Here is a 142651-nt window from a genome sequence, read left to right as displayed (position 1 = left end):
TTGAGAACAAAGAGTGTTGAGATGGGCTCGAGTGTGTTTAAATACAACACACGCACGCACATAGCAAAAAGTAAGCAAAAATAGAGCTGTTATTCAATATTCAGAGTCACTTGATGCTTTCCACCTCAAAGGACGCATCTGTTTATTATTTCATATGCAGCGAGGACAGGAAATTGAACCCACAAATGCCTGTGTCCAAGCTCAGAACAATATAACCACTACATTTTCTTGTCCAGCTGCTTTCTGTGAGGTATAAATGCACACGAATTCAAATGAAACAGCACAAATCAAACCTGTTTAAAGAAAGAAAAAAGAAGAAGAAAACAAATCCCTCACCCCCCACGGGGAAAAAGGAGACACCTAAATCCTTAATTTATAGATTTGTGCCATGTTACAAACTTAATGTCTTTCTTGGTAATTGTAAGTTAGATGTTGCCAAAGAAAAGCAGTGATCCACTTAAGCCCCGGAGATTTTCTGCCGTCTGTTGATGTGCTGTGTTGTCAGTCAGACGAGACCGTCATAAATAAAGTAATAAAAATGACAATGATCATGAACTAAAACACAAAAAAACTGCACTTCCTCCCTCATTGTCACAAATATTAATCACCAAGTACAGATCGATGGCTTCATATAAAAGTGACTTCCCCAGGTTCTCTTCCTAAATGTCACCTGGATTGTCTTGTTCGTGGATTTTTTGTACATCTGCTGGAAGCAAAAGCCTCCCAAATCCTTATCTGATCAAGGCTTCATAAGCTTCACAGGCCAATATAAAAGAAATTTTGCTCCTGACATAGCAAGCAGCCCTTTTACAGTCCACTGTCTTCCTTCAGACTTCACTGACAGTGCGTTTTGGGAGGCTTGTGGCATTTGCAGTTAACACCTGAAGGAATCTAATTAACAAGGGACCAGAGTATTTAATCACGTCTTACGAGTTCCCAGTGCACCCTGTACTTCATATATTAAAAGTATTATGATTTTAAATAAAGCCATCATTCACTGTCATGGCTCGGGCATTTTGTGCACACTGAAGGTCTAATCTTCCAGTGTAAAGAGTTTTCACAGTGAGCATGTGGAAGTGTTTTAAGTTTGAGCTATTGGACTATTCAAAGCCTGAGGCCAGATTACTTATCATGTCCACAACTCCGCAGGATAAAACTAAAGAACTATTTTTAATACTGGTGGAAGTGTATTTACTGAAGTACTTTAATATTTCATATTTTTAAGATTTTACGTTTAAAAACATATGATAAGAAAGAAAGTACAACAAATTATTAAAGATTAAGTCATAGCTTCCAAACCTTTTTGATTTGTGACCCTTTACAAAACAAGCAGTGTCTGGGTGGAGCCTTGCTGTTTTTCAGATGTCTATAGTCAAGTTTCCAAAAAGATGTAGCACATTTTCTGACCCAATTTTAAGACAAAAGAAAACGTCACTGGGGGACAAGGTGATAAACAGCTCATGGTGCTAATTCTCCAGTCAGGTGCCATTAAACCACGAAACAAAGTAAAATACTGACTTGTTAGGAAGATTGTATCTAGCATCAAATACCACAAGCATATTTTTTTTTCACCTAACAAAACAAATCATCATAGCATACTATAGCATACTAACTTCTCACAGACTTACTTCTTTACCTTTACTTAAATAGGATTTTGATTGCAGGACATTTGCTTGATGTTTACTTAAGTAAAGGATCTGAGAACTTATGTGTCTTGGCAACAAGATTTTTTGGTGCATGGTTTCTACATATCTGTACGGACCATGTTGCTGCATATAATTACAATATTTATGGGCTACAGTTCGTAGCAGATTGAAGTAGATATATATTATATGCTGTGTCCATTAATTATATCCAGTAGGCTGGTTGCATCATTATATTTGATTAGTCAGAGTAGCTCCTGATTTATTTTCTCACGCACTTGTACCAGATGTCTAATAATCGCAGTTACATCGGTTCCAAAGTTGCAGTGATACAACCAACACCCATGCACACATCTCCTGCGACTAGATCTGCAGCACAGATGCATGATTCACTCCAGAATTAGTCTAATCAGTGACGCATCTGAATTAAATGTGGCACATAGCTACTGAAACTATAGTGGATTTCTACTCATATATAAATGCCTGCTTCTGTAGCCTTCCATCTGTAAACATATAGATTTAAATTAGGGAGTACTATAACTAAACACATCAAAATAGCATTTTATGGGTATAAAATATGGCTGGTGTAGATGTAGATGCAGTCTGCATTATTCTGGGTAATGAATTTGAAAGGGGATTTTTAAAAAAAAAGGAACTTAATGTGGAATTTTGCTCATTTTATCCTTTCTTTCTTGCCAAATGTGCACAAATTGTAATGGGATGTTCTCAACATGTTGCATTCAGGATGCCATTTGGTGGATTATATGATCCAAATGTAAAATTTTAATAGGTGCTTGTACAAGAGGAAGAAGACAAACGGAGAAAAACAGAAACGCATCGTTATCTAGCGACTTGGTCCCTTGATTATTTGTGATTGGCAGCAGATTTTTGTCGCCCATGTACAATAGATACACACCACCGAGGAATGAATGAAAGAACACTCTGAAAGTAATGTTTATCTTAATTTGCTGCACTCAAACTGTGCATATCTGTGGAAGAGCAAGCATCTGAATTAAACTGAACTACAGCTGGATGTTTTGCAGTAGTTTTCTAGGGGAAAAAAAAAAAAAAAGACAAAAACAAATCAAAACAAATGCCATGCATTAGTTACAAGTGCCCAGGCCTTGGCGGGCACGCAGGATGTTACAGCCCAATGACTTCCTCATTTAAATTACGACCAGGCAAAACAACAACAAACCAAGACAGGACAACAACCAAGACGTATCAGGCCACAGTCCAAGGCAAAACAGTTCACAGAATTTCAAACTATACTGCTTTAACTCCTCCCAACTACGCTAGTGTTATTTTATTGTCAGTGTGACTTATATCACTGTGGATTTGATAGTTTAAATTACTAGTGATCATGGTGAGTTATACAGTTCTGTCCATAAGATGGTCTTTTTACCCAAAGCCAATATGAATGTTGCATGAAAAGAATGTGGAAGTGGGCTGAATAAATCTCTGGAAGAAATAGCCGTGGTTAAGAAACAGACTTGAAGTAAATCACTACAATTTCACACAATTCTAAGGGTAAGCGATTTAGTGACTTTCAGCCCTTCTTACTTTAATCACTTTAAAAATGAAGCTGATTAACAGTGGTGGTAGGAGGCACATAGTGCAGCGTATCTCTCTCCCTGCACAGCCTATTCTTTGATGTTGTTGTTTTTGTATGTTGCACCGCCCCATCATTTGAATATCACACAGAGAGGGGGCTCCTACTCGGCCACTTGCTGTGCCTTTGTTGCCGTGATTAAAGCAGGTGTCGCGCAGGGTTGTGTTTGTTAATGACAGTTTGCATTTAAATAGCTGTCACTCGTCTGTCAAGGGGAGGGGACGAGGGGAAAATGTTTGTTTCCGGGCCTCCAACGTACTCAGAATGCATCTCTTTTACATAAGCTTAACCTAGCTTTGCAAATGAGCAGGCAAAGTTTTGCAGGAGTGTACCTGTAAAGACTCTCCACTGATGTTGGCAAGTGATGAAAGTCCAAACTTTAAAGGGAGGGAAAGTGCAAGCTAACCCAGTTGAAAGTGTTGACTTGTAAGTATTTGTTTACAGCACGAAGATCTGAATATATTTTATTAATGCACATTTCTCTTGAAAAATCTGACATAAGGGGCAAAGAGAAGAGCTAGACGATTTGAAAGACCACCAGGTTCGGTTCGAAGTCTTCCATTAGTCTTCGGACCAGTTTACAGCTACAGGAAAAAAAATAATGTATTTTCATGGCCTTCCAAACTGACAGTTTTCTGATCTATGAGCAGAATAAAATCATCACTGCCTTCTATAGCATTTACATATGACCGTGTTAAAATTACTGATCTAACTGTCCTTTAGGAAGACACTAAACTTTCTTTATTTCTTTATTTTAAATAAAGAAAAATCCTTTCATCAAACATTTAAACTTGCATTAATTGATTTTTGACCACTTTTGGGCCAGTGCAACAAGCTAAAAACACAACACTGACATATTATTACCTTGCCAAAGTTGTGTATGTAAAAACTCAGGAGACATGGAGCAACATTAGCATCTTTCTCTCTCTCCTTTTACTTCTCTTTTAGTCTCGACAAACTGAGGGAAATATCTGGCTCTTTCACTGCTAAACGCTACATTATGTTCACCAGCTGGCAGCTGAGAGGTTGACGGCCTGCAAAGCTGAAGGCCATAGAATCAAAACAATGAGCTTAAAGAAGCTTCATAGAGCTGAAAGGAATATTGGAGTCGGGTGAATTTGTCACTACAAGCGACATCTTTCACACACCGTCGTTTGATCCACACTCGATGAGTGCAGCATTAAGAAATCTATATTTCAATGTAGCTTAATATCATAACAGTTTCTGTCATGTATTGTGGACTCTGCATCTTATCTTAATTTGTTCTGCTGAATAACAAAAACTCAAACTAGATTTTAATTTAAACATTTTACGCTGACACCCTAAAGCCACATGGCCTTTATTTGTCATTAAGACATTCTGCAGGCAACTTTTATATTTGCAACTGCCACACAATTCTGTGTATTACAATAAATTCCGAAGCCCAAGAGTCTGAGATGTAATGTGCTGGGATATATGCCATGTTTCCTGAAGTTTCCCTGACTTTTAATTCAGTGTCTGAAAACAGAATGTGGCCCACAGAGACTGCATCATGGCACAGTGTAGCATCCTTTCAGAGGAAAGTGACAACTAGGAGGCAAACATGACATTTTCTCTGCACTGAAACAGGTGATGTTCCTGGGTTGGATGTAAAGTGTTTTTTACAGGACAGTGGAAGAGGGTGGTATGAAGACATGAAGACAAGATAGTAACTAAAAATCAAAAGACACGCCTCACTGTGGTATTAACTCTAATCAAGGCAAGAACAGTGTTGGACCAATATGTCAAGAACAATTGTATCGTCCTTGAAAAGCAAATTCCTCTTTACAATAATGGCCCCTACAATTGCTCTGTTTGATTGTTTAGCTGCCCTTGATGGGTCAGCAACAAACACTCAGTCATTCCTGAGCCACTTTCATCATAACAAAGTTGGTAAAACAGAGTGGAGGGGGGAAAATTGCCTTCTGGAAGTAATTACCCATAATCATGCTGTTCTGCAGCTATTGGTGGCATTAGCTTACCTTCGCTCTTAATCACTGTTTGTTTATAAGCACCCAAGGGTCTTAAAAATGTAAATATGAGCACAGGACTGAAACTTCAGAGGTGGCTTTATGGATATGTATGGAACATTTTTAAGCAACAGCCCAGAGGGCTGTGAAATGGCTTTTGGCAAAAATGAGTGCACTTTTACTTACATTAGCATCGCAATTACAGTAGCAAAAAAAAAACAGATTTTTTTTTTTTTTTTTTGTGTGTCATTCCCAAAAATAAATAAATAAATAACAATTTGCCTTGCCTTCATGTGTACTTCCCTAGCATGTCAGTTCTATTAAAATAAAGAAAATACTGCACCCCTAAGCCCCTAACCATTGTTTCACAAATATGTACCAAGTCTAAATCTAATTCTATTTATTAGAACTGAGAAACCAGGTTGCTCATTACACTCACCTATTGATCGCCTCATCCTGAGAGAGGGGAGATTAGCGGTCAACTTTCAACACCCCAATCAATAATCATCTCCCTAATTGGGTATTAGCAACAAGAAAGTGGACTCACTTGTCACACAAACAAGGAAAGAAAGGCTCAAATTCAGCATTTCAAGGCAGCTGGATTTTGGCAGTTATTCATCCGAAGCTTGCTCTCGTGTCTTTAATTTGAAATGAGAATGCTATTCCTGTTAAGTTCTTTCTGTTTGTAAAATATAATAATCCACAACTTACTGAATAATGCTGCAGATTTCACAGGACAGAGGCGCATGTTCTCATTAATTTGCGGACTTCCTTCCATGGAGTTCTCACATATATGCAGGCCAGTTCTGGAAGAAAAAATAAAGAAATAAACAAATAAATCGATTGAAGCAGAGAAAAATGCTATGTAGTGTGACCCTAAAATGATTTTAAGGTGTCTACATGAAATTTAAAAACAAAAGTTGTTTGGTATTTTTCATATTTCCCCTTCACAGGGTCAGTGACACTCAAACTGTGCCTCTTATACTGACTCCAGCATGACTGAAAGGCTTTCGCATTCTTTTGGTGCACATGGCATTTATCTGTAATTGATTTGTCTCAGCCACTGTGAATGCCATACACCATGTGCACATTCGTCAGCTCCCCACCCCACCCTCTTTCTGCTTGCCGTGCTTCCCATCTGGTTTCCCATCCAATCAGAAAAGATTCAAGAAAAGCACAGAGTAGCACAGCTTCTCTCACTGTCTGGATAATTGAAACAAATGCCCGTTTGAAACCAAGAGTGTCTGCTTAATTTACAGATAATGCGATTCTGAAGCATTTTTGGAGGCAACAACTCTCCCACAGTATGTCCCATTCATAACCGCTAACAATGTAGCTGCACTCAAAACCAGTTTGAACTGAGAAAAGAGCATAATGTGACAGATGAAGATTTCTCCCATCTTGAGGAGTTGACAAATAAACAGAAAACAGTGATCAGAATACATTAGTTTTAATTGGAGTCTGGTCTACTGAAATTTTGTGAAACGAACACACTGTCTCAAAATTAAAATACATGCTCTGTGCTGGAAAAGTGGAGGGAAATAAAAATCCATTCTCCTGCGAAAGCTTGTGATACAAACAAGCTGTAGTTTGACACTGATGGTATATAGTATTGGTGTGATTGTGGGTCACTGTTTAACGTGAACCGAGTCTTTATCGGTCACGTGTTTATCATCTGTGACATCACTGAGGCGGCATTTTGGAGTTACTGTTACAGTGAGCGGTACCTTGAAAGTGGCAGCAAAGAACTGATATTATTTTTATTCTCTGTAGTAGCAGTGAAAGTGGTAGAGCTGCAGGAGCAGAGACAAAGTGAGAGGATACTGGCATCAGCAAAGATGCCAGGGACTGTTATTTGGATAAATTGTCATCTATTAACAACATTGATCTATTCGATCTGACCGCCAAAAGCTGAAGTGTCGACCCCACCCAGCATCGCTGCCTCCACCCTTACTGTACTTCATTACATGCATTTTGTTACTGTACACCACTGATTTGCACACATAATTCACACTATTGTAAGTAGCTGTTAACGTCTGACTCACAGCACTACTATTAAACCTTTACCTGTGCAAACGACATTTGGAAGGATAAAAAATTTCTTAAACTGAAGGTGAACGCAATGGTGTAAGAACTACTCAGATCTTTTGCTTGAGTAAGAAAGTACGAAAGTTTTGGATTCATCGTTACAGCTGCATCAGTGTGAATGTTGCATTTTACTGCTGTAGCTGTTTAACGGTGAGCTAAATTTAACTAGTGGAGCAAAAGCACAAAACATAAAGTAGTCAAGTTTTGCCATGTGGTAAATTGCTCTACTTTTTCCATTGTCTTCCATCAGACCTCAGACTACCGCCAAAATGACGGTCCATGTCTTTTCATTCCCAGCATAGTTTTTTTGCCTTGCTGTTCCCTTCTCAATTGCCAATAGCTGCATGTTGCTCTCTCTCTCTCTCTCCACATACTAACGGTACGTTATGAAACTAATATCACACAGAAAGAAATACAGTTTTCACATGATTCATGTCTGCAGTCTCCAGTCAGCGGTTCAGAGTTTTTGCTTGTTTTCCTTCGTTTCCCTGGCACTGTGTTGTTCAAGTAACCTAACATGAACTCAGAAGAATTTCTAGTTTATCTTAAGGCTAAAGCCTGGGTCCTGACCAGACTCTGCGGGGGGACAGTTATAAGGACTAGCGGTCCATGCCGTGAGCCGGCGCTGATGGTAGGGGAGCCACAGCACCCCTTCTCCTCTACCGGTTCATCCAGCTCCCAGAAGACTGCTGGTAAACACTGCACGTCAACCCAGAGGCCAATTAGCCTGCAAGATCAGCCTTGTGAGAGGCCTGCTGGAAAAGGGAGGGGGACTTAATTCAAAGAGCAGAATCTCTGAGAGAGTTCAGCTATCCTAATCGCTAAAAGAGCTCAGGTCCCAGGGGTACCATTCAGGCTTTCGGGGAATATAAAGGAGTTTTATTGTTTGCAAAAAGTGGTGAAATAATGCACCATGGTGATTTTATATAATCATGTTGTGCCGTAATATGAAAAATAACAAGCAAGGGATAGGTATCTACGGAGATGTTGTTAGTCCATGACCCTTAAACGCAGATCCACCCACAAACTGTGAGCTTCTATCCACAAGACAACACACGTTAGGTGTTCGGAGCAAGTGAGGCAGTGATTTGAGAAATTGAATTTTATCTGTAGTTTAGTGTCCATCACAACCCAGAATGTGGCTCATAAACTGAAATAGCGTAGCAAGTGTGGGAAACCGAGGTTAACAGGAGAGCATATGAATCACAAAACTGTTAATTAGAATCACACAGTATCCAAGCAACAGTAACAGGGCAGTGAGTGAAATTAGCTATTTAGTGGGGCACCATCCTGCTCCTGTTGGCTCTCCAGCTGACCTCTGCCTTGGATATTTACTCTGTTCCCATCATATTTTCCCGCTAGATTTTTTTTTCTTAAGATACTGAAACCATGATGCTACAGCAAGATGCGTGGGCGAACAGCTTTACAAGATATGACAAAAGTGACTTGATTTTTTTCTCTCTCTTAGCAGTTTTTCACACTATAATTAAATAATTTATTTCTCTATATGAAAAAAACATAAGAACCAAAATAAACAATGTTCAAAAACATTCAGAACCAGGGAATTGCAAATTTACAAATTTTAAATTGATTTGCAATAATTGCCTTGTCTATGGGAGTCCTCCATTCAACACAGTAACTGACACTATAAACACTATATGGTGAAAGGCGTAAAAAAAAAAAAAAAAAGTTCCCCAGGTACATTGTTAATCCATTTCCGCTGCACTTGAATATCTACAAAATCTTATAGTACAGTTTCACAACCACATTTTTACATGATGCTACTACTGTACAACCAACCTATGATCAACTACCTCTCGAGTACCTCTGACCTCTGTGGCTGACCTCACAAATGCTCATGTGTGAATGGGAGCCAATCCCTGCAGCCAGGTTCTAAAATCATGTGAAAAGCCTGAAAACAGAAATGCGGAGCCTGATACAAAACCCTGTTATCAGATAAGAATGATTCTGCATAACCCTGATTTAAGTTTGTTGCCAACAGCTACAATATCAGCATGGCAGTTCAAGATTGGTGAGAGACTGTGGTTCTGGCAAAGCATGGTTACGGTATGGCAGCTGAAATACTTAAAAGCGCAAATGTCAACTGCGGGTGTTTGACAGGAAGTAAAGTGCAGCCTTCTGTATGAAAGTCAGACTACAGGCTACACAACCATCCGCCACCCTATTCACCTCTCTAAGGACACCGGGCGGTAATCTAGCTGCATATCACTAAATGATTACCAATCACATGCTGATGCAATATCTGAAGGTCTTTATACTTATGACCACGTAGTTTTTGTATTTCTTGACTGAAACCATTAAACAGCTGTTACACTGAACACCTACTGCATGTCTGTCTGTACTGGAAGACAGAGTTTTTCCTTTTCTGAGGGTTTTCTGTGCTACATGGACTGCAAAGCCCTCTGGGACAAACTTTTGATTCTGGGCTGTATAAATAAACTTGACTTAGCTGGAATTGATTTGACTACCCACAGTGATAAGTGAAAATGCGGAGGCCCAGCTCCCATTCTCACCTCCAGCACTGTCCTGATGCTTTGCTCGATGTCATTATACAAAAGTTTTGGGCAGCTCTTCAAACACACTCGAACACTGCTGAGAGGATCCATCCAGTGAAACAGTTTTTTTTTTGTTATCCACTGTGTCTTGATAGTTGATTGTGGACTTTCTGCTCGACACTATAAACCTTCACAGACACAAGCAGCCTAACAAGACTTAACCATGTCTGCTCCAAGACACCGAACCAGTGGCTTTTCTCTCCTTCTGTCTCTCTCTCTCTGCCTCAGAAAATGAGAGGAGCTTCTCAAAAATGTGACTCTATAACAGTAGCCTGTGTGTCCCCAAGGATACTGAGCTAGCATGGTCTGCCAGTCTATCACACAGGAGCACACTGCTTTTGTGACAAACTGGCAGACTAACATCTTTCATTCCTGTAGCTCCTCTGTGCTCTTCTTCTTCTTCCTAGACAATCCTCACAATAACCTCACTGGTGAGTGCATGACTACACAGTGTTCCCCCTTGCTTTCAGTTGATTCAGTGCAGCGCTCTGGTGGATATCAGCGCTCGAACACTCCACAGTCATTAAAAAAATGTGTTGAATACACAGCAGAGAGCTGTCAAAACATCACAAAAAGTCAGAATACAGATTTAATTACTTTTCATTGTGTGCCTTGCATGTGTACAACACTGAATAACAACAAATATCCCCACTAACCCCCGAGATCATTTGCTTGCAGCAGAAAAGTCATGCTTTGTCAAAGTTTTCCAGAGGACAGACTTACATACAAGCTCTATTTTAACAGGTGGGTAGCCTGGCTATCCTTAAATCCTTCAGAGGCTGTATCCATTACAGGATCCATGAGAGGTGGGTAAGAGGCAGAGAGCATGGAAGGGCTGCTTCACTGCACACCACACAACCTCTCTTTACACTCTAACTGGCAATTGTTAAATTCACACTCGTGTCAGTCTTCTTCACAATTTAGAGCCCTGTCAGGTATCTCTGTGTGGACAAAACTTCCCTGCAGTCACTGATGTTTCAGAATCAAACAGCAGAGCAATTCTGCAGTCTGATGGCGTCGCTTTCTGTTTTTTTCTTTAATACACAGTGGCCTTAAAGATTCATGAGGGAACTTGCATTCAAACAAGCTTAATATCCATCCTGTTTCATACTAGTAACAACACAGTCTGGCAGAGGGAAGTGAATCATAGTGCCCTAGTGACTTGGAAGTGCCCAGATATGCAAATGTGTGAGTTGTTGCAATAGATTATTCAAATGCTTGGATGCTTTGCCTTTGGGGTCGCCCTGCTGCCGAGCCGTGGTCACTCCCCATGCGTAATAACCCCCTCGTGCTGTGTTTCCTCTCCAGAGTTGAGGGGTGGGGGGACAGGGGGGATAAGTGGTGACTGTTTTCAGACACACGGGTGACACAAGGTGACACGGTCTAGCCGGTGGCCTCGTAGACCACCCACACAAGAGGTGAATGGATGAATGGCTGCTTGACATCCTGTTTTGGGGATTTCACAAGACGTGCAGCTTATTGGAGATAAAAATGTGCAAAGTCATTTTGGCATAAAAGAAGCTGGTTTATGTTTGCGGTCAAAGGCAGTGTGGTTTGTCAGGACGGACGCACAGGAGGCAAAATCGAGGACTTGGTTTAAATAACAAAGCTAAAACTGAAACCGGACCCTTTAATTCTTCCATTTAGAGTTCAAAACTTTCATGAGGTCCACCATTCCTGTCAATTAAAAGTGCCAAAGTGCAAGGTGGGTCTGGTACATTTTGCATGGTTATTTGTCAAATTAGCAACTAATAGGAAACCTTCCCCCGCTGCAGTTTGATCCATCTGCCACTGGTCTACTGCTGTAACTGCTAATTGCTAACGCCTACACAGGCACCAGGCAGGGATATTGATTCCTCATCCTCACATCTCAAACATCTTGAATGACACTGAGAAACTAGCGGCAATAGACCGGTGCTATACGGGGCACCATACTGCTGAAGGAGGGTAATTTACAGAGACGATGTACATACATGCACATACTGCTGCGCTCGCACTTAAAAACTCCTTAGACTCTAACACGTGTGGACAGGTGACAAGTGGCTGGTGAGGAAGGAGAGTGCGATAAATGTGCTCGCTTAGACGAAAAGTACAGCATCTGCAGATGTAATTAAATCTGGGGTTTTAAAAAGCAAAGATTAAGTGTGTGTTTAATAGATCAATAATGATGGACAGAGAAGACAAAGAAGATTAATCAAAGTGCTCAGAAAAAAAAAGAGCACTTTGGCAAGCAATTAATATGTCAAGGAAACCTCACAGGGACAAAAAATCCGTTAAAATAAATGTACGAAAGGCTTAAAGAGCTATTACTTCGGATTATCACCATTGATTTTGTCTATATCTGCGTGTGAGTTTGACGTTAATATCCCCATTGATTCACCACTTTTGAGCGGCTTCTGATAGACACCCGCTCACATGTTGCATCTCATAAAGCTTTCAGTTTTAGATTTCATTATAATGTCCGGACCGTTTCCTCATTTCCTCAAGGAAGGTTATGAACATTGATCCGTTCCAGATAGAAAGCATAAGTTCAGCACATGCTTTTGATGAAATGTGTCTCCACTTTTATAATAGCGTAATAGTGCATCAAAAACAACTGGGACTGGGAGCCCACAAGTCAATATGGCTGCCAGCCAGGACAAGCTAATTTCTTTGGCTTTGCTTCAGATGTTTTGCATAACATGACTTAAACTGACTGACAAAGAGTCAGAGGAAAAAGCACAGAAAGAAGCACTAATGGAAGTAGAGCATACAGTAAAACGTGTACTATAATAATCCCTGCAAATCACCAAAAGGGAGATGAACTGTACTGTATATTACTGGATGTGCAGTGCTTTTGTCATGCATTTACAGCAACCACAGGCCTCTGTAACCTAATGATGACAGCTAATGGCAACAAGCACAAATTAAAGGGTTCCTGCTTTTTCCATTTTGATTTCGGCTATTGTTGTTTACTGTGGTTTTATGCTGGACCCACAGGACCTGCAGACTCAATCTCCTGCAGCCTGCTTTGTTTCTGGCTCTATTGAACCAGAAAAGGTGGACTCTTAGTGGATATCTGGGGGGCTTTTCTGGTTGTGATGGCCCCTCTCTCTCTCTCCCTTTGTGTTTAGGTTAGGAAATCATGAGGCAATGCTATCTTAGACCACTGCTTTGCTCTCTTAACCTCCCAGCTCTATTGATTGCAGAGTATAACATACAGTCTATACTCTGCGTTATTGATTGCAGAACATATATATTATAATCTAACAGTAACATCATGTATAATTTGTACAGATTGGATGATTGCTTCCTCCTTTCCACAAAAAAGAAAGGAAAGCTCTTTGAATAATTTTACTTCAAGTTTTAAATTATCCAGCAAGAAATTTAGAAACTAGAATCAATGCTGCACTTAACACTGATTTGATTTTGACACTTCCTGTGCTTTCAATGTGAATAACAGATCTTTTTTTTTCCTGTCTTTTTATAGCCTGCGTGTTGTTATTCCCAGTTAACAGTAACAGTTTCTTTGACCAGTGACACGTTCCTCCATCAGCCACTACCTCTTCCACTTTACCTCTTCTATTTTTTGCCAATTTCCCGTCTTTAAAAACTCCCTGCACAAACCTCCTCCCTTATTGGAACACTACCACCATAATGAAAAATGCGTTGGCGGGGCTATAAACTGGGCTGCTCTTCATTTTGCAATGATGGTCCATGCAGAGGAAATTGCAGCACTAGTGCATGGAGAGTAGAGCTGAAATGCTTAGTCGATGAATCAATTAGTCAATTGACAGATGCCATACTTTTAATCATTCCTGCTTCTCAAATGTTGGACTCTGCTGCTTAGTAAATTGCATATATTAGGGCTTTGGACTGCTCCAGGTCTGGGGTATGTCCAAGATTGTGACTGAATCCAATGGGATCTGAAAGGAGCTGAAAATCACCTGATAGTGTAAGCCACACAAACTGCATCTTCAGTCAGGCGATCAAAACACCAACAAATTATTCACTTGGCTTAATCTTGGTGGAGACTGTGCCTGTTACAACATTTGGGTTGGGAGGCAGCCATACTTCCTATTGATTTATTTTTTTTCTGAGCAAACCTCGGTAAATTTTACTGTACAGACTCCTAAAGACATTTATACTATAGAGAAAAGATCCTATCCTAGCATGAAAATCTTTTAATAAAAGTGAACTGAGCAGTGGGAGTTTTGAATGAGACACTTAAGAATCAATTTGTTGTTAATAAAAGATTTTCTTAAGTGATACTGAACTGGAAAGGAAATGGACACAGTCCCTCTGCATCTGCAGTGGATCAGCAGATGGTGACGGCTGGTAACCACTTTGTCTGAAACAGCGAGTTTTTTGGTCTTTTTTTTTTTGGTCTATTTGTGTGTGTATCAAGCTTCTGCAATAACATGGGATCACATTTTTGTGTGTGCATTTTTAAGCATCTCAAATTAGTGTTAGATGGGTCCTATGGGTCAGACACTCATTTTCAGCACTCTTTAGTTGCCTTACACCTGTTTTAATTCTATGCTAATGCTGATCCAATTAGCCGCTGAAAGCTTGATGCTCTATACACACAAATACTTAGATGTAAATACTATTAAAGCAATTGGGATTATAGAACTGTAAGGGTTGATTATTATCAAAATACTATTTACCACAATGCATCTTTTACTGCCACATCATTATCAGCCTTGTAGTGACCCTGACTTCTTATTGTGAGGCAAGAGTTTGTTGTTCTCTGTTTTCTGTTTGAAAGGTGAAAGGACAAGTCTGTTGTTTATGACCATCCTCCCATTATTCAGCATTTCTAAGCAGTATATACACACCTAACAAACAGTTTATAACCCTATAATGTAGTTTTAAGCAGATACAAGTACATTTTTTTCAACATTCAATAATTTGTTAAAAACTGTAGCTATAAACATATTCCATATATGGATTGTGATGTTGACAAATACATTATTAATAATATAGCTGCCTAAAATGACATTATGTCTTATATTGCCATTTTAATTCTCAACACACTGCTTAATAATGCTTAATATGGAGGTTTAAAAAAAAGTGTCGCCATCTGATACCCAAATGAAAAAATAATATTTGGGTGTTGCCAAAAAAATAGTATTTTTGTATAAGATATAAAACCATGTGTTTTACTTTAAGAAGCCATTCAATATTAGAACAATAAAAATCTCTAGTAGTTCTCTTAACACATTAATTTCATAGTTGGATTATTGAACAGGCCATACAGACTCTCTGTATGAAGTGAGTGTTAATATTTCTCGTCGCACAGTCAATCTAATGACTACAAAGGGAGGCAAAACGACCACAAGAAGACATGAAACAAGTAAAAATAGACGCAAGACGACCACAAAGAGACATAAAAAGACCGAAAACGAGAATGACTACTTAATGTCTCTTTCCGTGGGGCCTTTTGTCTGTGCCCAGGGGCCCATTGTCTCATAATATGTCCATGATTAATTCACAGTCAGAAAAACTGTCACTTGAATCAGATTTGACTTCAGCTAAGCAGGCTTGTTTCCATACTGTCGTGTTCTTTCAGAACTCCTGTGGCTTTCTGATTGAGAGCTAATAAAACACTCAATTTACTCTTAACGGCTGTAAGTTTCTAAATTAAACAAAAGGACTTAAAATAAGCTGATGATTTACTATGTAGACTCTGATTTAAAAGATCACAACACATCACAAAACTGCAAATATTATATTAATTCAGCTTAGAGGTAGAACTGTTTAATTACCAATTGTTCAAATGTCCTTGAATTATAAAATGGGAGGAAAAAATGGATAGTTTCAAGTAAATATGCTAAATTGACTTTTATGAACTTGTGTGCGGTTCTCTGACCTCTCTGGCATTTACTATATTGTCCAACTAGGCAAATTCCAGTCATCTGGCACTTCGGGCAAGTTCAAGCAAATGTTACGATGTACTGCATTTGCAACTATTATCTGCCCTGCTCCAATGCAACACATAATTTCACTCCATTCTCCCCTACATAATAAAAAAAGAGCTTCATATCACACATCTGACACCGAAAAATGCTAGGGAATTAGATTTTGCCATTTGACAGACAGATGAACAGCATCTCTACTAGAGCATGATGCACCTACAGTGTGTATACACTACAGCTGCGGCAGATGTATAGATGTCGTATAATTATATGCAGAAATTACAGTTATTTACGTTTCAAAGGCACCAGTTCAAACACATTCATAGACTCCTCAAACCCCACCACCCAGCCTCCTGCTGTTGTTGTTGTTGCTGCTGTCATTGTTGTTCCTGCTGTTTGTATCGCTGATGTTAGTTTTCCCTTTCAGCGTGCCCCACCCCGCCCCACTCTGTATTTTTCATTTACGACTGATCTTGAAGCCAGTAGTTAATTTACAGATCAGAAGTGTATGAAAGAAGAACAGAAATTAAAAATGACCCCGTCTCTTGGGTGGGTTCAGATTTTCTCACATGGAGGCAAGAAAAGGTGTTTATAAAGCTCAAAGATACTTCAGAGGATGCTGCCAATCTCTACTAGAGTATTCAACAATGTATATTTAAATAATTATAAGAAATACTGTAAGTTTAACGGCTAAAGTAAAATAAGAGCATCTTGGAAATCCCACCTATTTGCTGATGCATTACTGACCTCTAGTGGTCAATGTTGATATGAGTGTAATAAATTGTGTAAACAGCAATAATGTTGAAATAGAGGCTCTCAGGCAATATGGTGATGTTAACCGTAAGTAGATTATATGACACTTGACAGGGCCAGTGTTTATTAAGTGACTTCAGCATTGACTTAACTCAGTGCTAAGGACTATTGCCTGTAATGAGGGTAATCACCCCAGCAGAATTTCACTCATTTCCATCAGATAATTACACATTAGAGTCACATGAGACTGGAGGAGAAATAAATTCACTGATTGGAAGTCCAGTCAAAATAACCATCAGTCTCAGACTGGGCTTCTCCTGAGATCTGTTGTGGAAGCGGGGGTGTGGCAGAGTCGAAACTGTGTCAAAGTAAACCAAAACAAACGTCTATCTACGTGGATGTGGATTTCCACAGGGATATAGAGAAGCCAGGCAGTGAGAAAGAAGCCAGGTAGGGGTGTGTGGGGGTCTGTACTCAGGTCAACAATTAACAATTAGATTAATGGATTTGGTAATTCATTTAAAGTCTCTCTTCCTGACGCTGCCATGCCATTGTGTTCTGTAATGCATTTCATTGAGTTAATTATAGGTCATGGATATTTTCATATTTATAGCTGACTAATGACTCACATTTGTACATGATGAACAACTACAAAATACTTTGTGTGTGTGTGAATGTAAGAGAGAGAAGGATCAGGTATGGAAGTGAGGAAGAGAAAAGGGAGACAGTGTGTATGTGTGTGTGTGTACAGATTGTATGTATGCAACTTTGGGAAGAACTTAAATGACTGTCCCAGATTACCCAAAGCATGTCGTCCCACTTTCTCAATCACATTTGATAAAGTGGAACAACTAAAAAATACATTTTCAACACTGTGATGCATATTTTGCTGTTTGAATACGTCACAAACATAATCCTTAGCATTAATCTTCTCAGAATCATATATCACTGACTTTGTCAAGCAATTCCCACTGCCCATCCATGTTAAACCTACGGTAAAAGGTTGCTGACTAGATTTTGTTAGAACAGCAAGTAAACACTCTGGAGATTAGGTGTCCCACATTAACCCATGTTCCAAGATTACCCAAATACCCCCCATTCATATAGAACATGTGGGGACGGGACTGATACAGAGAGACAGGCCCGGTTCTCTGTCATCATGCTCGCGTTGTTTTGAAGCGGAGGCTACTCGCCGGAAAAAATTTACAGGCAGAGTGAATCGCAACTCGTTAAGCAAAACTATTTTATTAGAATCAAAACTAAATACAATAACATAGCCAAGCAGAAATGAGTAGTTGGCTGTTACGCCAGCAGCTGGCGCTTTTGGAAAGCTCTGTTACAAGCTGAGTATTTCATGTATATCATAAGGTCAAATATATACATGGTCAGCCACAGACCAAAGACAAGTGTGCAAATTATGCTGATATACAAAAATGCCAAGTGCAAAATTACAGCTTTTTCCCCACTTCAATCAATATTTTTGACAGACGAATCACAGAAGAGTAATCAAATGTAACCTCAAGGTCACTTCTGTTAAGCGGAAATTATTTCCTTTGAATGAAAAATGTGCAGGCAATGAAACACGTCCAGCATGCCAATTAAGATCATCAGCGGTGATCAAAGCATGGGAACTTTATTTGGACACACGTACAGCAACAGGCCGCATTTTTGTACGTATTTTGCAATGCATTTGTTCAGTGTAAACAAGGGTTTCAAAATATTTTCATTTCTTCTGCAGCGGAGCATCATCCCTCTCCGCTGGGAATATTTCAATTTCTTTGATGATCCGCTTAGCAATAATCTCGTTGTTTGCTGAAACCATCCTTCGGGACATCAAATCGAATGGTCCCCCTAAATTGTCAAACAAAGCTTTTGTTAAGAGGGGTTTCACCTGCCGTCTGTTTTCAAAGAGCCAATCCTGCTTTTAGCAGTGTCCACTAATTCTCATTCATTTATTTTTGGTTTGTAAAACTTTGTACTCAGTTTGACGCTACATAATCAGGTTATGATAAGATTTGAAAGCATACACACCATCGACATCCAGTAACACTCCTCCAGCTTCTTTGACTATGACCGCACCAGCGGCAATGTCCCAGCAGTGGATCCCAATCTCAAAGAAGGCCTCCACCGCCCCTGACGCCACTAGACACATGTTAGTGGCAGCTGTCCCTGATCCTCGGAGCCTGTCAGGACAGATCAGTTGGAGATGAATGAATTTAAATCAGCTACACTGCCCTACAAAAACAGCGAACTGCAACCACGGAAGAAGTGAAACAGAGAAAAACAGGTTTAAAGTTTGTCAGACTGGGCATGAATATCTTGAGAAGTATTATCCCTAGCCTCACAAAACTTTGTAGGATGGAAGACAAACATGTTCTCAGTATGATTTAAGTTTGTACTGCATGCCAACTGATTTTCTTTAAGGACCCAGATTTGGAAAGAAACAAAAGTGCCAAATTCCTAAACAAGAGCAATGTTGAGGGTATAAGATTTTTTTGCACCCAAATGATATCAGTCATTATTTTTGTTTTAGCTTTAGCTGACACTAGCCATGGCTTTCTCACAGGATAGCCCACACTAGATATAGCCCTGAACTTTAGCTGTCTAGTTGTTTGTTTTTTCTGTTTCAGAGAGTGCCCAGTAGATAAGTGCAACAAAGGTTTATAAAGACCAAAGATTTCCCAACCAGACTACTGCAGTCTGGGCAGTATTACAAATCCACAATGTAGAAACTACACAGCCAAAGTGCAGCAGTTGCAATTTTGTCTTTGAAGGGGAGTACACAACATAAAAATGTATGCAAAATCAGTGTATGCAATTCAGGACCACTCACCCATGCACAGGGATGCAGAGGATCTTCTGCATGGTAGAGAAGATCTTAGTTACTTTTTCCGGGGACCTGTCGGTTCCATGCTCAGAAATAATGATGGACTTCTTGATTTCTGTAAAGGGAGCATGCCAAGAGAGTCACCATTATATATCATTACAGGTGTGACAGTAACTGTAAAGGTGCACACACACATATATATAGTACACGTCAAACACTAAGACACATCAGACAGAATGTCTTTAATCTTTTTGATCTTAAGGATTCTGTTTAAGTGCTTCACTAATTTGTTCTTAAAGAAATAAGTAACCTTGAGGTCTGTGATATAATATGGATCTCTTTACAGATATACTGTAAAGCTCCATGTGTTTAATTTTCAAATATGCAAACTAAAGTCTCAAAGTGTGTAGTACGACTGTTACCTGCTACATCGGACACCTGAATTGGGTCGTCATCACAGAAAGCTCCTTTCCCCTTCCTTGCTTTATACATCTTGTCTTCCAAGCAGCTGTACACCACACCAAACTCCAGCTGAAAACAGATCATTTTTCAGCTTTCATGTACCAGGTATGGATAAAATACTTTTTTCACTGTAAAATTCTCGTTTGATTTGACATACCTCCTTGTTGACTGCAAAGGCAATTGACACAGCCACAAATGGGAATCTGTGAAGTATCAGGGTATATTATTATGTAGTTCTATTTACAGGTATTTAAGAAATATAAAATAATAAAGGGTTATGAAGAATTTGCAAATCAAATCAAATGTACTTAATTTGGACTCTACAAAATGAGATATGTTAATCAATGGGTTAATTAATGGTTAGGTAAGGAAAAATAAAATAATATTCTCCATGAACTACCCATGCAGATTCCATATATATTTGGAGACATCTTACCCATGAACAAAGTTTGTGGTGCCATCCACCGGGTCTATGATCCATGTAGGTTTGTCAGTTAAGACACACGGTTCCCCCTTTGCAACTGACTCCTCCCCAATGAAACTGCAGAACAGAAGGACCAGTAAACCAGTGAGATATAACAAGATAAGCCTGAGCAATGTTCTGTTTCTGTTACAGATTCATACTGTGCATAGGTGTGTGCGTGTCTGTGTGTTCATATGTCTCACCAGTGTGTGCCTTCTCCGAATTCCTGTTTAAGAGACCCAATGATGATTTTCTCCACTCTCTCATCAGTCTTAGTGACAAGGTCTACAGTGGAGCTTTTTGTCATGACCCTTATTTCACTCTCACCAGCTTTCCTAATTTCCTAAAAAGAAATTGAATATTGTTAGCATTATTAAGATATTAAGTTTTGATAATTACAAAATTGCCCAATAGTCTCAGGTTTTACCCTAAAGCCAGGTGTCATCCAAATTTAGCACACATTGTAAATGTGAATAAATACAGGTGGATGGAAAGGAACTTTATGTTGCAGACATGAGAAGAGGTACATTTAGAAATTCAGACATACCGCCCCAGCTTTTCTTGCCACTTCAACGGCAAAGTCATATGCCTTCTGCCATGGGTCTTCCATGTTTTCTACTTCTTACTCAGGAGACCTGTAAAAAACATAAAGTTTCTAAAAATGCCTCAATCATAAATGTATAAAAGTAGGCAATTCATGTCATTCCTATGATGTGCAGTAAAGTGTAACTTAAACGTAAAACAAGTACAAGCTAAAATTAGTAGCATGTCTGTCATAAAAGGTGTTGACGCTGAAGCCCTCTCTCTGAGGCCAGCAAAACAATACTACAAACTTGCATGATTAATGCACTTCTCTTACAACACAATGAGTTACATAACACTTCCCCTGCAGCTGGCATCCATCTGTCTTGCATTGCTCTGAAGCACAACCACAAGCCACAGGTTTTCAACTTAAAAGCCACTGTGATTAAGAAAAACTGATGTTGCTAAAGGCATAGGTTTGGCTTTGGAAGTGGGTGGGTACAACTGTACATTGTCATATCCTGCAAGTTGCCGTATTTCTCTATATATAAGTACACTAAGCTTGGTTAAAATAACTGGGTGTTAATTAAAGGCCACCTTGAATAGTGTCTCAACATTGTGAAAATGAAGGGGATAAAATAATGATTTTAATAAATGCATGGGGCACATCCCCCTCAGCTCCCGGCATATAGATCACAATGTATCTCTTACTATCAATCTTCATATGCATTATCTCTGTTTTTAGTAATCTATATCATGTCTAAGAGAATCCAGAATCTGAATCCAGCCTATATAAGGATTTCTGGAGATAAATGAAACAATAACAACAAAAAAAATAACAAAAAAAAAGACGTATCACACAAATATCCAACTGCTGTGATAAGAACACACCTGTACACCTTTTATGAAAACACATGTCATCCATGAACTGCAGAAATGAAACAAAAAAAACTTACCTTGTGAAGTCAGGTGGTGCTGTCAGAGGTAGCTCCAAGATGATAGTGCAGCTTCTTCTGAAAAACTTCACTTTAAGTTGTCTCAATGTAGAGATGAGGAAACCGAAAAAAGCTGGCATGACAGAGTGGGAAAAGTACTAGCACCGCCCTCACATGTTTCCCCATAGCAACCCAGGCAAAAAACATTCTGTTCTCATGAAGGTAGACATGCAATAACATGATGCTGCATTTACCATACAGTGGTCACACAAGTGAGTGGAAAATTTTCAGATATCTTTGCAATTCCTCTGTGACGACATATGACAACAATAATGTGGAGGTGTCACAGGAAGACACACCCACCTTTGTGCATTTGTGCCACATATGTACATTTAACAACTGAAATAACCAGTAATTAAATGCTTAACAGTGCAGCACAGAAAATTTCCTCCTCGTAGTGTTGTCAGCTCATATTGACTTCATAAGTCAGATTTTCTGAGGTGAATCTCTTACATTTTTTTGGTTAAACTGAAGTGCGCATTCAAGCTCTTGACTTAGTTTTAACATGGGATTTGGCACGATAAACAAAACCCCTGCCAGTTTTATATTTCCTGACAGTTTCACTTCGATTGAGCTTTCCCTTTATGTTCTTTTATTGTATTCCACTGGTGGAAAATACTTTGAAAGGTCCCCCGGTGAGTCAGTGTAGATTATGTGTGCATGCATGCCCATTTTCTCACAGTGCCTCCTGAAAGTTGGATAAAGTCTTGACAATATCAGCGAAAATATATACTGCAGACACACAGATCTGGATGTATCTGTATCTAGATTCCTAGGTCCAAATGCATTTCTATCTAAACTGTTTTCCTGAAACATTTATTGTTTTGACAGATAAAAGCACTCAGTAATCACACTGTAAGGTGGGGTAACTTCAGCGCAAATTAATTCTCTTCTGCAGAGTAGAAATATCAGATGAGAATATTGTATTGGTAACAAAGCTGCCAAAATCACAGCAGCTACCCCACCCTTGCAAATATATATTAAAGTGTACTTAAGTCTTGTGTATAACTCCCAGAGATACAGTATACAGTAATGTAAAAGACTATTTCCTGAATTTTCAAACTACTTATAATGAAACGCTGGCAATTATCTTGCAGGAAGTCATACCTTGTTGCAAGATGGATTGCTTAATTAGTGCTCAGTGCTGCATGTTTCAAGAAGATTACAACGTGTGCCTTATCTGTCTATGGCCTGAAATGCAATGATAATGGTGACAAAAGGACTCATTTAAATATTCAAAAACAGGTTACACATATACATAAAAGGAATCAACATTTGACCCAGGTGAACGAAAAGTGACTCTCTTTCCAGTTTCTGTGCAATGAAGAGATCATCATTTTAAGACAAAACTACAGATAGACACCAAATAATGCACTAGCTTGTGCATTGTCTGATAATTCTGTCTGTTAAGAGAGGGAAAAAAAAAAGAGACTCGTTCAGACATGATGTTTGTTCAGTGCCACACCTTGCATAACTCAGATTTCTGTGTGTTGAAATACCCTTACCCTTTCTGTTCTGTTTGCAATAGTGCTTGTAATGACAGGATGAGCACTTAGTCTCCTGCTATCAGTCTTCATATGATAGAGGTTTTATTTAACTTTATTTAGTGATAAAGCTGGCAGATAACACTGTCATCCTACTACATTATGTCCTGGATTTGCTAGGAATCTGATCCACAAGCCGCGCAGCTAAAATAGACAGACCTCGGTTGAATTTAACAGATCAGTGTGGGGTATCATGGAGGGGGGATTTGTTGAAAGTTTGGTTTGACCTGGAGCAGCAGGAGAGCAGTTGTCACACGGTTGTCCCAGTTGTGCACTAAATATAAGATGCTCTCTAAAATGTTGGAAGACAGGCAGACAGAAGTGATAGGACAAGCAAAACAAATACATCAGTCCTGCTGTCTCCCTGGCAGGTCCGTTATGAATAATTTATCCGGGATGACGGATGTTTTGGATGTTTGGCTCCCTGAAATCACAGCTGTAACTGAGGCCTGCCATGATGCTGAAGTTGCTGAGGGTCAGTGGTGCACTGATAAGCAGGGGCTTCAGACAGGTTTTGCCTAGTCACCAAGCCCCCGTTTGAGATATATATTTTTTAACAAGAGTCTACAGACACACAACCGGCTGTGTGAGGCTGTAATTAGCCACATAGGTGCTCAGAATGATAATGGGAACATGCTTTTCCTCCACTGTCAACCTAATGTTGGTAGTGGAGGAAAAGTCAGGGGATCACCAAAGTCATTTGGATTCATCCTCTGGGGATTTTCTGTCTGTAATTTCATGGCAAATCATCCAATAGTTGTCAAGATATTTCAGTCTGGACTAGAGAAGTTCACTGACAAATCTGCCATTTCTAGAGCCATGCCAACAACGCAGCTAAAAATTGGAGGGGCTGTGAAGACTCTATATTCAGAATATCAGAAGATTCTTTAGGTTCTTTACACTTAGTTATACTATTTTGGGTTGAGTCTGGTCTTCCGTATTTTCAGAATTTGGGTTACTATGTATAAGCAGTTTCACACTATACGTCTGTCTTTAAATTGAGATGAGAAAGTAGTGTTCTCACGGATGCAACTGCTGGCAAGAGCAGGATGAAAATCTTTTCTTACTGTATAATGTAACTTTAATGTAGTATACAGGCTGGGTATTGAATAATCATAAGGGCTTCATGACGGATGATTAAAAGTTCAAGACTTCTTCTAAAACTGTTAACTCCACCCTTTCTGGGAATCGTTAATGACTGGTGGACTGACCATATGAAAATCCAATAAGATGTAGAATTAATGTAGAATTACTTGGAAATTTGGATGGAAGTCATGGAAGTCTTAGAAGCCTAGATCCACATTCATCTTCATGAACTAATTAGAGTTTAATTCAAATGAGAATTTTACATTCTCATAGAGGATCTATGTATTTTTGTCCAGTCCACAGCTGTGGAAAGGAGGCGGCCTCCAACTGCCCCTCTTCAGAATCAGATCAGCATCATTGGACAAGTATGTTTATACATACAAAGAATTTGACTTTTTTTTTTTAACAGTTTTTGTTGTTTCAAGAACAATTTTTAGAAGATAGACAACTAAAAAAACTAAACTGAGCAAAAATACAAAACTACTGAATGGAAATCCATTACATTATAGAACAGAAACCAAACCATTAGGTACAGAAACGGAACTGAAAATGTAATGGAAACAAAGCAAAAACAGAAATCATTAACACAGGCTTAACTGAAGCTGTTCAGACATTTCTACAGAGCCTGACTTTGTAATCTCAAGAGGCACATTTTCGGGAAAAAGCAGGAAAAGACGTGCTTGCCAGTGTTTAAAAGAACAATGCCTGGTACTTCCTTACTGGCAACCAGGGTATAGAGTAAAAGTATAGGGATTCAAAGCCATTAATGAATCTGTAAACACGTAAAAGAACATCAAAAATCATAGGACAATCTAAACGATGACTAGATTTGTTGAGCAGCTGTTGGTGGAAAGGTGGTGTTGACAGAAGAGGACATAGCTTTCAGTTGGCTGACTCCGGAAATCAATCCCAACGCTGGTGATTACGTCTGAACCCCCTGCTGCAAACTAGCATGGACCATTGATTTCTGTGGAGGGGGCCGCAACATAGAAGCACTGGGTTTGCTCAAGTAAAGTGTTTTAAAGCCATTTGTTAGTCATCAGCAAACACAAGCTGAAAAAAAAAAAAAAAAAGGGAGAGACGACCGTCCGTGGGGTGCAAAACCTGGGGCTATTTCATAGAGCACATCAGCCCAGGGGGGAAGCCCACCACTCACCATCTGCAGCATCTATAACACTAACTGAAAGGGCAGCGGAAATGCAGCGGAGAATTTACATGGTGTAATGGCTGTGAATGCTTTTATCTTTCTACTAAATCACAACAGTAGCAGTCAGTGTTTTTTTTTGTGTGTGTCTGAGGCCCGTTTTCTGTTTGTTTCTGTTTGTTGCAAGAGACATCTTTACTTTATGGACTTTATAAGGAGAAAAGACAGTTTATCATTTTTCTAGGTCATAGCGAATATGGACATTTATTTATGCTCTGAACAGTATGACACAGGCTGATGCTAGGATGTCACTGAGATGTTTAAGAGCCTTGCTAGAGATTGAATTCATGTGGATTTTCCGTTCTCTAAAAGAGCTGTAGATTGTTTTAGGCTTGAGAACATATATGCTGGGAGGGCAGCCTTGTTTTTTGAGTAGCAGAATTTTACAGGAATGTCTCAATGAAACAGTATCTTGACATATTCAATTGCATATTGCTTCCTTTTTTCCCACTGGTTCATGTATTTATTTCACAGGAAAGAAATCATGACACCAAACTCCCATAATTAGTCAAAGAAACTCAAATTGTTATGTCAGCGATTTTTTTCTGCACCAATGTTCATACTCAGGCTTTAGTCCTGTTGCCAGTTATTATCTTCAGTTTATGGGTACAGCTAACATGTGCATGCATGCCAACAACTGTCTCCACACGACCAACGACATGAAATGATCCACCTGTGGTGTGTTAAAGAGAGGCTGGGCACAAGCAACAGATGTTTATGGTGCTTTTTTTTATTTGTTGCTTGCATTACATTCTTATATAAAGCACTTTTAAACATAATACACACACTTTTACCATCAGTGTATTTCAGCCTGGACTTCACAGAGAAGTAGTTATACAGTACAGTAGTTATATGTACACTAGTTTGGTGTACATAGTCTTGCATTACCTATAGTGCAAACTAAAGATGGCAATGAAGTTCACGAGTACACTTACTATATAAATTAATATATCATATATTAAGACACTGAAAAATACAATAACCTAAAGAATGGAAAAGCAATATTACTGATCAAAACCTGAACACATTTATTCTAAAATTACTCCAATGGTGCAGTAGTGAGGTATTTTATCAGTTGATTCCTTGCTCATGTTCTGTCTCTGTCATTTAGATAAATAAATAGAAATAATAAAAGGGCTTTGGGATTAGAAACCATAAAAACATGAGTGTATGACACACCCATTCCTTCATCACATCTTCATTATTAATAACGTCATTACTATCCAAGTAAATCACAACAGAATATAGAGTTTAAATCTGTGAATGACTAAGTGAGGAAATACAATGACTGATACAACGATGAAGCAGAAAGAAGGGGGAAAGTCTAAAAGTATTTAAACAAACCTGCTCAACTGGTCTTCAGGAGGCAAGTTTATCGTTTTGGTTCTTAAGGCAAAGACAGAATCCTGAACTGTTAAATACAAAACAGTTGAGTGTATTTACATGACTTCCCGCTGACCAGAGAATGGAAGCTTACTAGTTGTCTGCATCGTCTCTGCCAACGTGAAACTCTGTTATTTCCTTCGCAATGCGTTCTGCTATCGCTCTGCTGCTGGCCACAATCAGCCTCCGAGACATCAGATCAAATGGTCCACCTGGTTAAAAGAGAAAATAATCATCAATAATCATAATCATAAGGTCTATGAATAACTGTAAGATATGCATGCTTAAAAAAAATAAGCCTGCTGACTGCCCAACATACCACTCCTGGGATATCTATATGTGTTTGCTACAGCTGCTGCAGCTGTCACAACAATCCTCCTTTAGGTTAACAGGTGTGTTAAGTCAAAGAGTATCTACACCAAAAAAACATCGTATTTTTGAATAGCATAATAACTAATGCTATTCATCACAAAAAGAATTAGACAATACTAGTCATTATGTCAACAACTGAGCATATACTGTGCTGAATTAAATTTCCAGCTCAAAAACATCTGGCTAACTGCACTACCAAATCAATGAAACCAGCAGAAAGCATTCATTTTGCATTGTCTGTGTGTAGAAAGGCAGATTGGTGGAGGCGTGGGCAATGAATTTATGAGCTCATGGGCCCCGTCTCATTTTCAAATTTCATACTAAATGGGATCAGATTTTGAGACGAGCTATAACCTTCAGTTATCATCCGAGGAGAGGGGACTGGCATCACCCCTCTGAGATAAAAGTGCCTTGAAAGTCGTGGCTACAAGTTTGTCCTCTGTCTGACTGTACATTACCCAGAAAGGGATGTCTTTATTAGACATCAAGGGTGTGATTACTCTTTTAATAGCACTGCTATTGTCAACAGTACAGCTTCGGCTTGGCAAACACTCTTTCGTAAAGTTTCCACAGCTTCCTTAGCATCCTAAATCTCAGGCCAACTGTTATGTCAGTGTGCAGTGTTGCCTAAACTTAAAATCAAATTTCTCAAATCCTGCTGCTTCCTATTTTAAGTACAAAGCTAGCTGCCTTCTCCTCATCTTTGTGTTTCACAGGTATCTGTGAGCAGAAAGCAAGATAAAAAACAACAACAAGAATTAGTAACAATAAATAATTCACAAACATTAATAACTTCTGTTGTGTTTGTACTCAAAGAACAGCAGCCCATTCTCATTGTTCTATAAAGCAATCTCCCACAGCAATACTGCAGTTTTCCCACCAGTCAATCATCCTGCTGCCCATCATCATTTCATCAAGTGATTCAGCAGCCTTTGAGAAGTTTAGCCAAAGTGGTGTTTGAAGAGCTCACATTTTCTCAGTGACTCACCTGAAATATCCATGATAACTCCTCCAGCTTCGGTAACAACCGCCGCCCCTCCAGCCATGTCCCAGCAGTGGATGCCCATATGGTAGTAAGCATCAGCTGAGCCGCACGCTACCAGACACATGTTGACAGCTGCACTGCCCGGGGAACGGATTCTGTAAATGGAAATTGGATGTTTTCTCTGCATCTGACTGCACGTGAATTCCAGATGGTTTAGTAAAAGTTTAGTGTGAGTTTGTGGTTGTTTAAAGTTACAATCCTTCTGGGTTTCATGAAATAAAAGTTTGTGATATTAATTGTGGTCGTCCATTTTTACGGCGTTTGGTATTTACATGCTGTAATTACCTCTGTAGTTTATGCAGTTTTTTTTTTTAGATTATTTGGGGGCATTTTTGCCCAAAAAAATGTTTTTTTGGCAGTTTTGCCTTTATTTGTTAGTGGCAGTAGAGATGTAGACAGTACACGTGGGTGGAGACAGATGAGCATGACATGCAACAAGGTTCTTCTGGCCAGGAACTGAACCATAGACACTACGGTCATTATGCTACCAGGGTGCCCCAAGCATATAGTACTTTCAGTAGTTGGTGCTGCAGAGTGCCATTCCTGTGCTGGATTCATGATGTATTCTCAGGAGGTTAACCAGCATTACCCTTTGTTTTTTAACTATCTCACTGATATCCTGTTTCGTTTACTTTCCCTCCTCCAGTCATATATGAGCTGTACTCAAGGCAAACAGAAATTTCATTGTTCTGCTGCTTCACAATAAAAGCATTCAACTGACAAAAGACAGAGTGACTTTTATTGTGAAGCAGTCATAGGAAACACAATGTGTTTATCACAGAGGAAAAGTGAAGATCACAACAGACCTGAAAACTGCTGAATCAATGCATCGATAACTCGGTGGAAAGCAAGTGAACTGTCAACCATTCTGATAACTGACAGTTTAGGTCATTTTTAAAAGCCAAAAAAACCAAACAAACCAAACAACATATTTTTGGTACCAGTTTCTCCAGTGAGAGGATTTCATGTTTTTCTGTTTTATTTCTTTGTACACTGAATATCTCTGCTGTGCAGACCGTGGGTTGGACAAGCCAGCCTATTAGAAAATGAGACACTGGCCTCTGTGAAAGGCATTTTCCACGATTTTCTGACGTTTTATAAACTAAATGGTCGAGATCATTGTTGATTAATTGTTCATCTACCACAGCCACGGTGAACTGTTAGATGAAGATGACATACCTCCAACTCCTCAGCAAGATAACCAACTTTACTGTGTCTTGCTGTAGTACTTGCATCATACGCAGCATAAAAATCACATTGTAGTTGTTCATACCATGATGGAACAAAGTCCATTACTGACCCACTCATTTTTTTTTTTTAAAAACACCATGAGTTTCTTTGGTTGTGCTGTGAACAGACATACCCGTTGCTCTTCTGTTGTATTTCTGACAAAGTAGCTGCTCAAGGACTTTTTGCTGTAGTATTAAACCGCAACTGATGTTACCATCAGTAACTACAGCTGTCACCATACAAACCAGAACTGAAATGTTAAGGATTACAACATGTCCATAAGTGTATATTTACCCATGCACAGGGATGGTGAGGATGCTCTTGATGTTGGCCATCATTATTTTGAACTGCTCTGGATCCTTCTTGAAGCCCATTTCTGTCAGCACCAGAGACTGGCTAATGTCTTGGAAGGAAAACAGAGTAAGATATTATCAATCCACAACTGACAATGTGTTTACTGAAAAACACAGAGACCATAGAATGAAATGTAAAGTTGCTGCCTCTAAGATTTCACTGGGTAGAGCCATTGGTACAAGCAGAGAATCTTGCTGTGATTTTGCCTCCACCCGGTGGATTTCTTAAAAACTGCAACACCAAATCCTGATGTGCCTATCAATATTCACCTTCTTGTCCAGACACTTTGATCGGGACCCCATTGCAGAACGCCCCTCTCCCTTTCTGTGCTGTGTACATTTTGTCCTCGATGCAGCTGTAGACAATCCCAAACTCTATCTGAGACAAAGAAACAGCACAGAAAACAGCAGTGATTAACATGAAGTGGGAGGAGGGCTAAGAATAGAACAAGAGCCGCATAAATACAGAAAACTACTATAGTGACACTACAGTGTCATTCACTTGTGATTCGCAAACAAAAAAGCCTACCTCTTTATTCACAGCGAAGCCAATTGATACAGACACAAATGGGAACCTGCACAAAGGAAATTTACAACATAAAACATTCGTTTAATGAACTCCCTTTAGGTTAAAGCTCAGCGGAATCAGTTTCTATTATCAGTTCAGTTTCATCTGCGTTGTCTAATTATCCCAGACAAGAGAGGACAATCCAAGAGAGAACCTAATTAAAAGATAAAAATAGTTACAGAGCGACAAAGATAAAAACCAATCCAGCGTGGTATCAGTATTGGGTTTCTCAGAGGTTCATACAGTATTTAAGTGGAGGCAGTAGTACCTGTGAACAAAGTTGGTGGTACCATCGATGGGGTCGATGATCCAAGTGGGGTTGTCAGTCAGAACACTTGGTGCACCTGCTGCTACTGACTCCTCACCTATAAAGCTTTAAAAGCACCAAGACAAAAAAAAAAAAAAAAAAAAAAACACATATGGGCATTTTTAGCCATGATAAAACAAAACTAATAAAAACCATTGCACCTGATATTCTGTAATATGTGATATTAATTGAACTACAGTTTCCACTAGTCTGGATGAAAGGCTGTAACTACCAGGGAGCACACTAAGGTCATAATCTCTGTACTTATATGAAATTTTGAGAATTTCATCATCCTGGGGACAGTTTACATCCTGTATTTACACTAGAGGAACATCTGACAGGCTACTCTTATGATAACATCAACAACAAACATCAACAATTAAATAAAAGGACTCAGAATCTTGCCACCAGATTTTTATTCCTTGTAGTATACAGAAGGTCTTCATATCTTCATATTTATATAGTCTGCTTTATAAAATTAGTATTTGTAATGACCCTGGCTGAACTAATGATAAGAACAAGCATGAAATTGCTTGATAAAACAAATCATAGAAAACTGTCATCCAAATTGCCAAAAAAAGCATCAATATAAGCGTTAAATACCATGAAAAAGTGCACATTTAACAAGTAAATACATTTTTAAAAATAGCACCAATCAATAATACCAAATAGCACAAAAAATAAAACTAAGACCAAACTTTGAGCAACTAACTAAAAATGTACAGATGGTCCTTGAGAAACTCTATGCTCTTGCATTATCGAGCAGTGCATATGCCACCATTTATGTCCCCGTTGCCTTGTCAAGTACCTGTGTGTGGGGTACTTCTCCTTGATGGAGGATATAATAAGCTGCTCCACTTTCTGGTCCGTCTCAGTCACCAGGTCAACCGGTGAGCTCTTCTCCATGACGGTGATGTCCTTTTGGAGCGCCTCACGGATCATCTGGCAGAAGCATGACAACAAACTCAGTGAGGGGCTTTTTATTTTTCAGATGACTAGCTACGGTTACATATTATTGGCAATAATGATTATTGACAAAGGTCAGAGATGATTAGGTGAGGCCCAAGCGCATTTATATGTTGTCACGTTCATCACACTTCTCAAAAAATTAACTGAACTAAACAAAAATTTATATCACATAAGATAAGATAAACCTTTAATAGTCCCACAATGGGGAAATTACAATGTTACAGCAGCAAAGAGCAGATCACATGTATCTTAAACCCACAGGTGGACCTGAACTAAAGATGTATCTTCATATAAAATATCTTGGAACACTATATGGCCTGATAACAAATTAACTTTCACTTCCATTCATACATACATACATACATTCATACTCTTTGCAGCAAGAAAAGGTCTATCTTGGATAAGGGATTTACACCATACTTCACCAAGGCTAATATTGTACAACGTTTCCGTTCAAAATTAATGAATTTCCAGGCCATATAAGGTAAAATGTAGCTTCCGCAGTGCTTCCCTTACCTTCCCAGCCTTTCTGGTTACCTCCAAGCAGTGGTCCATACACTCCTGCCAAGATTTATCCATGTTGGTAGCTCTTTAGCTAAACTAGCTCTCTATGCTGGTTAGCTTTCAGAGGAGGAGGAAACAGGAATAAACTAGCCCTGCGCTTAAAGACAACCACGGCTACAAACGTAAAATTTACGGTTTGGCCAGGCTGTTTTGTAATAACTCTTATTTAACGTTGTACGGAGCTACAAAACTGAAACCGTTTCAATGAGCTAATGCTAATTCAGCCACCTCCAGAAGAGCTAACTTGTCAATGTTGACTTTTAACGACTAGAGGGTGGGACTAAAGGCAAGTCTCACGCTCATTGGTCAACTGCTGCCGGTAGTTGTGATGTAGACGCTTCTCATTGGCTAGACCGCTGTCATTCATCCAAATTTAAATTCACCAATTAACAACGGTGAAGGCGGTAGATAAAAATAACTAAAATCTTAACACACACACTCACTCACACACACACACACACACACACAATGAGCCATACTCAAAGTCTAAATAAATACAGTAGTTTTGTCTGATAATGTGCAGTACATGAATGCATGCATGTACAAGTATACATTGGTTTATAATCTGCAGGTAGAAAAAAGACAAAAACACAGGCGTCTAGGCAACTATCTGCAGCAACATACCCCAAAACTGATGATTTCTGTCTTTCTTTCTTTCTTTCTTTTCTTGTCTTTTTCTGAGGCATGGACTATGTCTCTATATATTTTTACATACATATGACACACATGACAAAACCCCTTTCAGTCCAGAAGATGGCAGCAGTAACAGTATATGTGACAATGCACATACTGAATGCTGGCTGCCTCTAATGGAGAGGGAGAAATGTCAAGCATGATGTTGCGCAAAGAGGCTTTTAGTGCTCCAGGCGACTTCGGGTGTTGTTTAGTGATTTTTAGTTGACATTTAAGGATTAAATCCATGTCAAAACCTGTTCCAGCTGACCTAATAAAGCTTAATTTGCAAATCCCTGCATGTACAATTACTCACATTAAGACTTTGAATATTATTTCAAAACTGGCAAGATATTTTCAAGTCAAGTACAATCCAAAACATTTGCTAAAGTTTCATAGATGTAAGGAATTGGTTGCCTTTCTGCATTTTATAAATTATGTTTGGCTTTTTGGTTTACTCAGGTTGCATATCCCAGTTACTTTTATCTCACTTAGAGAGACCTTTTATATCTAACTGACCATGAGACACAAAGACACTGGCTGTTTGTTATGGCTATTTACTCCTTCAATCACTCACCCTGTCTATAACCTTGGTTTCTATGGCCACTGCTTTGTCAGTTTTACTTCTTTCCCATCAAGTTTTAACTGATGACCTAGCTGAACCAAGTGCTTGACATTGTCTCTTTATTAAAAGATGAAGTGAAACAATCAGTGGGCTCAGTATCAGGTGCCATGATACCTTGAAAAACTGGAATAATTCCTTCTGCCTCATAACGTGAAACTCGCTTTATCTGGCATAAAACCGCTGAATATGGCAGGAACGGAAGTAGCAATTAATGTAAAACTTCCTTTAACTTAAGTGAATCGTTCATAAACTTCCTCTAACAGGAGGACACTGATTCTTCTTTCAAGAAAAAAACCTACATGTAATGTACATTACAAGGAAGGAAATCACTGTCATAGGAAATTTCAAGACAGCTCAGAGAAGCATGATTCACTTTGTCTATAAAGCATTTCAGGAACACTGTATGTGACATGAGTGCTTTTAAATGTGTCATCTCTTACTTCAGTACTTCTGACTTTGTTCAGTAGCCTTTTCTTTGAGATTATATTCAGCTACTTACCCTCAGAGCATTTTCTGTGATTAACCCCAAGCCGGCCTATGGAGACACTCTGTTCTCCTGTGCAGAGCGCTAACTACACAATTAGAGTTAAGAACACGAGGGCACTATCTCATCCATACTGTCGTACAGATTTCACCTCAGACGCCCTTTATCTCACAAAGAGGTGGCAGAAATTCAAAATCATTTAAGCAGTTAATGAGATGCCTGGCAACAGTTGGGCAAACACTAAATCTAACTCCTCCAACCTATAGCAATGCTATTTTTTTAATGTTTTAAGACAAGGCAGTATAATGAGAATCACACTCAGCCTGTCACAAGAAAGTAATGTGAGAGCGGTTTTCTGTGTATTTGGTCGCAAACAGCACAAGCTGTGACTATCTAAGGTTTCTCTCTCTTGGACTCCCTGCAATTATTTTGTCAATACCACATATATTAACACAAAAGAAAAAAAATAGCTGGGGGAGTGAGCAAAGGTCACTCAGACCTCTTCTCTTGATAGGAATCAGATGAAAAATGTCCTTCACACTTTCACAATAACAATCTGTAATAAGCTGTGATCATTCTTCTTTGGAGAAGACAACAGTATCCCTCCCCTAACAGTCATCACTTCCAAATACTACAAGTCACCTTCTTTTGACAGTTAACCGCAACATTGGCAAATTGGTGATATTTTGAAAATATAACAGGCTGGTGATGAAATGTACCATTTCCTCTTTTGTTTTACCACATCCCAAAAAGTATTCGCATAGCTGAATGGGAACAAGGCAAAGTGTGCTGCTGTTTTTATAGGCACAAGGGTGCTTTTAACTATGACAATGTTTGTCATTGCATGGATAAAAATGGATAATGGATTTTCATTTTACACAACCTACATGCGAAGATTCTCCCAAGATACCCCAATATGTAATTATGTGAGTCTGAGATCGTCCACACAGACCTGACCAATGTGCAAAATAACATAACAGCATTAGTACCACAGTGCAACAATAAAGTCCTTGTTACCAATAAAACTTTATGTAGCCTAGGTACTTTCCATTCTTAACCATTTTATAAAATGACATCTGCTATCAAACTAAAACTGGAGGGTCAATGTCCGACATACGTGTTGCCCTCTGATCTGATTTCATATCATAGTTCAGTGTGTCCAGTAACACAAACAACAACGTATACTTTCTCCTCCAGGCAATGGCACCATGTCACAGGGAACAGCACACACTCTGTGTGGTTAGATTCTTAATGACACCATAATGGGAGTCATGTGGATTTAGGAGGCTGGAAAACATCTCATCTGTCCTTGAAGGACGTCTCCGTGGGTTGGTGAAGAGCTGTGTTTGTCAACCTATGAAGAGCAGCCTCACAGGCATGTCGAACATTCGCCCTGAGAGGAGGATACACATCCCATTACACCACAACACTTCTCAAGTTTGGGCAGAAATCATTTCACATCACAGCCATGGAGCCATTTGTTGCAATCTAACCTCCTGCAAGGAACATGGTGAGCACTTACTTCTAAGTTTATTCAGACGATTACAAAACTGTGCATGTTTACCTATTTAGTCCCTCGATATTTAAGGATTGAATGTGTCTTTCACTCTAATGTGAAAAATGTGTATGTGTATCTTTTGTGTATCTCACTGTTGAACTGGCTGTTCAAAACAAGAAAAAAAAGAAAAACCAGGGAGGAAGTTTTTTTCTTTTTTTTTTTTAACACACCACATGATAATTAGATTTCAGTCACTATCACGCAGAGGAAAACATACAGCTCATGATTTCCCAGGAAACTACCTCCTGGCCAAAACTGACAGATTTTTTTTTTTCTACTGTTGATCTACAGTAACGCAGATTAAAGCATGCACAAACACGTATCTTTACTGAGGAGTGATGAGGCGGTCTGGCGTCTCACCATCATGTACTCCTCTAAAACATCTGTGACCCTTGTAATGATCAACGTGACGATATGTAAGTAATTTCACCTGACATGCCCATTATTTTTTTCTTTTTCTCTATCTTTTTCTTTCTTTATATACCCCTTTCAAGTGTCAAAGATAATTCCTTCTTTCATCTGTCTTTGTGTCCTTGTCAAAGGGTTGATTATACTCCTGCTCTGCCCTGGTAAACTGAGAGCCCAGCTCGGGACAACTCCCAACATTAAACACATTGTGATTGGAAGGTGTTACAATTACATCACTCTAGTTAACCCCAGCTTAAGGTAATGTACTGTGCAGCGATTACACTTCCAAGTGATAACATTTCTAATCTTGAGTGGAGATCAGTTTGCATCTTTAATGACTTCAGATGTGGATTCACAGCTCGACTTGGACTTGAGCCTTTAAGGCTTGAAAGACTTGAATTCCTCCTCATGTCCAAAGAAAAAGAATTTTGGCTGGAACAAGCAGCACATTATCAGGACAGTGTGGAAGCCCACATGAACGGCAGTAACACTTTCTTTGATGTGATATTGAATGAGATTTTTCTTTAATGTGGTTCTGTCTGGAAGACAGAAACGAAGGCAGAGGCAGTAGTTGGCAGTAGTTTGTTTTACTTCATGGCAAATTCTAGCTAATTTTTACACATCTTTATTTGTAGTTGTTGCATTCAGAGGTATTTGCTCAGTTTCCTTAAGACGTTACATCCCATTTCATATCTGGTCATAGTGCAGTTCATCACTTTTTTATTATCTCAAAGCTGATAAACTGTGCCTGCTTTTTTAAAAGGCATTGAGTTTAGTGAAGGAAATCTTATCACTATTTTAGGCCTTGTTCTTTGGATCTGATTTAAAAATTGAATATCTACATAGAGTTTGATCATAACTGATGAAACACTTCCATCCAAGTTTCCTTGAGTTCAGTGTGACATCTGTAATATCATGTTTTATCCAACCAACAGACCAAAACCCAAAGACATTCAGTTTACAGTTGTAGTGAAGTAAACCAGCAAAAAAAAAAAACAAAATTAAACTAATACCTCAAAATGACTGACTATCAAAATAGTTTAGAAAAATAAGAAATTATCTAAAAAACATAATCTTTATTTGTAGGTATGACTGTGAGGAGATCTGGAGACAGTTTGAGGAGGCGGTTGTCCATCAGTCTTCTTGTAATGTGACGGTGAAAGATTACCATCCGATGTTTAGTGCAATGTCACAAACCTGGCCATGTGATAGGGTGAGCAAGACCGAGATTCATCATTTTCAGTTGATACCTCACTGGGTGGAACATTTTTGAGTTACATTTTTCGTCCTTCTGCTTAGTTTCTCTTCTGGAGTAAAACCAGGGCATTGATGCACAGCTACGCAGCTGTTGGTCGTCACTTCTGGACTCTGGAGGACACACTGGTCGGCTTCATGTTCAATGACCTCATCTGGTGTGGACAAGAGCAGGACCCCGGTAGATCCTTTTTCATGTATTCAAGAAAGAGAAAATTAGAAGAAGTCAAAACACTAAAAGTATAAATAAAAGTAAACAAAAGTATTCAAGTCAAGTCAACGTATTTACATAAATTACAATAATTAAATAAATAAATAAAATATTCAAAACCAACTGCTGGCTGTAGCTTCACATTTACTGAACAGATGTGAGAGTGGAGTCAGTCAAACACTCAGCATGAAAGCAAATACTAAAGCTGTATTTCCCACAATGAGGAACTATTTCTTATATCATTTAAGTCTATTCAGTGATGAACGCATCTTGTTTTTATTCACATATTTTAACCATGAAGCCACAGCTGCATGTTGCTGCATGTCAGCATCAATGTAATCACCTAAACTTGTTCCATGTCTCATTTTGAATATTATCAAGGTCATGACACTCTGCTTCTTTTTACTGATAGCTGTGAATGTGACACACAGGTTTTGATTTCAGCTCTTGTCCGGCGTGGTCAGTGTGTCGAAATCACCCGGTGTATTCCTTGTGGAGGCAAGCCTCTCAGAATGTGAGCTTATTGTCCAAACTGCTGAATACTTTTGTCACCACTCTGCACACACAGATGTGTCGTTTATCATCTATGTGCAACATACTGTTCCAAAACCAGCAGTGGGATATTGCTCTCATGTGACTTTCCCCATTCATTTGTTAGTTTGCAGAAATGGCATGTGGCAACATCACTGTATTACTGAATGGATCTATTGTCAACGCTTTCAACAGGAAAAGGTAAAAAAAAAAAAAAAAAAAAAAAAGAATGAATGAAGCAACAGTAATGCCTCCATTACTGTTTGTGGACTATGTAATATATATATATATATTTTTTAAATCTCACAGCATGTTTGGAAGTGTTGAGCTGGACAGTCTGAATCCACAAAGGGTGGATTATGTCAACATTAAGGTGGCAACCAATCTAGAGGGACCATACATGTGAGAACAAAAACAACTAACACAATTTGAAAAATAAATAAGTTATAAGCCATTAATAAGAGCACCTTTGGGGTTGCCAGGTTGTGAAAAATCCCTCTGCATGTGTTTACACTTGTCTTTAACTTCATCATGAGGACCCTCACATGGTCCGATTCTGGAAAAATCTGTTGAGATTCAGGACCAAAATCCATTTATTACCTTATTAACATTAATAACTGCAAACTTTATGACTTGCTATGAAGTATGATTATTTATTAATACATTACCAATATTTATGACTGCACTATCTTGTAATGATAAGGCCATATCTCATTGTACACAAATATAATGACAATAAAAGTGAAGTGAATTGAATTATTACCAAATATAAAGGATGTTTTTATGACAGCCAGGCAGCCCAAATGTTGTTCTTATTTGACCATAACAGAAGTGACATTCACAGCTCATGGCTCTTGTTCTGCTCTATAGAGAATCATGTAGTCAAGGATCCATTGTAGACCTGATCCAAATCCTTCAGTCCAGAGGTTTCCGCTGGACTTGCACAGACAACGACGAGTAAGTGACGTCCAACAAGACCAAATGAAATGATAAAATATGCCCCTTATTATGACGATGGTTTTGTTTTTTCCAAAACAAATCACTGTTGAAAAATAAAACAGATGCTGCTTTTGGCTTTATAATAAACTTCCTGATGAAAGCACCCTGGAGTAACAGAAACTGTGTTCGTCCACAGGACCCTGATGATCCTTCAGTGCCTCCAGGACCTCAAACAGTCCTCCTGCCAGACATGTGCAAACAGCCTGTTACGCAGAAAGATCTTCGCATCCAACTGAATCACCCACAAGTTTAACCTGTAGTCTGATATTGTTTGTTTTTAATATTATGCTGAGTGAAAGCAGATTTAAATAAACACGAGTTTAATGTAAATCCACATTACAAATAAAAAAAATAACCTGACAGTGAACAGACAGTGATGACTGTCATCTTCAGCAGCTCATGCTTGGGGCCTCATCGCAGGTCAACTTGACCATATCTGAAACACGCGTCTGACTTGCTGTTTGTGTTTATGGGACCAAAGGTCACTAAGGAAACACTACAAGCTCTCACTTCCATGTGCAATCTGGTCTTGAATTTTTTTATATTCAGACATATTGTGAATTTGTTTTTCTTTGGTTTCATTTCACTGGTGGATTGTTGAACTTTTTGGTTTGTTTGTTTGTGCGCTCAGTTTTCAGGCTGTAACACACCCATTCAGACCTGCATTGTGCTATTTGCTTTTTGTTTCATTGTATATCCTGCTCTTATCAGAGTTTGATTTGAACTTAGAACCATAACATACTTGTGATAACACGTGTAATTCAGTTAGGAGAGATGAAGAACCTGCTTGGTGGGATTGTTAACTTTTCAGTTGTGGCCCTCCTGTTTGCTTTCAATGGTCCCTTGCAATTCTCACAATATTCACTACTGATAGCCGTTTCATGACCTTTGAGTTACAGCCCACAAGCATCTTTTAAAAGCAGATTAGCATTTAATTGCATGAACTCTAACATCTCCTTGGTTTACATATGTATTATTAACTAACTTACATAGGTGATATAAAAGAAATGTGAAAGAGCAGCCGACTTTCAGGAGAAAGGCAAATATGTATGAACATCTTAAAGAAAGAAAGGTCTACAAACATGTCTGCACCACATGTATATTTCCATTGTTTCTGAACGTCTTTCACACTGAAATGCACTGCAGTCAGGTGTTACAGTGATCAACGCTGTAACTGCCACTGCAGAAATTCAGGTCCTCAGCATTTTTAAAATAAGGAATTAAAAATAAACACATGCTGGATATATTGTAGACTGGTTCCTTCACTTTTAGACTTAACATATTTAAATGTGACTAGTTTAGGCCAATAAAAAAATCAACAATTCTATGTTTTTGTACCTACATCTATTTCTGTTGTGTGTACGACAAAACAAAACAAAACAAAAGGTGTATTAGTCCTTCATCTCCTCTACGGAACTAAACTAAACAACTAACCAGCATCATTCATGTGCATATTTATGGTAGTGATAATAATTATAACCCAGCAACATCTATTAACATAATCAGAGCACAATATTAAGAAATGGGTCATTCTGCATTAGGAACAGTTCACGTACATAAAGTATGTTTTATTGCTGACACTGTTGTAGTTCCTCGGTCTTGATGTGACCCTCAACCCGTGCGCCAACACAACAGAAAAGACATCTGATTGGAGCGGAGCCCAAACGGCCACGAGCCAGCACGCGCGCGCACAACAAGTGTGCCTCCACCGTAAATAGACGTCGGAACGCGAGCTGCGTTCAGTGTCAACAAACAACCATTAAACAGCTGAACTTTCCCAGGAGCTTGTTTCACTTTAAGGAGTGCTTTCTTTTCCAAATGGAGAACGGAGGCTATCAACCTCAGCAGAAGAGACGGAAGAGACGCTGTGTCATTGTAACTGTCGCCTGTGTCCTACTTCTGATCATTATTATAGTCGCCGTTGTGTTTGTGCTGAAGCGCCGTCAGAACGAAGATAGTGTGACATCAACTTTTATTGCGAGGTGTGAGGGATACGAAGGGTAAGTGTTTTATTTTTGCTCAAGTCCATGTGCAGAGTATCTTGTGTAAAAGTAAGTGCAGGGCCCCGGTCCAGTGATAAAGTGCGCCTCCTCACACAACCTGAGGCCTGAGAATAATTAAATTTGGAGTGCAATTTAAGACATAATAAAATAAAATAGTTAATAGTTAAAAATCAATGCTAGATCCCTGCAGTAAATCCTCCCTTTGTGAAAGTCAAAATGTGCAGTTTTGTTGAAATTGTTTTAGAGAGGTTCTGATTCAGCCCTATAGCCATTTTGAAAGATGCAGTTTGCGATGTTGTTGAATTGTGCTGCCTTCTAGGCTGCTGATGGATGTTTGCATTATTTTCTCAGCTCCATTTTAATCTTATCTCCCAAACAACATCATAAGAGACCACACCAGAAACCACATCCACATTGTACAATTTCTGTCAGCAGCAGTTACAGGAACACCTGAACATCCTGCTACAGCCTTCATGAAGGTTGGATTTATTGCAGGGCTTTTGTGTTGGACTGCACTACTTTTAGCTGTGCACGTTAACAGACAATATCTATGCAAAAAAAAAAAAAAAAAAAAAAAATGCAGACATTGTAATTAAATGAATGGAAGCGAAGGAAGACATTTGTAATAATAAAGTAGGACTGGTGTAGTGAGAAGAGCTGCCATTGAAAGAGAAAGAGATTAATGTTATGGCAGGGCTGTTGTATTGGATTGTATTAGACTGAACATGTGGCTACTGAGGTTGTGTTTTTACCTGTAATCTCGACAGCCTGCACCAGTTTGGTGATACACTCGATCCACATTCCTACGACTGTCAAAAGATATGGAAGGTCTTTGAACAAGCCTATGTAGGGAAAGACCCATGCAAAGTTCCCACGGAAGCATATGACCCTCTCATTGCCTCAGCTCCCTTCCAACCTGCCTGCAACAGAGTAAATATCAATCATCACATCATCTATCTCACCTAGTCTGAGCAGACGCCTTTCATAATGAAGAATAATCTGTGTTTTTTTGGGGTGGGGGGATTAGATGATGTTCTGGAGCAAAACAAAGGATGTGGTCCATGATTTCACTGAGAAGACAAAATGTTTTCTCACCCTGGAGGACTCTCTGCTGGGATCTGTCCTGGACGGCTTGACCTGGTGTGGAAAGGAGAGCAGCAGTGGTAAGACTCTCCAGGCACTGGACAGCTTTTATAACTCCTTTTAAAAGACAAAAAAAAAAACTATTGAAACAAGGACAGACAGGTTCTGTAGCAGCACTTTCACAGAGGCTGTTCCTAGCGCACCAAGGCAAACTCCTTTGAGCCACATTGAAATTCCTTCAAAGATTTGAATCTGTGTGTGTGTGTGTGTGTGTGTGTGTGTTGTTATAGAAACATTCACAACCGGCTGCCCAGGTTGGACAGACTGTGAGAACAACCCTGTTCGCTCATTTTGGGTCAGAGCCTCAGCTGCTGTAAGTTATAGAGAAGAATTCACTAGTTTTTGCCACAAAAAAACAAAACAAAACAAAAAATGTAACAGTCTGGATCAAGCAGTGGTTAAAACAACACGTGTACAACATGAGGTGCAGCAGATTTCTCCTGTGTAAAAGTGATTATGATTGAGAGGAGAAAAAGAAAAGGTCACCCTGCCTGGTTCTTCATCAATGAGGCTTTGTGTTGGTCTCCATGGAGCCACACTGCGTAGCTCTGTCCTGAGCGAGCAGCAGTAACCCACACATTCAGAGGAGCCCTCGCAGAGGCATCATTAGCGAAGTACAGCAGCTAAACAGTTGATGTCAGGCAAATATGAGCCTACATCACTTTTTAAATACGCACAGATGTTTACTCAAAAGTGCAGCAAGACAAATTGTCAAAATCTTGGTTAGTGTGTTTTTTTTTCTCCTGAGGAATCTTACAGATCCTTAATCCAAGAACAAAAAACAGCTTTATCCTCTCTCTGCAGGACAGTGAGCAAAAAGAGGGAACTTCTTACTTTCAAAAATGCAGCATGAGAGCTGAGTAACTCAAACTGCTAAAACCTCATACTGTTTTAGCTTCTGGTAAAGAGTTTTGCAAGACACGACTGGGGACTGTGGAGTTTGTCTCCCATCACTTACACTGGAAGTGATCTTTTAATGACCAGTATGAACAGGATAATCAGGATATGGCAATTACAGTAAGAATAACCTGTTTCTGTTTTATAGGGGTGTCTGCCTGTTGTTGTAAGTCATATCTGATAAATGATTTATCAGATATGATGGTGAGCGATATGATGGTGTTAAAACAACAGATTTTATCATAAATCTGTTGTTTTAACACCATATTAGCACAATGCCAAAGCATAAAGCTCACTCTTATTGAGATTTTGCATTCAACCTCACACTGCCTGATAAAAAAAAAAAAAAAAACACTACAGTATTATTTTCATTAAATAGGCCTCTGAAGTATGAAAATAATTTTTAAAATAAGAAGGAATAAAGAAAGCAAAGGGAAGATCTCTGTGTGTGATGAAGTGGTCTAAATCTAACGAGCATTTTCCTTTAACACCCTCTTCATGTGTGTAGTTTGCAGATGTTGCCTGTGGTGATGTTACAGCAATGCTTAACGGATCCATCACCACGCCGTTCAGTCCCACAAGGTGAGCCGCCCTGCACTTGTTCTGTTGACGACTTTATGACTTCAGAGGGAACAGTAAGAGAAGACGTATCTTTTTCCTAATGTTCATGCAACATTAGGAAAGAGACTCACTTAAGATGTCAGAAAATCCTGATTCTCTTCATATGCCTCTCAGTCCTGTGTCATACAGTGAAGAAAGACAACACTAGCACTGCACTGAAAACCAAGCACCAGGATAATCTGTAATAATCTAAATGCTGATGTGATGTTGTCTTTGTCCAAAACAACCTCCAAACATGAAGGGGACTCTTTTCTAACATTCTCGGCTTGTTTGCCTCCTTCTGCAGCTATTTGCATGACAAAACTGGTGAATCTGAAAAGAGTGAAAGCGCTGGCTGGTGCTTTATTTCTAATCTTTCCTGTGCAGTCTCCTTTTCAGCGGAGCTCATGCAGTCCCTCTTACTTGTGCTCTTTTATTTTTGCCATCAGTATTTTTGGGAGCATCGAAGTTAAAAGATTCAACTCCACCAGGGTGAAAAGCCTGAATGTTGTCCTCGTCACACAGATGAACAATGTGTAAGATTAAGTCTTTTGAAACACAATTTCAAAAAAATTTTTTTTTTTTGTTAATTTTGAACTATGCAGACAGACTTACATCAACAGTGGGACAGTTGATCCTAAAATCATGTTTTCTCCATCATTTGTTCTTCTCTTCAGGGCAAACTGCACAAATCCATCTTTCAAGGACCTACAGGAGACACTGGATAAAGGGATTAAGTATAACTGCAAGGAAGTGGCTGAGTAAGTACAGAGGACATGTGTGTGTGAGACAAGGTGATCACATGCGTGTTTCTTTTCTCACACTGTGTGTTGACTCTGTGTTATTCTGCCTCTTCTTGTAGATCTCAGATCCAGGAGTGCAGCTCCAAACCGGATATAGCATGTGGCTCCTGTTGGTGAAAATATCAGACTGGAATGAAAAGACACAAAAATAACCACCTGTGGAGAATATTTGTCCAGAGTTTGTTTTGTGAATCATATAATGTGCTTTAAATGTGTGTTTTGTAGATTTATTTTCTTTCATACCTGTGGGCCAGTTTGAATTAATGTGAAATGTGCATTTTTACATGAAATGTCACTGATACGTTTTTACAATAAGACATTTTTAATCTCTTTGTGGTTGTTTTGCGTTTCTTTCGGAGACATTTTCCAGGTGAAGCTCAGGGGGCCCCTGACCGCTTGGACCCCTGGCGTTTTGCCCAGTAAACCCATCCGGTAATCTATTCATGGTCCAGGGATAATATTTTACTTTGGCTCCTACAAAATATGTCTACATCCTTATATCCTACTCATTTTCTTTGCTATATACATTTTGGATGAGAGGTAACTGCTGCCTGGATCATCTTCTCTGAGCAAGTTTTTTTTTTTCTTCCTTTTCAATTCTGGAAGTACCTAAGAAGAACAAGTATTGCATGCAGAGTGAAAAGAATGACATGACTAGATGCAAATTTGTCAGAGAAGGTGGAAATTGAGGTAAAGATGAAACAAAGAAATAGAAACTGGAGTAAAATAACCAAAAGCTGAGGTTCATATCCGGAGGACCATGTGTTGTTAGGTTTAGTTAGGTCACTAAGACACTCCATAAATAAATAATAAATCATACTTCAGTCACCAGAAACAGATACTTTTTGTAAAGATTTGTCATGTTAAGTTTATTATTGACATCCAAATGAATTTCCATGAATGAAATCTCTCCATTTAAACCCCAGTGAATATTTATTACTCATTTATTTAGCTTTATCTCCATTTAGGCTGAATTCTGTGTTTGTTTGTAGACCCACTTAAAATTTTGTAAATTTTTTTGTTCAGCTCACCCTTTGCAGTTTACTGACCCATAAAACAAAGCATTACCAACTGGTTTTGCGTGTTACATTTGTAATTGTCCTATGCATGTTATATATTTGTCACATTTTGGCACAAAGAAGGAATACACTGGAGGATAAACAGGGCAAATTGAAGCTAAATGTTTTTTCCTTTACTTACTTCCCTGACATAGGTCAAGCTGTACCTCTCAAAATTCAATGGACGTGCAGAAAGAACTGCATCCAAGTATTATTTATACTTGCAAGGAAGTGAAAAAGGAAGAATGGTAAGTGCCTGATAATGAAAGAAGCAGTCATGACCGAAAAAACAGCGGTGGTCATTTATCTTACAGTGAACTCTGTTTATATTTTCGCCGTGAAATGACCATAACATGTATGTGAGGGCGGATGATTTGGAGAGACAGACAGAGCACATGACACTTTGCCCCAAATGTCCTGTAATCAGTTGACACTGGTTTCTCATGTTGTAAACTTAACAAGACCTTAACAATAAAGGTGGCAGATCAGGAAACTCCCACATATCCATGTACTGCACATTTATGTGACACAGCTGATTAACTTCTTGTTATTTTGTGTTTCATTGCAGAATTTGAATCGAGCAGTTTGGTCTGTAAAATCTAAATTGTCTTTATATACAGATTCAGTTACTACATTCATCATATTATGACTAGCATTTGTGTGTTTCAATAAAAAGGTTCTGGTTTAGGATTTTTAATTATTTGGCTTAGTTTCTAGTTTAATATCATGTACTGTAGGTTAAAATTTCAGAGCAGCTATCAAACTACGTTTTACACATGATGACCCTTCTCACTGGGTTGAAAATCTCTAAATAGAGTGTTAAAATGTGTGGTGAAATTATTATTGTTGACTCCTTTGATGGAGTGAAAAGGTGTTTTTACCAGAAACAAATGGAGACAAAACCTAAAAGGTGATCATGACTCTTTAGTCCGACTTTCTATGAAGTGCAATCCCAGGTTAGACTCAGGTGTATGTAAATACCCAAAACCACTAAACCACTGAACATAATAGAAAGTGTGTATATAAAAATCAAACCTGATTTTGGTTTTATAGTCGTAGGTGTAGGCCACAAAAAGCCTTATCTATTGTGTGTGCGAACCGAAGGTGTCTGTACGGTGACACAGACCGGAACTTAAAGAGCGAAGCTGCATGTGAGATTGTGACTCTTTTAAGAGTGAGATTGTTGTGGCAGGAAGAAGGAGGCTCATCAGGCACAGTAAAACCAGTTTCCTTTCTAGTGACTTGCTTCTGTGTCACACGTACCGTAAACAGGCTGTGTCGGTGCTGGGAAGAGACGTTAGGGGTTCTCGCTGCACAGGTGTCACATGAAGAAGGCCCCTTCTGTAAAACCACAACATGGGGTACTGTGAGAAACACTGTAATGTCGGTAAACGGTCACCGTTTGAGTCACTGCCACTCACACAACGCTACAAATGATGGTCTTTACATAGCAGTTTTATGACAATAACAAAAGTGTTTTAAGATCAGAGGGAAAAAAAGGTGTCAAGAACTCAAGAGCAGATGAGTAAAACTCATGGAAATCATCAAAATCTTGAGCTGTCCCCATTTTAACCATGACAGTGACTCTCATTAACTGGCTCACACATCACACTTTACATGACATTTTCCATTTGTCAGGTAGGTTATTGTGAGTTTCGAAGAAAGCTCAAATATTACACACGGTTTTGTCAATAGTTTTTCCATGAAACTATGAAGGACTAACTTGTTTGTCAAGCCTGGACATGGTTCACCCAAGGCTACATTACCAAATGGGCAACCACACTAAAACAACGTGTCTGTGCTACATTTATTGAAGATTTATTTCAAAACATGCATCACTGAAGCACACTTTTCTTGATATGATAAGAACCCTAAAGGTGGTTTTCTTACCTGATCTTCCTGCCCTTGCTCAAAGGGGATTCCTCAAAATCTAGTTTAAAGTTTCAGTTTCTTCCTGACGTGTTGCACATTTCAGAATTAATTTGTGCTTAATCTAATAACCACACAGCAAACCTGAGACCAGGAGTGACAGCATCGTAGAAAATGTGGGGGTTACCACTGGCTGCTGGCCATCCAGACAGTTAGCGGAGCCAGAAAATTTACATTTAGCCAAGTCTGACTGGATGTGAGGTGGGATGAGCAAGTGGAAACCACCACAACTGAGCGAGATAAACAAATAATCTTGTAAATCAATGCTTTCCATCTCTACGGATTTCCTTCCATAGTCCAAACACCTCCAGATCTGTGAACTCCAAATTTCTCACAGATGTTAATTTGAGTGGAAACATCACTAACAGGCAACTTGTCCAGGGACTACGCCAACATCAGCCTGATGTGAGCTGGAATAAGCTCCTTCGAGCAAGACACTGAACACTGACATTGTATGTAGTGGGAAAACTCTAAGTCACTTTGGACAAAAGCAACTGCCAAATTAAAGTAATGAATGTCACCAACAAGCACATCAGTAGATAAATTAGCTACAGAGACCATAATGTATTTACTGTGGCCATGGATGGATTACTGTACAGGCCGGGCACAGGCCCAGGGGTCCAAGGAGTCAGGGGTTCCCTGGGCCTGAGCCTCTGTATGAAGTAACTGTTAGTTCCTCTTGAAACCGCAACACGGCCACAAAAGGCAGAAATTGACCTCAAGGAGTCTCGTAATGAGACACAGAACAATTACAAAGAGATGCAGAAACGACATTAAAGAGCCACAAAGCAACCGCCAAGTGATGCAAGACAATCAGAAAGAAACACAAAGCAACTAAAAAGAGATGCCAACTCCACAAACAGGCAAAAGATGACTACAAAGAGACACACACTAACCACGAGAAGATGCAAACTGATGCCAAAGTCACAGAAAATGGCCACAAAGAGACAAATTATTTTGTGTGTGTTGCTCCTCTGTAGGATCGTAGGACAACTTTGTTCTGCTGAAAATAATTTTCTCAGAAACATCGACACGCTGGGCTGTTTTGGTCATCATCTGACTGATAAAACCCAAACTTTCACTGAAGGACTTTCTATTTTATTTTTGACCTCAAAAAAAAAAAGACTGAGTGGGATTGTGGGATATCCCAGAGTACCCTGCAGGAACCTTCCCATCATCTACTGAAATGAATGAAAGTGGAAGCTCCCACTTCAACAAAAAAAATCCTCACACCACTGTAAAAAGTGATAAAAGTGGTAAAAAGTGTGTTGTTTTGGTGTGAAAAATGTGACCAGGGGGAACCACAGGTATGTATTTTAATTTGAGCATCAGGTGGTTTTAGTGTTTGAAGGTCACTTTTCCTCAACAGCAGGATGAAGAGCCTGCATTAAAACCAGACTCTAAAGGAAGAAACGGGAGGTCTCACAGCTTTACGTGTAAATATGGAAGAAAAAAAAAAAAAGCTACAGCAACGCAGGTTTTCTATAAGAAAGAATAAATGAGTGGTCATGCACTGAGTGCCGGTTACTGGAGGAGGATCGGCGGCGTATTTTCCCCTCTCCTTCTTCCCTGAAACAAGTCCGCTGTGAGTCAACACCTTTGAGAAGAGACTGAGAGCAGATTGTGTAAGATGATAAGCCTGCGTGATGTGTGATTTTCCCATAACCCGCAGCCCATAACTTTTTGACTTTTTTTTTTTTTTTTTTTGGACAGTTCCATCTCGATATTAGTGACTTTTAAAAACGTTTTCCGGACTCTCAGTGAGCGCACTTTACCCACCCAGGAAGTTAGAAGACGCTTAGACTCATGCAACGACAAGTTCAAACAAACTGCAGCCTGCGCACTGTAAAAAATGACGAACTGCGCATCTCCTACTGATAAAGTCCAAAAGCAGCCTGCATCTGACTTTGTATTTTATTTTCAAAACTTACTTTGTGTCAGATTTAGACAAATGTTTTTTTTCTTGAAAAATAGTAATATTGTTTTGATAATATACTTATTTTGAAAAAACTCCAATGATTTTTTTTATTTACTTATTTCTACAGTTTCATATATTATTTTCATTATTATTTAATTAATAATTAATAATAGTTTCATTATCAATTTATTTCGTGCTATTTCTTTCATATACACCGTATTGCGTATTTATTTATTCACAAATAATTTTGAGTTTCAGTTTAAGAAAACAAAAACAAAAAAGAAAATTACTAAAAGGAAATGACTCAGAAATGCCACCCAGGAGTTCCATTAAAAAGAAAAACTCTGGACAAAAACCCAAATCCTGAATAAAGATGAGACGTGAGTCTCATCGAGACCTCTTTTTTCTTTTTTCCTTTTTTTGCAGTGTTTTAGTCTTTACCGCTCGCGGTGTTGATCAACTGCTTGTACTTTCCTTTCCTTCGATAAAGGCATCGTGAGGGAATCCCGCCATCTGATTGGACAATGCTGGTTTTACCACGTCACACGGGATCCTCAGTATAACTAAACTGCTGAGCGAGTCACTTGCCTCAAATCACAGCTTTATAGAGCGATCTGCACACGTGGAGGACGCCTCAGATTTACACTATGGTGAGTTTGTTTTCCCAGCTCATCAAGAGCTGTTCAGAATGTCAAGTGTGTCATTTTTAGAACGTGTCTGTGTTTAACTGTAGACGTTTTATGTGCAGTGTAGACAGTTATCATTATCAACTACTATAACTACTATATATATAATTACATGATATTCTAGTTCAAGGACACACTCGTTATAATAAGGTTTCATTATGAAATTATGGTGTATGAAGATATTTGAGAGCTCGATATGCAGCCAGAGTCTGAGTGATAACCTGACTGTGTGGAGATGAAATGAAATTATATTTGCACCATTAGTACAGTATCATATAAGATCAGACAGTGATGGAACAAGTACTGAGATATTTTACTTTGCTAAAAACACCATTACTATATCACTGGGAAAAAAAAATCATAATCTTAGTACAAATAGTAGAAGTGCAAAAGTGCTGGCAGCAAAAAATACTCATTAGGAGGCAGATTGGCTCCAGTGTGGCCAAGGTGGACCAACAAAAAGCATAATGGTGAAAGTATCAGTAGGTAATGAGAAATAAAAAGTGGAAATATTCAAGTAGCTTAAAATTATTTCAGAATTGCACTGAAGTTATGGTTTCAGCTGATGTTAAATGTAAGGATTTTAAAAGTTGATTCTGTTGTCCTAATGAACCTGTCTTCTTCTCTGTGCTTTAACAGTCCCTGCGTGAAAACACAATGGACAGACCACCTGTGGACAGATCACAGACCAGTGAACCTGTTCCCACAGACAACAAACGAACCCACAGACTTTATCCATCGCTGCCCAATATAGACACGTGAGTCACTTCAAATCCTTTTTGTCCGATATTTTTACCTCCTACAAATTCTTCTTATGACTTACCGACTGCAAACTCTCACGTTCTTTCAGGTATGACTTTTGTGTCCTGGACTACTCCATTGGTGAAAAGCTTCACACAGCCGCAGAGTTTCATCCTGAGAGACAGCTGGAAGACACACAGGTAATATTAACAGATGCAACACTGGAAGATACGTCTGCGAGAGAATTATTTTCTCTTACCCCGTCACCGTCTGATTCCCTGACCACAAGGAAATGACCTTGCTCTTCGTGTTACTGGAAACAGTCCCATGTAAAACTTCCAAAAATGTGTAAAAGGAAGTCAGTGGATATTGTCATATTGCATAATTGCCAATAAAGTCACAGGCACTTGCCTGCCGATGGATATGCTGTATACCACATTTGAATAGTTCCTCTTATTTTCCTCAGTCAGAAGTGTCTGCTGCCAACAGTGATGTCAGAATGAAAGCACAGATACTTATCTTGGAGGAGCAAAAACAAGAGGTGAGTACATTTCAGAACTGAGATTTATATTCATCCCAAAACACATGCCTGTACTTTAAGTGCTTATAAGATTTGTGTTTTTTTCTGTCTTACTCAGCTTATTTCTATTAATGAGAAATGGGCAAAAGAGTACCGAACCATGGTGAGGTACTACAAAGAGAAGGTAAGGAGGAGGCAGATGCACAGTCCCACTCATTGTTTTACTCGACTCAGCTCAGTTTGTTTTATTAATTTACTCCTTTTCTCCCTTTTCTTTCCCTCACACTCAGGTTCAGGATTTAAAAGCATTACTGCAGCAAAGCCGCAATCACTTTGAAGAGGGGACGTGTGAGGAAGGAGAAAAGCACACCACATTATATAAAAAACTCAAATTCAAGACAAACAAAGACAGCAAATCGGTAAATGCACTAAACACACGTTAAGGCATTGTGATTAGATTAAATCTGTAAAACATGTGTAATCATGTGATCCTTATGGAATAAACATTTCACAGACTGGTGATGGTGATGCAACCTCTGAGCTACTAAAAGTAGAAAAGGAGGCAAAAGAGCTGCGAGCGCAGAACGCAACTCTGACCCGGAGAGGGCAACACCAGCAAAAGGAGATCAAACGACTGAATGAGGTGAGGCAGCTGCAGTGTGCTGAAAGTTCGGACCCTTCAGCAGAAGTGGTATTAATAGTTGCTTTAATGTGTTTGCACCACAGGCCCTAGAGGAGGCTCTTCTCACCACTAAACCTCATGGAGAGAGCAGTGAAACACTACAGGATCTGTGGAAACATCAGGTGAGCTTCATCATATACATATATAAATGTGTGTGTGTGTGTGTGTGTGTGTGTGTGTGTGTGTGTGTGTGTGTGTGTGTGTGTGTGTGTGTGTGTGTTTTTTACAGGAAGAATTCAACATTTTGGGAAATGTTCACCGAGAGTTAGATGAGAACCACTGTCACGTCCACATATGAAACTGTAGCTCTAACTTTAATTGTATCACACAAACAAGAGTGGTATCGGTTTTCTCATCTAACTCTCAGTAACGCAGCGAGTAAGGGTAATTCCAAAGCTCTCTCCCAAAGGCCCCATTTGTATCCTTATATTGTGTTTTTATTTTTTAGGCTCAGGTCTACAAGGAAGACTTTTTGACAGAGCGGAAGGACAGAGAGAGGCTTAACGAGAAATATTTGGAGCTACAGAATCGGTTCAGAAAAGTTCGCACTGAGCTGCATGTCCTTAAATCTCAGGTACGACTTCCAGTTTTGAGTTTATGCGGTTGTTTTTTGTCATGTTTACAGAATTAAGGCAAAAAGATGTTAATATGGTTTCTGTTTTTATAGGTGACCTGGGCTCCGCCACCACAACCCGTGCTTGAATGTGTCTGCACAAATCGAGTCAAATGTCCAGACTGTGAGGACCACATGCGGTTACAAAGGACGAAGCACTCTTAACAACAAACTGTGAACTCAATGGCCTCCTCACTCTTCATGTGATAATATTTTGCTGTACTTTATGGAAGCATCTCTTACAGTATGATGGCTGTATCAGAGTTCATCATTCCTCAACACAGAGGAAGTGAGCCGTGTTCTGTTTCCTCCTTCACCGACTGTGTGCTGCAGGTCCAGCTTCGGGTGGTTTTCAGACCACCTCACCAGTCTGGACCCATTTGGTGACCTATTGTGGGGGAAAGAAATAAAAATTGCAAATCTCTGTATGCACGCTTCCCAGGAGGAGAAAAGCAGCAAAAAGCAGTATAAGATACTCTACCCAGTGAATGCATTGTTTTGCTATGTAAGCCATGCTGAATTTCCTCAGTTCCTCCTCCTCTTGCGACACAGGTCCTGAGGGAGATATCAGTTATTGCACAACTGAAACACTATTGGCACGCATGATGTTTATCAATCAGATGCAAAAAAAAAAAAAAAAAATATGACAGATGTTCCTGTTTTCAGTAGTACCTGTAACCATAGTGAGCCCAGTACAGAGGGAAGATCCAAGAAAAAACAAAGCATGGTCACAGTGGTCTGCTCTGACAAAACTGGGTCTTATCTTACTGTGCGTCACAGGTGAAAGCTGAAACTGATAGACGTACACCAGCAAACCTGCATCTGTAAGGAGGAAACATATCAAAGTCATGCGACTGCAGGAACTGTATTGTTCTTCGGTCATGTTGTTGCAGGTATTCATTCTGTATTAGTTCATTTGCACCTGAGGCCTGTCAGAGAGGAACGATAGAGGTAATCGAAGAAAAAGTATATATGAACATTTATTTTGACAGTATATTTATGAATGTTTGAAGTGATCTGTTGGTACATATTATTCCTGTTTATTGTTTATTTATCATGTATATAAACCACTGAATGGCATGTGTGTTGAGTCTTTCGTGCAGTTGAGTAAATACTGACTATACAGGAAAGTAGCAGGGCTACCACTTACATGGGAGGGAAAATACATATCCATCACTGAAATCACAACCTCCCTCTTCATGCCTCGATCCCCTCCAGGAGGTCCTAGAAGTCAATCACACATAGACAATATTAATTTATAAGAATGAGACTTCAGGAACAAAGAAGAATTTAATCTTTTAAAAACTGGCTACAATGACTGGAAAGACTAAGACTACACACATTCAAATTCACACTGGGGAGTTTACCTGGGGGAGCGTCCATCCAAACTTATGACTGGTCACTCTTATTAGCAGAGGAACTTTCTGGAATTCCTTGTTCTTCAAAACGTCCTCAGGAGGGCCTTCCAGAAACCCGCCATGAATAGACGGACCCAAAAATGTCTTAAACCGAAATATAAATAACTCTCGGGAATGAATCAGCAGCTCTGGGGGCTTGGGGAAAGCCTGATATTGAACATAATTTTTAAAAAAATTTTATACTTTGCAGCTTTAATCACATGCTAAACATCAAAAAAAAAAAAAAAACCCATCATGACAAAGCTGAACAGGAAACCTGCATCATGTCAAGCATAGAGGAGATAAATACTAATGAACAGTAAAAGCAGTATCTCCTCCTCAGACCTGCCTTTGATAAACTGGACAGGTTACATATTGTCGCTGCTCTCACAGTCAGAGAGAAACTGGATATCAAATCAGCAAGAGAAACGGAAACAATCAGTGAAGAAACTGACATGCATATGCTGTACAAGTTAATCAGCTCAGTATTTGTAACCTACATTCTCCCCTTCATAGTCACCCACATAGAGACGCTGATGCCACCAGCGGATTGTCCACGGGAAGCCCCAGTTACCAGGTGCATGCTCATCTCCACCACTTCTTAAAAACAATGAGTCACATGGGTGAGTGATGGTAGAAATATAAGACCTCTAGTGACCTCTAAAGGTGAGCAGAAGGAAGTGCAACAACTCAAAGCATGTGTAGCCATACAATCATTCATTGTCCAATTCATAAGAAAGCTCTCAAGGTCCTGAATCCCAGAATTCTGAGACAGTACTGAATGAATCCAGTAACCGTGTTCTGATAGGCTGCAAGGTGTGACCCATCACACTGAAAGAATCAATGACCAGTCATTTCACCCTCTGGAGTTCATTTTCATTTGCCTAATTCCAGTTTAGGAAGCCTAAACTCAAGTAAAGTTACAGGAACCTATGGAAATGTCCAAATCTTTAGTGATAACCACTCAAAATATTATTATAGAACAGTTCAAGGTTGTAAAAAATATCGTTTCACTATTTATAGACATAAATTCAACAGAAAATTTTTAGAAATAAAAGCATACTACAGTCTATGTACGTGTGAGGTGATTTTACCCCAACTCCATTTGGTACCTTTTTCCATTGAAAGTGTATCTGTGCCATTGTAATTCAAGGAAGATATTGAGAATGCACAGTTTTAAAAAGAAAAAGAAAAAAGTGGAGTATAGACATAAATGTGATACTGTGTGAAAGCCCCACATCAGCACTTTCAACTATTTTATTTCTCTATATGATATATAAATAATGCTATGTCACTATAAATAAAACGTGCTCAGCGTATTTCAGTAAGGGTTAATCAAAACTTGTTGAGTTTCGGTCTTTTGCAATTGTTTCCCTCTCCTGGAAAACCTTACTGTTCCTCTTTTTCATTTATTAATCACATTTATGGTCGATACTCATTTTGCAGCTGATCAGCAGAACCACATTTTCCCAGTGTCTGTTTCGCTGAATCATTATGTCTGTATGCATGTGCACTGACTGGTGGTAGTCCCAGTGAGTCTGTACACACTAAGGTAAAGACCTTCTGATGTGTACTTTACAGGGAAAGCTTTCCAGACTTCGTCCACAGGTGCTGTGTCCTGTGGACACTTGCTCAGAGGAGACACAGGGAGCAGTTTAAACAAGAGTCTACAGCCATGCTAGCAGCTCTGTGAGGCTGTATGAAGGCACACTGATGGTGCTTTGAGCTACATGCTAACTTGCTGCTGTTTAGCAGGTATAGTGTTCAGCATGTGCACCATCTTAGAGCAGCGTGTTCAGCTGAGAGTTAGAAATGTTATTAGTTAGAGCCAAAAAAAACTTCAACTTGTGGGTTTTGTTCCAGAAATGAGAAAAACTCACTCAAAATCCCACTGACATTTTCAAAAAATAACTCAAATCCAGACTTGGAGCTGAGCCTTTCTCAACAGTACACATTACTAATAGCCTACCTCTGAATATATTTTAATTAAACACAAGACAGTTTTCAAAAGGGAATTACTGTTCATTCTGTGAATTCTCTAAACTTAAGGTCATCACTGCCCCCTATGCATACAACAGCAGCAGACGTGTTCATGTGCCAAGCATGTGACAGAGCAATGTTTTCTTGGTTTCAATATTCAAAACAGGATTTTGTATTAGCAATATCGATACTTTGGGGATTAGTCTGATTTTAACCACGCATCCTTTGCCAAACTGATTGCTGAAACAAGTTCAGTCCATTTTTAAGTCCAACGCTGCAGCTGAGTTAGACCACCCCAAAAAAAAAACAAAAAAAAAACAGGTCAATAAAAGCCAGTGTGTACTCACATTTTGTAGCATTTTTCACCCCTTCTCAGGGCTCAGCTGGTTGGGTTCAGCAAACCACAAGGATCCCAATGGTGGACGAGCAAACAGGTAATGTCCTCACACACTGCCGGTTTTTAGAGTCACTACAGGCCCAGAGCTCTCTGAAACACAGAAGCACCAAATATTTTCACAGCTGCATATTTGCTCGAAACAGAACCACTTGCAAAGTCTAAATTTATCTGTTAGCACTTCAGATCTGTCATATACTTGCCTGCTTGAGCCCAGGAACACTGCAGGAGTACAAGAATCAAGAGCAGGCAGAGGAGAAGGTTTCCCATGACTGCTCGCTGCCAGTGAATGACTCAAAAGTGATCTGTAGTTAACACAAGCCAATGTCACCTTCACCAGTAGCCATATATATATATATTTTTTTATAGAAACGGGAAATCCAACTGCAGCAATAATGACTCACAAACAAAAGTTAAAAACTCTTAAACCTCTGCAAGTCTCACAGCCACAGTGCAGTGTATGTATGTATATAGATGATGAGGACAAACAGGTGCATCTAATGCCATGTCTGGCTACAAAAAGGTTGATTCAAGCCAATAGCATAAAAGCAGGAAGCACCTTTTCCCTCTTTGTGCACACTTGCCCTTTGAACCCACCCACCCACACACACTTGAGTCCTTAAAGGGGAACACAACCTTTTACAAACCCATATATGGTATTCCCAGATATTTTCTGTTACCTTACATGTGCAGATTTAAATCCTTTAAGAAGGTAATGAGGGGTTGAGTAAAACACTCACAGTTGTGGAGGCGGATTTCAGAAGAATTTTATTGGCACAGTTATAGCAGCAATGTGTTCTTGTTTATTTTCTAACAATGGTCCCGTAACAGTTAGTCTCTATTTGGCACTGGCTAATAGTAACCTTTAACTATCAGAAATATTATGGACAAAATCTGAAATATGACACTTTGAGCTCAGTTGAAGTGATTGTCAGTACAACTGCATAAAGTGCATATGCACACAACATAAAGAAAGTGAAACTGAGTATATTTCAAATCACCAGATCTGCTTTGTTGCTGCTTTGTAGCTACATTCTTAGTGGTTTAGTCTGAAGATACTTGCTGTTTATAAATAGATGCGGTAATGTATGAGTATGATTATGACTCAGGGCCTTAAAGTGATGATGAATTTTAAAATAAAATATATTACAATGCTTTTAAATGGTAACACAACTGTACCCAGTGCTCAGTGTTGTAGCATTTCGTTACATTGCAAATTGTGATGTTGGAAAAAAAAAGTAATATATTGAAATACTGTACTTCTCTGCCTTTTTACAGATAAATATGTTAAATACATTCTATTGAAGTATTTTCAAAGGACAGCATTAACAGCCACTAAGCGGATTTAAAAAGACAAATTCTGGCCAGTATTGCACACCAGTTTTCAACCAGTTCTGACACATCAGCCGCTGAACTCTGCCAACACCATAGCAGGAATATTAGAACATCCACTTGTCAGAGGACCAGTCCAATAACTCCCCGCCTCAGTAGAAAGCGGGGTTTGTGTGCTCGATGACACAGCGCCGGCAGTGGCGTCTGACAAACCGCAGAGCCTCTGGCGACACCTCGCAGTCCTGCACGTTGAGAAGCTGCAGCTCGCAGCAGTTAGCTGCCAGAGCTTTGAGTCCTCTGCCCGTTACGCTCTCGCAGGCTCTGAGACTCACTCGTCTCAGGCCTTGGCAGTACATAGCCAGCTGCTCCAGTCCGCTGTCTGACACCAGAGGACATTTACCCACATCCAGAGACTTGAGTTTGGGGCAGCTCCTGGCCAAGTGACCTAGGCCGTGGTCTGTCAGCCCCTCACAACCCCTTGCGTTCAAGTAGCGCAGTCTCGGGCAGTAGCGAGCCACGTAGCGCATGCCCACATCCGTAATGCGGGTGCAGTGGGCTACACTCAGGTAGCGCAGGCAGCCCTCCAGCCGGGCGACTTCACGCAGGCCGAAATCCCCTACCAAGCGGCAGTCACTGAGGCTCAGCTCCCTTATTGAGGGGCAGTGGAGAGCCAGGTGGCGTAAGGCTTCATCAGTCAGTCTGGTGCAGCGGCGCAAATACAGATGTGTCAGGCGGGGGCAGTGGGAGGCGATAGTTCGCAAACCCTCATCCTCGAGGGAAAAGCAGTCGGTCATGTCCAGGAAGTGAATGGAAATCTGCTGGCCGTGCAGAGGGGACAGCTGGAGTGAGGCCTCTTGGGTAAGGCTGATACATGTCACCTTGGAGCAGCCTGGAGAAGGAGGAAGGAGAGGTTGTCATCTCAAAATTAGTACTTGTACAATGCAGCAAGCAACTGCTAAAGCTTGGTTTTAGCTTCAGTTCAACTTTATAAAATATTTTTATTCCACATGGACTTCAGCTAAACTTTGGAGAACATGGGCTGGGGATTTTGTCCCCCGTTACTTTCAATAGAAGCCTGTTAAGAAGGCTAAGTTAAGGGATGGGTATCCACTAGAGGGCGCCAGAGTAAAACCTGCTCTATTTGGCTTCACGCCTGTAACTGGAAGCATGAAAATGTTTGAGTGAAAGCAAGAAAACCAAAATTGTGGTCAGTTTTCAGGATAAAAATCAAAGCCTGATGTCTTCCCTAGTAAAAAATTCATTATTTTTGGTTTTTCAAATAAAAACCACAACTTTTTTAAAGGCTATTTTTGCAACAAAGGGTTTACATCCTGGTGCTAATGGTACAGACATTGCTCTGCCACCAAAGTCCTGTCCAAGTCAATGTTATTTGTGTCACTTCCTTAATGAAAGCAGCAGACCAGCCCTCTTACTCATGTTGAGGTAAGTTCTGCTTTCAGCTAAAGAGAGCCTTTCTTCTTCCACATGGGAGCTTTAGGTTGGCAGAGCTGCTCCTGCTGCTTTAATGATTTTACCAGCTTTAGAAGAAATGACTGAGCAGGACAGAGAGGAGGAATTCTTTTAGGTAAATCCACACGTGCGTGATGTAAGATAGCAGCCACACCTTTAATTAAACTGAATGAGCCTTTAGCCGCCAATCAAAGTAAGGTGGCTTTGATTGCATCTTATAGAATTTGACCATTAAAAATGTTTCTTGTTACCTGAGAGGTTCAGGTGTTCCAGGTTGGGGCAGCGGGACACCACCTCAAACACGGCCTCATTAGAGATGTTATAACAGCCAGCAACCTCCAGGCGACGTAGCTCCGGGCAGCACTGAGCCACCACATGCAGCCCCCGGTCAGTGAGCCTCTTGCAGCCATTTACCACCACCGTCTCCAGGGTCAGACACACGTTCGGGGTGTCCTGGCACAGCCGGTGGGTCAGGACCCTGATGGCACGGTCAGCATGGAGAAGCTCTCCCGTCAGCCGGATGGTGCTCCACAGCCGCGGATCCCATGCCAGGTTGTACCAGCGGCGGCATACGCGTGCGCAGCGGCACAGCTGATTGGTGGGGAGGTGGGAGAAGATCTGCAGAAGGGTGTGGTCAGGGAGGAGATCGATGGGGCCGTGGTGGTGGGCTTTTGACTGGCGGGAGCGAGTGTGAGTGCCCGGCTGAGGGTGGACCACGGCGACTGTCTCGGCGGGGGCCGAGGAGGAAGACGAGGAGTTGGTCTCATGGCCGTTGCTGGAGAGGGCGGGTGAGGAGAGGGAGGAGGACTTGGACGGCAGGATCAGACCAGGACTGGGGGTGCTCAGAGTCCTTGTGCCGGAGTCTAAACCTGAACAAAATGAGGAAGAGATAGATGTGAAAAGAGTGAAGAGAAAAAAGAGAGGGGCAAAGAGAATTAGTGTCTGTTCCACATGTCTATGAGCTGTGGGCAGTTCAGCCAAAGACTGATGTTCTCTTATCTTTCGGGAGGTGATGACCTTAAAGCCTATCTTCTTACAAAACACGCCTTGAATGATTTGATAATTCTACAAAAAACTCTGCCATTTGATCTTGAAACTGGGTTTTAAACCGTCTCTGGAGTCTCCTGGTTAATCTAGTTCTGGTTTGACAAGTGTAAGTACAGTAGCTCTTGAGCTAGATCTGATCTAATGTGATCTCTGAGCAGTGTTAAGGGTTTCGCTATTATGTCTAATACTTTACCACAACAGTAAGTGGTGACAATACTGAGAATTTTTTTTTCTCAACTTCCGAATGTGGTAAATTGGAAACCAACTTCAGCGTCACCCCCGTTTCCATTTCTATTAAAGGAAAAATCCACCCTCACATACATTGTTTAAAATCAGTCTGTGGCTTTTAGTGCATTCCAAGAATAATTTTGCCATGAATACCGCACTTTAACATTTTGTTGTACTTTTCTCAAACCTGACTCATGCTCTTATATTTCCACATGTAATTTCCTCCACTTCTTAGAACGACTTCTGACAACTCAGAACAGTCCTTCAGTGACTGTACTGAAATCTGTGGGATTTCCAGAGATGGAGAGAACAGCTAATGGTGACTCTGTTGGTAAGACCTAGGAAGTAAGTGTTTCCATGCAAGAAAAAAAACTAGCTTAGCATCTTAATGAGGTACTCCAGTGAAGTGCACTTCAGTGAAGTCTGGGGACTTGCAAGAGACAGATTTTAAAAAGAACGGAGTGGCAGAGGCTGAGAAATCAAGACTTTTAGACAAGTCAAGGCAATTTTATTTATATAACACCATCCAGCATCCTTTCCATAGACCCTCCCTGCCTGGAAAATGCCAACATCCTTTGAACTCCATGCCCACAGTTTGTACCACAGGCTTTCTGTTAAAAATCTGTAGTCTCCAAGCCCAAGCTGAGGTAAGCCTAATGGGATTTTCTCAAGACTCATCAAAGCTCCCACAGAGACACAGAGGACATTATACAGCAGCTTTCACAGACTGCTCAGTACTTCCCTTAAAAGAGTATCCTGCCAATTTAGCATTACATATTTTTTAAGGATCAAAATCGATGCAGCAGAAACAGAGAGGTCATCTTTTTTCTTCCTTGTCAAAACTTGAAACATACATTACCCACAATGCAAATCAACCGCAAACCGCGGTGAGTGATTTCTGTAGCATGCTTCAAGACCTGCAAACAGACTTTGATGTGTAGAATCGGTGGGGCTCCCCTTTAACCAGTAAACCGTCCTTTATGTGTAAATTTGGTGGAATGTCCCTTTAAAACACAATTATGTCTTGTGGCTGTGGTGCAGTCTGATCTTTTGAAGCCTCTGTCGGTGGAGACACCTGGCTCTGCCCCTCTTCTTTGCTGAATTTCCCTCTGTATGGCTGTTCAGCGCTGTGCTTCACACCAAAACTTGACCTTTACTGTTGCTGTCTTAGACCACAGAAATTATTATATTAAATTATTTATTCCATTAATCTTCACTGTGTCTGTGCTAGAAATGACAGAATAACGTATTATATATGACATTTGTGGAAACAAGAAAAATTAAAGCTGCAAGCAGCGATGACGGGCCCTCGCACCCCTTGCGACCCGCGGGAGTCGCAGCCGGCGCAGCCAAGAGTACCAGAGTCCTCCTATGTCCTCTCCTCTTCTCCCCAGTACACGTCATAGTACAAACAGGTTATTTCCTGTTACCAGCAGGGGGCGCCACGAGTAAGGCGGGAGTTTGACATATGGAGGCGTTCAGGGCAGAGCCCTCATCATGCTCATGAAGTTTGACGATGTTTGGATAAAGTATGTGGATGTGAGAGCCATTCAAAATGTCATGGCAAATTCACCAAACGCCATCGAACTTTGGCGAGCCACAGAGGCCACGCCCTTTAACTTAGAGAAAAGTCTCTTATAACTTTTGATCATCATGGTCTTGAGGTGAGGTCCACCAGATATGAAGTTGATCGGGTGAAATCCCTAGCACGAGTTCATCCGCATACCAATGGTGGAAAGCACTCAAATTTGGCCGCCAAAAACAAAATGGCTGACTTCCTGCTGGGTTGAGGTCATGGTGTCAAGAGACTTTTTTGTGCGTTCCGAAGTGTTCTTTATGTGTACCGATTTTCATCTTCGTACTCCAAAAAAACCCATATGGAGAGGCGTATTTTAAATCTTCAAGGGGGCGCCGTTGAGCCATTTTGCCCCGCCCAATTACAAAAACCCCATCAGAGTCTAGGACCAGCCCCCAAGAACGTGTGTATGAATTTTTAGGATCATAGGAGGTGGTTAAGGTCATTACAAATCCAAACGTAATTTCACGGCGAGGGATCGTCAGTTGCCGCGCCGCCATACAGATGCCATTGCACCCAGCTTCACGGCCTTTATAATGTAGCTTCACCAAGTAGTTGGGAAGGTTGTAGAGCAGAAACCAAGCCGATGGTGTCAACTATTAAGGAGCAGTACACTTCAGAGTAAAAATAGGTCATTTCCTGTTACCAGCAGGGGACGCCACGAGTAAGGCGGGAGTTTGACATATGGAGGCGTTCAGGGCAGAGCCCTGATCATGCTCATAAAGTTTGAAGATGTTTGGATAAAGTATGTGGACGTGAGAGCCAGTCAAAATGTCATGGCAAATTCACCAAACGCCACCAAACTTTGGCGGGCCACAGAGGCCACGCCCTTTAACTTAGAGAAAACTCTGTGATAACTTTTGATCATCATGGTCTTGAGGTGAGGTCCACCAAATATGAAGTGGATCGGGTGAAAGCCCTAGCACGAGTTCGTCCGCATACCAATGGTGTAATTCGCCAAAATCGCCAACTTCCGACCACAATGGCGGACTTCCTGTTGGGTTGAGGTCATGGTGTCAAGAGACTTTTTGGTGTGTCTCGGTATGATCAACATGTGTACCAATTTTCATGCACCTATGACAAACTAAGCCCAATGGGAGGGGGGTTTTGAAAATTTCAAGGGGGCGCTGCAGAGCCATTTTGCCCCCCCCATTTACAACGACCACAAAATATCAAATTTTTCACCAGACCTGATGAGTGTGCAAAATTTCAGGCGTTTTAGAGCATGGGAAGGGGTTGAAAAATGCAGTTGTTTGGGAGGAATAATAATAATAATAATAATAATAATAATAATTAAAGCTGCAAGCAGCGATGACGGGCCCTCGCACCCCTTGCGACCCGCGGGAGTCGCAGCCGGCGCAGCCAAGAGTACCAGAGTCCCCCTATGTCCTCTCCTCTTCTCCCCAGTACACGTCATAGTACAAACACGTTATTTCCTGTTACCAGCAGGGGGCGCCACGAGTAAGGCGGGAGTTTGACATATGGAGCCGTTCAGGGCAGAGCCCTCATCATGCTCATGAAGTTTGAAGATGTTTGGATAAAGTATGTGGACGTGAGAGCCATTCAAAATGTCATGGCAAATTCACCAAACGCCACCGAACTTTGGCGAGCCACAGAGGCCACGCCCTTTAACTTAGAGAAAAGCCTTTGATAACTTTTGATCATCATGGTCTTGAGGTGAGGTCCACCAGATATGAAGTTGATCGGGTGAAATCCCTAGCACGAGTTCGTCCGCATACCAATGGTGGAAAGCACTGAAATTTTGCCGCCAAAAACAAAATGGCCGACTTCCTGCTAGGTTGAGGTCATGGTGTCAAGAGACTTTTTTGTGCGTCAGGACGTGTTCTTTATGTGTACCGATTTTCATCTTCGTACTCCAAAAAAACCCATATGGAGAGGGGTATTTTAAATCTTCAAGGGGGCGCCGTTGAGCCATTTTGCCCCGCCCAATTACAAAAACCCCATCAGAGTCTAGGACCAGCCCCCAAGAACGTGTGTATGAATTTTTAGGATCATAGGAGGTGGTTAAGGTCATTACAAATCCAAACGTAATTTCACGGCGAGGGATCGTCAGTTGCCGCGCCGCCACACAGATGCCATTGCACCCAGCTTCACGGCCTTTATAATGTAGCTTCACCAAGTAGTTGGGAAGGTTGTAGAGCAGAAAACAAGCCGATGGTGTCAACTATTAAGGAGCAGTACACTTCAGAGTAAAAATAGGTCATTTCCTGTTACCAGCAGGGGACGCCACGAGTAAGGCGGGAGTTTGACATATGGAGGCGTTCAGGGCAGAGCCCTGATCAAGCTCATGAAGTTTGAAGATGTTTGGATAAAGTATGTGGACGTGAGAGCCATTCAAAATGTCATGGCAAATTCACCAAACGCCACCAAACTTTGGCGGGCCACAGAGGCCACGCCCTTTAACTTAGAGAAAAGCCTTTGATAACTTTTGATCATCATGGTCTTGAGATGAGGTCCACCAAGTATGAAGTGGATCAGGTGAAATCCCTAGCACGAGTTCGTCCGCATACCAATGGTGTATTTCGCCAAAATCGCCAACTTCCGACCACAATGGCGGACTTCCTGTTGGGTTGAGGTCATGGTGTCAAGAGACTTTTTGGTGTGTCTCGGTATGATCAACATGTGTACCAATTTTCATGCACCTATGACAAACTAAGCCCAATGGGAGGGGGGTTTTGAAAATTTCAAGGGGGCGCTGCGGAGCCATTTGGCCCCCCCCATTTACAACGACCACAAAATATCAAATTTTTCACCAGACCTGATGAGTGTGCAAAATTTCAGGCGTTTTAGAGCATGGGAAGGGGTTGAAAAATGCAGTTGTTTGGGAGGAATAATAATAATAATAATAATAATAATAAACATTAGAAAAACAATAGGGCCTTCGCACCACTCGGTGCTCGGGCCCTAATAATAATAATAAACATTACAAAAACAATAGGGCCTTCGCACCACTCGGTGCTCGGGCCCTAATAAACTAAAAGGCCACAGAATGTATCAAGAAGAGTAGGGTTCGTCGTGACGGTGCCACAGCCACACCAGCTTTTATCATCAATGAAGAAGAGTTTCCGTGGGTCTCGTTATCATGGATTTGGGATGTTTTGGAAAAAATGTGTCACATTTATCTTCCAGGCGTTTGGGCAGCAGTCACAGGGCCTCTTCATCTGATGAACTCTTTGGCTTCAAAGCGAGCAGCTGAGGAGTTTGGTGCTGGGGCTGACGGCTAGCCCTGTGTAAACACTGAGGCCCTCCTGACAGATGTGTGCTGATTGCCGCCACGGCTGAAGATGCAGCTGCGAGAAGCGGTGGCTGGATCCCATCACTGTGGCGTGAGAGGATGGAGCCTCCGCCTTCATCGGCTGGATCTGATTCCCGGGGTCGAGCCATCGCGCTGGGACACTGAGTGCTCTCCTCTGTTGCTATCTGTCCCCCCCCCCCCCAGTTCGTCTTGTCCAATCTTGAGGACTCCAGTTGGATGGATAGTCATCACTAAAAGCAATTCAAGTAGTCACGAGTATGATGTCACTTAAGAGCTGTCAAACTGTGAGTTTTCAGGCTTTACGGGCAAAAATGAGGTCTTATCATCTTTGAAAATAAAACAGCAATCTTTAAACTGTTGTTAAACATTAACTGTTTCAAGATTATCATGCTGGAAGGCAATATATGAATACTACTTATTTTCTTCCTGGGGCTCCAGATTTTGAGGAATACTTAAATATATTGGTTAAATATATAAAGCAATTTAATTAAATTTTTACTCAACTTTACTTTTGAGGTGGTAGTTGTATTCAAATACATTAGGTCATCACCTAGACTTTTGCTACCTGTGATTCCCACAAATATGAGCTGATATAATTGTATTAGCACAGTATTGACCTGCATTTGTAGTTCAAGTCATGTAGACTGAACCATAATTGAATCATGTTGGGTAATGGATGCTTCAGGACCGACAGTCAGCTGCTCCTACACAGTGTATGTCAGCAACTGCATGACAAACGACCAGCATCCTGCCTGTCAAGTGGATTTGTGTGCTGAGACAGACAGCTGGGCAGTCACACCGTCCTCATGGCTGTCCCGCAGATCTGTATTCCAGACCTTGGGCTCGGCCTGCCTCCTGACTTGCCTCTGATGACATCCACAGGCTCATCCTCACGGGAACATGTCCTCCGATTTTCAGCTACTTTAAAACTGCCTCTTGTGTGCCTTAAAAGTCTCACTCGCGTCCACATTCAGGCAAAATAAGGAGCACCGCTGTCTAAAATGCATTTATCTGCAGCAAACACATTTGATTCAGCTTTCATGAGGTTGTGGGGTTTAATCGTTCTTGTGGGACATGCTTGACCTCAGTATGGATGCATCGCATTCTTGTGGGTGGTCCGTCTATGATTAGTTCAGCTTTAAATGTGTAGGATTATTTCCTTGAGGTCATCTAGCTTATCTTGGCCCGTGTTACTCTCATTTGGATTTCTCAGATGATAATGCTTTTTTTTTTTTTTTTAGCTCAGTACAAAGGTTTTAATGGTCTGAGGCTATTGTAAACACCTCATCTACTTCAAATTTCACACACCTGTCCAAATATGTCATGACACTCGTGGTTCTGGGGCTTTTATGTTTATTTAAGTACTTTATAAATATTGCAAGATTCCAGAGTTAATACCTAGTGTTTGTGGATTTATCCAACATGGCTGGAACCACACACACGGAAACACAGAACTATACAAACAAGTGGAAATCAGTATATTTTTGGCATCTGGTCTGCTGAACTCTAAATTTAACGATGTAAGGTTATACATTTATGGCTAAAAAGCCACAGTCAGGGACCAAATGTATGGCATCACAACAAAAAGGTCTACACAGGTCTTTGCGTTGCCAAAGTCACGGCATCCAGCAGAAGATCAGATTTTCCACAGAGCCGTGCGCAGGCACGACACAGACACATTTCTTGAGTCATTAGTTATGATGGATGAATAAGGCTCGGCCTTATTATCCAAGTCCGAGTTACTGTGATGGATGCTGCACGCAGGAGACAAACTCATCTGCCACCGGCCAAGGAGCCACTTCCAAACTGCGTAATTACATGTGTCGCTGATCAGAAGAATGCTCCAAGCCTGAAGAAACAGTGCTATTAGTTAGACTATATCCACCCCCCTTTACACTGAGACACACTTTCACACAGCTGGTGGGGAAAGTTAAATGAAGACAGATTTGCGGTTGCTTAGCTGAACTGGATTTTGGACCGACAACACCTGGTTTACTTTAAGGAAGTCCAGTTGTTATCTGTCTGTGTTTTCTAGTTGCATGAGGCATCTGTTTATCCAATCACCACTGACCATTTGCTTGACAATAAACAATGATGAAGTTGATAACAATGACAAAAACAGAGTTTATCAGATGCAAAAAGTATAATCTTGGCTGAGATGGTTGAAATCCTCACATCTGGAATCACATTTCACTAAAGCCTTATTTAGGATATAGTCCAGAACGACGTCCTACACCTTTGACTGCTAATAATATTACTACTAATATAATCATATAATGGTAAGTCTGCCTATGTCCTAAAAAGTACTAACTCCACTGTTATGCATGGAAGTTTTCTCTTGAATCACTAACTTTGAATGGAACGTTCAACTGTCTCACATGGAAGCTGACCTTGAGTTGAGATTGTTATGTAAAAAAAAAAAGCCTCAATTTACAAGCCAATATGTATGAGAAGTCCTAGAAGTGCTATGAATGAAATCATAACAGCTTCTGACCCCGAATGTCTCTATGGCAACTAGGCAAACTTCACCCGCTAATAAGGACCATCTGATACAACTGAAAGCTCCAGAAAAAGCTAGTAAGTGGACCTTGGGTTAGGACTGTTGGGAATGAAGGGCAAGTTCAGAGCATTTACCTGCAGCTCCAAACTCTAAACTCTTTGTCAGTGCTGAAAACTGTACAAATTAGCCAGTGGTGTTGTGTTTTTATCTCCATACCACTGCAAACCTATCATTAACAGAACAAATACCATGCAGCTGTTAAACTCCTCTTGAAGGCACTCTTGAGTGCAGATGGTGGAAGACTCAGCTTGGTTTAGGAAATCAGAGGAGAAACAGTGGAACATCTGGTCTTTACCCTGGACAAAGAACAACGGAGCAGTGGTGAAATGAAAGAGAAACTCATGCATTTTGAATGCGTATATAGCCACAGCAAGGCATACTTGGCTGAAATCATTTGCCACTAATACCCAAATCTAAGCTGATCCACAGCAGTGCTGCAGCAGGATCCCATTAACATCAACTTCGCCTTCCTTCTGAGACACATCTGGATTGTGCTTTGATACCAGAAGTTTAATGTAAATCAATTGGAGTGATCACTGAAAAGACAAGATGCCTGCGTGATGAAGGGGCGCAGCAGGATGTTCGGAGTGATGTCGCTTTAATGACAAAAACTTGATGAATTCAAAAAAAAAAAAAAAAAAAACGCAACGCACAAAAACAGATTTTAAGGGAAAGCAAAAGAAAACAGGGGCACGAAGAAAAGAAAGGGGGAAGATAAATTGGCAAAAGAGCCTGCAGACTTTACCAGAGACAGAGACAAGTGCACAGGCAGGGTCAATCCAGACTTTGACACAGTCTGGTCATAAACTAAAGCTATAGGGATTCCACTCAGGATCTTGCAGTGCTGTGAAGCTCTGCTAAGACCCTGTCTGGAGCTTGTAGGATTATTACCGCTGCATCTGGCAGGACAGACCAATCCATTACCTCAATGCCATTAGGCCTGTGACATGTTCCTGCTCTGCACTGAGCTCCTCCCTGCCAAGACAGGGCGGTGTAGAGCATGTGAGGGAATCAGAGATGCTCATTTTCTTCTCATAAGTCAGAAAATTGAATCCAAATCAACACAAAGGAGGGGAAGTGTTAAAAAGAAAGTATCAGCTAATAAAAAAAACAACCAGGCAGTAGGGATTTGACTGAAGGGGAATCAAAAACACAATTGATTTATCAGCACTAAACGGTTTCGTGCTCCAGTTTTTTAAAGGGAAACATCTGACTGAGACAGAGAACTCCTGGGATAAAAAACATCTGGGTCTGTCTCAGGTTTTATTGAATACATGGAAGTTGATATTACCGTACAGTGTGGCGGCTGGGCTATCAGCAAAGCCTTCACTACAGGAAGGTCTTGCGTCACTGGACAAGCTGAAAGACAATAGGGCCTGCTGGTTCCTTTACAATGTGCACACTCAAACAGGAAACTGTAGCTCCACACAACCCCCATAACTCCTCTACTTCTGGGGTGAAGCTATTCTCACACTCACCCGGGCTCGAGATTCATTTTTGAAGCTTGTGAAGCAACAGATTCGGCTATACATGAGCCAGGAACCATAACACTCTTTCCCCACATCACAACTAATTTCCTTAAGGGAGTTTTCCACCTCTTAAAGACCTTCTGTCTGTTCAAAAGACACAAACGTCTCCACACTCTGCCCTCATCACTTTATAAATCCTCAGCTGAGGAGGACAGCAGACGCTCTGATATCCTAAAGCCAAATTTAAAGGTGAAGTCAGTCCCTCCCTCAAAAATGAGCTTTTGTCTTTGTCTGTGCATCACAGCACGATCTTTTTCAGTGACAGTTCAGACAGTTAGAAACAATTTGGCATCTGGCCTTTCACTGAAAATAAGGATGAAGTCATTTCTTACAGGTTGTTAAATCAAAATGTCAAATATGGGGCAACAGAGTTTGATTTTTTTTTTCTTTCAGAGGAGAATCATGTGCACGAGATGCCTTTCTGTACAGTTTATCCTTTTTGGCAGTGGTGTGTGAGAAGGGTTAGAGTGCGGAGTGACAGTCATGTTAAATGACTGAGGAGGGTAACTTTGGCTACACACAGACACACACACACAGCACCAAGAAGGAGAGCGGATCAGAAAGGAATGGAAAAGTGAGCGCCGGCCCAAACGGTTGATTTGGTTGTGATGAGGAGCAAATGTAATGATCTCATGTGGTTAAAGCAACAGAACAAGGGAAGTGCTGGAACTTTTGTGGTTATAAACTCCTGACAAAAAGACGAAGTCTTCAGCCATGCTAACAGCTGCATGAGGCTGTACGTATAGTTTCAGCGGTGCTTTGATCTAAATTCTAACGCCAGGATGCCAGCACATGCTCAAAATGACAATGGCAACATGCAGATAATAAGCTACTGTAATGTTTACCATGTCCACCATCTTAATTAACTGTGCAAAGTACTGCTGAGCATGATGGGAATATCATTAGCTTTGCATTTTGTCATAAACTAAATTATTGGACAAACAAACAAAAAAAAGAGGTTAATTTAAGTTTCACCTGCTGATGATGATGACATTAGATTTAAAGTGAAAGGAAACTGATAGGCTGTCATTGCCATCCCCAGAGTCATGCCATTAGCATGGCTAAAAAAAATTGCTAATAATTTTGTTCTTTAAAAAACACAGTTTTATAAAACACAATTTATCTAACCAAGACTCCCTGGAGACCACTGTCCAGAGAGAAATTTTCCTCTCATTTTTGTACCATTGCAGCTTAAGCCACAACTAACACTTCCCTGCTTACGTAATGAAACAAACCGCAGTATGAAAAGAGGGGAGGGGAAGTCCAATGTGTCAGTTCAGCTGGTCCACAACTGTGGTCATATTGCCACATAAAAGCCCGTGAAAGACCCAGGTGTATCACAGTAAAAACATCGTTCGTGAGCCAAAACCTTACAGGAAGCGAAGAGCAGGTTACGGCCAGGTGGCATCTTTCCCAACTCCTGTCAAACACGCTGCTGTAGTAGAACTGAAAAATGTGACCCTGCTGAAGAAAATGGCAATTGCATTCAGAACAACAAGGCCAGCGCTTCCTCTCTGAGACAGAGGATGAGAAGACCGAGCAGTAATCAGAGAAGAGTTATGAGATGGAGAGCTCTGCTTGCTGAGCTGCCTTTCCTTCCCCTCCTCCTCCTCCTTCTCCTTCAGTAAACTGCTTTCACTTGTTTTTCTTTTTCTTTCGCCGCCTTGTTCTGTGCTTTTTCGCTCAGATTTCCTGGCTCTAGGAGCGGTAGAAAGGAAGGGGGAGGAGCGAGGACAGCTGATGGAGAAAATCTGGGGGAAATAGCATTGGCATTCTTTGCCTCTCTGTGTTCTCTCTTCACGTAGACAATTTTCAATGAGGATTAGAAGTAAAAACCACTGATATTTCTCATTACAACTTCTACAGACTTGTTCAAAAAGTCTTAAAATAACTGCAGGCTACTAAACTCAAAGTGGTGAAAAGGGGACAGACTGTTTTTCCACCAGCACAGCTTGCAGTTTATAAGTACAAACTTCTTCAGGCTGTGAATTTCTGTGCATAAAATGAAAACAATCTCCAGCTCTATTTCCTCTAATCCTCCATAAGACAGTCAATCACCTGCCAAATATTTCCCTCTAGAAAACAGATGCTTCCTCATCTAAACAAACCTCTCTGCCTGCTTGAGCACTTCCAACACAGCTGTACAGCAGCAGAACCAGTGCAGAGTTTCACCGAGATGTCAAAAAAGATAAATTTGTCACACCAGCTCGATGTTTGACCAGAGCTGTTTAGCTTATAAAAGTTACATTTACAATGCAAGTGGAGGATAACAGCTTAAATCTTCTCTCTGCAGTGAAACTGTCCCAACAGCAGCGACACACACAAACACCTCACTGCAGCCTATTTCATGTTTGGCATGGCAAAAATCAACAGCGAAACACTATATATCTGCTTGAGTAAACACAAGTAAATGGGTCATGGACGCGTGAGGTTAGTTTACAGATGAAGTGTGAGGGATGTGTTGCCCTTGGGGAGGGCGAAAATATTAACATGATGGAGACAGGAGTTTTCTGGAGGGGCTGTTTAGACTGGACAGCTGACCCTCACACTGTCTTCAGGACAGCAATGTGGGGACACCGGGAAGTCAAAGTGGTCAATACAAGGAATATAATGCCATTTTTCACAGTTTTTAAACATTTTATAGACTAAAAGATGAATTACTTATATAAAAAAAAAAGTCAGCACATAAATCAATAATGGAAATAACTTTTAGTTTCAGCCCTCGTCTGATTCTGGCATTAGCTCTTAAGGGAAAGTTATAATGACTTAATGCAAAAAACAGGAATTTGTTAAGTAATATAATCTAAAGAATTTACTGTTTCTGATAAGCATATAGAGAACTGCATATAAATCATGACATGTTTACAGTGTAATGTTTCACTACAGCGCTGGTGGAAGTGGAATGGACGGACAGAGTAAACTTTTCCCTGTCACTGTTATCACTGTTTCTTCGGTCCTTGGCAGAGAGAGAGAGAGAGAGAGAGAGAGAGAGAGAGAGAGAGAGAGGAAGGCGGCATGTTCATTGTTCCCACCATTCCCTGTGCCTCAGCTACCTTCCTGGTGCCATTATCAACGGGTGAAGGAGCTGACCCCAAAGCATGGCTGCTTTGACATGATCAACACCCCTGTGAGTCTGTGTTACATCAGTGGCTAAAGCTTGGCGCAAGCTCCAACTGATATAGTGGGATCAAAACAGTCTTCCAGAGTTACAACACACCACACGGGCTGAACATCTCAGGGCGTTGTCAGCTCTGCTCCTACCACGTCTGAGCACCATTCCTTAGGTACCCTGAGTTCAGCTGTGCCAAAGCAAACCCCTTGAGGCCCAGACAGGGTCACAGTGTAACCCCCGCTGGGAGATACTCAATTTCATCCCAGAAGAAGGATTTACTGTCCAGGACCGTGCCTTTCAGTCTGCAGCTAATAAGCAACTCAACTGGGTCAGGCCACCACAAGCCCGTCTAAATAATAAATGAAAACAGAGACACGTTGCAAAAACTTGCCAGATGACTGCCCGACACAGTTTGTTTTCAGGATGAGAATGAGTGCAACTTCCTCATGTTAATTTTGGGGGAATAGATGAAGGAAGACAGGCAGTGGCCTACTTTCCATCTGCATACTGATATTAGGGCTGGACAATAACTCAGTATTATGGTTTATTGACTTTAAAGTCACCAAGTCTAGAGTTCTGAGGTGAATATGGCATCTCTCAGATTCTTCTGATGGCACGAGTTTTTGTTTTTAGACACACGAAACATTCCTGGTCAGAACTGGTGCAGTCTCCAGACGTTCATTGCCAGTTTCTCTGGTTTGGATCTTACACACGTGTCTTCTGAAAGAAGAAATAACACAGTCTTTTCTCTTACAAATGAAAAATTGGACCCATAAGACTAAAATGGACTCTTGCTCAGTTCAACAGACTCAGGGGATTTCGGCCGTTTCAGCCTTACCTGACCCCGGTGTGGCCCGCAGCTTATGATGGCTAATGTCCATTGATGTTAGCAAACATTAGGTTGATGCTGCTGTTTATGACTCCTCAACTTATGCCACTACACTGTGTCTGAGCATTTACCATTACATATTACCTGCGACTTTAAGGACACAGTGAAACAGCAGTCAGAGCATCTGTAGCTTCCATGATGTGACATATTTTGAAGTTTAATAGAAGTTGTGGGTGAGGTACAGTTATGAGAGCGATTTGATAAAATCCTTGTAATTTGACTGGCTCAGGGGAAATTTTATTTGTATTTACTGGGTCTTTCTTACAAAAAAAATCTGACATTTATTTAAATTAGAATTGCACCCACTTAAATTAATAAAGCTGCAGTATGTCAGTCAGGAAGAAAAGAAGTGGAGTTGTTCCTTGTGCCAACTCGGTGATAAAGAAAATGAGTGTAATCTAGTTTTCTATTGCCCTTTTTACTGGAAAGCAAAGCGAAGTATAAACAGAAACAGACTTTTTTTTTTGAACATGTAGCTGGGTAGTTGTATTATGAAACATTTGTAATAGCCAGTTCTTTGGAGAAACCCTGGGAGATGAGGGGAAAAGGCCTTTTATTAGGACATACTTTAAGCTTGTAGCATTTCCTACAGTAATTAAGAATGTATTTTAGATTTTGCACACACACACATGCAACTTTAAAGTCTGTAAATGTATATATAATGTTGTTTGTTATGGTTTTCTTGTGCTTTTATATACTGGAGTCACTGGAAGATGTACTTTTGATGTGTGATCTTGTGGTGTGAAATATTTTGGCATGAACCTGAAATAAAACTAACCAACGACGTTAATGCAGCGATTTTACAGCAGCATGAGGACACTGCAGGCCCTGATATGAATACTCCCAGTGTGTGGTGGGGAAACAGCCCAGACTGCTTCCTGATTAGTTTAGTGGACCACAGGACGAGGTGGGCACGGACTGTGTGATCTGCCACTGTGTGTGTGAGTATGTGTGTGTATCTGCGTACGTGCATGTGTGTGTCTATGCTTTTTTAAGGAGGGGGGATTTGACTGTGGCCGTGGTGGTTCCAGACCATGTAATTACTCCCACTTAGCATGGAGAAAAAAAATAACAATTTCAGTCATAACACAGGAGGGAAATTATGGTCGGGAAGCCACTGGCTGTGGAATATACTCTGTCTATATATTTCTATCTGCACAGGTTGCTCTCCAAGTAGAAACATTCACGACAATTATCAGTTTCGCCAAAACGCTCTGGGTGCACTTCCAGCAGATCTTCAATGGACAGATCTAAGTGAGTCAGCATTTCCAGTGAAGCCGAATGAGAAACAGTAATCTGACTTGTCTGAGTCCACAATCACAAGAGCACGGCACACCCCGACTCTATATTCACTGAGGTTAATCGCTAAATTAACCTCACAAAAATAAACTAATTGACACACATCTTGCATGAAACCAAAGGACATCAGATGTCTGGTTTTTTTTCTCCTTTTCTTCTCTCTCTGTGAAACACCTTGAAATCTTCGGCTGATTGACAGGTATAAACACAGGCTTGAGCTCGTATTTGTTTTCTTGTGGGTAGCTCCAAACCACAAGAATACTACATTCATCATGCCAGAGCAAATTTAAGATTGGTGATGACAATGCATGAGAGGAACAGGGTGAGTATATGTGTGTATGAATGTGCAAAACACTTGGTGACTCACTGTTCAACTGAGAGGAAGAGAGAGACCACAGCATAAAGGGAGACAGGCCATAAGATATGTGTGGGGGGTTTGATAAGGTTTATGATCAAAATCAAAATCAGCGACTCAGTAATTACTTCACTGGGTTCATTTACACTGTCTGACTCATTCTCTTTCAACATTTCCTGCAGAGTGGACTTTCAACACACCCCCGAAAACATTTGAGAAGCATTGTGAGTGTGGTAAATGACCGGAAGGATGATACATACTGCCATGTTTTACCTTTTTAGTGATAGGTATATTTAAAAGATCCAACAAAGCTCATGAAAATAGGTCTGCCATATCAAAATGCTTAAAGTTGCACTAATTTTACGTTTACACTGGATCAAACACCAGAATTAATTAATAAATATCATGAGCTCATTGATTGATATTTTATTGTAAAAACTCATACATTAAAAAAATATTTCTTAGAGAGCACAAGCTCAGATTTAAGGATTTTACAAGCCAGTTTGGGTATAGCACCTGGGACTGTAATGCTTTCATTTGTTCAGTTCTGTCGAAAGAAAAAAAGACGCTTTGACAGACAGATTGTTAAAAATGTGTCAGACTGATACTGACTCAAGACTTGAGCTGCTGACAGGAGGCTTCAAAAGACGTCTGTCATCTGCAAGGTATTTCTGAACAGTGAGCACACAGTTTGCATTCATAACACACACAGACTCCTGACAAAGAGGAGCAGTTCCCTACATTAACTCTGCCAGGGTTGGACGATTGCCTGAGCAAGCAGGAGGCTGGGGAGGCGAGAGGGAGCCAGAGAGCTGCGTGGAGAGGCGTAACAACGGCGTCTGAGCAGAAGGTGAAGCTCTCTTTCCCCGTTTTCACTCCCCACACCTTCTCCGTCTCCAGCAAAATCCCTCTCGCCCTCCTCTCTCAAGCACATGTACCTCCCTCCCTCCCTCCCTCCCTCCATAGCAATGCTTTGAGCCTGATACGACCACAGTTTAGATAAGCATTCTTCAACAATGAGAAGCCAGGAGTGTTTTTTTTTCTTCTTCTTCTAAAACAAAGCCTTTGCTTTCTGGGTTCTGATGGGAGCCGCGAGTTTGTTTTCAATTTAGGGTTATCCCAGGAACACACAGGTTTCTCTCCAAAAATAGGCAGCACAGAAAGTGGATGAGGAGGAGAAAGAGAGGGGTGGGAGGAGGAAAAGGAGAAGAGGAGGGAGAGAAGAAGGGAGGGGAGTTTGGTTAATGAGCACCAGATGCCTTACCTTCGGTGGTAGCCACATTCTTTGGAGCTTTAGTTGGTGTGTGATCTGTGCTCGAACTTATGTCAGAAGAGATGCTTGAGCTCCCTTTACCTGCAGGGGAAATGAGAAGAAAAACAAGAGAGGTTGGACACAGTATGGCAGCTTTAAGATGACTCGCGTTGTGTTACTTTAATGTCATGTCTAGAATGTTGACTGAAAACCATTAACCCGAATTTAGTGTTTTTCTTTGTTGAAGTGAAAGTTTACCTTTGGAAATCAATCTTGCAATGTAAAAACACACTTCTTATGCCCGAATCCTGAGGAGCGTCTGTCCAAGATAAGGTGGAATCGCACTTTCATGATGTATTTAATATGGTAAGGAGGTATGAAGTGTAAGGAAATATAAAGCCCATCATTCTCTGCTCTCATGACTTTTATGTTCCTCAATTTTGGATGAATGGTTAGCCTTGGCACACGCACAAAGTCTCTGCTGGTTTGTTTAAGTGTCCATTTCTTGAAAGAAGAGTAAAAGTTTCCCAAAATCCCTTTCAGCCTTCATTTTCATGGAGCACGAGTGAGGAAACACTCCCGCTCAAGATACAAGTAATCACTCTATTTAATGAACAATAACAATGATATGTATCATCGGCAGCATTTGTCTGAGGTTGTAGAGTCTGTACAGTCTCACAAGTGCCACATCAAAGAGATTTTTATTCTCTTTGAATATACAACTCTTCCTTCATGAGCTGTACTTGCATAATTGAGTTTAGGATTTGGATTTCTATACAGTCACACAGGAGAGCTGCATTTCAAAGACCTATTCTTTTTAATGTCTGCCTCTGTTGCCAGAGTGCGACAGGCTTGACTGCCATGGTGACTGCAGGCTGCCTGTGGAGTGGTTGTTTATGGCATTTCATTCCTCTGTCAGTTCATAAATGCAGCTTTGTGGCTTTCCTGAGACTAAGTATGCGCCTTTCACCCAGCACGACAGGCCGAAGAGGTATTCCCAAACAGTCACACCCACATGCACATCAAGTGCAGCCACCTAAACAGACTAGACAGTTCCTGAAATAAGCAGTAAATAAGAAAGCTTGTGCAGGGAGAAATAAATGCAACCTGTGTCCCCATTCTGAGCCTCACCAAAGACACACGGTCACACAGATACACATAAAACCATATGAAACCAGTGCAGCTCACATGCTATGAGCGTGAATGACATTTTGTGGCGACATCACTGAGCCAGCACATCTGCTATTGCTCCTAGAAATGACTTTACAGATGTCAAGGTGAGACCACTTGTCTAAGTGGAGCAGGAAGAATGAGGCTGGCTGAAGATGAGCGATTGTATTTTAATATTTTAGCTGGTTACAATAGCACAAGGAACTCTGCAGGGCTGTTAGGCTGTTGCATGTGGATCTTTCACGAAAAAAAAAAAAAAACAACTTTCAGAAAAGCTCCTGCTTCCTGTCTTATGCTTATATAATGTGCTGGTGGAGGGCTGCTGCATAGTTGTGACCAGTGTGTAATTAATTGTGGAATCACACTTGAAAACAGATGTGGATCGGGACGGACTGCAGAATCCTGCACTTGTAAATAAGACACTGCTCTTAGACACTGTCAAGATGACGATACCTTAAATACTACACAATGTTTTCTTTTGTGAGATGACAATACTTTGAATAAATGCCATGTATGATAGCATGAACATTAAAGTTATAGAGTCTTTTTTTAAATGCCAGTACTCTCTAGTTCCAGAGAATAGTGGCATTAGTCTTCTATGTTTGTGAACTGAATATCTTTGGGGTTTTTTTTTGCAGAATAATCAGTAATGTAAGGAATAATCATTTTAGTTGCGGCACTAAAAACATTGTGAGTTTGTTTGGTTGCACTGTGAACAAATACACCAGATATAGCTGTAGCTGTGTACTTCAGACTACTGGCAAGCACCTTTGAGAGCTGAAAGTGATGACCAATAATGCCTACATGTGAAGAGCCACTTTTATCTGTAAAATTATTAATTAGAAAATGTTTAAAAACACTTGCTTTTCTTGCTTGCACCAAAGTGCATTCATGTATCTCTGCACTTATACCAGAATCCAAAACCATAAGCTGGATGTTTCAACCTCAGACTCATCAAATTAATCCTTGTGAGCACACAAAAGATGTTTTCACTGGGGAAGTTTGACATCATCCTCCTAACATCTGGTGAAGTCACATCAACAAAAGGCACAAAGACTAAGTTTTCACTAGTTGTTATACTGAGTTTAACGAGTGTAATGTCTGTGTCTGTTAAGTAATATCTGCACAGTGAGGTATTCTTTAGTCTTACTATGTTATGACAGCTGACCATTGACAGTCACTATTGTGCAACAAGAATAAAGTCTGCATAGCGTTTGTCTAATTTTTCCCACCTGAAAAATGACTGTTAACCTGATAAGAGTAAAGAAAGCTAAGATGTCGTGACCAGACTAAAAAGGCTCAAAGCTGTAACAGAATCCCTTCATGTACCTTAACAGGCTGAATTCCTAGGTGGAGCTGGTCCACATGTTATTTTTAACATCATGAGTTCCAATCTTTTCTCTGCACTTATTGACTTAGGAAGAGAGCACATTGGAATGTTATTTATACAAATATTTCTGCTCTGGAGACAGAAATGATGTGTTCAGTAGAGCCGGACTACAGTTTTTCTGAATAAGTAACGCTGAAGATTACATCTAAGATGAAAAAGACAGTGGGTGAGAGGGGTGAGAGGGGTGAGAGAGGACATATGGGGCTCTATGAAGGGTAATATGCTTGATTTTATCTGACAAAATGCAGTCTAACCAACCCTATAATAGTGAGGATGAATTTGATTTTCATGCTGACCTTATATTCCAGGATCACTAATGCCGTGTTTGGACATTTTTTTAAATCAATATTGTGGTATGCGAGTCAACAGATCCAGATTTTGGTCATCATAAAATCATAACGTCTTTATTAATAATGTCTTTCCCTGGGGTTGAGCAGCATTCCAGCAGCGTGAAAAAAAAAAGCTAATTTATCTTCTAGCTGAGTGAGATGGACAGTGAATGCCTCCCCTGCTTGGCCATAATCATCACATCACATTACTAATGACTTTTTTTTTTTTGTTTGGTCCTGTACTCCAATATTGGCCCATTACTGATACTGAGGTAACAGGCCAAAAGATATTGGCATTTGATTTAGTGAACAAATAGGGAAGGAAATTGGCGCAAGATGTTTTTGTATTTTTCTTATGATCAGAATCTCTGCCGTGCAAGTCAAGTTTATCATTTAGTTAACTTGTTCTCTAAGAAACTCTTGGCTCTTCCGCTCTGTCCCAGTGACAACACCTTACAATCAGCTGCAGGAGAGCTACGAAAAATCACAAATGAACAAAAAGATTACTGTTGATTTTGCAGAAATCAGTTACCTTTAGGTGTTTGCTGAAAGAAACCATCTCAGGAAAAGTTGTTAGCACTTATTGTTTATTATTACTATTTTGTGTCATTTCAAGGTGTCTGAAGTAAAAATCATGAGATACACAGTGATCACATGGCCTTGAAGTGCACATATATGCACAAAATGGCCTCCAAATCAAACAATAGTAGGATAAGGAATTGTGGAGAAAAATCTCTGGAATTGGCTCTTATCAGGATAAGAATGACTAAGTGCCCACATAACCAAACACTTATGTCCTTTGACTCACCTCCACTAAAACCTGCAGGAAAACACTTTTTCTTCAAAAACAAGGTGTTGTCTGGTGAACCTGCTGTCCTGCCAGCTCAGCTGCTGCTGCTGCTGCTGACTGATTATGTGAGAGGATATTTGATTTCAGCTGACTTTATTACAGATTGAAAATATGGCCTCTGCCGCTAAACTCAAACCAAGGGCCAGACACTTGCATGTCAAATAATAGCAAATGCAAGTTTTGGGGCATGTTGTCTCATAAAGTTTTATTATAGCACTGTGTAAACTGCCTTTAACTGTAGGTAGATAGACAATGGGAGATACATTTATGGAGAAAATAGAAATCTACAGAAGTGTGTGAACTGATAGCAGCTTTCCTAGTTTTTTTTTTTTTTTTTCAACTTTTCTGCTGTACAATATAGTTAGGGACAATTCATTTTTCTTACAATATGACCACCAGATGTCACTCTATATCTTATAGGTAGAATATAAACGTTGCACATCTTTAAAAAGTATAAAAAGTACGCAATAATTATAGTCACAAGTAGCTGCTACCCCCATAACAGCACACGTCCTTTAAAATTTGAAGATTTTTGAATGGAGTACGGAACAAGTTAAACTTTACTCAAGAAAAGAAGGCACTCAATGTAAGAAAATTACAGATAATAGGGGGAGTAGGGCTAGTTTTAAGCTAGCTAACTGATGTGTAGAGTTAACTTCAGTCCAAGCTCGGGTCCAATAACTAACACATTGTTTTCTATTTTTAGTTTAGCTGGGCACAAATGAGGAACCGTCTCAAATAACGGCGATATAACAGCCTCATTCTTACTATCTACAACAATGGAGTTTGATAAAAACTCGTTCTTCAAAGTCGAATTCAAATATAACGTGTCTTAAAGTAGTAATTACTGCACTTACCCTCGCTTCCATACTGTTTTCCATTGTTCGCACCCATTTTAAAGAATACATAATCTATGTGCACTACTCGGGTTGTCAAAAGGAGTTAAATTCCAGAGAAACAGACAGTCTTTCCATAAAGATAGGCGAGACAGTCAGAGTTTTGTGTTGGGCCGCTAGCTCTGACTCCAAATAGTTAATCCAGATGTTGAACAGAGGACGCCTCAGCATTACGCAAACCTAGAATCCAGACTTGAGCTTCCAGCGGTGCAGACTTTCTATATCTGAACATCCACAGCAAGAAAGTTGTACACACGTACACGCACACAAAGAAAAAAAAAATCCCAATTCGAGAAGTTTTTTTCGGGGGGGGGGTAAACTTTGTGAAGTGCCCTAAATGGTAAGCAGCTGTTTATCAGGCAGAGTGCGGGCAATCACAGCGGCCAGACAACTTTCTGAGGACGCGCAGCTCTCCTCCACTGGATCTGGATTTAAAGAGACCGCAGACCAGGGAGGGAGATGTGGATATTTAAAAAAAGATAAGCCAAAGACAGCCCGAGACAGTGCCCCAGAAAAAGTCACTATCTTATAACGCACGTACTTTGTATAGAAGACAAATTGTTCCATAATATACCTTTTACATTTGTTCAAAACAATCATAGCCTGCAGCACCGGCACACTGAACGGAAGCAGCCACAATCCTAAGTGGTTATTTTCCATTATATAGACCTCACTAATATTGAAGTGTTAAGTCATCACAGGTATCTTTTACCAGACTCACTCTGCACCAATCAGAATCGAGGACACATAAGCTCTGGTATATTCTAAGGATAAATGCCTCCTGACAGAGGAGAATAGTTCAACCACACATGTTGGAATGTTTCTATAATTAGCAGCCACACAGATCATTGGATATCTAGAAGGGAAGGCACTGGACAAAACCAGCTGTCGGCTGCTGACAGTTGAATTAATATTGTAGATACATGTTAAATTCCTTTCTAAATGCACACAGCCAGCAGATCCACAGTGGGATTAACACTGCGATAAAACAGTATTTTGGTCTGTGCTGACCTGCATTCAGTAATGAGGTACAGAGGTTATTGTAGCACCAGTGATTTAATCTCAAATCTGCTGTTCACAAAAGGTCATGGGTAATTTTGTGCTTTACGTGGGCACATTTTTGCCTCTCTGCATCAGATGGCAGAATATCTGATGGTTACACAGACAAGTCATATTTGTGCTATATTGGTAGCTGTCTTGGCTGGTACCCAGGAAAAGCAGAATTGTGCACAGGGTGCTCGGCAGTAAACAGGAGATTTGCTACCGTGGAGTTTCCATTCCACAGAGGTATTCAACTCCCACACTTTCACACCAAATGTCAGTTCTTTATTGTGCAAAACTTTTATTTTCTCAAAGGAAAAAATGACTAAGTGACTGAGAGTGCTTAAGAACTACAATACATTCCTAGACTTTTTATGTTGATCAAACCCACAGAGTTGATGCACAAAATCAGCCTGTATCATTAATGTTATTTATGCATTGAACAGTGCTACTTATTATTGTACTGTGTTGATCTCTTACTTTATTATTACAAGGCATCGAGAATGTCATTATGTACTTTAACAATGTCTGATTGGCTCACATGGTACCAATCTACTGGGCCCTTGGCTGTTTGAAAGAGGTCAAATGCCAAACCTCAAACCTTTACAGCCAGCAATCTCTGCCACACTGGAATGCATAATAAGAAACACTTCAGTGTTCTGTAGGAGATCACACGCTAACATTCAAACTGATGCAGTTACACAGAAATTCATTTCCTGGTTATACCGATTTGATCTATGAATAAAACAAATGCTTTATGAAAACATTTAATTATTTGGGAAAAAAAAAACAAACTCACCTTTTAAAACACTTTAGGACATCACAAACAGGTTTAGGTTAGCTCTGACAGTTGACCATTAGAGCCCATCCAATGCGAAAACACGCCCACAGGAGTGGCTGGGTAAGAGTTGACAACAGGACTTGTATTTATTTCAGGAAGAAGCTCGGAATTGGCGACAGACATGGCATAGCAGGCTGAGCCAGATACGCTGAAGCTGTCCTCTGGCACAGCTGCACTTTGGGACAACTTGGTCAAAGTGCTGTCAGCGTCTGTCACAGCGGTACTCGAGGGAGCTGAGTGGTCATTTTCAGCCTCTGTGGTGGCCGGGCGGCCGGGAGAAAGTGGGGCAGAGGTGATTTCTTCGAGTTTACTGTATAATGCCCTGAGGGTCACAGGAATGGATATGCACCTGAGTCAAAGAAAAAAAACAAAAACACACAGCATCAGAGAGATGAAGGCTAGAAAGCAAATGTGACACACTGTCTGCATTTTTTTAAACAAAATTTGGTTTAATGTACAACATTTAAAACAAATGATCTTGTCAAGAGATCACACTGAAATCACTGTTGCTGCAGTACGGATCCTACTAAGAGGGAAGGCCCAGAGTTGTCAGTTACATGCATTCACCCTCTTAAAACTGTACAGCAAGAAGGGACAGTTATGTCATGAAAACATACCTCCTCAGAACAGTGGAGATATATTCATCCATGGATGGATCACATGTTCCTGCTCCAAACAAGCTGCAGGTAATCTGATGAGAATCTGATATGTTCACCAGCACTATGGACAGAAATGCACCAATAAATCATAGCCACTTCAAAGCCAGAATTTCACATATTATAGTTTACAATTTTCAGATTTTGAAGCTTTTTCACAACAACTGTGATACTTTAACTTTAGTAAGACTATTCAGTGATAAATGCTCACAAACAGCAAGGGAGTCGGTGTCAGGGGGATGGAAGGTCACAGAAAAGCTGTTGTCAGACTCCGGTAGGACTTCAAAGTGCAGGTCACCTGATAACAAGATTCATCAATGAGGCATTACATAACTGGAAACAAATAAATGAATAAAAGTTTGCAGTCCACTTTGCAGGGATGACCGTCTCCATATTGCCTGTGATTCTGTGATGTAAAACTGCTCTTACATGCACTGGAACACTGAGACGTCATACAATTCCTCAGCAGTGTGTTAATGACACACTGATGGCGCAGCACGTCCAGTATAGCCGGGACATGGGCAGGGTGGGTGAAGGGAATACGGTCCATGATAGTCCCTCTCTGTGAGGGCACCTCCCATGCAGCTCCAGGGAAAATATAACTGTGCATCACACCACCAGGAAGAGGCTGGAGAGAATAAAAATAAATACAAAAATGAAACAAAAGTACTGATCTCTTTTATGTTATGTAATTTAACTTGAACCCAATTACCTTTTCTATTGAGCTTAACAACAGTGTGTTGATCTGAAAACATACATACCACTGTAAAAATAGTATCCTGCTCATCTAATGTCTCCCCATGGCTGTTTGGACTCAGTGAACCTCTCATCAGAAGCTTGGGTAAGGGTGCCCACTGCAGGTCAACATCTGGTATGGTCACATCTATGAAATATCACAGAAGAAGAACAGGAGAGCATGTGATGGGATGATGCTTGAGAGCTACTTCTTCAAATAGAGTTTTATTTTTGCAGTATTTCCTGGGAAACGTTATTACACCTGTAATTTGGCTCAGCTTGTTCACAAAAGACATCATCATTGGTATAGCTGGCTGCAGTCTGAGGAGAAAGCAGGCAGGAAGCGTCTCATTTGGCACCTCATTCAACGGCAGGAACACAGGATAACTGCCACAGGAAACAATTTCACTATATTAATAGCACGGGCAGTGACATTCACGCTCACTGTGGGATGCAAAATGAACAGTATCCTGGCGAGTGAGAGATTAAACAATAACACGTTACCCATGGGGATCCAGCTGTGGAGGCTGCGGGATCACAGATGCCATCTGAAGCTTGTGAGTTACATCACTGACACCGACAGTCACCTGGGCTGCCTGGACAACTGCTACCATATTTGTAATTTCTTCAAAAACAAGGAAAATCTTCATTTGTTAAGGCCTTTTAAAGTTTTTACATACTTAACAGGAATGTGCCTCATGCATTCAAACACTGCATTCAGAAAATTAACAGGTCTACTAGTAAATGAGTTTACCACCATGATAAGTCTGCATTTGTTTGGCAGGAGTTTTGGCATCTTACGTGAATCTGCTTTCTTTTCATCAGTCGGGGTGATATAGAACTGGATACTCAAGGGGCAATCTAGAATGCAAAATTTGGCTTAAAATCTTAAAATCTAAACAATTAAAGGATATTTGTGTCGGTATCCAATTTTTTGCATTTGTACCTTCTTTTCCAGCTATTAGACACCCAATCCTGCCATTGTTAATCATGTCCACTTGCGTATCACAGTCCTTTGGTATCCTGAAAGCAGAAAAATTGTACAGATTCCACTTTGAATCTAAAAGTTATTTAATTACCAATCTGCTGATCATCCTCTTAATAAATCATTAAATTTATGAAAAATTATCATCACTATTTCCAAGTGATAAATTGCTATTTTCATCTGAATATCAGTCACAGACAAAACCTAAAAAGGGAATATTTGGAGTTTTCTGCATGAAAAATGACTGAACAATGAATTACCAAAATAAATGACGCTTAATTCTGTTTGGATCGACTAATAGCCTTAGATCTAACTTGCAAAACAAGCTTTTACTTATTTGTGTTTCGTGGTGCTCACCTTGGCAAATGCGATATTTGCTGCAAGTCTTTCCCGAGGTGTTGTAGAGATGTAAAAAGTTTTAATTTGATTTCGCTGAGGGTGAAGAGAATATGGAAATAGATATATGGCTTCAAGAGGCCCAAGATTATGCAAGATAAAAATGTTCTTTAGGCATGTGTACTTGTCTCCAGGGATGTTGTACTGGGTGAAGAGGTCTGCCAATTTCATGGAGAAGTCAGCAAAGTTCTTCAACCTGTTTGGACAGCCAAAAAAAACTGTTCAATCATCATGTGTAATCACTTAAATCTCTTCTGTTACCTCTACAGCACTGCTAGCTACAAGTGAAATCTAAATCTGCCATTGCTCTCCCTCTTACCTCAGCAGCTGCAGAAGGGACTCACTGGACTGAAAAGCAATTTCATTTTATTAACACACGCCAGTAAAGGGGAGTGCTGTGAATGGCTTGTTGGGAACAGCACTTACAACAGGGGGTCCTCCATGTGGGGCCACCTTTACCTCCTCCACCCCACCACACGGCAACAACACCACCTCCAGGTAGAATAAGTCGGCTGTGAGGTAACATGTGGCCTCAGTAATATGAAAGCCCATTCTAGATAGGAAACGTGAATATGAAAGAAAATAGGTGTCACCACAATTCATTAATAAAATGACAGGTGACAGAAGAATTGTTGCTTTATCATGAGGACACTACAGTGGATTTAGTTAATTAAAAACTAAATAAAGATAGATAAATTGTATTGTACTGTATTGATAAATCAGCTCTTTACCCTTGTTGTTTGGCTATCATTTCCAGACGAGACCTCAGGGTATTCATAGAGGACACTGAAACATACAGAGCTTGACTTACTCTAAAGTGAATTTCATGTACTAAAATACATACAGAACCATCAATATACTGTTAATTTACCATTAAACTCTTCCTGGAGCCTTTCCAGGGATCTAACCAGTGGCTCACAGGGTTTGGATTCATCTCTGGATTTCTCCTATTGGAGGACAAAGGGAAGGGAGAAAACAACAACAACAATGGACCAGTGTGTGGCAATGTCATCCTTATGTAAACAGACTTTGGTCCTGTCGGCCCATCCCGCCATGTAACACACAAACTGCATGACACCATGGCAAAGAGAAATGTTGACATTTTGGTGCTTTGCACTTTGGGATGGGTTAAGAGCAGGGAGGCTGTAATGTTTATGTACCTGAGCCTGTCCAAATACTCTGTGCATTGCCCTCAGCACTTAGAAGACTGGTTCTACAAGAGCATGTTTTAGCATCAGTGCTGGCAGGAAACTGTATGGCTAACCCCAGCTGCCCTATCCCTTTGGACCACACATCACTTCAGACCACCAAGTGATCAAGTTTCTTTACTAGACTCCAAGGACTGACCACTGCCAAGCTCCACTTCGCCTTAATCCGAAAGTATTATCTACTCTGCTGCTCCACCCATGACAAATCTAAAGAAAACTAACCCCCTCTCCTCAAGAGCCTTAGCATACAAATCTATAGCTAAAAGATATATATCTACATCTGTGTAAATATTGCAAAAGCAAATAACTGAACCAACTGACAGTAAACGTCTTGCCAAACAGGAGGCCATGTCAGGCCAAGGCCATATATAGGCCTATTTAAAATATCTAAAAACAGTAAAGAAACTCTGTTTTGTTCCAAAAGGCTCACTGCACATACTGTGCCATATGGTTGGTAAAAAGCAAACCCAAGTAAAGATGTGATAACCGTCAAAACGCAGAATACTGATCAAACAACAAAGACCTGTGTGTTCCAGGATACATGAGCTCATTTTCTGAGCATTACCACATCAGTTCCTGATTCTTAGCACATCATCATATTAAAGAAGCCTTCCAGTAATCAGTCTAATAACTGTAATTAGCACTTTTCCCCACATAGAGCAACTGAGGGAATAGTCTCAAATAACCCTGTTAACAGGAATTTTGGGTGATCTCCATTATTTGCATAAAAAGGAAGAGTTGGTGGGGTCGAAACTAAGAAAAGACATGAGAAGAAGACCAGAGGTAGTGAAATGAATGGTCTCACCATGCATCGTCGGACAAGCTGAAAAGTATCATTCCAAGTCCTCTCTGCAAACTTCAAGCGCAGGTCAGAAATGATGGACTTTGCTTTCATCTCTGAAGGAGAAAAAAAGGACAAAAATATGAAACTACATTATCCACTTCCTCATATCTGTAACAGGCATTTTTTTTTTTCAATTTGGGATCTTTTAAAGTATCCCAAACTGAAAAGTATCTTTTCAGTTCTTGAATTAAAAATTAACATCCACTTGTGTGCTTGGATTTGGTTTGCAGGGATGCTCATTTTGTGGTAAAACTATTGATCAAACATTACCTGGCTTGTGAAAGTCTGTTTCACTCTTGCTGACTGAACAAAGGGTCTCTTCCTGAACAAACGTGACAACATTTAAATCCGGATTAGCCAATTAATCAATTATCTGGCATGTACAATCCACCGCCACTTTAAACTGTTAAGTGTTTTGTGTAATATTCAACCACGCAAACAACCAAACGTAAGTCAAAAATGGTGCTGCGTTTAGGAAATGCAGGCAACACATTTTTATAGATACGAAAATTAAAGTTACCTTCAGACAAAAAGTAAAAGTGAGTGTTTTCTGGTTGTCCCCGGCGGGCGGGCGTTGTCAGACGGAGCCAAGCCCACAGGACGCGCAGTCAGTCTGCTGCTAACAGCTACCAGCCAAGCCTCTGGAGTTAGCTACGGAGCTAGCCATGAGCTAACAAGTAGCTAGCTGAGTCTTTTCATTTTGCCACCGTAATTCAGCCCTCGTCATACGCTGTGCCAAGGTGAACACTGTTTAATTTACCGGTAGGTGCTGTTGTGCACACAAAGGCGGTTGTTGTACTGGTCGCTGCTGGTCGTGTTTGGTTTCTTTTCACGCTGCATCATTTAGTTGTGATTAGCTGCTTGTTATCGGTTGCTAGCCTTTTGCCTGTGTGACCACCCTAGCTGGCTAGCGAGGAGGGAGCTGGTGAGTTTTGAAGGCATCGACCGAACATCTGTTGCTGAGTATCTGGTTTTAGGAAATTGTCTTTTATGTGTCATCTGAGCCGCTGTCTTCGTTCTGAACTTCCCCAGATGTTAATCAACGGTTAGGTAACGATCAGTTAAACCCGATTGGCAGGTTAGTTAGCTTGTTAGCCACATCGCCTACTGTAGTCAACCTGAGATGTCAGCAGCTAACTTGCTAATAAGTTAACATGATTGTTAGAGTATTATGTATTGTTATTTGACATTTTTGTTGTTGTAACAATACGGTAAAATCGTCACCTTCTCAGCAAGGGTGTAGATTGTATTTTTGACATGTCTGTGTTATTAGCGTTAGTTGCCAAACAATGATCCGCTGACAGGTTTGTAAAGTGGGTATGATGACATTACACCCAATGTTGTGGTCATAACTGTAAGCTAAATATCTGTTACTGATGTTGCCATCTTGATCGCGTAGCTTTGTTTAGAAATTGTTTCATGATAAACGTTTCTTTCGGGCCTGAAAACATAAAAACTGACAACAGATGTCCATCCAGAGAACTCCCTTTTCACTCACTTTACGTTACTTATAATGGTACATGTGAATAGATAAGGGTGACAACATAATATTTCCTTAAAATCATTTGTTATATGATATATTTTTATGGGGGTTTAAATGGTTAAGTTAAAAGGACATTGCCTCCGGTACTAAATCGTAATATTGACTTTGAGTGCGTAGACATTTTTGTTAATTTGTATAATGACCTACTGGCTGCATTCCCATATTTATCCCTGATCACCAGAAGTCTGTGTTGGCCTGTGGTAGCAAAAGGGCATTAGCGCACTCTCATAGCCTTCCTGGACGGCCTGTATGGGAAAGCTGATCACTAAATTGCTGTGGCATGTGTCAGATTTTATACACACCTGTCAGAGTTTGGAAAATCCTGCCAGATGTTACCCAGGAGCTTTAAGAAACATTTTATTTCTTTGCTAAATGGTTTTCACAGTATTTCCAATCGCGTATCTGTGTGTCATCGGTCTTGTTAAGTTTTCTCAAAGGATGCCACAAGCAGTACTTTACCACAGATTGCAAATTTATTTGTAGTGCCAAATGTCCAGTGTGTGAAAGTTGGCTGCACTGGCAGACCTTTTTTCTCTTAAAATTTCATGCTCATTCAAAGCAGTTTCTAGAGCATCAGTCTGGTGCCAGTGGTCATTATCCTTCTGCATTTGCTGTAGTCTTAACTAGGTACAGAGAATTATCCCCTGCCCCATATTTATAGAGTAATGGCTGTTTCTAGTAGTTAAACTTTTTATTGTAGTGGGATTTATTCCTGAGACACAATGATAGCTATGCAGTCAAACTACAGAAATGGAATGCAAAGCCCCAGTAGTGATGATGAAACATCTTAAAATTGTTTTCTCTCTTTTCCTTTTCTGTCTCCCCAGGAATCATCATTCAGTCCTTTGTTGCAGCTTCAGTCCAGACTGATTTTACCTTCCTCGTTTCACAATCCTTCCCTCCACCTTGAACTTTCTCCCTTTCACACTCAGATCTCTGGGTACACAGAGCCATGGCAGCTGCTAAGCCAAAGGGGCAGAACTCTCTAGCTCTTCACAAAGTGATTATGGTGGGCAGTGGAGGAGTGGGGAAATCGGCCCTCACTCTCCAGTTCATGTATGATGAGGTGAGCCACTTACACCGCAGTTGTCAAGTTGTAATTCACAAGGTTGGTTTTGAGGTGGAAAAGGTATCTTGTTGTTATAACAAGTCTCTTTTTCCCCCTCCTAGTTTGTTGAAGACTATGAGCCGACCAAAGCAGACAGTTACAGAAAGAAAGTGGTGTTGGACGGAGAGGAGGTACAGATTGACATCCTTGACACAGCTGGACAAGAGGACTATGCAGCCATCCGGGATAACTACTTCCGCAGTGGCGAGGGTTTCCTCTGTGTATTTTCTATCACAGAACTGGAATCATTTGCAGCAACAGTAGACTTCAGGTACAGTAGCATGCTTTTATTTTAATGTAATGCTTTCTCATCCATCGGAATTTAATCACATTTACTGTTAGATATTTTTCTACACTAAAATGCTACCTCATCAAAGACGTGTAATTTTTACTTTCTGATCTGTAATAGACACAACGCTACAAGTCAGTAGTCTTTGTTCACAGAATTCATGGCTGAACGGCTTTCCCTGTTTTGCAGAGAGCAGATTCTGCGAGTGAAGGAGGACGAGAATGTGCCCTTTCTCTTGGTTGGTAACAAGTCAGACTTGGACGACCGACGGCAGGTTAGCGCAGACGAGGCGAAGGCACGTGCCGAACAGTGGGGTGTGTGCTATGTGGAGACTTCTGCCAAAACCCGTGCCAATGTTGACAAGGTTAGTCTGAAGATGGGCCTCAACTTGGTTAAAGTTGAGTAAACTTAGTTCATATATAGCAGCAAAATGTGAGCCCCTTTTGTCATTGCTTTCTTTTTTTTAAACAGGTGTTCTTTGACCTGATGAGAGAGATCCGCGCAAGGAAAATGGAGGACAGCAAAGAGAAGAACGGGAAGAAGAAAAGTAAAAGTTTGGCCAAGAGAATTAGAGAGAGATGCTGTATTTTATAGTGGTAAAAGAGAGCAGGATAGCTGCTTGTACATATACATTTCTCAGACTTTTGCATTTATTTTGTGCCCGTACCTGACCATGACTTTCTGTTCCTGGCTAACAGGACATCTGACCATGTGTCAGGGAGTAGTAAGGTGGCACACCATACACCATTTATAGCTCTAACTTTTTATGTGCTGACACTCCAAATAACTTATGTACTCTCTCTCTCTCTTTCTCTCTCTCTCTCTCTCTCTCTCTCTCTCTCTCTCTCTCTCTCTCTCTCTCTCTTACTCTGACCACATTACAGACTGTAATAAGTGGATGGTGTTTTAATTTAGGCCTAAGCTTGACAAGAGGCTAAGCCCTGAAATGTTACAAAACCTTTCATTGTAAAGTTTGATGTGTATAATATATTCAGACAACTGTGCGGTGCAAATTCAAAAGAAAAGAGAAAATGAAAGTGTCAGAGCCAAGGTTTAAATGGGGAAAATACAACTGGAGTTCAAAACTGGAAAGCCCCACTTCATATAATTAGTCCACCGTCTTTGGTAGGAAATGTAAGTTAACAGACTCAGCAGTGTAGTGTCAACCCAGTATTCATCAAGTGCCACAAAAGTACATTGCACTGGTGAATCTCGGCAGCATTTTAATTGAAAGATCATTGCGTTAATCAAGCCAGATTTGAAATTTGATGCCATTCCTGTTTGTTGTTTTACTCCTCAATTTTACTATGTGGTATGGTTATCAGCACTTATTTTTATCTGTAAAGTGAAACATTTTCTTTTTGTTTTCCTCCTATCATATCAACCAGTGTAAGATGAGCGCACTAACATTTCCATTTTCTTTCCCCTTCCACTCACTTTGTTGAGTCTTCTCAAATGCACAAACAACATTAATCACAACCCTTAAATCTGTGAGGGATTTTACAACACTTGAACTTTTTTCAATTCTAACATTTCAGAAGTTTTACCTCACTTGGCTAATGACTTTCATTGCCTTTGTTTTTGCGATGACGGAATCCCTGGTGCTCTGATAAAAGGTGATTCCATAACACTACATCCTTTACATGCTGTCTTGATAAAATAATCTTGATAAAATAAATTGCTTCCAGACATGTAAAGATTTCTTTTGCCAGTTTTGCTTTTCCTGGCTTAGATATTTAATTCCCCTCTTTTTTTATGTATTTCTTAAAATTGGGACTGAAGTGGGAAGAAATTAATGGATAGAATAATTTTAAGATATAAAATTTCAGAAATCAATGCAGGCTTGAGAGAAGTAAAGTGGTTCTTGTCCAAAAAAAGTTGCTCTCAGTCACCAAAGAAATACGCTAGCTAGTACAAACAAGTGCCCGCTTTGTAATTGAAGTGAATGATAACTTACTATAGTGAGCATCAGAAGTTAGCACCACAGTGTTTGTGCAGAAATTATCTTTGTAAAACAGATGGGGGCAAAGGTTGAAGGGGTGTGAGGGGAAGTGAAGGGATTTCATTCTAAACGGCTTGGGAAAGAAGTGCAAGGTTACGAGGGCTTTAGTAATTCATGCACAGTGCATCACTGTTGCCTCTCTGTCCATTGTGAATGTGAATAATCCCCACATGCTCATCCTGTTTGCCTGTAATCTTAGGCTGCCAACAATGTGCAGAGTTTAGAGGTCACTGACAGTCTTCTTTATCTGTTACATTTTGTGCAAGCCTGCCCTGTGATATGATGCTGTAGTGACATCTTAATGAAATACCTATTATTTTCCCTTCGTCTTGCTTATGTAGGTGAATAATTTCACAAGCAAGTGAAGATAAATGCAGCTTACAAATTGGCAAAATGAGAATGTAGTACATGACTAACAACTAAATTGCACAGACTAAAACACACCCATGAAATCTGCTACTCGATTGTCATGACTGAGCCACTCTTTTTAACTCCAGAAAACTTCTAACTTATTTTAAAATAACTTATTTTTTTCAATATTTTATTAAAGTCCGACAACCATCCAGAGGTTTTTGCCACGTCTCACTCTGATCCAGTGTAGGTCATTAACGTAAGAGTAAACGTGAGTGTGTGCAACAGCAACATGATGCCCAACACTGGAGCCTATGCAAAAATTATTGTCGTAATTGCAAACGAGATGAGAAACTTGGACAAAGTTCAAAACATTGTCAGTGTCTGCAAACTACTTTTAATAAGCCAGAGTGCAGTAGAAGCACTTGAAGCTGAATGCTGTTAAAAGATCCGACCACAGCTTAGAAAATCCAACATCGTCCTGGACTTGTGAAGCGTAACACTGGTGTAACAGTGTTACCAGACGAACACTAAAGAATTTTTGGTTTTGATTACATGCTTTGTTGTACATTTCATTGTGTTAATTGTGTTAATCAAAAAGAGAGCAATGCATTGGAATGTCTGTGGGATTTCATATTTACTGAAAAGCACACAGTAGAGAGTTTTGGAGTTTAAAAATGGGAGGGTGAGACTGGATATGTGAGAGGTTGTGAGGCAAGCTAAATATTAGGAACCCATGGCATCAGAATGTTCAGAAAGCTGTTTGGTTTAATAAATCCTAAGGGCTAACCTCCAGTACACCATACCATGATTGAAACACCCCAACAACACAGGCACAAAAACTGACAGTGTAATAATCATAGTTATTGCATAACTTAGCTTATGGCCATTACATTAATTAAGTGCTGTGTGTCAACATTGTTGATGACTGCAGAAGCTTCTATACTTCTATAAGTGACCACCATAGTGCTTGCTTACTCGAACATTGGCTTAACACATCAGTGTTGTCATACTTGTTTCAGTGCTTTTTCAGATGTTAACATAATTCATAAAAATTATTTTTCTCTGTCTTCATGAACAATTTAATATGCTTGATGGCCCACATATTTTCAACTGGATACTAAAGCAGATGTTTGTGTGAAAGCTAGGAGCAAATTGTCCTACTGGGTATTCAAATAACTTGTTTTGCCTTTTATATAAATACCCTTGGAATAATAAGAAAAAAAGGTATCTATGTCTTTGATTGGATGGTTGTATGTATGCCATCAGTTAAATGTTTCCTTCATGTTTACTTATTTTAAACATAACCACTAATGTAGCCTATTTGTTTGTGAATGCAAGAGGTGAAGCTTACATTTCAATTCATTTTTTTGTGAGTTATTTGGAAATGGCAAATAAAGTGGATATTACTAATAACATTTTCCAGATGTACTCAGGTGTTCTTTGTGTGAAGATTTATTTCTTGAATGACATGAGTGACAACCTGGCATTCATGATATCCAAAATTAAAATTTAGAGTGGAGAGTTTATAAAATATGAAAATCATGAAGGAAAATAGCTTTTCTTTGTTTTTTTTATGAGAAACATTTATGAATATAACATTTTTAGTGTATTTTACACTTCGAAAAATATATCTTTAACAGAATGCTTGAAATTGCGTTTATAATGCTAGATATGACAACAAAATTTGGCAATGAAAAATAGATGAGTTTTTCTTTTCTACAGAAAGTACAGTCGACATCAACATTAGCAAAGTGTGAATCAAAAACGTTAGTGGAGTACATGTTATGCAGTATTTTAAATGCATTTTTTCTAGCCTTAGATATAGATTTTCTACAGCGATAACCGAGTTTTATTTGCTTTATGATATCTTCAATGAAGTTGTAGAGCTGCTGTTATATTTTGAAGGTAGGGGTTTCCCTTGGTGTTGACGTAGCCACTGAACTGGATGACGCAGCCACAGAACTGGATGACGCACACGCGTATCATTGGTTTACACCGACGCACAAGGCCTGTAGTTTGAAAGCTGTCTGGGCCCAGGCGAGCTGTACTGTTAGCCACATTGCGAACAAAGTTACAGTATTTTGAAATAAATTCAAGGGATTCTTGAGCCATTTTACACGGAAAGACGCGTGCTGCTTTTGGACAATGCGGTTGTCAGAGGGAGCAACGACCTGGCAGGATACGTGGGAGCAGTCGTGTTTTTGAATGGCATTGTTTTATTGCATCTTGACTGAGTTGCCTTGAACTCCACGCAAGGAGAAAAGAAAGCTAACTGGCTAAGTTGCTAACGACTAGCAAGCTAGCGGCGGCTATACAGCCAACTCGCGTGCTATTCACTTCCTTGTTGCACACTGGAGTGCGATGGAAGGCGAGAAGAAGTTTGTGAGGAGGAGACGGAGTTTTTTACTTCCACTTTAACACTATTCAGTGAATGGACTTGCACGCTTGCATGAACTGCAACGTTTCAGAAGAACTGGATTTAAAATTTGGAGGGGCTCTGGGCCTGTGCTTTGACCATGAAATGGAATGCGACTGTGTAGCTGGACACAGTTAGCTAGTGGAGACTAGCTGGCTAAATCGACTAGCATTAGCTAGAAGATCTGGGAGATGTCCGTCCTGGAGTACAATGGTTGAGTGTCGACTGGTTCTGTAACTAGGCACCATATTGTGAATTTTATGTGACGAAATCTCTTGGCACTGAGTGTCATTTATTACCGCCTGGGTAACTCACTTTATCTGGAACCTCAATCGTGCCAGCTTTGTAATGCTAATGTTAAGCTTGTGATTTAGCTAGCTAGCTGGCTGGCAGTCTGATTGTGAAATAGCTGTAGCGTTAGCTAACTAGCCCGTTACACAGCTAGCCCAATGTTTTGTTCCGCGACACAACGAGGGACATAGCTTAGGTAAAATTCATAATATAAGGATTATTCTTAACGTGACTATAGTGTTTATTTTGTAGATAAATGCCTAATTCAGACGTGCTTCGCGAGGGTCGGGGACGGAGCCCCTCTGCACAGAGAAATGCTAACAGGCAGGATAGGCGTAGTAAACCAGGGAGCGGTGCCTCTCAGCGAGAGAGACACCGTGAGAAGAGGCGGTCATCGGCTTCTAGGAGAAAGAAACGCAGGCAGGCCAAAGAAAGAGACTTGTGGCATACCGGTACAACAGAAGACCCTGGCAATAACCGCAAAAGCACTTTTGAAAAAGAGGTTGAACTTCGGACATTGGTAGAGTATGATGACGTGAGCTCCCAGTCAGAGCGATTTTCTGGGAGCCCCTCTCCTAAACTTGACCCCCATGCTGACCGGCTCTCAGTGGACCGACTCAGCGATGTTGACTTTGGTGATTATAATGGACCAGCATCCCCCGACCGAAGTCAGCCGAGAGACCGGGAGGCGGTGTGCCTCAGCAAGGACGAACAAACAAGAGGACCATCTGAAAGGAGCAAGCAAGAGAAGGAGCAAGGGCGGAAAAAAGACCGCCAGAGCCGTGAGAGAGACTCCTCAAAAGCTCGGAGTGGAGGTAGCCTGAGTGGCTCTAAAAATCACAGAGACACTACAAGGAGCAATGACAGAAATGGTAAAAGGACATCTACATCTCAGCCCTCACAATCTGCAGACAAAAGGGATTCAAAAAGGCACAGAAGTAAAACAAGATCTGATAAAGAGCCCCCATCTGCATACAGAGATGCTCCACAATCGTACAGAGATGACCGTGAAGACCTCAGGGCATACAGGAGAAGTCCTGGTTTTAAAGCAGAAAGTCCCTATGGGACATCATACTCATATAGCTACCAGTCTCCTGGTGGTTATAACCAGCTGATATCGAGAAGAAGTCCAACTTATGGGAGCAAAAGACTCTCTCCCAGTTCCACATATTACAGCCGGGATATAGATGTATATGGGGCATATGGCATGCCGAAGTCACCCAGTTCATACTCCAGCAACAAAAGGAAGCGATCCCCGATGAGCCCAGTGAACTGGCGCAGGTCACCAAGTTATGGCCGACACAGTCCGTATGAACAAGGAGAGTTTGGTTCAAGTCCTTATGGAAACCGCAGGAGATCAAGAAGTCCATACAGGAAGTCCCTGAGCCCAAGTCCAGATGTCAGGTGAGTTCTTACAAAGTAACGAATGGGATGAGGTGTGTTTAAATTGTTACTTTTGCTCTAATGGTGTGGTCTATTCATTTGATTTGTTGTATTAAGTACTGCTTTAGATTTAAGAGATTATGATTTTGGATTTTGCCTCTCAGTAAAACACTTCTTTACACAAATGTAGCTCTACCGAGTTCAATACAGATTTTATGTTTTTTTTACATATTTTATGACTGGCTGGGCATTAATCCTCTACAACAGCAGTTGTAAAGTCTTAATCTTTGAACTTAGGTATCCACTAGATTTTTTCATTTCATGCAAATAAATGAGGCAGACATGTAGAGTTTATAACGTAGAGGCAAAATATGTAAAGGTGTCCTTGTTGTTCTGCTTCTAGGCGATCTGCTAGGTCACGCAGCAGAAGTCCATATTCATCCTCGAGGCATTCACGTTCTCACAGCCGTCACCGCCACTCTCGCTCCCGCAGTCGCCCTTCTAGCCTCTCACCAAGCACGCTCACCTTCAAAACCAGTCTAGCTGCTGAACTCAGTAAGCAGAAAAAAGCCAAAGCTGCAGAAGCTGCTGCCAAGGCCAAGAACTCCAGCAACACATCTACCCCTACCAAGGGTTCCTTATCTGCTCACCAACCGAGTCCTAAGTCTAATCACACATCCAGGAAGGGCCGTCCTCCCTCTCCACCTCAACCAGAGAAAGGTCCCAGAACTCCAACATCTAGCCAGCCCCAGTCTCCCTCTGACAAGCTGTCCAAGAGGACTGCCGAGCACCAGACCAGCAGGGACAGAGATGGAAAGGGGAAGGAAGACTCTGTACTTCGGGATAAGAGGAAAGCACCACCACCTGTACAGGGCAAAGACAAGGAACGGGCTACTGGTCCACTCATCCCTACTCTGTCATCTCTACCATTGCCCCAAACTGTTCTCGAGCACATGGATAAAGGAGAAGGGTATGTTTGTTTTGTTGGGTCAGTTGACCTAAAATTTTATGTACGTTTATGAACTTAACTCACACAATCTCTGTCTCTCTTGCATTTTTTGCTATCAGCTTGAAGGACAGCTCACACTCAGGGAAGAAAAAGTCAGAGAGAAAGGCCCGTCAACTTCTGGCAGATTTGCCTCTCCCCCCTGAACTTCCTGGTGGCACGTCCTCCCCGCACAGCCCACTTGAGGACAAAAAGTCCCACACACTTCGCAGGAGACCTAAGTATGTTACAGTGCATTCAGTGCGACATAATTTTTTCCTTTGCTACTGTTTGTTATATTGTTATTCACTTTGCTTCATTTTGAAACATTTTGTAATTCTCAGAATTTGTGGCCCAAGATATGGTGAGATTAAGGAAACTGAGATAGACTGGGGCAAACGCTGTGTGGATAAGTTTGAGATAATTGGAATCACAGGGGAAGGCACCTATGGACAGGTGTACAAAGCTAAAGACAAAGACACAGGTGAGTGCTTTCAAGATATATGTTGATTTGTGATGATTTAACTCATCAACACAGTAAACATGGTTTCTCTGTCAATATTCTGTACTAAAAATAGAGGTTTTGAGGTGCAGTTCTTTTCTCTGTTTCATAGCTGAAATGGTGGCTTTGAAGAAGGTCCGACTGGACAATGAAAAGGAGGGCTTCCCGATCACAGCCATCAGGGAGATTAAAATTTTGCGACAACTCAACCACAAGAGCATCATAAACATGAAGGAGATCGTCACGGACAAGGAGGATGCTCTAGATTTTAAAAATGATAAAGGTACATTTTTTAGTAGTATCATAGTTACTCCCACACAACATAGATTTCTCTAATGTGTGGGCAATATTTGATAACTAAATCTCTTTTCCTTCCATCTCAGGTGCTTTCTATCTTGTATTTGAATACATGGACCACGACCTAATGGGTTTACTCGAGTCTGGCCTGGTTCATTTCAACGAGAGCCACATCAAGTCTTTCATGCGACAGTTGCTGGAGGGTCTCGATTACTGTCACAAGAAGAACTTTCTGCACAGAGACATCAAGTGCTCTAATATTCTACTTAATAACAAGTGGGTCCAGAACATACACCCTTGCTAAGTTTTATTATATTGTTAAGCATGTTTTCCAGCTAGACTTAATCAATGTTGTTTATTTTCCTTCTAATCAGAGGTCAAATAAAGCTCGCAGACTTTGGTCTTGCTCGGCTGTACAACTCTGAAGAGAGGTGAGGCCCCTGGCTAGATGTATCCTGCCTAATAAGCTTTCTTGCTGTTTCAAGGTTTCATCTTACGTCTTGTATTTCTACTCTTGTGAGTGATTTTAAGGTAATAAACTGTATTCTCCTTTCCAGTCGACCATACACCAATAAAGTGATCACACTATGGTACCGCCCCCCAGAGTTGCTACTGGGAGAAGAGAGGTACACACCTGCTATTGATGTGTGGAGCTGCGGGTAAGAGCAAGACTGTTACAGACTAGAGTATACATATGTTGCATGATTATCGTTTAGGTCAGTGTCACCCTTTTTATTTTGTTCTCACGATTATAAATTCTGTCTTATCTGTCACAGATGCATTCTTGGAGAACTGTTCACAAAGAAACCGATCTTTCAAGCTAATCAGGAGCTTGCCCAGTTAGAGCTTATCAGGTAAGGCTAAATCAGGTAAAATAGTCTTACTTTTAGATTTTATTTCCAGTTATTTTGGGAGACTGTATATAGAATTTTCTGTATTTTTGTCTTCTAGCCGAATATGTGGCAGCCCCTGTCCTGCTGTCTGGCCAGATGTAATAAAGCTTCCCTTCTTCAACACCATGAAACCAAAGAAACAGTACAGGAGACGGTTACGAGAGGAGTTTGCTTTGTAAGTCAATGTCCGTGACATCTAATCATAAATTTATGCACTGGGCGTTCCAGCAGTGCATTTTAATGTGACCTTGTTCTTCTGTTGTTGTTCAGCATCCCTCCGTCAGCCTTGGATCTGTTTGACCACATGTTAAACCTGGACCCCAGCAAACGCTGCACAGCTGAACAAGCGTTAGGCAGCGAGTTCCTCAAGGATGTGGACCCAGACAAGATGCCCCCGCCAGAGTATGTTTTGGTTCATATCGTGTCAACATTTTGGTCCTACTCTGTATAACCAGGGCTACCAACTCCTAAACATTTCCTCACTATGTTAACTGTTTCCATCTCTCCAGTCTTCCACTGTGGCAGGACTGTCATGAGCTGTGGAGCAAAAAACGTCGGCGACAGAAGCAAATGCCAGAGGAACTGGCAGCCCCTAAGGCGCCTCGTAAAGAGCTGGGCCTTGACGACAGCCGCAGTAACACTCCCCAGGGCTTCCCTGCTCCGGGAGGTATCAAAGCTCAGAATGCAGCTGCTTCTGCACTGCTAGGTGTGTCTGACTATTATTTGCATTTGTATTTTCACTGTGAAATACAATATGTTTTTCTATGATTAAAATATTTTAAACTGGAACTTTCAGTTGAATCTCAGTTACATTTAAAAGCTCCAATAAAAGCAGGTAAATGAATATTCAGTTTACAGTATTTCATCCCAGACATGTGTTCTAAAGGTTAAGAACAAACCTCCATGCTTAAGTCATTTTTCTGTCTTCTTACAGACCCAAAGGGTCCAAACAACCAGTTTACGCAGGAGCAGCTGGCAGTCCTTCTGAACTTTCTTGGCCAGCCCAAGAGTGCAGTCAACACAGCCCAGTTTGTCCAGTCCATGAGCACAAAGGTCAACCAAGAGACATTACAACAGCTCTCCAAAGCCCTGGCTCCCACTGACCCAGCTGAGCCTCCTGCTCTACCTACACCTGCCAAGCCTCCCCAGCCCACTGCTCCTGCAGGAGTGCCCCGTACACCCCCAATGCCTAAGCCCCCTTCGCCCCCCATGTCTGCGCCGTCAGGTATTCCAGAAGGAGAGGCTGCAGCTGCCACCCAGACAGCCATGACAATGCTACTGGCTCAACTCCTTCAAGCACAGCAGGCTCAGAGGCAGGACCCGGGTGACAGTGTAGAAGGAGCAGATAGCACCAACCCAGCAGGAGCAGCACCAGGAGGATCTCTTCTACCTCCAGAGGTCAAACAACCTCCAGAACCCAGCCCGGTCTCTCCAGGTACCTTTTCCCTTTCCTCTGTTAAATATTTTCAGTAAGGCACCTGAACGTAAAGTGCAATTCATCTTTCTACTTTGGGCCTTGCAAGCCAAGTTTTTTCCTTCATTTTGTTTTCAAAAGTTTTTAACCATATGTCAACAACAGAACATTGGTTTACCAGGCAAAATTGTGCATAACAAAAACAGATTAGGCCAAGAATGCTTCCCTGGGAAAGTGGTCAACAGACGGAGTATGTCAAGTATGAACAAACCCACTGAAGCACCACGAGAACGATCAAGGTCTGCCAGGTCACATTAGTGTGAAACAAGAAATTGACTTTTTCCAAGCCCTTTCTTAAGATCAGACTGAGATAAGAAGCAGGGAAATTCACATTACAGCAACACAAGAGCAGCAGTGAAACACTGCATTATCTAATACATTTTAATGTTGTTTTCTAGTGTCTGAAGTAGGCGGGGTGTCAATCCTGCCCCCAGACCAGAGACCACCTGAGCCTCCAGAGCCACCTCCACATGCTGACCTAGACTACCGGCAGCCTCCACCTGAACCCAAGGCAGGCCACGCTCCCCCTATTGCATCTTCAGGAGGTGGTGATGGTGGGAGACCTCCAGAACCAGACTACCCTCCTCTCCCTACTCCAGAGGGGCCTGGATACGGGGGAGAGTACAGCCACCCACCGCCTCCCCCCTTCACACCGGCAGGATTTGGGGACAGCTACATGGGTCACATGTTAGGCGGAGGCCTGCCTCCTCACGCTCTCAGAGAAGTTTTTAGCGGACCTGGCCAGGCCGCAGGCTCCTCGTCTGGTGCGGGGGTTCTGGCCCCAGCGCACCCAGACCCCTTCCCTCCAGGCGCTGGAGCCACTGGACCCAGCAGCATGGTGTTCACTGGGGACAAGGACCACCGCTTTGAGTACAATCACAGCCCCTTACCTGTGGAGGGACAGCCCAACCCTAGTGCTATCCACCTGTACAACCATGCCATGGCTAGAAAGGATGGTGTACCTCCTCCCCCACCCATCCCAGCACCAGGACAACCCTGGGGCTCCCCTTCTCAAGTCGGGGCTCCACCACTACCCCTAGGCTTCGTCCCACATGTGAACTCAACAGCAACAATCAGAGGACGAGGACTGCCTTTCTGAAAGACTGGAAATCTGAAATGGTAGTTTGTGACATTGGACAAAAGGCTAGAGGACTCTACTTTGAGCCTGAAGCCTCTCAGGCCAGACGAGAGGGACCTGGAGATGCACACTCAGTTTGTAATAACTTAAATCCGTGTAAGGCATTGTATTCCCCCTCAGTCTGGAATGTGGAGTACGTTGCAGAAGGACAGCTGAATAACACCGGAGGAGCTTTTCTTGCTCATACCATTTTCATATTTTTTTGTAATCTATTCTGCTGTCTTTTAAATTAAACTTTTACCTTTTTTGAGTGTACATTTATCAGGCAGGTGAATTTTAAATATCTACCTTAGCCTGTCTGTAATTGCTCCAGGGCAGACTAGTATTAATGTTTTGCACTACTGACTGAAGTAGGCGGAAACTATTTTAGCTATGAAAGGAAATGGAAGATGTGCTTTACCTGCACAATTAGGAATACGACCAGTAATGTAGTGTCCTCTCTTTATGGCCATAATTACATTGAAACAATGACGGCTCAGTTGATCGGGTTGATTGCTTAGGTATCAGCACAGGGAGCTGTTTGAGCAAAAGGACTGTTAGTTTCAGAGAGACTGGTAGCACTTGGATGACTGCAGCAAATCAGATCCGACTTAATGGAGAAAGGCTGTTTTCACTTTTAATTCCACTTGCCTTTTTGCCAATAGGTGTTGTAAAATCATGAGCAAAACACACACACACATAACCCGAGTTCAAAAAGAAAACAGTGTCTTTTTTTTTTTTGTACTAAAATGATTTTGTCCCCCTCCCTCTTCCTTTGGCAAATGTTTATTAAAGAAATGCCAACAAAATATCATTGTCTCTGTCTGTTTAATTACTACCACTGTTTTCTGTGTTGTGTGTGCCCAATTACAAAATATGGTGACTTCTTAGATCACACCACTAGATGGCAGTGTCATGTCAAACAAAACCAGACACTCGCTCAAATGCAGTGTGGTCATTGCAACATGAATGTGGTTTCTGTGATTCAGGTCGACATTCAGAGCTGCATCTGTAAGCAAACGCTTGTCAGTCTCACTCAAAACCAACAGACCTTAGCTGGCAACCACGATTTCAATAGCACAAAATCTTTACACTTAAAGCATATAAACTGTTCATATATTGACTGAGTCTAGGACAAGCTCCCAGACTAAGTCAGTATAATGTGAGCAGACATGTTTTTGTTGCATTTGTGGCCTGGAGATGCTTACCTCTTTTCCAGAAGACAGCTTGGTTGGCCCCACGGAGACTCTCAGGGGAGATGTGGCTAAGGAGATAGCAGCACACGTCAGGTTTCAGACAATATAATGCACAAACTCAAACACAGAATAAAGAGCAGTGCAACTGTCAGGAAGAAAGAAAATGTTCCAATAGATGACAGCTCCCAGTGGACTCCATCTTCAAGCACTTTAACTCTTTGAACTTTATAGAAAACAGTTTCTTAAAGATCACATACCAGTCCTCCTGAACATTACCACTTAATGCCAATTTTCTGGATGTCAGCAGACCTTTTTGCCATTTTTGATCAAATAAAGAGTGGTGCCCAAAATTTTTTTTTAAAACTCTTTGCTTACACATCGTGTAAATGAAAGATTTTTTTGAAATGCTGTCTTGCTATGAAAAAAAAAAAAAATCCAGTTGAAACAGTTCACAATGTACATCAATTCAGATACCTAGATAAAAATATATCAAAGAAAATATATCGAATTCAGAAAAAAAACATAATTCAAAGATGGAAATTTAATTCTGGGATGCCATGTGGACAGATGTGTCAGAGTGTGCGTCTGTCCTTTGTTTTAACCGTCACATCCACATCTGAATTTGTCACCCGTCACATTGCTGGTGATGAAAAAGTGATTATCTCAGAGTCGTTCTGTTCTGCAAAGCTAATTCAGAACGCGGATGGCAGCTAGTCTTTGATTAATACACCGTGGATGATGGATTGCTGAAAATTTACTTTAGCTTCAGTCGGACTGGCAGCATCATATTTTTGTGTGATTGATTGAAACAACAGTCAGTATGATTTAAAGAGAAGACAATGAGTTGGAGAAGAGTGAGGCAGGCAAGGAATGGTAGAGCATGGTTCTTGGTTCTAAAGCATCACTCTTTGTATTTTGGCAAGTTTATTGAAACAGGGCTATCATCTCTTGGAAAAAAGAAAGAAAACATCAAGAGGTCTCCTGACCAGATATAATTCCCTTTGTTTTGTGCTAACTGAATGAATAAAATGCAGTAAAACTCACCAGGTCTTTGTTTTGTCCTAATATTGGACACGTAGGTTCAGAAGTCGAGCAAACTTATAATTGCATGTGAACAAACTCAAAAAATACCAAAAATAACTTAAACTTTATACAATCAGTTGTCTAAAAACAGGGTCCAAACATTTCAGCACACCATCTGCACCAAACAAAGGAGCTGTGCACAGGTGAGCTGATTACCCAGTCACATGACTTCCTGTCAGGTGACCAAAAAAGATATTCCAAAATCCAAGGAATAAAACCGTTTTTAAAGGGTTGTTGAATACAAAAGCTCAAACAAGCATGACAAGCAAGACTGCCAGAAAATTAGAATAAAATTATGTGATTAAAAAAACATACAAGATACATTTTTCACGGTTTATATGTCCAAGGCATTTTAAAAAGGCAGCCGCTTTGTTTTGAAAGGCAAATATAGATGGGATTGGTATGTATGTTTTTTTTTTTGTTTGTTTGTTTTTTTTTGTGGTGGACAATAAATGTGGTCATGGAGAAGGGCACACACCAACCACGCTGACAGGAAAATTGGCAAAAAGGGGAGAAAAAAAAGAGAAACCAAATGTCTCGTCACAGAAATGGTCATGGCATGGTCTCACCTTTCCAGTGTATGACAGTGTTTACTAAGTCCTGGTACTTCTTCTGATTCCGCCACACTGTCATTCACAAACAGGCAAACGTTTTTGTAGCTACACTAGAGAAGGCCTTAAATAGTCCAGACTGATTCACTAACAGTGTGTCTGACCTTAAGCCTCTGAAAAAGGAGCGGATCAGCAGAATGCCACACACACTTAGCTTTACGCACATGCACATTGCATGGCAGGTCTTTGCAGGGCGTGCACATGTACTCTCTATAACCAGTGTACTGCCTGGTTCAGGCACAGTGTGGTGCTAAAGGACTAAAGAGGAAGCTGGAAATCTGAAGCATCTCAATCCATCAACTAGATTTCATAAACCTTGCAAAACTGAAAATAATGACCCAGATATACCTTTCACTGTTGAACCAAAGGCCATAAATATGGACACCTGCCTATTAATAGTGATGTCTGACAAGTAGAGGTGACTAAATCAATTCGCTCTTTCTACAGTGGCTCACGTGTGCGAAGGAGCTGGCAGAGGGCTGAAGACTTTATCTAACTTCGTTACCTGCGGGCTCTTGTTGAAAATGCAATAGAGCCAATTTCACTATAATCCACAAGCTTATCATATTGGGCTAATCAGAGACTTGCCTGGACTTGAGCTTGTTAACTCATTATTGTTCCAAGGTGGCACAGGGACAGGAAGAGGCGCTACCTGTGCTAACTGTTGACAGTCGAATGGGGAGGAAAAATAATTAGGAGTTAAGGATGATTTATTGAAGAATTAATGTGCTGACTTTGAATTAACCTTTGAGATTCTGCAGTAACTGAACAATTATGTGACCCACAGTGCATCACTGTGCCTTGGGCCATGCTGCTCCTTGAAGAGGTGAGTCAGCTGCATTAATGGCTCCTTAATGGCCACTGGTCAAACCTGGTTTTATTTTTTAGTGCATATGTGTGTGTTTAAAGAGAATGAGACAGAAGGAGAGAGAAAAGGCATGCTGCTGACATTTTTAGTTAATGTTTTGTGTACATTTTTGGGTTTTTTTCTTTCTGAGTGAATCCCTCTTGGGGCTGTGTTCAAAGTAGTTTTTAATTAAAATGTGAAATCTAAAAGTAGTGGCAGTGGAACGCTGGTTGTGCAGTCTTCCACATGCATGCACATAAAAACTTTCACGGGATCAGTAATTACGCCTGCTGCATATTATTTAAGCTGAAGTAGAATGCCAGCCATTAACGTGACTACATTGCAGGGTGATAATCTCTCCTAATGAGTGGTTTCTTTTTAAAGACACTACATTAACGGTGTAATTTCAAGAGATAGTGATTTGCTTGATACTCACCGAATGAGGAGGGTGAAGCCTTCAGAACAGATCAATCATGATGGAGTGTTAAAGGGCAACTTCTCCATCGTGGCTATCAGGTCTGTGTGTTCAGCAGCAAGGTGACACTCTGCTCAAAGGTCACGCTGCACTGACCTTTATTGTGCCATTGTCACACATGGAGACACAGATGTAGCCATTGGTAAGTGAAACCATCACATTATCGAAAGGTCATATACTTGATCTCCACAACTGTCAATATGACCATCAATAACCACGTGGGCTGTAAAACTGCTGACTCCCCTTCTTCTGTCTTTTGTAGGCCTCTCTGAGGAGGAGGAGCCGCTAAACTTCACACAGATGTATTGTTCCTACCACATGCACATGCTCATCTCTGTGTTTTCTCTCCTCCGCTGTGAGACGTGGCCTCACCTTCTCCCTGACATCCCCATTAACTCTAACAATGAAGACAAAGGGCGCTCCAATCATTTACAGCAGATATGACCCATAAATGTCATGCTCAACTTCACTTCACACCTTACCTCTGACACGTAAGGTCAGGCTGCGGTAAGTTATTATAAAAGTGGATCTGGCCCTGCCAGTCTGCACCAAGCATCTTGACCCACGGGCTCCTTTTAGAATGGCACGTCAGAGCTGAAGTTGTTGGAGAGCATTAATTCAAAAAGTTTGACAGCATGAAACTTAAATAGACAAACACTTCTGCAGCTTAGACCCAGTTATTGCATGTTTGCACTGAAGAGCTATTTGCACTTTACACTGTAAACAAAATTATTCAATCATATATTTTGGTATGGCATTTGTCAAGGAGCTGTGGAGAAGGTTGTGATCCTGGTGGTATTGTATTTACTGTAGGATGCTCCATCAAAAACAGTCTACAAATAATGGAAAGAAGCAGTGGCACAGGTAGTGACAGTAGCAATGGTTGGTTTTTCAAAATGTAAAGTCTGTGTGTTCACTCATCACCCTGTAATGACATGCTTTTAAAAGGATTACGGTAAATAATCTTTGTAGAGTGGACAGGGTAATCCCTTGCTTTGTGCCATGCGAAATCTCATATCTCCAAGGTAAAGCAAAGCTAGATGATCTGTAACAAAGGGTACAAATGCTTTTAATAAAGCAACTTCCCACACATTATGGCTGTCCAAGCCGTAGCAAAAACAATCTCCAGAGCCATTAACGTAAATTGCGTAGGAAAACATAACTGCTTCTCCATAAATGTGGAGAGAAATATGAAATCAAGCGTGAAATGTGAGAGTTGCAATCCAGAGAATTATTGTGACTCAAATTAAAATGGCGTGGGGGGATGGATGCAAAACTGGCAACCACTTGTACGTATGTAAAGGTCGATAAGTCAATAAGACATCTTGTTTATGATTCATTGCTTGTTCCGTAGATTAAGCCATGCACAAACGCTGCACGGTCTGTGCTCAGCAGTTGTGTTTGCTGTACTGTAAAACCTTGACACTGCACTGGAAGACATAGCACAAAGTTATACAGTGAGTCTACAGTACATCTTGTTCTGCAGCTTGTTTTTCCCACAGCTCCTGCTGAAACATACTGTTCCCATGTTGAGTTTTAAGTGTTTTTTCAAAGTGAATATGCCACAGATGAACCACTGACATCTTCCTCAGCAAACAACCTGTCAGAGAAAAACACATTACCTCACACCCAGGACGCATATTTACCTGGAGGGAACACTCACCCCACAGACTACTGAACCAGTTTGAATGAAGAAATAAAACCTGTTTGTGCGTGGTTGTTTATGATGAGGAAGAAAAATGAAATACACCGACAATGATGATGTCTAAAGCTGTTTAGCGAATATTCCATCATGTTGTAAGAAAAAATTTAAATACATCAATATTTTAATGTTCCGTGCATCAGAATAAAAATACAGCAACAGTTGAGAAAACAGCAACGTGGTAATTAATAGAAAATAAAACTGATGTAACTTCACAGCAAACAGCAACATTTCATATGAAGTTTTGGAAAAATATTTATAAATGTGAGATCGCCTGTACAGAAGTACAATTCGGTGGTGATCATATCCAGGCAATGCAAATAGATCAAAAAATGAGGAAGGGTTTGCTACAGTGAAAACTAGGCTCTGGAAAAACTTTCATTATTTATTAATTTTGTTTGAGGTCTGCTATGGATTATATGTAGTTTTTAGTGGTTATTGCTTCTTATGTTTTCTATATCCAACCAGTAACAAGTGAGCTGAAGCTTATTCTGAACATGCAGCTCACTCTTCCACTTGCACAAAATGTTTAAATACATTCCCTAGAAGTTTTAACTTTGTCCAGAGCTGGGTTTTGGTAAATGGCACCAAAACCCAGTTTTAGTTTCTAGGATCACCGATGGATCACCAACAGCACATTAAAGGGGCACTCCAGCTAGTTAATGTTGCACTTCCATGAAGTTGGGAAGGGGGGAATCACAAGAGACTGATTTAAAAAAGCATGCTCAAAATCACTGCAGACGAGGCCGAGTCAAATTTCCTTAAAGAACCAAAAAAAGACAGATTCTGCAGTTCCCATAAGTCAACTCAGTTTTGTCTTTTGTTAGATCCTTCTTGCTGGGTATATGCCCTCATGTTTTTAACTCCACGCCACCAGTTTGCTGTGTAGGTTTTTTTCTTGCAGAATGACTTGAGTCTCCTAAGCCACAGAAGACATTATTCAATCGTTTTCAGAGGCTGTGTTGCTCCACATGATGAGTAAATTGACTTTGACACGTGAAATCGGTGGAGTGCCCCGTTATGGGTCACAATCCCCAGATTTCCCTGCGGAAATGAGTCTCGTACGCGTTCCTTCTCCCAAGAGACAAGGATGAATCTTTAAGACAGAACCGTCATCCAATTTAGACTCACACCTGCAGTCGCTGTAGTGGATATATTTATTTTCCAAGAAATAATTGGTGTTGGGTAGACGTATTGCAGTTTCTTCAGATTTGTCAAAGAGCAGACACTGGATGCTAAAAACACGCAACAATCCACATTCACACTATGAGCTGACAGAAAACAGTATCTAAAAGAGAGGCTTTGTTTGGATGCCATTAGAGAAGCCACTGCTCCAACCTCATTATGTTTGCCTGTGAATCATGCTGCAATAATGGCTTATGGGTTTAGGTTGCTGGTAAATGACTGCCCTCGGGTTGGTCTTTGAAGGTGGACGCCCATCTGAAGCAGAATAATTAGAGAAAGGAAAATATGAAAAGGGGGTGCTTATTACAGTGCCCTTGTTCTTTTTAATCATATCCATGAAGTTACAGGACATTTGTATAGGTTGGTGAGATGTGTCTCTTTTGGGTACAACCTCTGCTCCCAGGAGACTTGATTTGAATTGGCATGTGAGTAGCTAAGTACATCAGACGTGCTGCCAGTTAATTTGAATTTCTGGTGTGTGTTGGCAGTCTGTTAAATGACAAACATTCTCCTCTGAATCACAAATATCCTCCTTCGTCTTTGAAACTGTCGAACATTATTGGTAGCACTGAGGCTACAGGGGAGAGCGCTGTCTGCCCTTATTACAGCAGATCTTTTCTTCATGGAACAAAAGTGTCTCCATTTGCATTCTCTGTAACTTCTGGGTTTGAAAAGTTCACTCACTGCACATAAGGTTTAACTTTGGGTTGATGTTGGCAGAATTTCGGGCTCAGTTTTTTGTAAAGATGAAATATCAAGTCCTGAAAACGCAGAGCTGTTTGATTTCTTTCAGACAGGAAATAGCTAAACATATACTTTCCCTTTCAAAATTTGAACAGAGAATTGCATTAACAGCCACACAGTTTGAGAACAGAACACAAAGCTGAGCGTCCTCCGCTTGTTTACATTCTGTATGTCGTAGGTCGGTTTGAAAAACCTGTGTTATTCTGAGCTTTCACACCATATTTCAAAATAGCACTACTAGGATGCTAACATTGCTAGTCACTAACGTAATGGTAATGTACACTTTTGCAGAACCAGCTGTATTTGCCGTTGGTCTCCAAGATTTAGTTTTTAATGGCAGCAAGATTTTACATAAATGCCAACCTGTAGCCTTGCTTATGAGTCATTTATGACCCTGTGTGGTTTTCTGCTGTAATGGCACTTTGTGTGGAGTGCTGAGATGAGGACAAACTGTATATTTAGTGTTCAGCCCAGTCTCTCGCAGTGTGATTAATGAGCGAGCAGACAGACAACCAGGGTGCATTCTAATCACCCACAAGGACAAAGAGTGATAGAGAGAGACAGAGGGTGTAAAAAAATATGCTTCCTTGCTAATGGCTCTAACAGCCTGCAATCTACACAAAATTTGCCTGAATGTGTAAAGGGAAATCCACCCTAATGATCATAAAAATGACATTCTCATGCATTTACTCTATAAGCTGCCCTCGGACATTTCAGCAATTCAGTGTAGTTTTCTTAAAATGAGCAGATGGTCAAGAGAAAGCTGTACTGTACTGTGGTTTATAGAAACATTGTGAGATAATGCCTTGGCCTGTTCTGTTGCAGGACAAATCCAACATGATTAGCACTTTTACAGTACATGTCCATTTTTACTTTCTATTTTTAGCTGTAGGGCCTCTCTTCGTACAGTGGTGACCTTTCTGTACATTTTTCATAGCAACATAATACAATACAATCAGTGTTCCTTTAGTGATTTGTAACAACTGGTTCTTTGCACCTCACCTTTGCACCATATCTATATATATATATAGAACTGCCATCAATCCCATTTTGCAAAACTGCAGCAGAGAGCCAGTATCAGGCGATATTGGCGGAAATTTTTAAAAAATCTCAAAGTAATGTGCACCTGTAGGAACACAGTGAGAGTAAAAAGCGCCTTACTTCCAGTTTCTACGTCCCTGGCTTCCCATATTTTTGCTCAAAGACAAATACTCATCTGTCAGTCACAATGTAGTTAAGCTGACGGACAAATCAAAAGCAAGATGCTTTCATTAGCTGCAATCTGAGCAATAAACGTAAAAGAAAGCATGAGTGTATAAAATCAACTCAAAATTGGTACCTCCTCACTTACTGACAGAAACTCTTATTTTCAAATATTTACTCTGAAATACAGTTTAAATGAGAGAAATGCTGTTTGATAAAAGCCTCGGAAAACAGTCTACGGCAATGCAAATCAGGAAGAGGGGGCATAAAATGAGACAGAACATAATACACACATATACAAATATAATCTCCAGCATGGTTATCTTTGATTGTCCCTCTGTGACATGGCCATATTTAAAATTTTGATAAAATGAAAATGCATTATTGAAGAAAATGCACCACGTTGCGTGTCTTAATGGTTCAAATTCACAGTCTCACTGCGTTCTTCCATTATGAAGCACACTGGTCACCATCTGTTCTTAAATCAACAAAATTAAGACTAATTTAGCTGCAAATAAACTGAGTCTTCTTTGTTTTCATTAATAGTTATATTAGAAACAATGACTTCTCTCCTTTTTGTTTATCTCCTTATTAAAATCCGTTAACAATTAAAAAGAAAATCCTCTCAAGCCAACAAGAGACCTTGTGTGTTTCCAGATTCTGAATCTCTCTCATCACTCCTGTTTTCTCCCGATGAAAATTGAGTGTCCATGTGTGGGATGTATTGCCAAAAGTCGCCATTGATTTAGGTGATGTATGTGCTGTCACTTTGTGCATTAACGCTCTGACCTTTTCTTCCTATTTCAGAAGCAATGTGGCCCAAGCTGGTAAGAAAGATGGATACGTAGAGGATGAAATCTGTCACAAGGAGAGAAACTGCGGAGGTGCCACATGTGAACCACAGCAAATAACTCTGAAATGTGAAGCCAGCACATGTTATCACATAAAACTTTAATTTACTGAAGTTGGACAATGGACTTGAAGTGATCTGGAGGCAGAAGAACAGAAAGAGGAAGGAAACATTAAGAAATAAGTGAGGACAGAGACAAAGTGAAGGGACGATGGGCTTTGCGGCAGTGGAGAAATCAACTCCTTTCTTCACTTGTGCTCTTTTGTCTGAGCTGTTACACAATAAATCAGGGAAAATGTGGATTGATTGCACTGTCAGTGCCAGTGTTATCCCCTTTTGAATGAATTTAATATTTGATTCAGTTTGTTATTCATGCTCCTAATTCTTTGCAATGCCATTTGGCTCCATTGTCACTGTCAATTGATCTTGTACTGTCGTCACTGTCATGAGCTGAGTGCAATATTGAACAACAGGTTTTTTTCAGGGAATGGTCTGCACAGCTTTTCCATCTTATATATATAAGTACTAAAAATCTGCGTCACCACAACCATCTACAATGCACTGATGCATCACTGTTAACAACCGATAAAGTCACATTTAATAATTTATCAGTAACAGGGGCCATTTTTCAGATCCACTCTTTTAACTTTCGATACTTTACATACATTTTAACACATCTGTACATTTAAGCTTCCTGGATCTGGAACTCAAACACTGCTGAAGCTGAAAGCTGAAATCAGCTATTCTTATGTGAAACAATGAAAACGCCAGCCACCTGCTTTTACTACACCCCGTAACTTTGATTATCAGGAGAGGTCCTGAATATGTCTGTTATTTTACAGGGGAGCATTTTTCTCTTTCCTATATGTCCACTGCAGGCTCATTCTGCTCTCCATCTGTCCTCCTTCACTGCAGGAGACTGTGCTGTATTATTCTTTTTTTTTCATCACACTCCTCAAATAACAGGTATTTACTGGCCCAGACGCAGAGCTACATCATGACCTGTAGCTGAGTCAAGCACCACTGACACAAAAAGAGAAGATTATTCATGTAAGAGCACCATCATACCTTGTCTGGTTCACTTAAGTACTAAGATAAATAATTTTCATTGATGGAAAATGTCTGTCGGAGGTGGTACGGTCAAATTGGAAAGATACACAATCTCATAAAATAATCCTGGTTCAAACGAATGCTAAACAGATTAGTTTCACATCTCAGATCTTGAGATGGAAGACAAATGTATAACCTGGGAAGACCCCAAGCACTGTTTCCACAAAAACACAAACAGATAAATCCTAAAATTCTGCCAGTAACTTTGTGGATTTTGAGGGCATCAGGAAAAGAAACTAAATCTTAAAATATCCTGTTGATGCACACACATCAGAGATATGGAATCTTTACTTTGTGATGAATAATTAATGTGTTTTGATCATTTCATGCTGTGAGCTACTTGCCAAGAGAGGAGTACTGAACTTGTTCATTGCAACAGCTTTTTTTTTTTCCTTTTTCTGTTTTTTTTCTGGTAGGTTTTTACAGCGAGCTGGAGGGACTTAGACGTGTAAAACCCCAAGGACTTGGATGGGTAAGAGAAGCAAGCACATGCTGTGCTAGTCTCTTGGCACCTGCATTCCTCGGCATGTACAAATGTACATTGGAATGGATGCCCGGCTCCAGCCGACTGAGAGGTGAACTGCATGCTGGGATGGCTGAGGGCTGTGAGAGTCTGCCGGCTTGCGTAGCCATGGCAGCAGCGACGGTGAGGGTAAGCGGTGAGGGTGCTGTCTCTTCAGATGACCTCCATTTGCCGCGGTGCAAAGCGCGGATGCCAGCCGTCGCCATGGTATCCGGCGGGAAACTTCCCCACTGAGTTAACAGCCGGAGGGGAGGAACCGTTCAACAACATGAGCTGCAATGAGAGGCTGAGGAGTAGCTGTGAACCATCCACCAAAACACACTGCATCAGGCTGCTTAAACAAGATATGACACATGCCTCATTCCCTTATGCCAGCCCATGACAAGTGATCAGGCCATCTCATAACTCATGCAGCACTGTGGTAGCTGATGCACACATTTAAATATATCTCCATGTACAGTAGCTCCGCTTCATTATTTCACATTTAAAACTATGATAGCTTTGTTTGTCACAGTCTACCTTACTTTTTCTTGACGGGAAAAAACTCATTTGTAAAACAGTTCTATTGTTTGGTGTGTTGGGCTCCAGAAATAGACCCCGGCGATATTACCAAAAGTATTTGGGAATGCATGAGCTGTGACCTGGAATTTCAAATGTGATCTTATAAACTGCAATTCATATTTGATGGAGTAATAGAACATGAATTTTTCACTCGGCTGAGAGAGACAAGGGGGGCGGGGTGGAGGGGGAGAGAAGATCCGTGTGGTTTGAATTTGTTTCACTCTGCATTTCACATTTGGATTTCAAGGCTTTGTAGCACCCAGACACACAGCTGCATGCACAGACACCAACCTTCACACACACCTACACACACACACACACACCTACGTTCATCCCTGATGGCAATGTGGCTCTTAGTAGCTGTGTAAGCAGATTCTCTCTCTATTAAAGGAATAGTTTGACGTTTTGGGAATTACGCTCACAGACTTTCTTGCCAAGAGTTAGATGGGGAGATTGATACCACTCTAATGTCTCTCTCTCAGCAAATACTGTACGTAGCCTGAGCCAGCAGCCATTTAGTTTAGCTTGGCTCTGTCGAAGGTAACAAAATTACCCTACCAGCTATTAAAGGTCTCTAAGTTACATCTCAGCATTTTGCATCTCCATTTTAATTTCTCAGCTCTGGATTTTGACAGATTAAACAAATGAGATATAACCTGTTAGTCAGTGATCTCTAAAGGTGAAGACATGAGACTGGTATCAATCTCATCAACAAAAGAAAGAAAGAAAGAAAGAAAACAAGCATACTTCCCAAAATGTCTAACTATTCCTTAAAAAACACACAATACAGTATAGTGACCAGAAGAATGCTACTCTAACCATACTCTGACAGACCTTCCATTACGCATTATCTTCCATCTTTGTGTGGTGATGCATCTTTAAGAAGTACAGGTTACTGAGGACAGAGCATTTGTTTTCAGATACTGGTCTGCGAAGAGAAAATAGCCAAAGATTGTTTTCTATGAGGAAGCTGTGCCGAAGTGGTTTCATAAAAAGAAATATTTATACCCAGGCTGCTTATCACCCAGCAAATGTCGAGAAGTATTAATATGTAACATCCTGCAGGGCTCTCCAGGACACTTGCCATAGCTCCAAAGAGGGAGAGAGCCCAGTGTTATCGAGGCTTGGCAGTGTGACTTGGTGATGGTATCAGCCATGCTGACTGGATTCCATTAGGCAATGCCCACATCTATGTCTACTGAACATATTGGCTCACACTGCGGGGGGAACGCAGCGAGCGATAGGCCTGCAGTCATGACACATGAGCTATCATCCACCATCCAGGAAGGCATATCAGCACATGCACATTAGTTTACTGCGGACCCGATGCTGCACTGCACAGATTATAGCAAGTCTCTCTCATATACAATCATATAAAAAGCAGCATTTAGGGTGATGGGAATATTCTTCAGCGCCTTTTCCCTTTTTACACCCTGACTACTTCCCCAAGTGCCCAGATTTCTCAGCACTAATAGGATGAGTCATTCCCCCCCCCTTGCCTTTGTATACACAGAGATGCTGATTTAAGCAGCAGATTTGAATTGCAAAGACAGTAATAAAATACAAAACAAAAAACAAAAAAAAAACAAAAACAGAACAAGGGTATAATGAGACAGCAGATAAAGGATAAGTAATGAGAGACCGTTCCCTGTTAAATGCAGCGGTCCTTGGTGGTCAGAGATGTGCGTTTGTTCAGCGCTAAGCTGTGTATTTGCATCGCGCTGTTGTTTTAATGAGCCCCAGACTCACAAAGTCATCAACAAGTAAATAAGAATCAGTGGCTTTATACTAATTCTAGTCACCTACTAAGGTATGACTGGCTTAAAGTCATTACAGTGGCAGTGAATATTAACACCTGTCAGAGGTAAGATGTTTTATGGAGTATTGATGTATCATATTAGGTTATAGTATGTACTAAACATTTTACAGCAATTTTAATGCCTTTTTTTCCCAGAAATTCTTCTGAAGACCATTTGACATTGGCCTTATATGGATACCTTTCTCACATGTAAATACAGAGCTACAGCCAAAATCCAGTTAGTTTAGCATAATGTGCAGATGATTATTCCATATGAAAACCGGGTATAAAAACAAGAAGTTTGGATTTTATGGTGGGTTATGTGCTAGCCGAGCTGTTTCCCTCTGTTTCCAGTATTTATGTTAATCTAAGCTAACACTGCTGACACAGATGAGAGTGGCATCTTCTCATCTAATAGCGTTTTTCCCAAAATGTCCTTTAGATATCAACCACAGGTAAATACTAAATAATTCAGATGCAAGTACTGTAATTCTTTCACTCTCTAGAGAAACTTTTTAAAACTACAACAAATGCAGGGCTGACTTAACACCCCAAACTTTCAACACAAACAGTCACCAAAGTAATTTCTCTGCTGTAGAAACGAGCTGTGCAATGTGTCATCACTTGAACAGCCACCTTTCTGCCTGTTTTTCTCTTCCTGCCTCTCTCTCCTAAAGTCTGCTTTGTTGTGAATGTGGGTGTTCATTCATTTTCTTCTGTGGCAGCTTACAGGCTCAGGCTTGAGTTCACAGTTCTCCCATAGCTCAGACAAACACATTGTGTAGCCTGTTAGGATTATCTACAGAGGCAACAAGCTTTGGAGACACTGCCAAACAAAATCCTAATTACGTCGAATGCACTGTGCTCCTCTAGCAACATGGTGTTTCCAAAATGTTCCTACATGAGCAACTGGGCTGTGTGAAGCGTTGTGGAAACAGATATAAATCTTTGTAGATCACTGGCTGTTTTTTTTATTTTTTTGTAGATGGAGCTTTTCATTAAAATACAGTTGGAAAAAATGTCAATAGCTTGCATGAGAAAACTATGTGTGTTATGAAAATAAAATATGTCCATTGGCCCATTTTTGAACTTCTGTTTGTTTACTCTGTTTATAGGTCAAAAGACTAAAGTGTAAACCATAAAAACCACATGGAAACCTCCAGAATCCAAAGAAAAACCTTGGTCTCACACTCTGGTCGGTTGTCTTTTACAAAATTAATCATTTAATTGATCAGCAAAGTGTAAAGCTTCACAAGTTCAAATATTCAATACAGCAAGTTTGAAAGGCATTGAAACATATGGTTAATAATGTTACAGAGAGTGATAAAAGCTTTGAAGGTCACTGCATGACCTATAAAAATGAAAATGGTACAGTAAATTGCCTCAAAGGCTGCATGTGAAATGAACAGAATCATACAAAAAGGAACATCACAGTCACTTTTTAACACAGAAATGGAGCGCACTGAAACTCTGCTGCAGTAGGGGCTCAGTGGTTAGAGCAGGTGGCTTTGTTTGTCTGCTCCCCAGACCAGCAGGAAAAATCTGGCAAAATCTGGCAGTCAAGTGGTAGAACTGGGCAGCTCGCAAGACTGAGACGGGACCTATGTGTGACTGTAAAATGCACCTTACTTGGATGATGGTGAGGTCCATAGGTGTGCATATCTAAACTTTGAGGGCAAGCACAGGTGCAGAGAAACATTTTACTTAGATATTAACATTAATTAATCTCTCATAAAATGAATACAGTGTAAGGAAAGGTACAAAAATACACTTCTGACAAATAAAACTGATTGGCAGTATAACATCGTATGTCATCAGGGATTTATGGATTTTGTTGTGGACATGAAGATTTATATATTTTGCAACATAAAGCACTATATGATGTGTGTGTAGGTCCTTGTGATGTAACTTGATGCAATCCTGCAGAATGCACAAGGTGGTAATGTGCTGTAAAAAGGTAAGACTGCACCAGTAAAGGAGGAGAGGAAGAAAGAAGAAAGCTGCAAGCTACTATATATAAACAAAAAAAAAACCCTTACAAATGTTTTATGAGGTGGAAAAGGCATTCAGTATGTTTGCTAGACTTCATGCACACTGTGTGTTTTGGTGGGGAACCGAATGTAAACAAAACCCTGTTTACATACAGTGATTAAGTGATTTAAATTTAATGCAGCCTTTACTGAATACACGAAAAGTAAATTTTACGACTGCTCTCTCCCTCTGTGTGTGAGCCTTCTGGACCCAGGTGTGTGTAACACCTGCAGGAACACAGAGACATGCCTGTGCTCTTTCCTTATCTCTCATTAGGATGGTCTCACTCGGGTCTTCAGACAGTCAGGCAGCCAAGCACATCAGCCGGTGACAGGTCTGGGAGCAAGGTAGTGCTGATACCTTGATACTGTATGGTATTTTCTCCAAGAAGAGCAGGAGGCTGGTGTTAGACACGTTATCCGACAGTGGGCTGCACATTTGCTATAAGACATGATATGTCTTGCATGTCCTTTTTTTTCAGATTGTGTTTCCTTTGCCGACTGTCACTGAACATGGATGTAGTCTCTCTGACATCAGCCGCTGGTTTGTGAAGAGGCTGAAGGAAGAGTGATCTTCAGCATTTAAAGAGTTTGACGAGAGCAAAAATATAAGGAACAGATTTAACAGTGTGTTTATAAGAATGTGAAGCTTGACAGAGGTAGCTGCATTAAGAAATGGGACCAGGGCTTAGAGAAAGATGAGCTAGCTGTTTGAAAAAAGGCCCGGGTCTGAAAACGTGTTTGCTGTATAAATATAAGGCCAAGTACTGCTATAAAAGGAATGCATGTGTGGTCACTCAGGAGGTGCTGGTGCAAAAATATATTAAGGATTATAGAGCTGGTAAAGCCATAAAATGTTCCATTTCAAAGCAGAAGGCATGACAGTGTAGAAAATACTATTATATTCGAAAAAAAAATGTGTATGGAATTCTATTAATTCTTTAAGCCTCATAAGATGCACTGATGTGGCGGTGAGCAAGGAAAAAAGAAAATCAATAATACATAAATGTGACTCACCATTGACTGGTGAAGTTTCCCTTTCAGAAGTTGCTTGTTTTGTACATGGCTGAGGGGAGAAACTGTCCAGTCATCCAGGAAATAAGAGAGCAGCCATGTGATTTAGAGAGGAGAGTCCCTGTCAGGCATCCAGTCCACCTGAGACCGAGATCATTCTAGGTGTTCAGCAGCCCGTTGATGGATAGACACACTTCTTTTATTACTTTTTCTGGCCTTTGATCATCCCATTGTGCACATACTATTTCATGTTTTATCTGCACTGCAACATTATTTGCTATAAATTATATTGTATACAAAGAGACTTGTGGTTTTAGAAGGTAGGTTCAAGAAGAGTTTGCCCCAGCCCCCCCGTCCCAGCCGAGTCTCTATTTTCGTGTTTGTGAGTGCAAGAGGGAGAGATCATGTCTCTGGTTGATTAAACCTCTGCAACTCCAACCACCTCATGGCCTTAGTGTTTATTGGCTCTTGGCACTTCAGAAAGATGCACTCGCAGATGCACTACACACACACACACACCTACACAAACCATACCAGCACTCCCAATTCCATTGAGCTTGGTAATGAGCATCTAACAGTGATTTAAGGCCACAGCGCTGACACCCATATTGATCTAGGTGGACAGGGCATGAAGAACATCCAAAAATCAGTGCAGAAGTGTTAAATTGGCTCTCTCACCAAGTAAGTCGGGACTGTAGAATGGCCATAAGTCCACGTCTTCTCCATTGTATATCAACAATTTTCTATTACATGTCGTGTGTTAATTCTGTGTTTCAAACTGAATTCTTCCCCACATTTCCTGGCAGTGACTGCTACATTTATACAGACTCTACATAAAACTTAGTGCCCCATCTTGGCACATATAACGGGTGAACGTGACATCTGAAATAAAGCTGTAGCAGAATAATAATACAGGTGAAAGCCATGTTTATGATTCCGACATTATAACTGATTTTACAGTCTCTCAAACCCACAGGTACAATTTCCAGTTTAACTTTGAGTCAGAGCTGCTCAAGCCACAAAAAACTATGATCTTCATTGACAAAAGCAGTGGAGCTTTTAATGTAATCAAGTGTTTATTAATATGAAAACTTTTTTTTTTAATGCATAGTAATTTGTGCATGAACAAGTAAATATTCAAGTGTTTCTAAACACTTTGGCGGTGGCAAACACACAGTCATTTGATACGTATTTCCTTTACACAATACTGTGCAAAAGATTTAGGTGCTTTAGATGTTGAGACTCTTATCCATCACACAATCCCATCAGGGAGGCATCTGATCGGTCCCAAAATAATGCTGCAGCATGACAACGAGCCCAAACACACAGCCAGAGTCATGAAAGAACTATCTTCAGAAACAAGGGCAACAAAGAGTCCTGCAACAGATGGTCTGGCCCCCACAGAGCCCTGATCTCAACATCATGGAGTCAGTCTGGGATTACATGAAGAGACAGAAGACACTGAGACAGACTAAATCCACAAAGGAACTGTGGCAAGTACTCCAAGATGCTTGGAACAGCCTACCTGCCAAGTACTTTGAAAGACTGTGTACAAGTGTACTGAGGAGAACTGGTGCTGTATTAAAGGACTCTCAAGATTCATTGTCATCAGCAATGACTAAAGGTGCCCTATGGAGTTTCTGACCACTAGAAGGGCTAAGAGAGGGACCCTGACATGAAGACTGCTAGCATACCAACATGAATGTAAACAATGTTTTGTTTTTTTGTTTGTTTTATGTTCTTACAAAAGTTGCCGCTGTAAAATGTTTTGGGATGAATCCTTCAACACATGTACTAGAAAAATACAGGACTGTGTACAGGGTACCTTAAAGATGTTTATGTGTGAGCCTAAAAATACAGAGCCTTTTTTATGATTGGCAAAGGACAAAAACATTTCCTTTAAAAAAAAAATCTCTTTTCTTTTTATCATCAGTTAAATCATGCAAAACCTTTTGCCTCATTTGTCCCTGTTATGTGAAGTACCACAGACTAATTAGTAAACGGATATGCAGTGTGAGTTTCCATTAGGTTACATGAATTCTGCATATTCACATTTTGCAAACATCTTACCTCCTGCTGCCATCTGGAGCTACCAGTGTTCAAAGCTGCTCCGCTTTGTGATGTACAGTAAGTCACGAGTGGTGAACTGAGAAACTGTAAACAAAATGATCAGAAAAGGTGGCTTGGTGGTTCACTGGTGAACCTGCAATGATAAAATTTAATGAGTGCTGTTGTTTGAAGGAAATATTTTTATAGTGTGTGAAGAGGTTTCATACTAACAGGTTAATTAAGACATTTTTCAAAGTTGCTGAATGGACTTTCTGTGTAATTTTTTTTTTCTCACAACCCTAGTCACACTGGCCTGGTTATTTCTAAGGCTGCTGGAAGACTGAGAAAACACTGTAACAGAGATAACAAAGGCTGGACTCAACTCTGTGATTGAGGAAGGTTTCACTGCAGGGTACATTGACAGAAACATTAAAAAAAAAAAAAAACAGAATAAACACAACAATTATTTTTGTATGTCAAAAATTAAAGCTTTAGGTAGGATTTGAAAATTCCTCAATTTAGCACCCTCAAGTGGTAGCATCAAGAACGACGCTTTGGAAGATCGCAATACACGTACGTAAAAATACTACTACAATCATAGTAACTTTAAAATGCAATAATAGCAGTAAGTCATGTATGTATATGTAAGGGAAAATCCATGATTTTAAAATGTACTGACTGGTAATACAGTGAAAAAGTGCCATGTGGAGTTCATGCGCACTAGCAGCACTATGGAGCAGTGTTTGTCAGTGGGGCTCTGATTTCATTCGATCTTTTGCACATACAATGTGGCACATGCATGCAGCTATTCTATTTACACTTTCCTTCCACCAGTTTGAGGCTGTTTCAGTGGTTAACAGTTGGTGGTATAAACGCACTGAGAAACGGAGAAAATGCACCAAGAAAAGGCAGTGAATAAGACTGCAAACAATGTCGGTTTCAAAATACCTGGCTTTGCTGTATGAGGAAGAAAATGCATACAACTTGTTTGTTAGGCCTCAAGGATACACACAGACTCTGTGTGAGAAACTCTGAGTATAAACATGAGTTTGTTTGCTTGCAAAAATAAATAAATAAATCACAAAGTCCCTTTAAATAAACCTCTGAACATACATTTTGAACAGCAGTAAGGATGCCGTGTTATAGCTGCATTCAAACCCTCCAGCTAATAAGAAACAAGTATTCTCCATGACCATCCCATAAAGGACACAATCATCTCCGGTTATGACATATAATTAATTTGCTGGATTGTGAGGATGGTATAAACATGTCATTTACTATGTACTGTGTACTCTTCTTGTAACGCGCTGAATGTAAATTCTGTGACACATTACTGCGTCTGGTAGCATAAAATCCCCCAACACAGAGCTTCTCTATTTCTCTGCAGGAGTTTTCACTTCACCTGGAGCAAAGCTCATTTCACTGGAAAATTGGCTCTACCACTCCGCTCCCCACTCCCCCATTCTCTCCGCCTGCCTCTCTAAATTCAGCCATTATTGTAGTGCCTTAAGCACTAATCCAATTAGCTATAGGAAGCAAATGAAGCTATCTCTCATTTTAGCTTGTCACCTGCGCAGGGGGGCAAAGGGAGGGGAGGCAACGAGTTTTATGGGGATTGTGACTTCAGGGAATAACTGATACCTAGCATGCAAATGTTTTTCAAGCCTGCAGACGAGGAGTTTTGACATTAAAGTGAACCATCAACAGAAAATGACTTGGCAGTTGGATTAGAGAGGGAACTGTAGTAAAAAAGGGGAAATCACAAACATGGCTCCACCACCTCATTTTTTTGCCCCCTCAGACACTTGCAAATACATTTGCTCATGGCACACTTCACCGCTTGGTGATTAAACCTTAACATTTCACTCCGCTGACTTCTTTGACCCCCCTGTGGCCGCAAGTGGACGGTCAGATTCCTGGCTCCGTGCCGATCTATTAGACATAAACATCCTCAACTACAAAGCACTTGCCACAGGTTGCCCTTGGCAGCAGCCATATTTCTCAGACTTCTTCACTTAATACCAGATGGTGTCAGCACTCGCAATCCCCAAAAACAGCGTGGGTGGTGAATTCAGAATGTACCTGCAGCGATGATTTTAAAATGAGTAAACAGATGGGCTGACTACCACTTTACAGTTTGGAGGCACCAAGAAAAACAATTATTTTACATCATTAAAGTGTCAGTATGTGTTTGGGTTTATTACAGCGTAAATCAGCTTCTCCTGGACGAGTTGTGACCACATCAGTCGGGTGAGTGAGATGATAAACTACATAAAATTGTGGGTCATTTGATTTGGTGAATCATCTTGCTGAAATGTCTGCCACCTGACTCCACACCTGATTTGGGATTGCCTGGTCCTGTCACTTTGTAAATCACCTACATTGATTGTCATGTGGAAGTAGAACATAAGCTGTGAGTTTTGTCATTCCCCGAAAGGAAAGACCAAACTCAACACAGCAAGCAGTGGGGAGTGACCCAGTGATAATGACCCAGTTTACACTCCGGCAGAGAACTGTTATGTAAAATAGGATAGTGCAACACGGCTAATATGCTAACTTACTCCACTTTGGACTCTGCGTCTCTATTCCTACAGAGGATATCTCTGTCTGACAGTATACAAATGTTCAAAAGGCACAATTTCGTGTGTCAAAGTTCAAATTTGAATTCTCTGCGAAAGCACCATGCACACTTACTGTGCCTCCATGGGCGATACACTGACAGAAGTGATTCCATTGAAACTGAATTCATTTTAGTCCAACATTCTGCACATATAAATGCTGGACTGCATGGGTCCTTATAGTGGAGCTGTGCTCAAATCCAGTTCTCATGTTAAAAGGTTTGCATATGCACAATTACTTCTAAAATTGCCCAATGAACCAAAACATAGTCCTGACTTTGATACTCATTTGCAAATTGGCTGAGAATGCTTATTAAACTTGGAACTGAAAATACAAACTGAGATTTGCAAATGAATTTCAAATTTTCCTAACTGCAGCTCATATCAAGAAAGAACAGAGCGGACTTGCCCGTTTGCATTTTTATTACAGAAAAATCTTCACTGGTTTGGATTAATGACTGATGGGCTTCCTGAGGTCAGGCTATGACATGGATGTTTCTCTGATAAATAAACCACACAGACATCATCATCTACTGTCTGCCACTTTGCAGTGACTGCCATGCACGTGTTGTGTAAGAGATTTTGGCCTTTTTCTCCCCTTGCTACATGCAAAATGAAAAAAAACCCACCTCAACTCTGCATGGTCCGAGGACAGAGGGGACATTTCCTGCGTGACAACACTGATGTATTTTTATGTCAAAACATTACCTAATGCAGTTTGCCTGCTGCACATTCCCCTTTTGTTCTGTGGTATTTTTGCTTGAAGGGCTGATGAGACATTTGTAGCTTTGTCCTATTCGGACTGTCGCCAAAATCCTCAAATAGCACTGGCAGACCTTGCCTGTAGTGCTGCCTGCCTTTTTGACACCCCGGTGCCCTGTCATGATGACAGTTCTGCCTTTTGCCCTCTATGTTTTTTTGTAACAGTATATAGCTGGTGGTGGATTGAAACATGATGAAATGGACACAAAGCAAAAAGACCTGCTGGTGGTTTAGTTTCTGTTTTAACACTGGTGCATGACTGTAGAGTACAACTGCTCTGCAGAGGTCAGGTGAGGGTACGCCTTTACCCTGTACTTCATGTTCAATCCAGCACTATGCATTTTCTATAATAATGTCTATTGTATCTGAATATGGTGAAAGCTAGAAAGTCAGCTAGAAAGATCATTCAAATGTACTGTGAAAAACAAAACAAAACAAAACACACTGTTTGATAATGTACGACAACAAAGCTTGGCATGGGCTTGTGGCCTTCCCCAGACTGAGCATTAATAGGGACAGCAGAAATAAACACTCAAGACAAAATAAAAAAAAAAAAGACAAATTGTCATAAGTGACTTATCAAAAGCTGTCAGCCATCAAACCTCTATCAGAGGCTGCTTTCACAGAAAACAGCAGATGTTACTGCTGAGTTTCTTCATCAGACAGGATGCAATTTGTTTGCAGATCACAAAATTCAACCGCAGAGCTGTGCATGTCAGACTTCCAAATGAGGGCTTTCACTTCAAAGAAAGCTTCTGAATGTTTCCTGTTTTATTCTGTGACATTCTTTGTTGTGTCAAGGAGAGGACGGGCCCACCAGCTGTATGCAGGACAATTCCCAGTCTCCATGTTGCTGATGTCTTTGGAGAGAAAGGAGATGAAACAGAGCAAACTAATTGAGACAAAGTCCACCCCCTGCCTGTGTGAGCTGCCATTCTCCTGGCTGAAGACACTTACTGTAGGTAATTACAGTGCTGGAGAGCACCACTCTCTCAAGCTAATGTGCAATCACAGGTTGGAACCTGACATTAAAGAGAATCTTACCATACAGTATCTGGTTCACATAAGGATCCTTGTAAATATAACTGGTGAGATCACTGTGTTCCTGCAGCCTCCCTGTGCAACCTGCTGTTTTGTGATTGTACTTTACAAGGAAAAAGAAAAAAAAATCAAACTCAAACCACTTTCACAGCACACAATTAATGCACAGACACAGTGACCAAATCTACAAAACACTACATTCTCAAAAAAACAAAAAAAAACCAAAACATTATTCCTCGCTATCTTGTATCAGCACAAAGGACACTGTATACACAAAGAAATGGTGTTCAGTATTTGATAGCTGTCCCACAATGTATGAGCCTTGCAGCAGACAGTATACAGTGCACGTCAGCAGAGCCCTAAATTATTTAGAATGTGCTGAATGGTACCATGACAGTGATTAACAGATGGCTAAATCTGGCTGGGATAACAAGCGCCTGTCATGTAATGTTATTTTTGCACCATTCATTTTTCTTTATTTGTGTTTAACTCCATTTCAGTTAAAGTTCCTTCCTTTAAAAAAGAGATTTTTTAAAGGAAACAAACAAGATTTGATGTTTGTATTATGTATTACATTATGAAGATTTTTTTTTCAAGATTAGTTGTTTATTTAGCAGCCACACACCTAATACTCAGAGCTGTGATCAGCGCAGCAGCCTCACAGGACTAACAAAGTAAAAATGTTTATGAGGTTTTGTATGCAGTGAGGCACAGCTCAGTGGGGGGATATGGATCCCTTGAGCTCGGTAAACAGTCACCGGTGCTTTGCAGAGCATATTATCCCGGGATTCTCACTGATGCATGTGGCCTTTGTAAGGCAAGCTCACCAACAGTGCAGCCTGTTACAATACAAATCTATGACATCTTCAATATGCAGGTATATTCTCAAATATAAAATTGAAGTTATGCGCAACGCATTGTCGTCCACATAAATAAGCGAGGGAAGATTTGATGTTTGTATTATGTATTACATTATGAGGTTGCATAGCCATTTATTGCACAGGCATTTGGCATTTATTTGAACTTTTGATCCTAAAGGGTTTTCATTAGATTGAAACAACAACAAAAACAAAAATTCCCTAAAAGCAAAAAAGTAAAAGAGAAAAACAACAAAAAAACCAAAGTCTCTAAAATATTTTTTCTCCAACTACCACTTTTTGTTTTGTGATGCTATGTTTGTGTCCATACCTGCACTGTATCGGCAAGTTTTCAAAAGTGGCAACATCCCAAAGAATTTCCACAATCAGTTGTTTTAAAGCTACTGTCTTTAAACTTTTGCTCTCCAATGAAGCTTAAAAGGTCAGTAGTCTTATATGTTTGAATTTATTTCTTAGTTCAGTTGTCAAGAAGCCTTTTTTAACCCCTAAAATATGTATAAAAAAGGCTTCTTGAGAATATTAGAATAAATAAAAAGTTATTAAAACAAGTAAATTTGAGATAAGAAATGGGGTGTGTACAATTTAATATCTTAAGCTCAAACAAAAAAAGAGAAGATTTTCAGTTGGCCCGGCAAGACATAGTCAGCCTATTAAGAAACATGATCTAAGTATTATCATCCTCAGTAATGATTTCCCTCATCACCATAGAAACAAAAACTTTAGACACCGAAGGAATGATTTACAACCTACGACATGTTCACAGTGCTCCAGCTTTAAAGAGAATATTTCAGAGCTTGAAAAACATAAAACAAAAGTTCCAAATTTGGAAAAGGGACATGAAAAGCAGTTTCAACAGCAACGGCAAGGTCTTCAGCCTGCAGCCAAAACAATGCTGAGGCATCTGAAAATTTCATAATCAGAACAAACATCGACCAGCTGGCTTTCATTGTGAAGCCTCAACCAAATCTTAGTCCAAACTAAATCTTTAATTTCACAGATGTTGGAAATGGTGAAGAATAACACCTGTGAATGAACTGTACCACAGAAACAGCTGGGTGATTGTGGATGTAGATGAGGCTGTTGAAGTTTGTCTTCTTCAAATGTTGCGTTTACCACAGGGAAAGTGTTTTCAGATAAGTGAACTGCCTCAGTGGGCAGCTGAACCTCTGCTACATCAAAACTAACACAGACAACTGGGAATGCTTGATAACTGGCTGAGCTTCAGTAACATTTTGTAAAACATGGGCTGCAAGTTTATGGGTAGAAATAGTTAAACCAAAGGGGGATTGTTAGTCTCTTTAGATGGACTGGGGAAATAAAAGACTGCCTATAGTTTCATTTCCAACTGAGCTATTGATTACCACAGATAACAGTAATGTATGATAGAGATACTGTGAAGTTCGACCTTCACCCCGTAGCAGGAGCACTGTGTGAATTGCTGGCATGAGTTACTGTAAAAACAAACAGTCTGTGGCACAGGCAGGGATGGAGCTTAAGCAGGGACACCGGCGAGGGCAAAGGGATTGTTTAGCTGGTGGGCTCGCAGTGTCTCCAAACACTGCAAGCTCAAGGGCTGACACATTGGCTTGGGCTTGGAAATTGTGTCAAGATGGCAACAAATCATCACTCCTAAAAAAAAAAAAAAATTTCTCAGTTCATTTCAAAAACAACCCATGAGTCTTTTGATCTGAATGGAAGTGAAAACTGCTTGCATTTATCTAAAAGTAATCTTTCAGCTTTTAGACTCACATCTAGGTAAGAGACAACAACGTGACTTGGCTTTTGGTTTCAGAAATAGGTCTCAGACTGTTCTGCTTGAGGAGCTTATGCCTGCTAAATTTGTGTCATCCCTTAAATCACTTCTCAGAATCCATTTGTGCAAAAAAGGACTTTTTTTTTTTTCTTAAAGCAGGACCAGAGGCTGCGATCCAACTGCAGACACAGACCAAATCAGAGATGGTCAGTGCTTTACTGGAGGCTTTACTGAGCCTCAAATTAACTCAGAACACCAACAGCCAGTGAATGTAACATAAAGCCACTAGGCAATGACATTGAGTTAAAGTCCATAAAAGGAAAAAAAACAAAAAAACATTTCGTTTGTGTGGAAAATGATGCCCACCATCAACCCAACAAAGCAAATTCTGCATGTGTTTTTGGAGACACTCATTTTGACAATTTCACAAAGTGAATGCACCACACAGTTTTAGAATTAGTACGGTGCAGGGATTTCTGACACAGTGTAGGGTGCATAAGCGAAACAGTAAAATTGACTGGGGGCTCTGCAGCAGAGACGGTGCCTGCTGGAAAGCCGAGAGGGAAGCAGAGCAGAGACAGAGATGTTTAAATAGGCCAAACAGCAGGTGTACCAACTCATCAATAATGAGCCTCAATTACCAGAACTACCACTCCTACCAGGAGGCCAGGTCCCAGAGTCTCTGTTCCTGACACAAGCCACCACATTTTCATCCTTTTCTCAAACATTTTGTCTTTTATGTATTAAGCCAATGAAGAAATACACTTTATTCATATAGCATGTTATGAAAAAAGTGTAGTTCTTTATTGGTTTATTGATTTCAGTGTAATCCCGTGAAGCATTTACTGTGTGCAATGACCAGTAATAATATGGAAGAAAAGTGGTATATTCTGTGTAATATGACCACAAAAATGGTGAGCAATGCATGTGTGTATATCCCACTGTACCACACAAACACTCACACATACACAGTTTTAGTTGGAACATTTTCAGGCTGCAATTAAATTAGAGCCGGTCCATCCCTGCTGTTATGACTAAGAAAATAAAAATGCCCACAAGCTATAGTCATGGCACATTGTATCAGCATCTCGTGTTGGATGATCATTTTGCTTAACATGAGTAATTATCACATTCAACATGACTAATTTGATTGAACATAAATTAGTGTGGTCCTTCCTCAGGCATCAAACTCCATCTATGTTCCCTCACATTTACAGCCAAACTAAAGCCCAGCTGTGTTTTAAGAAATATGGCATCGATAGATAAATAGATAGACAGACCTGTTTCACAGCAGACGTTTTTTTTTAGCTGTCACTGCAGCAAAAGCACAGGTGGAACTAATAACATTTACGATGGCTGAGCCCTGAATTTCTATACCAACCTCATCATCCACTGTGGCAAAAAAGCAATGCAATTTAGTTCTGGGCAACAGGTGCTATCTCTTTGACCTTTGTTTAATAGATGTAGTAACTTTTGAGGCTCTTGAATGCCTTTATTTTCTTAAATTCAAGCAGCAAAAATACTGGTGGAAAAAAAGTTTTCCACCATGAAATGTATCTTACGACCAAAGAAACATCGTCCAGTGTTGGCTGGTAATTTATTTAGATTTGTGACACAGAGAGGTTGGATGAAGCCAGATCTTTGAGGCAACAAACCCATCCAGCAAGTTAAGTGAAGCTAACTCATTTCAGTGAGGGGCACCAGCTGAAATGATTGATTGTGCCGTCGTGTTCATTTGATGTTCAAAGCCCCTCACATACTTTGTATGTTGCACTGTGCGTCTCCCAAATGTCAGCTTTGCAAAAATAACCTATTTTTCATGTTGCATTTTTAGTTCCTACAATGGGATTTGAGAGGATTTCATTATGTTCAAGAACTGCAAAACTTAAAACCCACAGTAGACCACTTAATCCTTTGAGTGGACACAAAAAATGAAACAATGCCTTAATTCCCAGGCAGAAAGTATAATAGGTTAAAAATCATTTTTCTCAGAATTGTCCCTTCCCCTCTTCACATTAATGGATTATGTGACAATATTCAATGACAGACACGTGCTTCAGACTTTTATAATAATCTGCAATGATGCAACATTAGCAAATACGCCTCACCACTGCACTAACTGATGCAAACATTACACTGCATAGAGAATAACTTGCCCTTTTCTGCATACATATTCCTGAGAAGTTCATCACAAAGCAAGAAAAATCAAGGCTTTCAGGCGTCACAGCTTGAAAACATTTACCTAAAGGTGTCATACTGTGTGTGCCCTTCGCTATTTTCTCATCATTTGCATGAGAATGAAACTCACTTTTTTTTTTAATCCATCAAAGTTTTTGATTTAACATTAAAGTCTTCAAAAGTGTTCTGTAGGATGGAGATTGCATCAAGATAAACTCTAAAACAATGGCAGTTTAATTAACTTTGCTACCCACCAGAAACAGGCAAGTTAAACACTGATGATACACTCACACATGCACACACATCGCTGTAGTGGGTGGATTGTTATTTTGAATATTCAGAAAAAAAAAAAAAAAAAAAAAAGCCTGACACTCTAATCACTACGCTGTTTCCAGCAGAGTAATTGTGTTTGTTGTTTAAGAGCGCCCGAACAACAAAGACAACATTTCAACATGTATGCTCGCTCCTCTCACTCACACTCCTTCCTACACTGTTATCCACTATTGTTGCCGTTGTTAATATTAACATTCACATACAAACACCCATAATCATGCTTGGCAGTGCTAAAAAAAAAAAAAGGAAATGACTGAAGTTTACAGAGGCTCTCTGTACAGTTTTGACAGGAATGAAGTGTAAACAGTGCACTCAGTCTTTCCTCTTCACCAAGTTATCCTCCCTGGAAACTGATTTGTGTAAACTTATAGCTTCAAATGAGAAAACAAAACGGTAAATATGTTGACACAAGGAGGGAAGCATAGATTTCATGTGTAACACGGAGCAAACGGCTTTGGAGAAGTGCGCAAGAACAGTCAGAGGAAAAATACATGTTCTTAGATGACTGTTGAAAGAATGTGTGTGTGTGTCCCAGTTGGAGTGTTGGATGCGATGTCTATGGTTTGAATCTTGCCTGGGTCAACACCTTGCCCGCATCTTTTTCTCCTCAATCTCTGCTTTTAAAGGGTCAGTTCAACCAAATTACCAAAGACATATTTTCTATCCAGCCCTTGGTGGTATATAACCATGCAGAACGCTCTGGTTTAACTGGTCCATGTTTTTGAAATATAACATGAGTCTCTGAAATTTCACCCCAATATAGTGGAGGTGAACTGAATCTTATTTTTGGTGCTCACAGAATTGGAAAATGTAATTTGAAAAATGCAACAGAAATGTTCCAGAAATTATGTCCCACATGGAACTGGAAAAAAAACAACTTTTGACAGTGTGAGTTTCTTTACTGGCTTTTCATACCAAAAATGACAGGACGTCAGTGTCTCCCAAAACAAATCTGACCAACAACTGATTCAAATGAACGTTTTTAGGATTTGGGATCTCTATTATATAGTTTAGGCAACTAAAACTACTTGGCTGAACTCAGGGAAAGTACATCATTGATGCTAAGGTTAGGAAAACATGATCTCATGAACTTAATATTTTGCCTTGACCTCCATCCTAAGACATTTTGTGAGTGTGCAAAGACCAAATCACACCATCATTTAATTTATTCGAAGCCAAAAGTAAATCTATGGCTTATTAGTTATGATGTACCATCCCTCTTACTGAAGTAAATGTAAGAAAGTAAGAAATTTAAACTGTGCCATTTCCTTTCTGAAAATGACTCATACTTAAACAGCACATGAAGAGCATGAAGTCAAGGCTTGCATGTGCTCACGCATACACACAAACGTATTTGCTCTCCAGATTTACCCAAATTAATTTCTAAAAACACCAGAATGCAGAGCTGATTGGCGTCTAATTCAAGGCGTCAGATTAAAGCTTATTTATTCTGCATTACTGTACACATACAGCATAATGATGGAGAAGGAAGCAGAGCATGATAAAATCCTTTCCTCTCGCTCTGAACACTCACAACTGCATATTTATTTCCCTTTCAGCCAGTATGCCCACATGCTTTCAGTGTTCTCACATGCCTATAGAGAGCTGTGTCTTTCAGTCACCTGTAATACATTTTATTATGGACCACAGTGAAAGGTTTAAAAGCTGCACTCTATTCCCATGGCTGGAAAGAAGGCGCTTAATTCAATGACCGGGTAAACACAGAATGCTTTATTTGTGTCGCACTGTATATTGATGCGCTGCTGTACAGCCCATTGATCTGATACACTGAATTCACATTAACAAACAGGATAAGCAGATTTAACACAACACTCAGGCAACCTTGGTCCAGAAGTGATTTTATTTTGTGTCATGATGGGAAAAAAAAACGAAAAGAAAATCTAGGCCTTTGCCCACACAGCATTTTCTTTTAAGAATAGCAATTAGATGTCTTCAAATGCTCTTTTCATCTTAAACAATAACATGACCTTGAAGAACCTCACATTAAAAAAAAAAGAAACTAAAAGATTTGACAAGTGGTTGTGGAAAATGGCAAAGATCACCTGCTCTTGTAGCTGTTACGCCCTCTGATTTGTTCGGCCGTGTTAACAGGCTGTGTTCACCTCTTCAGAGATCAAAGGTGCGCGACTCTTGTCTCTGCGAGGACAGCATAAGAACACAGCATCCAGCAGACTAATCCAATTAAGTGTGTTTGTTCGGGTTGTGATGTGCCCGAGCCAAAGGAGTGATGAAGGTTGTGGCGTCGCTCTGCAGCAGCGGGAGGAGCAGGAGCCTGATTAGACTGATGTGTCCTCGGTCCACGCGCGGCCGGCCAAAATTGAGCTTATGAGCATATTTACAGTGAGTGCACCAGGCAACCAGCAGTTCAATTATTCACCATACGGAAGAGATGTAATGACTTTCTCCGGTTATTAATGACCCACGCCTGAGCTTATTTATGAAAGGATACTTGTGTGTATTAGGCAGAAGATGAAGGAGCATGAGATTGAAGATGCTCGCCTTTATAGTGATTCAGGCTTCAGTCCAAACAAATAGATTGCCTCTTTACACTTCCTCCTGTGTACATAAAAGCTATTTTGATTCTAATTTCCAATGCTAGATTCCCTAATTTCAATAATTTTTTGAAATATAGGCTATTACTTTCCTTGGAGTTTTATAATTTAGCTGGTTGCCAACTTTTGATCAGTTGATATCAAATGTCAGCTTCTTTAGAAGAAAAAAACAACAACTTCCATTTATGTATAATGGTGACCTCCCTTTGAGTAACAAGGGCTAAAAAGAGAATAACACGCCATATACCAAGATGATTCCCAGTCCCTCTCAATAAAATAAGATGAAACCTTGAAACAGAGGTGTCCTTGTGTTAAACTGGTGGATGTTGAAAGATAGCATGTTCAAAACTACACTAATGAAGAGAGTGGTGCGATGAAAGCAAAGTTTTCCTCAAGGCCTGAATCCCTGCGTGACTCTGAAAATATTATTTCATCTCAAAAAGTTGTCTAGTTGCATTTAAATAACTCATAATGCACATTAGTAGCTGCTCATAATTCCTTTTGGCAAAATAAACCTGTTCCCCTTTTTAATCTGAGGTAAAAAACATTCCAATGAAGCTGAAATGATGCTTCTCACAGGACTTGTAGAGTTGGTTGGGATTCACTCCGTCTCTATTAGATGGTCAGTAAACATCCCAGTGGAAATGTTAATTATGGACTCACATGGCTCATATAGCAGCGGTAAATCTACACACACACACACACACACACACACACACACACACACACACACACACACACACACACACACACACACACACACACACACACAAGCTGCTCGCAAGAACTGATCTGCTGATTCAGTATATGTGGTACTGTAAGCTGGTTTATCAATACTGACTGAGCTGTGGCCTAAACTGGTTCCACGACTGAGTCTCTGAAGGACAGACCAGTGATCACGCTGCTTGTTAAACATGAAGGGAGGTGCACAGTGTTACGTGCATTTATATACCAGCTTTATTTGATTGATGGTAAATATTTATTATGCACAAATGCTGCACAGTCTCTGCATTGATGAAACTACAATCCTGTGATCTCCGTGTTTTCAGGGGTTTCTAATAGGTTTTGTAAAATCGATACAGAACTGATTTTTTTTCTAAAGTTAAAGCAATACTAGAAAACATTCATTGAGCACATATCTCTGCCAAGGCCGCCCAGTCATCTAAAAAGGCAATATTAATTATTATTGCTCATTTCTAAAGGGGCACTCCATCAATTTTACACATGAATGTCACTCTACTTGTTGGAAGGAGTGCTACTCAGCCTGTGAATAGCTGGATAATGTCTTCTCCAGCTCTGGAGACCACTATAGTCTAATTTCAGACATCTGAATGTTGCCGACATTCCTGATTTGTTCAGTGAATGACTGATGTGAAGTGAAATGGCTATTCAGCCTGATTATCAGACTGAGAATCTGGAGAAGGCGTTTCCTATTGGTTGCATGATGGGAAATGTAAGATCCACCTGAAGGACTCAAAGACAGGATGTACCTCGTAGCCAAAGTTGGCTGACTAAATGACAAGGCTCTTGTTCACAGACCGGCTCCTCTCTATTTCTGAGCAGGTTGTTGATTTCTGCTCAAATTTGATATATTAATTCCTCCTATTCTCTCAGGTGCTGTCCTATACGTCACGCTGTGCGCTCTGTTGTAAACAAATTGGAGCTGGTACACAGCTTGATGTGTGATTACCAGCACATGTTTGATTGCTGCAATCAAGCATCTTGAGGAGACTCACTGCAGCTGAGCCGCCAGGTAACCATTTTGGTCTGTGCATCAGCTCGGCTCGGCGAGTAGCGAACGCTCACCCCTCCCCCGATAATGTGTGCTCCAACGTCACTGAGGTGAAGCAACAAACTCTGCAAAGTCAATTTCTCTCTACTTATTAAATCACCAACGGCAGCAGCAGGGTGTTGGAAAATAAACATCCTGCTGATGGTGTGTGATAGAAGGTGTTAGCAGGCTCCTGGGGAAGGGATTTTCTGACTGAGGAAACAAGACTGTCCTCCTGTTAAAAACGACCTCATAGGTCGTTCATGCAAGCAGCTTATTATGACCCGTAGTGAAGAGGAAGTCAGGTGATGTAGTATATTTATATATTTTGGGGAAAGAGGGCTGTGGTGGATGGATGGGTGAACGGGACTGAAAACACAGGACTTTCATACCAGAGTTCACTGCATGTGAAAACTGTGTGAAAACAATCGTTAATGTTATTTATTTTGTCCGTGACCTTTCCACAAACTTAACTGCATGTTTATCTTTGTTACCATGATAACGAATATCTGGTACGCCAGCTGCTGGTACGTCCCTAATCCCGTTGGAGGGAAAAAGACTGATGTTAAGAGTATTTCAGAAGGATTCTGTTGTTTTTTTGAACACTGAGGTGCCACAAAATGATAAACCAAATGTCTTCTTATTAATTTCCTGCCAGCATAACATCTTTACTTATTTTCCCATCAAACCATCTCATACAAGAATGATTAGACTTTATAAAAGACTTTTTCAGACATCAGAGTGGAGAGTGATGTGGTTTTCACGTACCATTCTTCATAGAAATACTGCATTCATTGGCGACAAATATTTGGAATAAGATTTGATTAAGCTGAACAAAACAGAACACACTAATTCAGTCCATCTTGTCATTTAATATTCCAGTAAATGTTTCTGATAAAGTTGCCTCAAGTTGTCTGATTTCCTTCAACATTTGAGGCATAAAACAACTAATATTTTGGTGCTGGTTCTATTATGGATCCTTCCTTGGGCAGGAAACTCAATTAAGATGTGATTTTCACATCAATTTTCTCTCAGAATGCTTCCTCAAGAAAACGCCACAGGCAACTAATCTCAGAATAATAGCAATATATCTGTTTTCATGATTAGTATGCATCAAAAATAAAAATCACATATATTTTCATTTTCCAGTTACCAGAGATTATGTTTTGATAGGTCAAATATCTAATGGGTTTTGTACACGCAATCAAGCTGAAGGCTTCATTTCTTTTTCTTGGCAGTTTATATGATGGGAGAAATTTACATCCACACAGTAAAACTCCCAAACTTATTAAGAAGTGATTGGACACAACTCTGATTCAATGAATGCCCCACCATTCACTGAACTGAAGAACAACTGTATTGGTTATAATAACTTCTATGTACAAATGACTCTAATCTGCACTACTTACTAAATAAGAGATAAATGTTACAACTCATTTGTTTATAGCCTCAGATAACATCAGGATTACTGTACAATAAGATTAATACTGTAGTTGGGGAAAGCAACTGCCGACACATGGATTACCTTATTAATTATACTGCAAATGAAAAGTAATAATTACTGCAGAGCACAAAGAGATAATGCAGAGGAGTGCACGAGTACAAGCCAGGCCTTTTCTGTATACATCAATATATCTGCACTTATTGTTTGTTTCTAGTTATCTCCATAGCAGCCCATATCATGCTAATGAATAGAAATTAGCTTCCATGTTGAATAATTCTAATGAAATAACACAAGCATTTCAAATTACACAAGGACCTAACAGAACTCTTGAGAATCTCAATAGATACAGAGACATTTGACGATATATGCTGATTAAGCTAACAGGGTCTGGAACTAAGGGACAAAAGTGGACACATTCTACTCACAGTAAGGATAATAAATGAATCTACAACTACAGGCCATGAATAAAATATATGAGTAGTTAGCGGGTAGAGTCATTATTAAATAGCAATTGCTTGAAACTGGACAATATTTGATGATGAATTCTCGTGCGCGGACTGATGCTGCAGTTACTTCCATTAACAGTCAAATGATTTAAAGGGTTCACCATAAACCAGTAATTAGGTCATAATTTTTGAGTTTTGCTGACGGCCTAATAGTGAGCAACTTTTAATGAAGGAGTTGCGTCAAGAGTCTTGCTCAAGGACAATTAGGGGAGAAAACCTGTGACATAAGAAGGTGCTTGACAGCTTTAATTTTGTATTCTGTGCAATTTACCTTCAAGTGTCATAATCTCTGAATTAAAATTGTAAATACTTTCTGCCCCCCCTGAATGTAACTCTTTGGATGAAGTCCAGATCACATGATCCCGGTGAAGCCCTGTTGATTTGTTGTGTTATGACCCACTCCACTTCCCCCAGCCTCAAAACCTCATTATGGACCTGAGCTCCCTCTGTTTACAATAAAGTGCTTTCTCTTGATGGGCTCAGTACACAGCAGTGAATCTCCTGGATGGACAAAACCCTTGGCACAGATTTAAGTGAGCCGGCAGCAGAGCCAGCGGAGAAGCAGACGGTGGCTAAGCCTCGCTGCTGAGTGAACAAAATTGTTTCATTTAGTTACGGTTCATGTGAATGGGGAAAGACGCAAACACAATGACACATTCAGAATCAGCCGGCTGGCGTATTGTGCCGCAGCAGAGTAGCCTACATTGTTTTTAATTTATATTCATGCACCATGCACCATGCTGCCGGCTTTGTAGATATTTTGCTTTCATGCCTGGGCATCAATGTCATATCAAAAATGAATGTAAATTAAGTTAGAAATGGTTCAGAATAGGAAACTAAATAATTGCACATGACCTACAGTGTATAACGATGACCTGCAGTGCAGCATATTGTCACAGATTTCACAAATACCTCTGGACCATCCAGTATCAGGCTTTAATGTTGCAGGTTACAGGGGTACCTTAACAATAATCTGCACCTTGTGCTTATTTACTATTATTATTACTTTGGTAGTAGTAGTATAGGTAGTAGTAACATACAGTACCTATATTTTATTATATTATAAACAGTAACAGTATTTGTTTTATCTTTGGTATTCATGGTGTTCTTAGTGTCAGTCTGTTGGTCAGTTGATTAGTACATCATTTTAGTTCTGCAAAATTACTGCATAAGTTATTGGGCTTTTTGTTTACATCTGTGTAATTCCATTAGTTTGTTTTATATTCATTTGTTGCGTTTAAATTTTTCTTTTCTTTTTTTTAAATCTGTTTATCACCTCCCAGCCTGTCTCTGTGCTGCTGCAACATGAATTTCCTCCCTTGGGATTAGTCTTACCTTAAAAATGATCTTTTCTGCCTGGCTGCGGTGTTGTATATTCATTTCATGTATTTTAGAATAATCAAGCTATTTTAAACTCCAAAGGTAAACAGGCTTCTTATTTGTGCATCCTTGAAGGATAAGAGCAGATTCATAAAGGGAGCTTTGCAATAAAAGGATTGTGCATTTTCTATATTTTACCATGGCAGACATACCCAGGGGCTGCAACATGTTCACAATAAATATTGCGAACATATCAATATTTGAAAACACATTTTATGTGTGTGAATTTAGCAATCTCCTGTGCTTTTAAATACTTCAGAAAGTCCTGAGGTTATGATGGTTGCTGTATTTTTCAGCAGAGAATGGTAAAGATTTGTCTGCTCCTGCTGCACAGATGGGAACAGCAGGCTGACCTCACCCAACATTCACCCCAAGATCATTTTTCCAAGCGTTAATTATGAGCACACAAGCTTGTTAACAACAGCGGCATGGTTTCTCCCTGTTAAGGTTACACATATTCACACTTGTGCTGCCCAGTACAGCCACAGTCTTCTGCTTATTGCCCACGAAAGCAGCTCGGGGCCAAGTGTCTTGCTCAAGGGCGCTTTGAACTCCTGACCTTACAGACACAAACCCACATTTCTTTGGGCTACAACTGTCCCTAATGTGCAGCATTTTTGTTTTACTAAAGGGCTGGAAGAGAAGTTATTATTAGAGGGACCTCATTTACCTCCTACCACTCCTCACCACGTTATCCTTAGGTGACCAGAAAGACATCACATATGATCAAGTGCTCATTAAACACTAACAGGCGCAGCCAGAGGGCAAAAGAAAACACGGGAAGAATTCACACACTGCATTCCCATTCTCCACTGCTATTTTAACGTAATGTATGCAAGATGTGGCCCCATTACAAACATTCATCTGTCACATGAGAGTTTTCGGATTAGCCGAGAGAAAGCCGGGAGGATGCTGCAGTAGTTTTGGGGGGCAAAGCTTGCTTATATTTGAAAACACAGCGGTAAAAGGTTCATAAATTGTACTTGTTGCATCAAAAAGGCTTTGACTTGTGACACAATCGTACCAGAAGAAGAGAAGTAAATTGAACATCTGCAATTCCATGACAAGTAGGCAAACTCAATCAGCTGGTGAAGATCATGTGAAATTATTAAAGTCCTAACAACTGACTTCCATGTGATCTGATGCACTTCATCTTTATCAAGAAGACACGGTGGCTATTATCCTGTAAATATTTCAGTTTGTGTGGAAATGTGTGTGTTTGATGAGTGACTTCTGGTCAAGGTTTATTCATATGCAACAATATATGCAACATATGCTGTTGATACTCAGAGATGAAAGGAGAAGAGCCACGAAGAATGTGGAGGAAAGTATGAATCCTGTGATCAAAGCACCTACTGCCTCTCTGAACAAACCTTGGATTATAAATGAAAGTTTCCCCCTTAAATTGGTTTTATTTCTCTCCCTTTTCCCTTCCATGCTATTGTATTTCCTGTCTAAACCAGACACAATGGCTAAGAGCCTTATGCAATGAAAGTGGATTTTCTATTCTCAGACACGATTTGTTGACGCAAGTAAAGACTTGCCTCCATGACATTTTGTACTGTTCAATTGTATCATAATCCCATAGAAAATCACAAATAGCTTTTTAGAGACTGCCACTCATTCAGTGGAAGGTATTTCTTGTTGAGATCAAGCATTTTTGAGTTGTATATCTTTCTTTTCTTTTCTTTTTTCTTTTTTTTCTTATTCAGTGGATTTGCCACCGTGTGTAATGTCTAAATCTGAGCCACATGGACTGGTCGACACACTCGACAAAGAGAAAAAGAGAGGCAGAAAGAGGAGGTCAGAAAGCTAAATGGTCCGGCCTCCAGTATGGGTCCAGTAATGGAATATAATTGCAGAATAAATGGACCAAGTCTGTGGGAGATGAAGAAAGACAGCTTAAAAAACTGAGAGAAAACCTACATAAAAGAGGTGAAGTGACAGAAATGACAGAAAGGTAAGGTGCAATAAATAGAATATAGACGTAATACAGGACGTGATTACTCAGTACAGAAAAATCAGTACAATTTGTAGGTCTTCAGTATGCATGTTTTTTCTGATTCTGTCCCACACTATATATCCTGTGTGATACAAAGTATAACAAAATAAAAGCTTTTTGTAAAGCAACCAGCAGCCATTAGACCTGCAGCTCCCAGTAGAGACTTCAGCTTGAGAAAATGTGCATGCTCTTCTCTCCAGATGCTGCAGTTAGGCTCATATAAAGAGATTCCCAGCTCCAAATTCATGGCAAGGCGTCAAACTGAGATTTGTATTTCATTAGTTAGATGCTGTGTAGCTGCTGAAGAGCTTTTTATATGACAATGTACAATTCACACTTTGCCCTTGAGACTATTTGAAAAAATCTCTTCCATTTCTGCACCACAGAAACCATGTTAACTCTCAAGATATTTTCCTTTGAGCAAACACGGTTCCAGGTAAGATGTTCCACATGATATAAGGGGCCTTTAGGAACTGGCAAGATGTTTGCAGTCCCACAAGTGAGGAATCTTCTTGAAAAAATTGTTATTGTGCAGTTTGTGATGAAGCTCTAAACCCAGAGGACACAAACTTTGCCAGAAAGCATCATCTTTTTATTTTATTTATTTTTGTTGTTGTGATGCCTCTGTGATTACACATGTATTGCATTAAAACAAGAGTCTGCAGCCATACAACTGGCTGTCTGAGGCTGTACTTAGGCACAGTTGTGCTTTTAGCTCAATGCTAAAGTGTCAGCTCACAGTGACAATGCTAACCTGCTAACATGCTACACTCAAAACCACACATGTAAACCTCATGGAGGCTCTCGAGTAAAAGTCAGGGGATCACAAAGGTCAGTAAGATTCATCCTCTGAGGACCATGAATGTCCACACAAAATTTCAAGGTGATGCATTTAATGGTTGTTCAGATATTTCAGTCTGGATCACAGTTGTGGGCTGACCTGGGGCCAACTGCAAGTCATAAATAAATCATAAACTGTACACAAAGATACCATTTGCATTAAAAAGACATGTTTTAAAGAACCATCTAAGAGAGAAAAAACTGACTGGAAAAAAAAGAAACATCAATAAAATTTGATCTTTTTATGTTAAAATGTTCCTTTATGTGTGCCGGCTGCTCTGTCATACCTTTTACATGAAGGACTTCAAAGTGGTTATAAGAGAATGTGAGAGCTGAGAGAAAGAGCAGTGATAGAGAGAATGGGGAGCAGAAGGTAATTTAACTATGAACTCACCCTGAAAGAACCTTCAGCCTGTCAATCAGCCGACCCACCACCTTCAGAGAGCCTCTGCTGGCAACACTAAAAATCTAATGCTCAGTGTCCTGCTCCAGCCCCGTAATGAGATCTCTGGGCAATCTGATTGAATTATTCTGATGGTTTTCAGTAGGTTTGTGCCTTGGGCCCTGACACCTCCCACTAATAAAGCCTGGCTATGAAAAAAAAAAAAAAAAAAAAAAAAAAGCTTAAGTGATGGATATACAAGTACAATCTGAAGATGGTATATTTACACAGGATCGTGGGGGTCCTCTCTGAATTGCCAGACCAGTGGGGTTTCCCATTTTAGGATTAACCTCGCTTTCTGTTCTGTTCAACCTCTAATTGTCTACCCACAACATTTCTTACAGATTGTGTAAAGAATACCCTTCATCTCTGCTGCCAGGTGTTCAACCTCTGGGCCGCCTTTTACTAAAGCATCTAACATTGATAATGAGTCTCTGGAGACCAGAGTGAAAGACATAAAAGTTAGTGTTGCTTGATAAACACTGAATAGCAGCCATCTGCCGGCTTCCTCTGGATGTATTCTGGAGGCTGAAAATTGTAAAAAGGCTCACAAACAAACTTAATCAACAACTAATAACGCAGCTGTTTCAAAGACTGAGTATGAGAGCCAGAAATAGGTTTTTGCTTCTTTAATTGGAGCAAATTAATGATTTAGCCGAGCATTAGCT

At 40.4% G+C, this 142651-nt stretch overlaps 9 protein-coding genes and 2 long non-coding RNA genes across 16 annotated transcripts; 6 read left to right on the top strand and 5 right to left on the bottom strand.

The window, feature by feature from the left end:
* Positions 1-17786: 17786 nt before the first annotated feature.
* Positions 17787-21929, bottom strand: LOC121200859 (inositol monophosphatase 1-like). The gene is made up of 9 exons (XM_041066398.1): positions 21791-21929; positions 20860-20947; positions 20516-20655; positions 20286-20390; positions 20007-20052; positions 19810-19918; positions 19394-19502; positions 18592-18743; positions 17787-18411 (listed from the first exon to the last, which is right to left on the bottom strand). Exons 2-9 carry the CDS (start codon positions 20920-20922, stop codon positions 18284-18286), a joined length of 852 nt encoding a protein of 283 aa, XP_040922332.1. The 5' UTR covers positions 20923-20947; positions 21791-21929; the 3' UTR covers positions 17787-18283.
* Positions 21930-26367: 4438 nt separating this feature from the next.
* Positions 26368-32692, bottom strand: impa2 (inositol monophosphatase 2). The gene is made up of 8 exons (XM_041066369.1): positions 32407-32692; positions 31730-31863; positions 30883-30987; positions 30576-30621; positions 30317-30425; positions 29988-30096; positions 28407-28558; positions 26368-27258 (listed from the first exon to the last, which is right to left on the bottom strand). Exons 1-8 carry the CDS (start codon positions 32467-32469, stop codon positions 27140-27142), a joined length of 837 nt encoding a protein of 278 aa, XP_040922303.1. The 5' UTR covers positions 32470-32692; the 3' UTR covers positions 26368-27139.
* Positions 32693-35605: 2913 nt separating this feature from the next.
* LOC121200193 (ADP-ribosyl cyclase/cyclic ADP-ribose hydrolase 1-like) lies at positions 35606-40447 on the top strand. Its single transcript, XM_041065288.1, has 10 exons — positions 35606-35745; positions 36085-36209; positions 36336-36459; positions 37288-37414; positions 37501-37636; positions 38098-38180; positions 38325-38398; positions 38507-38599; positions 39068-39154; positions 39333-40447. Exons 2-10 carry the CDS (start codon positions 36101-36103, stop codon positions 39430-39432), a joined length of 933 nt encoding a protein of 310 aa, XP_040921222.1. The 5' UTR covers positions 35606-35745; positions 36085-36100; the 3' UTR covers positions 39433-40447.
* Positions 37509-44750, bottom strand: LOC121200196. The gene is made up of 6 exons (XR_005896515.1): positions 44662-44750; positions 44455-44559; positions 42295-42399; positions 41952-42119; positions 38665-38763; positions 37509-37643 (listed from the first exon to the last, which is right to left on the bottom strand). It is a non-coding gene; the product is annotated as an uncharacterized LOC121200196 (long non-coding RNA).
* LOC121200195 (ADP-ribosyl cyclase/cyclic ADP-ribose hydrolase 1-like) lies at positions 40886-44972 on the top strand. The gene is made up of 8 exons (XM_041065291.1): positions 40886-41196; positions 41967-42129; positions 42227-42362; positions 42573-42655; positions 43748-43821; positions 44289-44375; positions 44517-44600; positions 44702-44972. Exons 1-8 carry the CDS (start codon positions 41015-41017, stop codon positions 44757-44759), a joined length of 867 nt encoding a protein of 288 aa, XP_040921225.1. The 5' UTR covers positions 40886-41014; the 3' UTR covers positions 44760-44972.
* Positions 44973-50158: 5186 nt separating this feature from the next.
* On the top strand, positions 50159-53869 carry LOC121200194 (TNFAIP3-interacting protein 1-like). The gene is made up of 10 exons (XM_041065290.1): positions 50159-50197; positions 50873-50991; positions 51084-51174; positions 51441-51515; positions 51613-51678; positions 51785-51913; positions 52009-52137; positions 52221-52298; positions 52625-52750; positions 52844-53869. The coding sequence occupies exons 1-10, from the start codon at positions 50195-50197 to the stop codon at positions 52952-52954; spliced, it is 927 nt and encodes a 308-aa protein (XP_040921224.1). The 5' UTR covers positions 50159-50194; the 3' UTR covers positions 52955-53869.
* A 2691-nt stretch (positions 53870-56560) lies between these two features.
* Positions 56561-65665, top strand: LOC121200197. The gene is made up of 3 exons (XR_005896516.1): positions 56561-56600; positions 60873-60982; positions 65364-65665. It is a non-coding gene; the product is annotated as an uncharacterized LOC121200197 (long non-coding RNA).
* Positions 57317-81486, bottom strand: si:dkey-192l18.9 (F-box/LRR-repeat protein 7). Its single transcript, XM_041065287.1, has 4 exons — positions 81083-81486; positions 76499-76588; positions 59614-60231; positions 57317-58781 (listed from the first exon to the last, which is right to left on the bottom strand). The coding sequence occupies exons 1-4, from the start codon at positions 81117-81119 to the stop codon at positions 58045-58047; spliced, it is 1482 nt and encodes a 493-aa protein (XP_040921221.1). The 5' UTR covers positions 81120-81486; the 3' UTR covers positions 57317-58044.
* A 1085-nt stretch (positions 81487-82571) lies between these two features.
* zgc:111976 (uncharacterized protein LOC553663 homolog) lies at positions 82572-88467 on the bottom strand. The gene is made up of 18 exons (XM_041066196.1): positions 88348-88467; positions 88098-88149; positions 87789-87880; positions 86647-86722; positions 86507-86561; positions 86202-86328; positions 86095-86123; positions 85900-85971; positions 85737-85811; positions 85341-85417; positions 85196-85255; positions 84899-85019; positions 84657-84715; positions 84421-84542; positions 84089-84287; positions 83871-83957; positions 83621-83723; positions 82572-83352 (listed from the first exon to the last, which is right to left on the bottom strand). Exons 3-18 carry the CDS (start codon positions 87876-87878, stop codon positions 82995-82997), a joined length of 1710 nt encoding a protein of 569 aa, XP_040922130.1. The 5' UTR covers positions 87879-87880; positions 88098-88149; positions 88348-88467; the 3' UTR covers positions 82572-82994.
* On the top strand, positions 88433-94538 carry ralaa (v-ral simian leukemia viral oncogene homolog Aa (ras related)). 6 transcript variants are annotated; one of them, XM_041066198.1, is made up of 5 exons: positions 88433-88567; positions 90198-90436; positions 90541-90749; positions 90957-91131; positions 91239-94538. In XM_041066198.1, exons 2-5 carry the CDS (start codon positions 90323-90325, stop codon positions 91359-91361), a joined length of 621 nt encoding a protein of 206 aa, XP_040922132.1. In that variant the 5' UTR covers positions 88433-88567; positions 90198-90322; the 3' UTR covers positions 91362-94538. The 6 variants fall into 6 exon arrangements, with proteins under 6 accessions (XP_040922132.1, XP_040922131.1, XP_040922136.1 ...); XM_041066197.1 differs by having other exon boundaries at positions 88445-88589; XM_041066202.1 differs by having other exon boundaries at positions 88449-88567; positions 90303-90436.
* Positions 94539-95160: 622 nt separating this feature from the next.
* On the top strand, positions 95161-103284 carry cdk13 (cyclin-dependent kinase 13). The gene is made up of 14 exons (XM_041066195.1): positions 95161-97234; positions 97617-98183; positions 98282-98440; positions 98543-98682; positions 98813-98983; positions 99084-99273; positions 99372-99428; positions 99555-99656; positions 99774-99851; positions 99949-100065; positions 100161-100292; positions 100400-100596; positions 100825-101325; positions 101763-103284. The coding sequence occupies exons 1-14, from the start codon at positions 96087-96089 to the stop codon at positions 102461-102463; spliced, it is 4260 nt and encodes a 1419-aa protein (XP_040922129.1). The 5' UTR covers positions 95161-96086; the 3' UTR covers positions 102464-103284.
* Positions 103285-142651: the final 39367 nt, after the last annotated feature.

This window comes from Toxotes jaculatrix, chromosome 20 (genome assembly GCF_017976425.1).
Source record: "Toxotes jaculatrix isolate fToxJac2 chromosome 20, fToxJac2.pri, whole genome shotgun sequence".
In the NCBI taxonomy this organism is placed as follows: Eukaryota; Metazoa; Chordata; class Actinopteri; family Toxotidae; genus Toxotes; species Toxotes jaculatrix.
The sequence above is the reverse complement of the archived record's forward strand: the minus strand, read 5'-3'. Positions and strand labels throughout refer to the sequence as shown.

Coding starts and splice junctions, on each gene's coding strand:
- LOC121200859 (XM_041066398.1), bottom strand. CDS start 20,922: ATGGAAGACCCATGGCAGAAGGCATATGACTTTGCCGTTGAAGTGGCA. Junction 18,744..19,393: donor CTCTGCATCCCTGTGCATGG/GTGAGTGGTCCT, acceptor CTGTCCTGACAG/GCTCCGAGGATCAGGGACAG. Junction 18,412..18,591: donor AGTGTTACTGGATGTCGATG/GTGTGTATGCTT, acceptor TTGACAATTTAG/GGGGACCATTCGATTTGATG.
- impa2 (XM_041066369.1), bottom strand. CDS start 32,469: ATGGATAAATCTTGGCAGGAGTGTATGGACCACTGCTTGGAGGTAACC. Junction 30,988..31,729: donor GAGAAGTACCCCACACACAG/GTACTTGACAAG, acceptor GTGCTTTTAAAG/CTTTATAGGTGAGGAGTCAG. Junction 30,097..30,316: donor CAAAGTGTCTGGACAAGAAG/GTGAATATTGAT, acceptor TTTCCTTCCAAG/ACATTAGCCAGTCTCTGGTG.
- LOC121200193 (XM_041065288.1), top strand. CDS start 36,101: ATGCACAAACACGTATCTTTACTGAGGAGTGATGAGGCGGTCTGGCGT. Junction 38,600..39,067: donor AATCTAGAGGGACCATACAT/GTGAGAACAAAA, acceptor TCTGCTCTATAG/AGAATCATGTAGTCAAGGAT. Junction 39,155..39,332: donor ACTTGCACAGACAACGACGA/GTAAGTGACGTC, acceptor GTTCGTCCACAG/GACCCTGATGATCCTTCAGT.
- LOC121200195 (XM_041065291.1), top strand. CDS start 41,015: ATGGAGAACGGAGGCTATCAACCTCAGCAGAAGAGACGGAAGAGACGC. Junction 43,822..44,288: donor ACGCCGTTCAGTCCCACAAG/GTGAGCCGCCCT, acceptor TTTTGCCATCAG/TATTTTTGGGAGCATCGAAG. Junction 44,601..44,701: donor AACTGCAAGGAAGTGGCTGA/GTAAGTACAGAG, acceptor CTCTTCTTGTAG/ATCTCAGATCCAGGAGTGCA.
- LOC121200194 (XM_041065290.1), top strand. Junction 51,175..51,440: donor GACAGCTGGAAGACACACAG/GTAATATTAACA, acceptor TATTTTCCTCAG/TCAGAAGTGTCTGCTGCCAA. Junction 52,299..52,624: donor AGGATCTGTGGAAACATCAG/GTGAGCTTCATC, acceptor TTTATTTTTTAG/GCTCAGGTCTACAAGGAAGA.
- si:dkey-192l18.9 (XM_041065287.1), bottom strand. CDS start 81,119: ATGGGTGCGAACAATGGAAAACAGTATGGAAGCGAGG. Junction 76,589..81,082: donor AAAACAGTATGGAAGCGAGG/GTAAGTGCAGTA, acceptor TTTCCCCTGCAG/GTAAAGGGAGCTCAAGCATC. Junction 60,232..76,498: donor GAATGTGGCTACCACCGAAG/GTAAGGCATCTG, acceptor CATTTTGTTCAG/GTTTAGACTCCGGCACAAGG.
- zgc:111976 (XM_041066196.1), bottom strand. CDS start 87,878: ATGAAAGCAAAGTCCATCATTTCTGACCTGCGCTTGAAGTTTGCAGAG. Junction 86,723..87,788: donor AGCTTGTCCGACGATGCATG/GTGAGACCATTC, acceptor GTCCTCCAATAG/GAGAAATCCAGAGATGAATC. Junction 86,562..86,646: donor GCTCCAGGAAGAGTTTAATG/GTAAATTAACAG, acceptor TGTATGTTTCAG/TGTCCTCTATGAATACCCTG.
- ralaa (XM_041066198.1), top strand. CDS start 90,323: ATGGCAGCTGCTAAGCCAAAGGGGCAGAACTCTCTAGCTCTTCACAAA. Junction 90,437..90,540: donor TCCAGTTCATGTATGATGAG/GTGAGCCACTTA, acceptor TCCCCCTCCTAG/TTTGTTGAAGACTATGAGCC. Junction 90,750..90,956: donor GCAGCAACAGTAGACTTCAG/GTACAGTAGCAT, acceptor CCTGTTTTGCAG/AGAGCAGATTCTGCGAGTGA.
- cdk13 (XM_041066195.1), top strand. CDS start 96,087: ATGCCTAATTCAGACGTGCTTCGCGAGGGTCGGGGACGGAGCCCCTCT. Junction 97,235..97,616: donor AGCCCAAGTCCAGATGTCAG/GTGAGTTCTTAC, acceptor TTCTGCTTCTAG/GCGATCTGCTAGGTCACGCA. Junction 98,184..98,281: donor CACATGGATAAAGGAGAAGG/GTATGTTTGTTT, acceptor TTTTGCTATCAG/CTTGAAGGACAGCTCACACT.